The sequence below is a fragment of the Platichthys flesus genome, chromosome 3, assembly GCF_949316205.1.
Source record: "Platichthys flesus chromosome 3, fPlaFle2.1, whole genome shotgun sequence".
In the NCBI taxonomy this organism is placed as follows: domain Eukaryota; kingdom Metazoa; phylum Chordata; class Actinopteri; order Pleuronectiformes; family Pleuronectidae; genus Platichthys; species Platichthys flesus.
In genome coordinates, this window is record NC_084947.1 from 1282600 (window position 1) to 1426778 (window position 144179).

At 44.6% G+C, this 144179-nt stretch overlaps 6 protein-coding genes, 1 long non-coding RNA gene and 1 other non-coding gene across 14 annotated transcripts; 4 read left to right on the forward strand and 4 right to left on the reverse strand.

Moving 5' to 3' along the window:
- Positions 1-1566: 1566 nt before the first annotated feature.
- Positions 1567-21140, reverse strand: ypel1 (yippee-like 1). 4 transcript variants are annotated; one of them, XM_062381308.1, is made up of 6 exons: positions 17833-18692; positions 14979-15073; positions 14307-14590; positions 6102-6145; positions 4730-4838; positions 1567-3210 (listed from the first exon to the last, which is right to left on the reverse strand). In XM_062381308.1, the coding sequence occupies exons 3-6, from the start codon at positions 14421-14423 to the stop codon at positions 3121-3123; spliced, it is 360 nt and encodes a 119-aa protein (XP_062237292.1). In that variant the 5' UTR covers positions 14424-14590; positions 14979-15073; positions 17833-18692; the 3' UTR covers positions 1567-3120. The 4 variants fall into 4 exon arrangements, with proteins under 4 accessions (XP_062237292.1, XP_062237294.1, XP_062237291.1 ...); XM_062381310.1 differs by lacking the exons at positions 14979-15073; positions 17833-18692 and adding an exon at positions 20844-21140; XM_062381307.1 differs by lacking the exon at positions 14979-15073.
- Positions 21141-23933: 2793 nt separating this feature from the next.
- On the forward strand, positions 23934-26352 carry LOC133935958 (tripartite motif-containing protein 16-like). Its single transcript, XM_062381288.1, has one exon. It carries the CDS (start codon positions 23986-23988, stop codon positions 25669-25671), a length of 1686 nt encoding a protein of 561 aa, XP_062237272.1. The 5' UTR covers positions 23934-23985; the 3' UTR covers positions 25672-26352.
- A 1284-nt stretch (positions 26353-27636) lies between these two features.
- mapk1 (mitogen-activated protein kinase 1) lies at positions 27637-49731 on the reverse strand. Its single transcript, XM_062381298.1, has 9 exons — positions 49432-49731; positions 34232-34414; positions 33553-33742; positions 33299-33415; positions 32915-33029; positions 32526-32657; positions 32214-32323; positions 31956-32084; positions 27637-31413 (listed from the first exon to the last, which is right to left on the reverse strand). Exons 1-8 carry the CDS (start codon positions 49575-49577, stop codon positions 31968-31970), a joined length of 1110 nt encoding a protein of 369 aa, XP_062237282.1. The 5' UTR covers positions 49578-49731; the 3' UTR covers positions 27637-31413; positions 31956-31967.
- A 2050-nt stretch (positions 49732-51781) lies between these two features.
- Positions 51782-55177, forward strand: grsf1 (G-rich RNA sequence binding factor 1). Its single transcript, XM_062381261.1, has 10 exons — positions 51782-52126; positions 52528-52672; positions 52763-52918; positions 53035-53169; positions 53440-53578; positions 53672-53814; positions 53922-54007; positions 54088-54223; positions 54682-54733; positions 55060-55177. The coding sequence occupies exons 1-10, from the start codon at positions 51929-51931 to the stop codon at positions 55061-55063; spliced, it is 1194 nt and encodes a 397-aa protein (XP_062237245.1). The 5' UTR covers positions 51782-51928; the 3' UTR covers positions 55064-55177.
- Positions 55178-55354: 177 nt separating this feature from the next.
- Positions 55355-68599, reverse strand: rufy3 (RUN and FYVE domain containing 3). Of its 4 annotated transcripts, none has more exons than XM_062381257.1 (18): positions 68180-68597; positions 63606-63779; positions 63267-63384; positions 62961-63062; positions 62498-62621; positions 61892-61956; positions 61721-61786; positions 60960-61029; positions 60775-60864; positions 60589-60672; positions 60092-60259; positions 59593-59690; positions 58427-58546; positions 58200-58320; positions 58039-58124; positions 57923-57950; positions 56875-56952; positions 55355-56747 (listed from the first exon to the last, which is right to left on the reverse strand). In XM_062381257.1, the coding sequence occupies exons 1-18, from the start codon at positions 68418-68420 to the stop codon at positions 56604-56606; spliced, it is 1977 nt and encodes a 658-aa protein (XP_062237241.1). In that variant the 5' UTR covers positions 68421-68597; the 3' UTR covers positions 55355-56603. The 4 variants fall into 4 exon arrangements, with proteins under 4 accessions (XP_062237241.1, XP_062237242.1, XP_062237243.1 ...); XM_062381258.1 differs by lacking the exon at positions 68180-68597 and adding an exon at positions 65618-66182; XM_062381259.1 differs by lacking the exons at positions 55355-56747; positions 56875-56952; positions 57923-57950; ... (1 more) ...; positions 58200-58320; positions 58427-58546 and adding an exon at positions 58706-59422 and having other exon boundaries at positions 68180-68599.
- Positions 68600-69186: 587 nt separating this feature from the next.
- trnad-guc (transfer RNA aspartic acid (anticodon GUC)) lies at positions 69187-69258 on the reverse strand. The gene has a single exon. It is a non-coding gene; the product is annotated as a tRNA-Asp (tRNA).
- A 3648-nt stretch (positions 69259-72906) lies between these two features.
- Positions 72907-118072, forward strand: slc4a4a (solute carrier family 4 member 4a). Its single transcript, XM_062381263.1, is given in 28 exon segments — positions 72907-73049; positions 73657-73752; positions 77403-77476; positions 81754-81930; positions 90578-90713; positions 91975-92135; positions 93679-93858; positions 95324-95377; positions 95380-95418; positions 99559-99635; positions 102977-103134; positions 104117-104204; positions 104290-104444; positions 104926-105036; positions 105250-105424; positions 105510-105643; positions 106288-106562; positions 106654-106712; positions 107476-107661; positions 107788-107901; positions 108397-108558; positions 108995-109173; positions 109789-109861; positions 110933-111001; positions 111148-111321; positions 111408-111560; positions 113980-114059; positions 115770-118072. Coding segments are annotated over 27 exon segments (3366 nt in total). The 5' UTR covers positions 72907-73049; positions 73657-73738; the 3' UTR covers positions 115879-118072.
- A 4504-nt stretch (positions 118073-122576) lies between these two features.
- On the forward strand, positions 122577-122867 carry LOC133947570 (uncharacterized). Its single transcript, XR_009919218.1, has 2 exons — positions 122577-122714; positions 122799-122867. It is a non-coding gene; the product is annotated as an uncharacterized LOC133947570 (long non-coding RNA).
- Positions 122868-144179: the final 21312 nt, after the last annotated feature.

Sequence of the window (144179 nt, forward strand, 5' to 3'; positions counted from 1 at the left end):
TTGCAGGATTGAGGACCAGTCATCGTGTAAAAATTGTGATTAATCCAATTCTTTTAGGTCCCAGAAAAAAGGTCTAATCCGAATTTTTGACCTGAACCCAAAACGCTTCGTCCCAGTTCAGGAGCCGTGATCTTTGAGGGCCCTCGAAAGAGAGCGCCTCCTAGAGGCCACGCTGAGCCGGGACGTTCACATGTCTCGTGAAGGGAGCTGAGGGACAAAGTGTGAACTTCATCCGTTGAATCACTCGACTCGATCGTCTGATGTGATCGAGTCGATCGGGAGAAGCTGCTGAATCGAGACATCTTGTCCTTTTCTTGAGTGACAAGAAGAAAACTTCAGCGAGTTTTCACGAAATGTATTTTACCAGTTTAACAGCACTGATGACGCTTCGAGGTCAAAGGTCCCAAAGGTTACGGTCGAACAAAGAGCGCCTGAATGCACCATGTAAACACCGGGGTGGGGGTTTTGGCTTTTGAAAAGAAAAGAGTAGAATTAGTTTGACATGTCTCGAACTGGTGAAATGGCAGCCGCTCCTCGACTGGGACGAAGCGACTGAGGTCACGAGTCAACGGAACCAGAACGTCCATCAAACAAAGTGTTGAGGGAAAAACCTGCAGGACAATGAGCAAGTTCTGAAGAAGTACAATCAGATATCCACAGCCAGCGTTTCTCAAAGCTCTAGAAGGGGGGGGGGGGTTCTGTAAAGGCTGCGACACGGTGGGAGATTCCAGCTCGCCCTGGCCACGGCTCAGCAGAGACCTCAACCTCCAACGGGCTCGAACCACCGAGCTACAACAAACCAGCCAAACAAACACCGGGGATAAATCTCCTCCAAACAAACTCCAACCCGACTCCGACGGCGCGGAGCACCGGGAGAGAGAGTGACCCGAACAGCTGTGAGAGAAAAAACACAAACAACAGGACCGATCAAAAAAGAAAACGTCCAAACTAAACAGACGGAGAAAAGAGAGAGAGAAATAAAACAAATCGGAGGAAAAGGAACCAAACATTCGCTTTGGTGTGCCGGCGTGCACGTGGGCTAATACACACGCACACACACACAGACACACACAGCCAGAGGTACAGTGAACAAAAGTGCTTCAAGTTGGGGAAGTAAGAGAACTAACCCGGTAGAAATACATATAAAACCTTAAATATTACTTTATATACAAAAACTGTAACAGGGCCAATGACTCAGCTGTTTATCTTCAAGTAGGTTTCACTGCATTGTCTTTGTTTTCAGGATTAAAGGTGATATGACCGACCTCGCCGGCAAAGTAATCAATCACTGCTGATTCTTAAATCTGTCCCTGTCCATCGCAGACGACAAGCCCCGCCCCCTCAGCGGCCGAACGCCTCCATCTTCGCCCGGAGATTTAATAAACTGAATATTCATCTGTGTCTGAATCTGAACATAGAAAATATATATATACTTGTGTCTGTTGACCCAGGGTTAGGATTTTGGTGAAGAAGGTGATCTGGAGGGCCGCGTTGACCCATGGGTCCGAGTTATGCACTGCACAACAGAAAGAAAACACAAGGGGGGGGTGGGGGGGGGGGGGTGGGGGGGGGGGGGGGCATGGCTTAGAGGCAAAGCACAGACGGCGTCCGCAGTGAGACAAGACAGAGACGGATAAAGTGCAAAAGACCTAAGGGGGGGGGGGGGGGGGCAGCAGCAAAGAAACAACTCTTTTCTCCTCAAGTCGACAAATCAAACTGAGATGAGAAGCAGAATCTAGTTTGACTTCATGTCGATCAAATCAGAAAATCTGAAATCCTCTCGTCTCCGTGGACGTTTGAAAAGACGGACTCGAACCAGACGAGCGCGAGCGGACCGCTTTGCCTCTAAACCGACAGGAAGCCGCAAACGAGGGGGGGGCGTTCAAGTGTGTGTCTGTGTAATGGTGACCACACACAGTCATATGCATATATACATATGTGCATGACAGCAAATACATATATATGTAGAATCCATGTTCCAATATCTACGTACTAAGAACATTCTCATAGTATTTGTGGATATGTAATCATAGGATGTGTATTTATACTCGTGTCTCATATTACTACACGATGGAATAATACAATCTGTTTTATGACGAGTGACACCGACGTCAGCTTTTCATGTTTCTGCTGCAAAATGGAACCAGCCACAATCGCATTCAGCCAAACACAACAAGTACTGTGCGTGTATTTTATATACACACACACACACACACACACACACACACATTTATGTCAAAAGGAAAATATCAGGTGCTACCAAAAGGGTGCGGGGGGGAAATTCACAATTCAGAAAAAAGATATAAACGGAAAATAATATTAGGTATAAAATCCCACACTACTGCAATCAGATCCGCTGCCACTTTAAAAACAAGCAAGACGCTGCTACACATCCTTAACCAGGATAAACCCCCCCCCCCCACCACCACCCCCCGGTCTCGGACCGGTCATTTGGACTTTAGCAAAGAAAAGCACGCTCAGCTACAGGCGGACACACAACCAGCCCGACACACATCCACTGACACACAACGTGACGGGGAAATGAAATGCTAACCAGTAACATCCATCTGCCATCAGAGCAAAACAAAGAACCTCAACCAAGAACCACACGTTTGAACTAAAGAAGATAAAAATCAGAACAGTCGTCAGAGCGTCGCTGGATGAGGAAAACAAAGACATGTCCTTTGAGTGAAGTCCGTCCCCGGTGGCAGAGCGGGCGCCACATCACCACAATCACTTGTAAGCGTGGATTCACGGTGGGGTGGTGGGGGGGAGGCTCGGAGATGAGTGAGTGAATGAGTTGGAATCGAACCCATGAGCTCTGGAGCCGAAGGAGGACGTACAATCTTCAACGTAAACATCCGGACTCTGACGTGACTTTTCCAGAGGAGTAGCTCCGCCCCCTCGCCGTTCGCTCAGCTTCCTGTTGAGCTGGTGGGCGTGTGCACGTGAGGGAGACGAGCGGGTGACTGTCCGTGGGGGTGTGTCCTCGTCTTGATTTGTTTTGGGGCGGGGTGACTGGTGGTCGGGGAGGGGGGGGGGGGTGATGGGAGGACGCCATCGCTCCACGCAGTTCAGTAAAGATAATTCCAAGGTCAGAGAAAAGGGGGCGTGGCCGCGTCACTCCCACCCGTTGTCCTTGATCATGTGAGCCAGCTCGATGATGAACTTCCCCTCCTTGTACTTCTGACTGCTCTCGAAGGCGTGCTCCTGCAAAACCAGAGCAACACGTCAGTGACGAGGAAGAACATCACCTCAGAGCATCATCATCACACTGCTCTAGATCTCCAGGATCCAGAAGCTTTCACAGATGAATTCAGATCATATTTGATTCACATTGTAAAACTTTCTGATTTAGAGTTTCAACAAACAGACGATGAATCGATCGACAGTGAACAGATGTTTCCTGACATGTCTGTGATATGACAGTGACAACATTTCTCAGACATTTTAATTATTTGATTTAAAAAGCAATAAATCATAAACTAAATCAGAGAAATCATATAATAGAGAATTTAATTTCACGTTTTAATAGCACGCCTGAACACACGTGACCACTCACGCACACTGGACATGTGACCCTGTGAACAGGAAGCAAAACACGAGTGAGGAGGAAACAGCCGTGTGGAGGTCATGTGACAGGAACCTGACGAATCAGTTAAGGCCTCGTGTGGACGATGATATTTTTGTATTATTATTATTTTTAATATTACATGTCTTTTGGCTGACACTATTGTCCAAAGCGACTTACAATTAGTACACTCAACATTTATGAGGGGCCATTTAGGGGTTCAGTATCTTGCCAAGGACACCTCGGCATGCAGAGGGGGAAGAGTGGGGATTGAACCGCCAACCCTCTTGTTTGAGAACGACCACTCTACACTCTACCCCTAGGCCACACTGCCAAGTTTCCAAACTAAAACGTTGTCGTGTTGATGTAACTGAGTCAAGCAGGAAAATAATTCTTCATCTGTTCATTGACCTGATAAACACTAAATACAAGATATGCTGAAAAAGTGAGGTAGCATCATATCAATTGCTCGACTACATTAATAATATCATTATCATCATATCAACTCCTTACAGCTAATGAGACCTCTGAAGCTTCCTGTGGAGGTTTTTACTTTGAGCCGCCTCCTCCTCCTCCTCCTCCTCCTCCTCCTCCTCCTCCTCCTCCTCCTCCTCCTCCTCCTCCTCCTCCTCCTCCTCCTCCTCCTCCTCCTCCTCCTCCTCCTCCTCCTCCTCCTCCTCCTCCTCCTCCTCCTCCTCCTCCTCCTCCTCCTCCTCCTCCTCCTCCTCTCTGAGAACCTCTAATTGTTTGTGTCACTGACTGAAGCTCTAAGTGAGTCCCTGTCTCAGACATTGTTCAGTTATTTTACTCTCTTCTACGGTCACTTCAGACAATTACCGGGACAGACCTCCTCAAACCGGCCTGACAGTTAATCACTGCCGACTCTCAGAGGAGCCGGTCTGGCTGTCGGCAGCCAACCTGTCAGCTCTGTAATTATCTGCCGCTCTAGGAGAGCAGAGAGCAGCTCGGCCTCGGAGCCTGAACACGAACCTGAGCAGAGCAAACTGTCAGCGCGGCTTTAACAGGCGACGCTGCAATGATCCTGTCCTCTTGACCTGTCGCTCCATCATGTGCCAGTTTGGGAGGTCACGTGACCACGGACATACTCCACGGGGGGGGGGGCGGCACACACACACACACACATACACTTTGACTCACGTATTTCCAGCCCAGCGTGGTTTTACAGTTTTCACAGTAGATGTCAGCCACAGCGTGTAAACCCGTGAGGAGAACCCGCTCCTCAGCCGGCCCGCAGCCCACATTCACCCTGCAGACGAGAGGTCAGAGGTCAGAGGTCAGGAGAGAACCACAAGAAGATCTGAAATCACTAAGTGCTGCTCGAATGTTTGGTGAATTTTTGTTTATTCCCTATATAGTGCACTCATTGTTTCCTACAGTGCATCGTGAGAAGTAGTGTGCAACCGATGGTCACTAACCATCATGCATTGCGCTTGTGGCATTGACAGGAAGAGAAATGGCGGAGGGACGAGAGGAGAGAGAGCAGCACGTCTCAGCTCTCTCTCTCTGGAGATTCTTCTCCTTCTTATTCGGATCAAAAATATCTGAATCCTTGTGGTGATAAAGACAAACAGGTTTAGATCCTTTACATTTAATCTAATGTTTCTGAGGCCGTTGTTTGTTTGATGAGAAAACAAACCAATATGTTGATTTCTATATTTTAAAGACGCTCATTTAACGGGAATTTGACCTAAAGTATCAAACTAAAGTGTGAGATAAACGTTTGAATGTATTTTGAATGGCCGACGCTGTTGATGTGATGAGTGAAGTGTGGTTTCCTTGTGACTGTGTCGTCTCCACACAGAAGAGCCACAGAGGGAAGTCCTGGTTATCGGGGGGGGGGGGGGGGGGGGGGGGTTCAGAAACTTGAAACTTTTACCAAGTAAGAAGCCGTAGAATTGTCACATATTCAACAACTGTCAGACTAAACACTGGAGAATATTTACTACAGTGAATACAACTGCAGATAAGTATGGGGTCAAATATTCATATTTCAATTCATATCTTATTTCTGCAGTTAAAGAAATTCACTGAATCTTTGTCTGAAACATTTTGGCACCAAACACGTCTGACGACAGAAAAGTTCTCGGACAAATTAAAACTTCTGCGGCCGTCAGCTGGGACTGGTCTGTTCACACACTGGGGGAACTGGTCTGCACATTAACCAGTAATGAAAATGATCATTCAAACCTCAGATGACTCCCAACAGGGCTGTGATCAACGACTACAACTGAAAGAGACGGATGGAAACTGAACACGTCACACGTCTCCTTCTGGATCACATGCTTCTGCACACGTGTGTTGTTTTTGTTGTTGTTATTGTTATTAGCTTGTGTGTTAACTTCACATGTGGCAGCGTCACCAGCTGCAGTGAGTCGGAGAACAAGTGAAGAACAACACTAAGAACGAGTTGAACTCGGTTTTCAGACTCAGACTGGTTTAACCCCCCCCCCATCACTTTTAATGACAGAGAACCCAAACAGTGAAGGTGAGTTGTGAGACTCGTACTCACACTGAGTTGAACAGGTAGGCTCTTCCCTGGCTGCCTTGAAATGACTGAAACAAGAGAGAGAAACAAAGATGGTGTAAGTTGACATCGAGGAGAAGCAGCAGACGTTTCCTCCATCAACAGAAAAACATCAAACTTCATTTAACGTCGTTAAGAATCAGGTAAAAAGCAGCTGGAAGTTTTATAGACTGTGAAGCGAGTCTATAAAACAAGAATAATCTTAATCTGGATAAAAATCTCTTAATACAACGAGTCACTTCAGTTTTTCTCTCCATGAAGCTCAACATGTTGAGTTTCACCACTGATGCATCGTGTTCGAGATAATCAGCAGAAAAACAAAGCAGCATTTAAAGACAGAAGAGGAGGAGGAGGAGGAGGAGCAGGAAGAAGAAGAGGAAGAAGAAGAAGATTCTCACTCAATGCATTGTGTGTGTGTGTGTGTGTGTGTGTCTCTCTCTCCTCGGGGTGCTGTAAACACAGTTCTTCCCTCGTGAGGCTTAAATGAATGTTAACGTCTTTATGTGTTTAAAAACTAGATGTTAAATTTCCGTGTAACTTTATTACTTCAGTTCAATGTAAACTTTTCAAATGTAACTTTATTTAAACAAATCACTTTCAAGTTATGATTTATTCAAACTAACTCAAGATGATAGAAAACACTCGAGTCTTTACAATCAACTTAGGGAATAAAGTTACATGGGAGTGGAATATGTAATCCAATCACATGAAGTCAGCTGTTTCTCTGGAGCTTCTCCACTTCCAATACCCAGAGACAACCAGAGGTGACCTCCAGTGAATGTGGACAAATATCCTCAGAAAGTTTGATCCCCAAAAAGACAAATTCACAAAGTTGTTTGTTAATATCAACAGAACCAGATCCTGAATTAATCACGGCTCCAGTTTGAACAGCTGCTATAAATAAACCTGAGCAATAAATAACCCCAGGAAACCACAGAGGCTTCTTACAGCTGCCAAGAGAACAGAGTGTGTAATAAAATCTGACTTGATAATATCCTGAGTGGCCATGTGACGTCCTGTGAACACGGAGCAGTGCCCCCCCCCCCCCCCCCCCCCCCCGGCTGCGGTCGAGGGCGCTGAGCTAATTCCACCTAATAGGAGCAGCAGCCGGCTCCTCCGCCGACCACAGCCACCACCACAGAGGCTCAGGGGACCAGTGGGTGACTGCCTGCTCGCCATCCTCTGAACTGGGAGAGTTAGATTTCAGAGCTGAGCGGTTTCTCTTGAAGCCAATTGGATTATTATTATTCTGTCCTGTCGCTGTGGGAGTCGACGTCTCACTGCTCCACCCTCGAGTTCAGTGTTTGTGTGTGAAGTTTGAAATCTACAGACACACACACAGGCTGCAGCAGCAAGACATGTGACCTTTAGCTGTGAGAGGGAACCAGGTGGACCCCTGTGGAGCTGACAACAAGTCGCCTCCACAGTGTTTAGGCCAGAGAGGAGGAGGAGGAGGAGGAGGAGGAGGAATCTGCAGCTCAGCCATCAATTAACCACTGGGACGTCTCCTCCTCTTTCCGCTCGACAGGAACATCAGGAGCAGGAGGATGCTCTAGGTTCAGATGCTCTAGGTTCAGATGCTCTAGGTTCAGATGCTCTAGGTTCAGATGCTCTAGGTTCAGATGCTCTAGGTTCAGATGCTCAGACGCTACAGCAACGTCCGATTAAATCAGGTAAAATGAAAACTAGAATATCAACTTGAAACATATTCACCAGATTCACTATTTGTCCCCCAGACATTCATCATCATGAACCACGAATTATTCGAAAATGTTCTAACAAAGTTGTTGTTCTATCTCGACCAATCACATCCTCTCCTTGAGTTTCCTTGTAATCTGTCCAAAGGTTTTTGTGTGATCCCAACAAACCAGAATGTCACTCAGATGAGCTCATATCTGTGTGATTTCCTTATGAAACCTATATTAATTCACTAGATCCAGATTTGTATTTGGTTCTGCACCATTACACTGAGTCATAAATACCAGTTCTGTGATGTTCTATCTTGCAATGTTTAAGAAAGAATCCTAGATCCCCCCCGATCCAGACCATATTGTTATAACAACTTCCCGACTCGCATCACGTCCTTCAGCCGAGTTTCCTCCGAAGGTTTTCAGAAGTTTTTGCGTAATCTTGCTCACAAATAAAGAAAAAACATAAATATTGAAACATGAATGACGCTGTGAGAAATCCATTAAAATATTAAAGAACGTTTTCATAAAGAGAAAACTGAAATCCAATTTGAATTTCATGGGTTCCTCTCTGTTCCGTCCTTCCACTGCGTTTCATTAAATCCACTCGGTTGTGTTTGTGTAATCTTGTTTACAAACAAACATGACCTCATCAGGGAAGGCAACAAATTTGGATCATGTTTCTTTTTAATGACAGATCCTCCGTCGTCTATCAGGCGACAGGATCCTGCAGGTTCTGAGTGAAAAGCTCCCACAGGTTCTTCTTCTGCTGCAGGTCAATGAAACACCAGCTCCTTTTCTGAATCTGCTGCACGTCTTCATAAAACTCATTCCCGATATGAGAATTCAACAAAGCAAATCTCAAAATCCCTGAATCCTGTGGCCGCCCGGGACTGAGGGGAACAAAGCTGTCAGAAAGAAATCTGCTCCTTCAGCTCGACTCAGAACACGAATCCACCTGGAGAGACGAGACGCCTGCAGAGACGTGTCTCCTCGTGTCTCCTCATGTCTCCTCGCGTCTCCTCGTGTCTCAACGACTGCTTCTGCATCACAGAGGATTTTAATTTGCTCCTTTGAATGTGAACAATAAACAATAAAGATTAACTGGGATAAATTAAGAGTAACTGGAAACTATTAACCGACCTGCTGACATGAACTTGTACCATCTGTCTCAACAGGCGGTTAAATATTAGATATCTTATATTTATAGTCAATAAAAATGATTTAATGTTTAAATGAATGTTAAAAGTCAGTCAGTTCAGACTCCAGAGCAGGTCCCAGTCCTCATTAGAAGAAGAACATTTGAAATATTGTCTTATCAAGAACGTTCAGACGAGCGTTTTAGCTCCTTATGAGAAGTCGCCTCTGTTCATGTTAAACACACAACAACACGAGTCACGTGACCACTCACACACTCTGGACGTGTGTGAACAGGAAGCAGGTTGTTTACTCTGCAGATTCATGAAGGAGGAGCAGCGATGGTGTGAAGTGAGAGCGATGAGGAGGTGGAGACACTGTCCCGTCCTGAAGTACTTGAAATTCTTGAAACAGAAAGTTTCTGACTTGTATCATTATAAAAACTTGGGAGATCAGGGGACGTCCCAGTGAAACCAAACCTATGACATCTTATTGTGAAGGGGACGTTTGCACCAGCCCACACAACATCTGTTTAGAGTCCTGGAGGTTTCGTTAGTGTTGCTGCTCAACAGATACATAAATCCTTGCTGACCCATAATTCACTTGGTTTCAATTATGAAATTAAAAAGCAGCAGCGTTAAATTGTTCTGTCACACGTCAGTCTGCTGTGGGGGGGGGGGGGGGGGGGGGGGGGGGACCGGCTCCCGTTAATGATGGGAAATAAAAAGTGTGATCAATCCATTAGAGCGGCTTCCATCAGCCTGACGAAGGTATAACACCCTCCTCCTCATATTTAGTTTAGTGTGTGGATGTGTGTGTGTGTGTGTGGGGGGGGGGGTGCCACACTTCCCTCTGTGCTCAGGTTAATCTTCTCTTTTGGCTCCGTGTGCATCCTCTCCTGCCGGCTGGCATGAAGCTCGGGAGGAGAAACCGTTTTATTTTTATCCAGGTTCAGGAGACTCCAGCTCTCAAACTGTGACTGTGCTGAGAAACAGAACCGGCAGAGCTTTGCTACGGACACGACCGAGTTATGATTTTCATACTGAGTGTGCAGGGAATGAAAGAATCTCTGAATGAACACGATAAAGATTTGAATATGAGGTGAAAGTCCCTTGGCAGCAAGTCGTGGAAAACACCAGACGACGTGTAATCTTCTCCTGAGCAACATAACCGGCCTCCACGTGTTGATGCTGAGGAGCAGTGATGATGAAACTGAACACACAGAGAACTTATTAATACATCTGGGAAAATATATATCTAGATGTTTATGAGGACAATTCACAGATATTGATCTCTGGAGAAAATCTGCTCTTCACTGTAGAAACTCAACGTGAATCAACAATTAACAGAAACTATTTAACATAAACTCATAATATCTAGTTACAGGATCATAACTGTGAGGATCTGCTGCTTTTCTTCATATCATGGTAAATCATATATCATTAGTAATTCAACACTTCTGGGTTTCGTTGTCTCATTGGACAAAACTAATTATCCAATGATCCTGGAGCTTCAACAGGATGTGATGAGTAATCTGACTTTTTAAAACTGTTTTAAAAAGTAAACAAATTGAAGCCGTCGTGTTTTATACACGAGGAAAAATATTAATATGAATAATTATTGTTAATTTATTCTGGAATACAAAATGTTTTATATCATGAATTTGCATTCATCTCATCTGTGATCACTACAAACGTCTCCCGGCCCTTTTCAGATTTCACAGATTTTAAGAACTTTATGTTTAAAAGTTCGAGTTTAAGTCAAGTTTCTTTTACTGTTTTAAATATATTTTTTTGCTCTCAGTTCTTTTCACTACACTTGGGCTCTACACTGTGAAGTCAGGATCAGAACAGATTATAAACCTTGAATCTCTTTTTCTCAGTTGAACGTCTCGCTACGGAAAGTTTGGAGACTTTATAATTCAGAACCTTCGCTCCTTATCTGGTGTTTTAGCTCCTTTTTCAATTTTATTATTAATTCTGAGACACTTCCTGAGGCTGAGAGTTGGATGTGAGACGTCTGCAGGACGAGTGGATGGTGGAAACAGAGGAGCAGCAGCGTGTTTACTACGAGAGGCCGACAGGAACAGGACCGGCTGTCAGTGGAAGATCCCTGCAGGAAATCCAATTACCATCAAAGTGGATTGTTTAGAGGAACGGGGTCATTTGTTCAAGTGTCACCTTCTGGTACCGACAGCGTGGACACCACGAGTCAACAGAGAGAGTGGGACGTCCCTGGACAGCTGGAGACTCTCTGCGTCTCGCTGAGGGTCAGAGGTCAAAGTTCACACTCACTTTTGTGAAGCACTTTCTCTCTGACTCACTCACTCACTGTCCTGGGGGAAACTCCCTGAGACGTGGCTCCTGTGTGACTGGGATAAATCACCATGTGCTACTGGTTCTGCAGCATTCTCCTGCTCCGGCTTCACGTCTGAGGAGCTTCTGCAAACAATGAGCTGCGACTCCAATCAAACAAACTCTTCGTCGTCTCCAGCCTCCTCCTCCTCCTCCTCCTCGCTGACCTCAGGAGCTCTCACCTCACTACTCACGTCAGAGCTCATAATGCTCCCAGTGTCACGCGGGAGGTGTAGAGCAAAGGTAAATAATGGTTTGATCCTCGTACATCAGGATATAACCTCTGATGTTTATCAATTTATATAATTCTTTTTAAATCAAACTACTTTCTTCACAAAACCACGCGAAGACATTTGCTTTCAAACACGTCCCTAAACTGTAAAGAAGTTCTGTGGGAAGTAACAGTACTTTTATTTGGTTTCTGTATATTTTTCATGTAGCTGTACTTTGCTAATGCAGATTTGCTTTTAACGTGTGTGTGAACGTGTGAATGACGCAACACACGTTCCTGCCGATGGCTTCACACTATTCCAGGTTTACATGTGACGGCTGCGTGTCAGGAAACACACGGATGTGCCAAGAGCGAAGAGGAAGACGAGGACGGCTGCAGAGAACATCAATGTAAATAACGTGGGAATCAAAAGAAGAAGAACAGGGAACACACATTCCTGAGAGAAGCTACTGAAGATATAATGTTGCTGTGAATTTAGAGACGCTGAGAAATAATTCAAAACTGCTCTCAGCCAATTTCTTCCATTCTGTTCTATTGTGATGATTTGAGAATAACTATATTCCATGAAATATAACTATTATTAAATATGGCAACCTTCAGACCTGGCTGCACTTTGTCCTCTTCAGCGTCTGACTGGACATGATGCAACTGTAAAATGAGTTCTGTTTGTTTTTGTCTCTGACGATGATGGAAGACAGGAAGTGGACGGATTCAGGAGATGGAAACACAAACTTATCTCTAGTCTGTTTATTATGGCTGATGTTGTTCTGGGTGTTTAAAATGATTTATTTTTCAAGACCAAACTAGTCGTGTTCATATTTGATGAGTTTTAGAGCCTAGCAATCCTGCTAAGAAACTTACTTAATAATAATAAAAGGTAATAATCAACAAGTTAATGAAATGATCATAAGTTGGAGCTTTGAACACGACAGCTTCCTTTTGCTTTGACTGAATATTTCCCATAAAATCTGAAGAAGCACAGGAACATAATATGATATAATATATAAGATTCTGCACGAGAAATTAAAAATCTTTTCACAAACACAGAATCATTTTCTGAAAAGTCTCAACATCGAGGTTTGTTGTCGCCTGTTTTCCTCGAATCTTTGGTTTGAGACGAACTCTTGTGAATTCAGACTCTTTGTGACTCTCATAATAAACTGAGATCCGGAGTCACGTTGGGTCACAGCCCCACAGAGACTGTACAGAAAACACAGCGTTTAATCACTGTCACATCTGATCTGAGGTCAGGAAACCAGACGAGCAGAGAGACGCACGTTTGGAACATCGATGCTTCTCAGGACAGGAAGTTCACTCAGAGGATTGGGGGGGGGGATTGTTTCTAAAGGTTAAGTTCCGGGAGACGAGTCGGCATCGGGACATTTGTCAAACTAATCTAGTGACAACTCGAGATTTGATTTATCACCTCATTTTACAGCTGATGCTTTTACCCTCAGCTCAAATATTAAGTTCTGACCAAACTTTTCTTTTTAACTCAAATTTTAAAAATGACCCAAACAGTAGAAAAGGTTCAGATCTGAATCAATTGACGATTGGAATTAAATAATAATAAGTTGACGGCTTTGATTAATGATTCATTTAAGATTAACAGTAAAATAAAACTTTCCACAGTTGCTGTTTCTTATTTAAGAGGATTTGCTGCTTTTATCTGATCTTCAAAATAAATAGTTTGATTCCATCGTCTTTGGTAAAAATAATCTATTTAATCAAACCACTAATTAGTAAATATATCAATAATGAAAATAATGTAATTGTGTCCTTTGAACACAAATACTTTTTATCTGTCAGCCTCTCATCTGATTTTAAAACAAATCCCTTTTCGACGACACCCTGGGCTCATCCTCATTATCTGAAATATTCACACGTTAAAAAGAATCAGATGATAAAACCACGAGACCCGTGAGACGCTGGGACCAGACAGATGTTCAACAGCTGCTTCTGTGTCTCTGCTGGAGTCGGGTCGAGAGCTTCAGGTGAACAGAAGCTCCCGTGACACCGAGGTCAAACTGGACTGACGGTGGGAGACGACCCTCGGTCACTGTCGAGTCCCGACCCAGAGACAACTCTCCGTTTAGCTCAGCTGATTTATTGGTTTATAAATATTACAAGGACACATTTTATCAGCCCGACTCACAATGTGATCCAACGATGTGACAATGATTCAGTGTCTGACGTGAATCATTAAAAACATCTGGACTCTGATGAACTCAGACATGAATATCTGCTGCACTGATGAGCGATAATAACATTGAATCATATCTCAGTCAAAAAATATGTAAATAAATAAATAACGTCAGACGAGTCACTGATACAGCTCGGTATCCTTTGATCTGTAAATCTTTACGATAGTGGTACTAAATCGATATTTGAATAATGGTTCTGGTTCTGGTGAGCTGAGCCAGAACGTTATCATGACGCATGACTACATGTTAGCATGAGTCGAGACCAAAAGTTAGCATGAACTAGACCAAACTTTAGCATCAACCAAACTTTAACATGAAACAGGAACAAAACGTTAGCATGAGCCGAGACAACACATGAGCCATGATGAAACGTTAGCATGTGTGAAGCGATGTGTGTTGTGAGATCTGTGACAATTGTGCGTCAGCCCCGATTTAAGTGTTTTCAATGTTTTCTTCTTCTTCTCACAACTACACACCGGCCTGCAGCCTTCGTCATGTATGTGAACACAGCGGACGTCATGTGACACGCTGCGGGGTCTCCACAGGACGAACCGGGCGACTCGGCGAACTCGTACCTTGGAGATGAGCTCGTCGTGATTGGCCAGATGTGCCCGGCAGTGGATGCAGCTGTAGGTGCGGTGGCAGCTGGGCAGGTACGCCTGGAAGGTCTTGGACTTGGTCATCTTCACCATGTCAGTGGGGCCGGGCTCCTCGCTGGCGTCCGGGCTGGCGCTGGACGAGTTGCAGCTCTGCTGGACGTGCTGACAGAAGAAACACTGGAGGATGCAGGCAAAAGCCGTCGTTGTTGAGCAGCGGGTGTGTGGCACGCTCCACACTGACACCACGGAGAAAATCAAACCTGTGACAGAGGGACAGGACACAGCAGGTGAGTGACAGGCTCCACACTTCCTCTTCAGGAGCTCAGGAGCTCGATTGCACTTCTGATAGGAACTCGGCTCATTTGCCGCAGCAATCATTTGATTACAATTACGGTTGGAATATTCCGGGAATATTCAAAGTTGGAAACTTTCCATGGGAATTAATGAGATATACGGGAATATACAGGAATTAACGGGAATAAACTGGAAGTTGTGTTGGTAATTTATACTAACTGTATTTACCTTGTCATATACAGACATAAATATAAACATTTTGTTTTGTCATAGGCTGATTTGAGCCCTGAGGAAACTTTGGGCACTTGACTATATGCTTCTGCATCTTTGTGTCATTCTTAACATAGGTCTTACTCTTTGCACAGTATTTGCAAATGTACACAGCCTCTCCTTCTACATTGGCTTTGGTGAAATGTCTCCACACATGAGATAGTGCACGTGGAATTGCTCTGTAGAATAAGATGAGAAAAAAGCTTGTTAAAAAAACACTATGCAATGCCAGAGATATAAATATTAAGATTAAGATTAAGGTGCAAAACAGCACCGGACGAAAAACAGAGAGAACAATACAAACGACAACTGAGATGAATTCAGACGCCTGCAGGAGAACCAGCTCCACGAGAAAATGAAGACCAGTTCAGGTCCGACAAAGCACAGACGAGAACAGACGAGAACCGACGAGGTCCGACACAGGACAGACGAGGACAGATGAGAACAGACGAGGACCGACGAGAACAGATGAGAACAGACGAGAACAGACGAGAACCGACGAGAACAGACGAGAAAAGAGTTAGCTTAAGAGAGTCGATTATCAGCTAACGTTTGCTAGCTTTAGATAGAAGTTGTGTAATGAATGTAACAGAGTCTGTTTGTTGACTTCCTGAAACCTTGTGGGTTCAAACTAGTGTTAAACAAGTTACACAACAGAGACATGTCACAAACTAGTTCTCACATAGTGAGATTTAATGTTACACAATATTTACAACCAGCAGCTGCTCGGTGTTGATGAAGGCTAACGTTAGCCTGCTAACCCGTTTGGAGGCGAACAGTAAAGTCAACAACTCGCAACTGAAACGTGACGTAAATCAAACAAAATTAGCAAAGTAAACAACCTCAGCTGGATGGTTCTGGTCATTTTAAAGTACGCTAACGTTTTTTTTTACTTTTAAAACTGTGATTCTTGTCAGTTCTTTCTTCTTGTTTACTCAGTTCTAGCTGCTGATTGGACAGCTCCATAGATCAGATGACTTCCAACAACAGGTTCACAGATAACTGACGTATAAAATGTACATTCTTAAATCTGAATCGACTAAACTGGTAAATCACCAGTTAGAAACGTTCAAGTAGTTCTGTTGTTGGTTGAAGACTTGTCTCAGACTTGTCGCCTCAGTTTTCAAATGAAAACATTGTCGTGTGGATTCAGCCTCAGACGCTGACTCATCAATCTGTGGTGCAGGAGTATTTTTACTTTGTGGTTTCGCTGCTTTTACTTGAGTGAAGCGTGCTAGTACTTTTACTTCTGAAGATCAGTGAACGTCTGTTCCCACAGTCAGACGACGGGGGGGGCGGGGCTCTGACATGCTGCGTCTCCTGTCGTTGGTTAAATTTAGACTTTGTGTATTTGATCTGCTCAACCACAGCAGCTTTCACTTCTTGTCTTCACGACAACAACAGGTTCAAAAAAAGGCCAATAACAAAAGATCCACATGTGAGGAGCTGCTGAGAACTTCAGTTTGATTCCAGTGGATTCATGCAACTAGGATGTTAAACGACTTCTCTCATGTTTTACCACCGAACCATAAAACCGTAAAAGTACATCTGTCTGGTAACTTCTACTTCAGTACAGACATTGTCAAAGTATCAGGGACTTATTTCATCTATTTCTTGATAATCTGTCAAAACCTCCTGAGACACATCTGCCTCTGGGTCAGGAGCACAGTGTCTGCTGCAGCTCAGAGCAAACAGAAGCTTCCTGAGTGAGAGCACAATGAAAACGAGCTGCAGCGGCTCCAGAAGTTTCCAGTTGAGCTCGATGTGCTGAAACAGGAAGAGCGGCAGCGAGACACGAGCCCGGCGGCCAGACATGAAAACAAAGGGGCTTCCGCAACTCGACAGGAAGCAGCCGTGACGTGGAGCATGGCTGCTCTGCACACACACACACACACACACACACGTTCACACACACACACATGTTGACACACACACACTTCACACGGCTGGGAGGGTGAGAACTGGGAACTGACCCCGTGGCCCCAGACCAGACATATCTACATCCATACTGAATAATCTGCACAAGTGCTTGAGGAATAATCCCTTTCTGAATTAGCCCAGATTAACCCTGGCAGCTTGTGCAAAGGGAAAAGGTAAACACCCCCCCCCCCCCCCCCACACACACACAACTTGCTTTGTTGGTAAATATCAAATAAAGACAAACACACAACACTTGTGCAGCTTCTTTGTTTCTTTCGATCCTGTCAGCAAGTTGACTCTGATCTTGGTTTTTAACTGTTTCCTGTTGTCGGCCTCCCACTTGAACCCGAACAACAGGACCTTCTCACTGGGGTTTGATCACATGACAGCACTTGGTTTGATGTGTTCTCACCTCGTCAGGAGCCGCTTCACAGTTTCATGTCTGAGTTTTTACTGCAAACACTTGAGATTTCTTCTAAATGGACAGAAAAACAAGGCCGAGCCACTTGAGGAGCGACTGTCTCCTTTGTCCCAGCCTCGTCTCCTCAGCTGCAGAAGTGGAGGAAGTGAGTGAGTGAAGGAGGTGAGTGAAGGAGGTGAGTGAAGGAGGTGAAGGAAGTGAAGTGAACAGGACTGAGGTGAAGTGGACAGGTGGAGAACAGCTGACATCCACACTCAGTGAAAACAAAGACTGTGCAGCTCTGGTATCAGGAAGAGTCCAGACAAAAGACTTGGCTGCTCTGACTCACAAAAAAACAACACAACCACAACACAACGTGTCGCTTCGACTGCCTCAACCTTCATCTGTGTGAGTTCTATCATGACATCACAGCCTCCTCTTCCTCTAATCCTCCTCTTCCTCTGAACGTGTGTCTCTCCAACAAAGAACACACGACGGCAGCAACAGTGTCGCTGCTGCTTTGTTTGTCTGATCCTGGTGCAGTGTGTGACCAACACAACACAACACAACACAACACAACACAGGGCTGTCAGCTGTTGGTTCCCTGCTGTTACTCACCACCTGGGTCAGATGTGAGCAGGACGCTGCAGTCAGCTGTTGTTTGTTGTGTTGTTGTGTTGTTGTTGTTGTGCGGTCAGTCAGGTGGTTGTCGTGTCCCCAGCCCGGGCTCCATGTGTGTGTCGGTGTCCTCCGCTCAGGGTCGAGTCCCGCCGCTGCTGACGCGTCTCATTTTGAGCCGCACGCGCTTTGTTTTGTCTTTTGTGCGAAACGACCTGGCCTCGTTACTTTGTGCACGTCACCAGGTGGGCGGGATAATGAGCCCCGATTGACAGCCCGACGGACCAATGGGAGGCTGCGCTGCCTTCAGGCTCCCGTGGGAAAGATGGACACCAGGCAGAGCGCTTCGTTTCTCTACTCTGGGTTATTTGGGTTCTGTTCTTAATTTGGGGATTTATTTCTAGTTGGTGTTTTGATGAATTATATTTTATTAAGCTCTGCGCAATAAACTGCTTCATTACACTTGTTTGTTTGTGTGCAGAGCTTTTTTCAAACAGTGAACTTTGTGTTCATCCTACCTGGTTTATCTGTCTTTCATCAAATGAAACTGAATGTTCTTTAAGACTGTTGATATATATACTGGACTGATGTTATTTATATATTCAGTACATGTTTTATATGTAAAAATACTTTAATGATAGACACAATTTTTCCATTATGTTAAGAGATGGGTCTTCACATGTGACTCTCTGAGGTTGATTCCCTGTTAGTAGATAGATTTTTGGTAGTTTTACTCTTGTGTCGCACTCTGTTAAGATCTGAGACAAACTGTGATTTGAGAATATGGGATGTACTAATATAATATGATTGATTGACAGTTTTTTTTACTGTTTCAAAGCTCAGTGATTCAGCTCGACATGGAGCATCACAGCAACCAAATTAAACCTGTGACTGCGAAAGAGGAAAAGGTTCTATGAACGTAGTTTTCATGAGATCAACAGCCACGACAAACTAAACATGCAAATTATTGACGGTTCTCAAATATGAAACTCTTTGTCTTTGTCTTACATAACATATGATTCATCTGTACTCAATTAACTTTCCCTGCTTATAATCAATAAAGTTATTGTCATTAAATAAAGTGGTTTGGATTTTCTTTGGTTCATATTTATCTTGATTAGTTCTGTTTTTTTTAAACACCTTAATAAAGCAGACATTGTGTGTTAACTGTAAATAAAAGCTTCTTTCAGTTCAGTTTTCAGGTTGTTGAATGTGGAAACTTCTCCTCTCCTGAAGGTCAGTGCACGTCCAGATGATTTCCTGCAGTAAAACACAAACGCTCCACGTGTGCATATAGAGCGTCTTTGTGTGAGCGTTGTCGGAGCTGATGTGTTATTCACTGCAATAAATTGTAATCATCTACTTTAGTTTCAGGAAGATGAAGCTCACAGTTATTGCTCTGTTCGTGTTGTTGCTGAGATGATTATTTCCCATGCGGCCTGAACGCACCTCAGAGGAGAGGAGGGAGCGTGCAGATCCCCGGATGTGTAAATAAATACAGAATGAGAATATGAATCTGATTCTTGATCTTCCTCAGATATTAGAGCGGTGACGTTTACACCTGCAGCTCCTCGTCTCATCTAAAGCCTCGTTTTCAGATTCTGGACATTTTCACCTGATTCTTCACACAAATAACAAACTGATGATTATTAATAATAATCTGAACCGAAGACTTTGTTAGAATGTGTTAAATAAAAAGATCCTTGTGTATTTTACAAGGATGGAAAAGAATAAGAGAGTCTGATGCTAGACAGCATGTGACACACACACACATACACACACACACACACACTATAGTTAATTTTAGAAACAGATCCATCATCAAGCTTCATCCAAAGTTGTTTACGCACTTTCCCCATTTGAAGGATTCAAGAATCAACTGTACGAGTGGATTTCACCGAACAATGAAGATGAAGATGATTTTCAGTTGCTTCTTATTTCAAATCAAACAGATTCAGTTTGATTCTGTTTGATTCAAAACCCTTCAAATATAAAGAAAAGGACAAACACACACATCAGTAGATTCCTGGAGCAGCTCAGTGAAACAAACCGATGATCGTTTACACATGTTCATATTTGATCGACTCAAACCAAAGTGGATCCTCCTCCTGCAGCAGATGTTTGTGTGTCAGTTCACATCTGCCTGACTCGGCTCTGATCCACATCTGGAATCAGATGATAAGATAAAGATGAATTCTATCAAATCTGAAACCAACCTGGAATCTGCCTTTTTGTGATGCTGAGGAAACGAGGTGCAGCCTGAAGCAAAGACTCATGGGATATTTATCACCATCACCATTGTTGCTTCTATCATCATCATCATCATCATCATCATCATCATCATCATCATCATCATCATCATCATCACTGTGATGCCTGTTTGTGTTCCTCCTGTGTGTTGTTGCTTCACCAGCACCACCAGAGGAAGGGGACGCACGTAAACACATCCTCATCTTCATCCTCATCATCATCATCATCACACTGCAGCTTCCCCTCAGAGGTGGCTGCGCGCGCGCGTGACCGTTATGAAATCCGTCCTCGCGCTGTTTCGTCGCCCGTTCACGTGGCCCGTTAAGCAGCTCCAGAAAAAAACACTGACCGAGATCTGCAGCCGAGGATGAGGAGGATGAGGAGACTCTTCATCCTCTTCATCATCATCATCATCATAACAGAGATGGCGCAGATGATCATGTGACAGCAGCAGAGGAACCGTCAGCTGATGGTTGAGATGTTGAAACCTCGCACACTAATTAATGTAAGAAGATTATTACCGAGGCCTGAACGGTTATATAAAGAAAAGTGTGTCCGATAAATAAACCAGCGGGTCAGAGAACAATAAGGAATATTAATCTATATGAAGATAATAAATTCAACCAGCCTGTGTGATAGAAACTCTTTGAATCTCCAGCTCAAACAAACACCACATAAAGTGTGATTATATAAAGTTGAATGTGTGTAGTTGTGCAGTGAAACTTCACGTGTCCTCAGCGGGTCACCGGATCAACACTCACCGCTGGACCTCGTCCTCTTCCCCCGCCTCAGACACCACAACACGCCGCTGACGATCCTCCGGTGTGTCCCCCGGAGCTCCAGGAGAAGCCAGAGTGTCAGTGTCCTCACAGCGAGAAGACAGATGGAGCCTCCGTCACTGTCCCATGGAGACAGCAGCGGACAAAGACATGAGGGTCCCCGGGTGGAGGTCTCCTCAGAGCGGGTGCATGGTGGGGCTGTCCGGTGCCTGGAGGGTGAGACAGGTCGAGCTGTCCGGTGCCTGGGGGGGGTGAGACAGGTCGAGCTGTCCCGTCTGCGGCCTCTCTATCCTCGGTTCCTAATCAGCTGTGATGCGCATTACGCACAGAAAGCTCCGGGACAGCGGCTGTGCACGATGCGTCACCCGGTGTGTGGTTCAGGCTTCATGCTCCCGGTGGGGATCGAACGTGTGGGAGCTGCGTTCACTGTCAACTTGTTCATGAAAAGTGAAGGAAGAACTGGTTTTATTTCTTCCAGCAGGGATGCGTTTAGGGGCCGTGGGACAAAGGGACGTTTGGGTTCGAGCGTACAGGAAAAGAACCTGGAACATGTCGGGACAAGTTTAACTTCAGGATGAGAAAGATCCTGTTGGGAGTTTAGTTTGTGATAAGACACAAAACACATAAAACACATAAAACACACAAACTGACAGGTGTTTAAAATGGGTCCAATAAAAACAAGTATGAACAAACAAGATATAAAAATTCATCGTTTAAAAGTCGTGGAAAAAGATACGAATAATCTAAATATAAGAAACATTAAAAAATGACTATACAACAAATAGAAGTAAAACTTATGAGCAAAACACATCTTGAGTGCAGTTCAGACTATTTGTTTCCAAAGCTTTTGGCCATTTCTTAAAGAAGAACACAAGATATGGTTGAAAGCTCTGGATGGAGATGGTTTAGTTTATTAACACATGTATTTTTACTTTTAAGTTTAGGCTTGTCTTTTTTATGTGTTTCTCGGTGGCGTCACCGGAAATTATTGTTTAGAAATCAGAGACGCTGTCAGCAGCTGCTGTAACTGTTTCGTGTGTCTATTTTTGGTAAATAGTCACAAGTTTTATTTTTTTTACTTTCACTATTCAGCTCTTAATCCCACAAACATCTGTAACCTCCTCAAAAGTTAAATCAAGTTTACTTCCAGCTGCTGCTTCCAACTTAAACAACAACAACACAGCTTCTCGCCTTCAGAAACTCTTAAATCTGACTTTTGGACGAGACCCTGAAGGCAGCAGCAGCCTAGCTACACAACCGCTTCTAAAAAAAGCGTCCAATCAGCGAAAAGAAGAATCCGCAGCTGGCCAATCCGCTGTGAGGGAGGGCGGGGCCAGAGGATAACAGCCAATCAACCCGAGACCATATTTTCCGTGGCTGAGGATTGTTTTTGACTGTGCGCGGCACCGACACAGACAAGGTGCGCATGCGTGACCGCATTGCGAGCACGTGGTCGAGGCGCAGGAAGTAAACAAACCCAGAGATCAGTCGACTGATGTTTAATCCACGATAGAAAAGCTGAGCTACAAGATGAGGTGAGGGTCATCGTTCGGTCTCATAGATCCATAGTTATAGTCACATCTTATATTTATCAACACATATATCCCTCACTTCACTCCCCCCCCCCCTTTCAAACATAAAGGAGAATCTGTAGAAACCTCCAGTTATCATAAAAACTCCAAAGGTTTAGTATGTCCAGTCTGGGCCACCGTAAAGAATAACAACAATAATAATTAAACATTTAGATATGCATTTGTTAATCCTTTGAAAATCACAGAGTTGGGTCTTAGGGTTTATGTGTTATTAAAGAGTTATTGTGTGTAGTGAAAAGGTTGTTTGGAATGCGTTACCTAACTTAGATTCAAGGCTGAATATTGGACATTATGGTAACAATCTAAAATGACATAGCACAATGACACATTTCCCATTATGTGTCATTATTATATGAGCAAGAGTAACTGGAATGTTTCCTGGTTGAAATCCTGTTATATCTGACATGTATAAACCATATAAGCAGGTGATAGACTGAGGAAAACACTCAAATATAGACACAATGCAGATACTTCGATCCAGGAAACAAGAGGTCATTGTGATTATTTCATTATTGACTGATCTCTTCTTGATTATTATTTATTTTTCTTTCCATAAAATTATCCTAGAGTCAAAGTTAACATACTCAAGTGTCTTGTTCAGTTAACTGACCCTAACCCTAAAGCCTCAAATCCTCTCATATAAAATGATTTAACCAGAAAGCACAGTGGCTTCAGCACCGAGCGGGCCCGAGCACATGCATTCTGAAGTGTTGCATGTTTTGCCTTTTGCCTAAAAAAAATAAATATAACTGAGGAATGGATCTTTAAATAACTTTGTATCTCCGTCTTGTTGTGATGACACTCATCTCAATTTGAAGTTTATCTGATGTAAGCCCTGGTACAAGTACCTCAAAGTAAAATGTGGAATATGAAAAAAAACTCCCCTGCTTTCCGTGCACGTGTTGATTCTCATTTTTATTCTGCTGAAGAAGGAAGGAAGTATTTTTTTATTGTTCCACAAAATAAATGTGAAAGCGCAGAGCAAACAGCCTGGCATTTCAGAATAAAAGTTGGACCTCAGAAAACAAAGTCTCAGTTCACGACAAAATCTAATCAGAGGTTTTATACAAAGATAAATGACAGGACAGGAAACAGGAAGTAACGTGTAACTTCAAAGTACAAAGTTTGATTTGATGCTGTAACCTTTTATACTGAGCTGCATTATTGAGCTTTTATTTTGAATAGTTGTAAACTTGGGCCTGGAGATTGTGTCATAATAATAATATAATTACATGTGTGCTAACACATTGCCTAGTGATATATACCACTAAGGCACACATAATATAAAAACACAACTTTACTCTTTAACAATATAATATAATAAGAGATCGTAAACAGTGAGGCAGCCCTGTTGAGGAGAGGTAGGACTGGTGCTCTTTTCTTTAGGGTTTTAAAACGTGGTAAAAAGAGGGAGTGAACGAGAGAGGGAGGGAGTGAACGGGAGGGGGAGGGAGTGAATGAGAGGGAGGAGCAGAGATCTGTTTCTGTTCACAGGAAGTGAAACTGTTCTTCAGTCTCTGGCTGCAGCTGAAATGGCGCAGCAAGAAGTTCACCTGGACAGAGAAAGATTCTGCTGTTCGATCTGTCTGGATCTACTGAAGGATCCGGTGACTACTGGCTGTGGACACAGCTTCTGTAAGAGCTGTATTAACTCCCACTGGGACAAAGGGGAGGAGAGAGGAAGCTACAGCTGTCCTCAGTGTAGACAGACCTTCACACCGAGGCCTGTCCTGGAGAAAAACACCATGTTAGCTGATTTAGTGGAGGAGCTGAAGAAGACTGGACTCCAAGCTGCTCCTGCTGATCACTGCTATGCTGGACCTGAAGATGTGGCCTGTGATTTCTGCACTGGGAGAAAACTGAAAGCTCTCAAGTCCTGTTTGAATTGTTTGGCCTCTTATTGTGAAAAACACCTCCAGCCTCATCTTCAGGCAGCTCCATTTAAGAAGCACAAGCTGGTGGAGCCCTCGGAGAAGCTCCAGGAGAACATCTGCTCTCGTCACGACGAGGTGATGAAGATGTTCTGCCGCACTGATCAGCAGTGTATCTGTTATCTCTGCTCTGTGGATGAACATAAAGACCACGACACAGTGTCAGCTGCAGCAGAAAGGACTGAGAGGCAGAGAGAGCTCGGGCTGAGGAGACAAACCATCCAGCAGAGAGTCCAGGACACAGAGAAAGACGTGAAGCTGCTTCAACAGGAGGAGGAGGCCCTCAATGGCTCTGCTGATAAAGCAGTGGAGGACAGTGAGGAGATCTTCACTGAGATGATCCGTCTGCTGGAGAAAAGAAGCTCTGATGTGAAGCAGCAGATCAGATCCCAGCAGGAAACTGAAGTGAGTCGAGTCAGAGAGCTTCAGGAGAGACTGGAGCAGGAGATCACTGAGCTGAAGAGGAAAGACCAGGAACTGAAGCAGCTCTCAGACACAGAGGATCACAACGAGTTTCTACACAACTACCCCTCACTGTCACCACTCAGTGGATCTACACACTCATCCAGCTTCAGGATCCGTCCTCTGAGGGACTTTGAGGACGTGACAGCAGCTGTGTCCCAGGTCAGAGGTCGACTACAGGACATTCTGAGTGAGACAGAGACAGAGATTTTACAGATTGTGTCTCAAGTGGATGTTTTACTGCCACAACCAGAACCAGAGACCAGAGCTGACTTCTTAAGATATTCACAGGAAATCACACTGGATCCAAACACAGCAAACAAACATCTGTTATTATCTGAAGGAAACAGAAAAGTAACACGTATGAGAGAAGATCAGTCTTATTCTGATCACCCAGACAGATTCACTTATTGGGAACAGGTCCTGAGTAGAGAGAGTCTGACTGGACGTTGTTACTGGGAGGTGGAGGTGGAGGTGGAGGTGGGGTGGGGAGGAGTTGGTGTAGCAGTCACATACAAGAATATCAGCAGAGCAGGAAACTCAGGTGAATGTAGATTTGGATCAAATGATAAATCTTGGTCATTATCTTGTTATAGAAACAGATATAACTTTCATTACAACAACATCCGGACTCCAGTGTCAGGTCCTGTGTCCTCCAGAGTAGGAGTGTACCTGGATCACAGTGCAGGTGTTCTGTCCTTCTACAGCGTCTCTGACACCATGACTCTCCTCCACAGAGTCCAGACCACATTCACTCAGCCTCTCTATGCTGGAGTTTGGGTTCATGATGATGGATCCACAGCTGAGTTGTGTAAACTCAAATAGACTCAAGTCATTAAAGCAGTGATTTAGATTCTGTGTGTAAATCTTTAACTTCTCTTGTCTCCATGTTTGTTGATCAAAGTTCATTGTGGTGAAGTTTCTGCTCCGCACAGAGATCAGCTGTCAATCAAACACTGACCTTCCTTTATCACACATATTCAGTTCTCACTTTGTAAAGACAGAAATCTATAATTACACTGACATGAATGTGTTTGAAAGAACTGATGTTTGTGTTGTTTTCTGAATCAAAGTAGAAATCAGGTTGTGATGTTTTAGAACCTGTGTTGATCCTGATCCTCATCATTGAGCTGATTCTTTGTTCTGTTCTTTTCCACATGTGTTATGGGATGTTTGGTCTCATTGTAAATGTGGAACCTGGTTTGTTTTCATCACGGCTCATCTCTGTAAAGTGTGAATCCACTCGTCCTCATTGTATTTACATGTTTAGTGAACGTGCATATTGATCTGCTGCTGTGTAGGTTTCTGTTCTTTCTGATTTTCCTGATCTGAACCAGCAGGTCCACTGGAGAGTGTCCTGATCGAGTCCCTGAGGGTTTGATCTGCAGCTCTCCTCACATGTGTTTCTTATACATGTGATTATACATTTAAATCTCTTATATATGTTTAAAGCAATAAAAATCTAATGTGTGAAGAAGCTGAAGTTGAAATAAAGAATAAATCCAGTCTGTTCTTCTGTCTTCATTCAAAGCTGATGGAGACAAAGTGAAACCTGAATACCTGAAGCAGTTCTCCTCCTGAAACTCCACAAACGTAACTTATGACTATAACTATGGATCTATGAAACATAAGGATGACGTCACCACGGCCTTTACCTTGAATCATGCCCTCATCTCCTGAACCTCGAGACCATATATCCACACAGGGCCGGCCATAGCACATTTGGCGCTCTAGGCAAGCTTCACTCCTGCTGTCATTTACTGATTTCTCTAATGAAACTACTTAAAATACTGTTAAAGTAATTAAATACAATATTTTGGGCCATACCACATATAGAAGGGGCCGCGAAAAACTCTGCCTTGATTTGCTCGGCGCAGTTTTTGGCGCCCCCCTCTGAGTGGCGCCCTAGGCACCCGTCTATGTCGCCTGTAGGAAAGACCGGCCCTGGTTTGTATCCTCCACGTGTTTCCTCCACGTGACCTTTATTTCTCACATCACAGGTAGAAATGTTTTATTTTACATTTTATATTTTACAACAACAATGTTAAACTCGAATTTACATATTTCCTTTATTATAACCCAGGTTAAAATCGCTGGAACGATACAGTGAATTTTATTATAATACTTCATATCAAACATAACTCATCTTCAAAATAAAGCAGATTCTGTTCACATGGAAGCGAACTCATTAAATTTGGACCTCGACGGCTCCGGTAGTGAATGACATTAATTTATAAAGCAAAGGACAAAGACCGTGCCAGATGTTTTAGCCTGAACAACAGCGCCCCCTAGAGGACACAGTGGATTAACGTGGCTTCAACTCAGCAGGGGAGTTTCATGTCTTTGTTCATATCAGATTTTAAAAACTGAAATTAGTTTTCATGGTTAAAATATATGAAGAGATTCTTCTAGAACAGACTCGGGATATTTAAAAGTCCTCAGATCTTTTAGTTGCAGCACATCAATGTAAAGAATGTTTTACCAGTAAAATGTTTTTAAAGTTTCAAAAGTAGTAGGAGTTAAATTCTGGAGAACCTGACGTCCTGATGATTCAAATAAAAGATTATTTTATGAACATGAGATTTTATTCTTTACTCTTATCAAACACATGAACATGAATCACCATGTGTGGCTGCAGGGGGCGCTGTTTCTCAGCATAAGTTACATAACCGTTGATTTATGATTTTAATGTTTATATAGTTTGTAAACAGACGAATCAACAGTGTCTAAGCATCATTAAGCAGAAGTGTGATATATAACAGTGGCAGACAATAAGAGCCACACGTCATGTTTCGGAGTAATAAACCAGTTTTATTAAGAATTTCCACTCGTGTCATTAAACATTAAACATTGATCGTTTCCTCCACGAAGCTTCTGCACGCGAGGACGTGAGAATCTGGATGGTGGCTCAAAAACACACGTCACAGACTTGGTTCAGTGTTTTTAATGTCTATTCGAATGTCTTGGCAGAGTTGCGAAGAGAAAAGATCTTTTCAAAGTGGCCGTCGGTTTTTAATAACAGCCCAGAAAACGTTTGTTCAAGTCAAAATCCTTCAAATGATAAAATGAAACCAATCGATTCAAACTGTTTCTGTGGCAGATCGAAACACAACCGAGGAGCTCCAGGTTTTTACTTTTGCTTTGAGAAAAAGTTAAACTACACAATTAAAGGTTTATACTGATCAAAAACATACAGAGTGAAGAAGTTCCACTGGAGACGACGAGATTAGTGTCCGATAGAAACATAACATTCATCTTACCATAAAAATATCTGCACAAAAACAATCAAAGAAAAGAACCAACAAAAAAAAGAAGAAAGGATAATGCAAAAAATATAAATGTTTGCTTTTCATCTTTTCAATACAGTCACAAATCACACAGCTGTGGCAAAGGATTCTCTTTAAAATGTACAGAGCTGAAAGATAAGGATCCCCCCCCCCAACCCAGACTTGATTGTGTTCATTTTTAAGAGCGTATACTGCGAGTACAACGGATCCCGACTAAACAGAAGCTGCACGTCAAATCTTGGATATCAAGACTATCAAAAAAGGCACAAACAGACGCACAAAGAACTCAGCAGAAGCTTCTTTTTTTTTAATACAACTAATATCAGGAAGGTTTTTCCAGTCCCCCCCCCCCTCCCCCAAAAGAAAAACAAAAAGACTATCTACAGGCGAGTCCCAGCAGGCACCTCGGATTACCAGTCCCATCCCAGTCCCGTCCCACTGCTGCTGCTGCAGAAGCAAGTGCATTTAGTAAGTGTGTGACAGACGAGTGTGAGGACGAGCGGGACAGACGCGTCTCTACCTCACGTCTCTGCAGGGGAAACGTGGGAGTGCAAAAAACTGTCCTTACTGAAATCAGTTTTGGTCATAACGTCGTTTTTAATAAATCTCAGTGGACAGAAAAAAGAGGAAACTGAGAACAATGGTTTTAGGTTCTTTCCCAGTGAAACCTGATCAAACTTCACTGTGGATCCAGAGTTGTGTTGTTTTTTTTTTACATTGTGAGACATCGTTTTGTTTCTTTTTTACATTTCACAAATTTTCTGAAAATCATTGATGGATCTTGATGAAACTGAAAAAACATCAATATGTTTTATCATTGAAGTCATTCATCAAGCACAATATTAAACATTGACATCATCTGAAACTAGCCTGGACTCTCAAACCGTCATTTATCTGAAGTCATCCAGGATTTCCTTTAGACCAAACCATATGTATACAAATTGAATAATGATGGAAATTGACGTAAATGTATCTACATTAGCAGCAAATTACAAATTTATTCCCAGAAAACTTGCTTTGATTATTTTATCAATTACAACACAAACATTTGTCGTCTCAGCTGAATCTGAAAATCTCCACATCATCTGTAAATGTGGTTTCTGTCGCCCTCCAGTGGTTCAACTCGTCACTGACTCCTCACTCTGTCCACTGTGATTTACTTTGACCAGAAGTGTCTTTAAAACTCAAACTTGCCTCTGACGTGTGAGTAAATGCAGAATAAGAATCTTCTGATAGAAATCGTGAGTTTGCAGCTCGAGCCTGAAACAGAGTGTCACACGTCAGTGAGAATGAGAAGAAGAAGAAGAAGAAGAAGCAGTTCTGACATCATCTCCTTTTAGGTTTAAATCTCTAATTTCTTTCTTTAAGTGCCGACAGAGACGGTTCTGACTTTCATCTCCTGGGAGCGGCTTTAGTGTCGGATGTGGTTCTGCTTTGATTTGATCTTCAGGGACTTTAATCTGACCAGAGTCCAGATTCACCACGACACTGAGGCTCCTGAACAATGAACACGAGACGCTGCAGTGAAGCTGGAGATAAAAAGACCGAACCACTCAAATCCACAAATATGATCCATGAGGTCATAACTTCTTTCACTTGAAAGGAAACCTAATTCAACAGTCTTCACTCAGCAGCTGGTTTGGACTTCTTCTGCAGGTCTGTGTTGATTCATCTCTTCTTCTATTTGAGTGAAAGCGCAGTCGCCTGCTGACGCTGCCCTCTACTGTCGTCTGAGTGGAACTGTGCAATTACAGCAGAAGAGAAAAGTCTCAGAGGACACGATCAGCTTCATGTGAGGATTCTTCTAACAGCGTGACGTCTGGATCCCGGTTCTCAGGTTCAGGAAACAACAGGTTTGTGTTGTACTTGGTATAAATACCGATATATGGTTATTCTCCTATTTGCGACCACAACAGCGTCGATGTCTCTGCATCACGAGGAGACTGGAAACTGTGGGAACGAGCATCGATGGAGGGGAAAACTAAAAGAGACGAGAATGCTGGAGAAGGAGAGCAGACAAAGCACCGTGTGGTCGGGAGGTGTGATTAACCACCGGGGGTCGAAGGTCAGAGCCGGTGCGCGCCCCCCCCCCCCCCCCCGCGGCTCTGCCCGGCTCGTGTGGCACTTAACATCCTGGTCTTTGTATACAGAGCTTTTTAACAGTCATGCAAAGGGCACAGTTGTTTTCTGACAAGGCGAGAGAGAAAGACACAGGCCGAAGGAAAAACTAAAACACGGGACAGGAGGAAAAGAGGAGGCGCGACCCCGAGCTGAATTCCCCCCCGACGCGGCGACTTCCCCCGAATATGAAAAACATTCTCCTCACAACACGCGTGTGGATCCATCTTCACGTTTCCTTCAGGTTCTCGTGGCTAAGGCAGAAATCGAAGGTGAAACTTTTCAGCGCATCATGAAATGTGATTTTTTTAAATCACCGACTCACTGAAGCCGATGAGAAATAAAAACGGGCGTTTTTTCTAAATGTTTTTTGATAAAAAGAAAAAGGTTATAAATTCATCTGATTCACCTTCTGTCGTCCCACCTGCCGTTAAAATATCTTAAGACTCTTCAGGCTGTATATATCTATTTATATATTCATATTTATATGTATGTATTTGCATTCGGGCCTTGGTGAGGGGGTTTAGCGATGGCTCATGGCCCCCAGAGGATGATCCCTTGACTTCATTGCATAAATCAGTTGATTTCATTTGAGTTTTTCGTTTTGTCAAAAGAGCCAAAGCGGGCGAGAGAGAGATCCTCGCTTGTAACAGTGCCTCTAAGGTGAGAGAATTCAAAAGACCCTTTGATTTTAACGATGAATCTTTCTACGTATTAAACCGTTGTTTTGTGCGATGTGGGCGGAGCCATCACAGCTCGTCTATCGCTGGACATGAAAAGGTCGTGAATAAGAAAAGCCAGAGCCAAACGCCTTTGAGACACAAACACACACAAATTGTTTATCTTGGCTTAAATCACAAAAATCCCCCCCCCCCAAAAACTGTAAGCTGTGATCTGCCCCCCCTCCCTCACCCTTCACCTCCGGGAGAAAGAGACGTGATGTTTGATTGATTGATTGATTCCTGACGCCATTCCTGAGTAAAGTGGACTTGACGAGTGAGACCCAGGGAATCCAGGTGATGTGGAAAAGCAGGAGAAAGAAAAGAGAATAGATATTTATATCACAGCAACAGTGTGGAGGCAGGGAGGAGCAGGGAGGAGCCGGGAGGAGCAGGGAGGAGCAGGGAGGAGCCGGGAGGAGCAGTGGCCCGTCCACAGAGATCTGCAGGGAGAAGAAACAACCAGCTGAAATCCACTGACTCAAACAGGACTGAGTGAACTGGTTTACATGCTCCCCTCGTGGACTTGAACCCGTTAGCACCTGAGGCTGCTCCCGACTCAAGAGTGAAGCACGAGCTCATTAAAGACGACATGCTCGGTGAAAACGAATCAGACGGCAGGTTACTGCTACACCTTCCACCTCCACTCCGTCCTACGCTCTGATTGGACTTTACTGCAGGTAACAGGAAGTATATGATTACTTCATAAAGACACACGTGTCATCCAGCTGTAAAGAGAGGAAGACGTAAACGTTGCACCAGGTCTTAAAGGTGCAGATGTGGCATCAGGTGGAAACGGGTTGAAGGAAGCATGTAAACCTCAGTGTAACATCCATGACTTTAGATTTAAAACAGAACTTTGTGTTTCTTTAAAGTGCCAGCTCAGATAGAAGTGGTTTCACCCTCATGTGAGATCTTAACTCCATGAGGAACCCCTCGGCCCCTCTCTGGGTTCATGGTGGTTCCTTCCAGACTGGGAACTCACCTGTGTGAGATGTTAGGACCTGAAGGCTTGCTGGAAACGTGCCGTCTCTTCAAAGATGAGCTCCTTCAGCGTCTCCTTGGGGAGATCATCCAGCTCCATGTCAAACTTGAACGGAGCCTCGGCGACGGGCTGCACAGGACGACAGAGACAAACTGCTTTGAACCTTTAGGGACTAGGACAGACGTGAAGGACTATGTCCCAGAATGAAGCTGTTTTCAGACGGTGACATCTGAAGACGGAGCCACGTGAGGGTCTCACCTCGTCTGTGGGGTCGTAGTATTGCTCCAGGTAAGGATGAGCCAGGGCCTCCTCCACCTCGATCCTCTTGTGAGGGTTAAAGGTCAACATCTTGTCCAACAGGTCCAGAGCTGCAGCGCAAATGACACATCAGCAAAAGGAGGAGTTGATGTCAGTGATTTGGAAACAACCGTCTCCTCAGCAGAGCAACACCCTGCACACTGAGGAGGACTACACTCATTTCTAATGGTACACATTTGAGAAGGAGCTGCAGTGTTTCCTCTGGGATTCATTCTGTGATATTGTGAGTGCAGAGGTCGTCCGGGCTCTGACCTTTGGGGTCGGCGTTGGGGAAGAGGCGGTTCCACGGCACTTTGCAGCGCAGGGGCAGCGACAGCAGGTAGTTCCTGGCCTTGATGTTGATGATGCAGTTGAGATCCTCCTGAGAGGGAGAACCCAGGATCCCTGAGGAAGAAGAGATGACATCATATCATCAGGGGCACACAACGCTACACAAAACACACTGTGTCCTACCTCGGCCTCAACCTGCAGTCAAACAGGGACATATTGAGTGTTATGATAGAATTGTATCTGTAATTAAGAAGCAAGTGGGCACATTGTAATACTTTATATTTCCCACATCCAAGTTGGCTGAGATCTGCTATTAAGCTGCTGCTTCACAGGAAACATGGTTCACACTCTTTACTGGTTCAGATTTTTACCCAGAATGTGGTTGAGCTGATCCAAGTAGTGTTTCCCAGGGAAGATCGGCCTGTTGGACAACATCTCGGCCAGGATGCAGCCCACTGACCAGATGTCTATGGACTTGGTGTAGCCCTGATGGAGACAAAGACACAGTCACACTAAAGGTCAGTGAATTCAAACAGAATCTATTTTGGTCTGGCAGCAACAACAGAGGCTGAGGTCTGGAGATGTGAGGACCTCCGTGTGAACTGGTTTACTGTATCAGACCATTTGCAGGATTCAGAAAACAAAGTTTATAATTCGATTGGGATTTAAAAGAATATAAGAAACCTCTGATTTAAACTGAAATCAAATTCATGACAAAGCTGAGCTACTCATCTGAACCTTTTCTGCTCACCCACCTTGGAGTTGAGCATGATCTCAGGTGCTCGGTACCAGCGGGTGGCCACGTACTCTGTGAGGAACCCGGTGTGGTCGTGGTCGGGATCGGCCACACGAGCCAAACCAAAATCACAGATCTGCACAAAGACGAGACACAACACGACAATGAGCGGCTCTCCTCTGTAAACACGATGGTCAGACACACATTATTATCAACAACTTATCAAATAGTGCATCTGTCTGTTTGAGTGAATGGTGGGTGTCGGGAGCCGACCTTGAGGTCACAGGTGGTGTTGAGCAGGAGGTTGGAAGGCTTCAGGTCGCGGTGCAGCACGTTGGCAGAGTGGATGTACTTGAGCCCACGGAGGATCTGGTAGAGGAAGTAGCAGATGTGGTCGTTGCTCAGGTGCTGAGTCTTCAGGAGCTTGTACAGGTCGGTCTCCATGAGGTCCTGGACGATGTATCTGCACGTTTACACGTTAAAGAACTTGTACAACAAAATACACAAGTAGAAAACGTTGTCCCGGCCCGGATGAGTCACGTTCGTATTCCTATCTGGTGCACGTGGATATGTTCTGTGAGAAATAAGGATCCTAGAGATGTTGCTGTTAAGAGCCCTCGTTAAGACGACTGGTTTCCACTGAGCAAAAGAGAGTCGGCACATCACCAGTAGAACACCACACACACACACTACATGAAGAAAGCAGGATTATGGAGTACAGTAGCTGCTGGGCTACAGTGAAGAGCGTCTCGGCCAAATATACAGTGACAGGCGGCGATTATGTAATAAAACACAACTGAACATCTCCGGTCTGCAAAGGGTGGTCGAGTGTAAGAGCCTCAGCTGGAGACACTTCAATCTCTGAGCTCTCATCTCAGAGGATGGAGTTCGTCACATGATTCTTTCTGCAGTGGTCACATGACGTGTCAGCTGAGGAAGGTGAGAAGGATACACGTCCTTCATCTGGTCGATGGTCGGCGTGCGGATGATGTCGTTGATCCCGATGATGTTCTCGTGTTTGAAGCGCAGCAGGATCTTGATTTCTCTCAGAGTGCGCTGGCAGTAGGTCTGGTGCTCGAAGGGGCTGATCTTCTTGATGGCCACGCGCACCTTGTTCTCCCGGTCGTGGGCGGCGCTGGAAAACAAACACAGGAGACTGAGATTTTACACATTTGAAATAGAAACATTGATATTTGTGTCTTCTGTTTTTGACGACGGTTAATTTTGAGAATCAGGCTGAATTTGATGTTTTTATTTATTTAAAGTCTAATGAATGAATGAAAGCAGCTCTGCTCCAGTTTGTCATACTGGTTTCTGAAATCCAATAAAGAAAAGCTTTACATGTACAGGAAATAATAAAAACATGTCTGCAAGCACTGGATGTCTGAGTCCGTCGCATCTCACACAACGCTGAGGAGGTTTCTGTCAAAATGGAAACCAGAGTGTGATGGCTGGAATCTGCCTGGAACTCATCTTCTCACGAGGAGCCATGATGGCCACCAGCTTCAAGAAGATCCTGACCAACACGTGAACAGAGACGTTCATGTGATGCAAACAGGAAGGATTTCCTCCGAGCACCAGGAGACGAGGAGGAGCAGAGGAACGTGACAGTGACTCCAGCTCGGTTCTCGCCTGAAGGCCTTTTTCTTTCCAGGATGACGTCCACTGTTTACTGAAGGTGGGCGTCATTCATCACTCGCTGCTTCTTTGCATTAACACGTGACAACACGCTCGTGGATCTCTGCAGTCACTGGAGAGCAGTGGATTTGTGTTAGGTTTGCATGTTGTGTTACAGTTTGTTTGCCACTCGCGACCTCACCTTTGTTCCGAGAGTAAAACATCTGAATTATGATGATTCAAGATATTTTTTATGCATAATGCAGTAACAACCAACAAAGGGATTTACTGTTTTGAATGTCTGACTAATTGTCTGAGTGTGTCTACACCCAGAAGATTAAATGTTCACTTCCCCTCAAACGTCTTGTCCCTGCCTGTGATGAGACATGTCCTCCACACCAAGGAGCAGTCCAGGTACAGACACGTCCACCGACTCGTCTCCGGCTCCTTTCACCGTCTGATTCAACTTTCTCACGCTCACTTCACCGGAGATATTTAAACATAAAAAGAGAAGAAGTAGAAACGCTGGCTCATGATCCGACGTCTCCAGCAGCAGGAGAGTGAGCTCACACTTTCCCTTTCACTACCCAGGTTATGTAAAATGATGCACAGAAATAAAAACTAAATGACGTCACAGTGAAGTTCCACTCAGAGTTCTGGATATAAAATATCAGCTATTTATCATTTAATCCATTTAAAACGTTGTCATAACAAACAGATGAATTCTCGCTCTACAGACCAAATCGTGTTATGACCACAGATTTATTATGAGTTCAGCCTAGTAAGACCATTCTCCTAATTCACAGAGTGGGTCATGAAAGGATTGTTGGGGCGTTGCCATCGAGTGCAGGGAGTGATTCATCCAGAGGCTCTGCTTGCGTCTCATGTTCCAGGAGATTAATGACTTCTTAGGCACATTGAGGTTCTAGTGAAACGACAAACACTCAGACCACCTAGTTCCAAGTCTGTGGTGAGGAATGAGAATCGCCCAGACGTCTTCAGTGCTCAGGAAGTGACGCATCACAACGTCCGACTCACAAGCCGCTGCCAACAGACACACACAACAGACACACACACACGACTCCAGGACTTTCTGCATCTATGAGTCCTCTGCTCTCTCACTGATGCAACTCGCTGCCATTTGGTGCAATCGCAAAAAAAAAAAAAGACTAAATTGCCGAACAGAGCCGTTCTCCAGGAGGGACAAACAGCAGCCGGGCAATATCAATGGTTTCCTGAAGACGCAGCGTTCACATGCAGCCGAGTGTGGGTTTTTATTTCTGCACGTTAAAAACAGAAAAGACTGAAAAACGCCCACGAGAAAGCAAGGAAACGAGTTGCTATAGGGACGGGGGCGTCGGGACTGGAATGTAAACGCCTTCTGCGAGGGAAGTACGAGTGACCTTCCTCTCCACTTGTGTGTGTCTGTGTGTGTCTGTGTGTGTGTGTGTGTGTGTGTGTGTGTGTGTGTGGGAGGAGAGCGTTCTCCGTGTTACTGTTCACCACCAGCAGATCCCCTCGTGTACACACAGGCAGGGAGCTGCTGGTTCCACTCCGCTTGGCACCGACCGGCTGTTTGTTCACATACAGTCAATGGTTCGTTCTCACTCGTTACATCAGAGCACAAGAAAAATGTCTTTGAAAATGATATTTTATCACACAGCGTGATAAAATATCATTTTCATTATGTTCTCATGCAAACGGCAGCAGGGAAAGAAATGGCTTTTAAAAGTAGATGCCTGACTAATACAGATTTTTTGGGGATGATGCAGATTCTGATAAATGGGGTAAAAAATTCCAGATGCCAATTTATCAGCAAATATAAACATATAACACAAAAAACGTCAATTATTATTAACCAAATAAAAAGAGACACAAATACGACCAAATATATAAAACTTGAAGGGAGCAAATACAATTTTCTATGAACATGAATAAACATATGAACAGTTTCTGCCTTTTTCATTCTGTAAAATCAATGTTTTCATATCAGTAAAGATAAATGTTGATACTTGTTTGTCCGTGAAAGTCTCATATTGGTTTTAATCAGCCAACAGATAAATGGTTGTCGTGCTCCAGTAAGAACTGAACGAACTGTCTGACAGTGAACTGGCTCATTGATAAGTTCAGACTTCTCCAGTTCAGACAAACAGTTTGTTGGATGGGTTCAGGGAGTTTGAAAGAATAATAGTATAAAATTAATTAACTTTAATATTGGGGTAAATCGTCACCAATAAAAATCGACCTATAGGAAACGCTGGTGTTCAAATATCATAACAACCATTCAGTCACAATGTTAAAGATCTAAAAGCCTCTTAACTTGATGATTCTGAAGACGATTATCAGATCAACAGAAATCGATGTTTAACTGAAGTCAGCTGCACCTTTGTGTGATGTGTTTAAAAGATCTGAACAGATAACACAACTTGTACACATATGTCGACCAGTGTGTTTGTGTTAAATTATGTGTAAACTGAACTTTATAAAACAAGAGTTACACATTTGCAGGGATTTAATGTCACATATCTACTTGTCCATAAACACAACTCTCTTGATGTCCTGCAACGAGGACAATCTGGACTCGAGATTTCACAATGTTTGCTGAGGCAAGCCCCACAGTCCGTTTGACCAGGCATGAAACAGAGGGAACTTTCTGAGGAAGTACAAAGTTCACTGGGCTGAGAGTGTAGTGGTATCAAGACGCTTGACTCAGGCTGACTCTGGAGCAGCTCTTATCACTGAGGACTGTTGCTCTCAGGTTCTAGAGACTTGAGAAGCAGAAGCTACAACCTCACAGTTTCTCATCGATTCTGACGCGACTTGGTCACAACTGGTAGAAACACACACATCCAGCTGAGGATGGCAGCTTCTAAATAAACCTGAGTCATTCCTCAGAGCTAGAAACCTTAGACCCATTTAGACCCAAGGTGCTGAATGAACATATGACCTTCTGAAACCTGAGGGTTTTCTGAGGAGCTGAATCATTTAACATTTTTATATTTCAGGGACAAGACACTCAAACATTTAATAACTTAAACATCTGGCCTCCGTTGTAAAACAGTTTCCTCTAAAACTTTGTGAACTCTAAAAGAAACAACAACAACAAACACACAAGCATTTGAGTGAATCACAAAGTATTTCATCAGTCACAATCGTGGGGAGAAGCACACAAACGTTGCATCCGGCCATAATGGGGACACGCACACATGTGTGTGTCTTCCTGTCTCAAAGGGCTGAAGGTTTAACACAACACACCAGTGTCCTGAGCTGAAAGGATTTATCAATCTATTTGAATAGCTGCTTATTCTTTAAGGGCATTTTCAGCCTGAAATCACCATAATAATAATAATAATAATAATAATAATAATAATGCAGTCATAGGAACAGGTTCTTGTAATTGGAGTGAAGAGATGTGGTGATGACAGAGCTCCACTGTGTCCTCTGCTGTCTTCTAACGGAGGACAAGCTCGGAGACGACTTTCCTATCTCCCCTGCTCCTGTATGTTGCAGTGCAGAGGGGGGGGGGGGGGGGGGGGGGGCTCTGTTTCCAAGGAGATGGGGATACAAGGCTTTACACTGCAGCCGCTGTGTTATGAAACAGGGCTGTTACCATGGCAATGTTCAGGGGGTTGGCTTGAAGGAAGGGGGGGGGGGGGCAGCTGACTATGCTTCAGGGTAACATGTCCCCACAAAGTGCAGATACATGAACGTCCACACACACAGACGGACAGTGTGGCAGCTCGGAGGGCGGGCATCGAACAGTGACGCTGTCAGTCGGCTGCAGGATCAGGTTGAATTAGAATCGTCTTTTAGAGAAGTTACATTTTTAATAACACACACACACGTGTAACTCAGCCTAATCCAGAATTCACTCATGGCCTCAACATGTGGATGAATCCGCTCTTTACTTTGAAATGTGCACTTCCTGTCACTGCATGTAAGTTAACCACAGCTGGTGACGGAGCTGCTGGTGTTTACCAGAACCCTCCACTGTAAGCTCACTTCACGTGATCAAGTGGCTCTGAGACGGATTCGAACCTTCAGTCGGTGAAATGCATCCTCAAGTAACCGCTCAGCAAAATACAGTGCACACTTGAAACATGAAATATGGACGTGCAACATGTTAATGGTTAGAGAAGATTATCGGCCCAATAACACGACACACGACTCGACTTCCTGTCCAATATCAGACGACATCATTTCAGAAAATAACTCAAATCAAAAGAGTGAAACCACAAACGTCCTGATTTCAGAGAAACCAACAGGAAAGTCTAAAGCTGAAGAGACACAATCGCACTTTTCTGATTTCAACACACAGACGACACTAAAACCAAACTTCTATTACTAAGTAAACGAGTCGGTTTGGATTCTGACTCTTTATCAGAGCGTCCGTATCAAATAAACGTTCATTTACCAACAGCTGTAAAAAGAAGAAACGTGTGTAAATAACTGTGCGTCCACAATAAAACATGTTTATGACACGTTGAAACGACCGTTGAGTTTGACCACCTGTCGTCCAAGGTCTGGTTCAACGTCAGGTTTCAATGTAAACACAGACTTAAGAATTTAGTAGAGTTCAGCTTCGGGAGCCCTTCCTATAAAGACATGAATGACTGTGCCCATGAGCACGCAGGCACTCCCTGATTCAGTGAAACCACTGTGTTACTGGCAGCAGTCGGGTGCTGATCACACACGTGGAGTCTCCGGTTCAGATCCTTATCAGTCGGAGATTCCATCAACGGCCGAATCTCTAGATCTGGAGTGTGTTTTATGTACGTCAAAAAGGACAATACTTTAGTTTATTAATTTAAAATGTATTATCTAAAATACCAAGACTGCAAGGTTCTGTTACTGTTCTCTACTGTCACCGTCCAATTACAAAGAAAATATTTCAATAACTTTTTGTTTTTAAAACACAATAAAAGTTGTCACCTTGGACGTGTTGGTCATTTCAGAGACTAAACAATAAAAATCAAAGCTGAAAAACGAATCAGAATTTTAAATAATTGATGTGCAGGGTTTTTCAAAGGCCGAGGATTTCCTGCAACAACTCACAAAATGAACCGAGTGTGTTTAGCGACTGTCCATAAACATCCCGTTTCATAAACTGTGAAGTTGTAAATGAAGTCGTTAACATGTAGCTGACAGAGCGGTGAGACCCACGGGACTCAGCCGTGTCACATGTTAACGTCCTGGTCCCAGTAAAACCATCAGACACACGGGAGCTGGAATAAAAGACAAAAGCACCGTGTGTCTGATTTAATAAAAGTTCATTGAGACCATCACAGCCGTATTAACACTATCTGCACATTTTACTTTACTTTGCATACCCCCCCCCCCACACACACACAAACACGTCATATATAGGCTGAATGGCTTTGTACGCAACATGCAGCCGTGTGCAGCTCTATAGATGATGAACACAACACGCAGCCGTGTGCAGCTCTATAGATGATGAACACAACACGCAGCCGAGTGAAGCTCTATAGATGATGAACACAACACGCAGCCGTGTGCAGCGCTATAGACAATGAACACAACACACAGCCGCGTGAAGCTCTATAGACGATGAACACAACATGCAGCCAAGTGCAGCTCTATAGATGATGAACACAACACGCAGCCGAGTGCAGCTCTATAGACGATGAACACAACACGCAGCCGTGTGCAGCTCTATAGACGATGAACACAACACGCAGCCGTGTGCAGCTCTACAGAAGATGAACACAACACGCAGCCGTGTGCAGCTCTATAGATGATGAACACAACACGCAGCCGAGTGCAGCTCTATAGATGATGAACACAACACGCAGCCGAGTGCAGCTCTATAGATGATGAACACAACACGCAGCCGTGTGCAGCTCTACAGACGATGAACACAACACGCAGCCGAGTGCAGCTCTATAGATGATGAACACAACACGCAGCCGAGTGCAGCTCTATAGACGATGAACACAACACGCAGCCATGTGCAGCTCTACAGACGATGAACACAACACGCAGCCGTGTGCAGCTCTATAGATGATGAACACAACACGCAGCCGTGTGCAGCTCTATAGATGATGAACACAACACGCAGCCGAGTGCAGCTCTATAGATGATGAACACAACACGCAGCCGTGTGCAGCTCTATAGATGATGAACACAACATGCAGCCGTGTGCAGCTCTATAGATGATGAACACAACATACAGCCGAGTGCAGCTCTATAGATGATGAACACAACACGCAGCTGAGTGCAGCTCTATAGACGATGAACACAACACGCAGCCGAGTGCAGCTCTATAGACGATGAACACAACATGCAGCCGTGTGCAGCTCTATAGATGATGAACACAACACGCAGCTGAGTGCAGCTCTATAGACGATGAACACAACATGCAGCCGTGTGCAGCTCTATAGATGATGAACACAACATGCAGCCGTGTGCAGCTCTACAGACGATGAACACAACACGCAGCCGAGTGCAGCTCTATAGATGAACACAACATGCAGCCGAGTGCAGCTCTACAGACGATGAACACAACATGCAGCTGTGTGCAGCTCTATAGATGATGAACACAACATACAGCCGAGTGCAGCTCTATAGATGATGAACACAACACGCAGCTGAGTGCAGCTCTATAGACGATGAACACAACACGCAGCCGAGTGCAGCTCTATAGACGATGAACACAACACGCAGCCGAGTGCAGCTCTACAGACGATGAACACAACACGCAGCCGTGTGCAGCTCTATAGATGATGAACACAACATGCAGCCGTGTGCAGCTCTATAGATGATGAACACAACATGCAGCCGTGTGCAGCTCTATAGACGATGACCACAACATGCAGCCGAGTGCAGCTCTACAGACGATGAACACAACACGCAGCCGTGTGCAGCTCTATAGATGATGAACACAACATACAGCCGAGTGCAGCTCTATAGATGATGAACACAACACGCAGCCGAGTGCAGCTCTATAGATGATGAACACAACATACAGCCGTGTGCAGCTCTATAGATGATGAACACAACACGCAGCCGAGTGCAGCTCTACAGACGATGAACACAACACGCAGCCGTGTGCAGCTCTATAGATGATGAACACAACACGCAGCCGTGTGCAGCTCTATAGATGATGAATACAACATACAGCCGAGTGCAGCTCTATAGATGATGAACACAACAGGCAGCCGAGTGCAGCTCTATAGACGATGAACACAACACGCAGCCGAGTGCAGCTCTACAGACGATGAACACAACATGCAGCCGAGTGCAGCTCTATAGACGATGAACACAACACGCAGCCGAGTGCAGCTCTATAGATGATGACCACAACATGCAGCCGTGTGCAGCTCTATAGACGATGAACACAACACACAGCCGTGTGCAGCTCTATAGATGATGAACACAACATACAGCCAAGTGCAGCTCTATAGATGATGAACACAACAGGCAGCCGAGTGCAGCTCTATAGATGATGAACACAACACGCAGCCGAGTGCAGCTCTATAGATGATGAACACAACGTGCAGCTCTATAGATGATGAACACAACATGCAGCCGTGTGCAGCTCTACAGACGATGAACACAACACGCAGCCGAGTGCAGCTCTATAGATGAACACAACATGCAGCCGTGTGCAGCTCTACAGACGATGAACACAACATGCAGCTGTGTGCAGCTCTATAGATGATGAACACAACATACAGCCGAGTGCAGCTCTATAGATGAACACAACATGCAGCCGTGTGCAGCTCTATAGACGATGAACACAACACGCAGCCGAGTGCAGCTCTATAGATGAACACAACATGCAGCTGTGTGCAGCTCTACAGACGATGAACACAACATACAGCCGAGTGCAGCTCTATAGATGATGAACACAACACGCAGCTGAGTGCAGCTCTATAGACGATGAACACAACACGCAGCCGAGTGCAGCTCTACAGACGATGAACACAACACGCAGCCGAGTGCAGCTCTATAGATGATGAACACAACACGCAGCCGAGTGCAGCTCTATAGACGATGAACACAACACGCAGCCGAGTGCAGCTCTACAGACGATGAACACAACACGCAGCCGTGTGCAGCTCTATAGATGATGAACACAACATGCAGCCGTGTGCAGCTCTATAGATGATGAACACAACATGCAGCCGTGTGCAGCTCTATAGACGATGACCACAACATACAGCTGAGTGCAGCTCTATAGATGATGAACACAACACGCAGCCGAGTGCAGCTCTACAGACGATGAACACAACACGCAGCCGTGTGCAGCTCTATAGATGATGAACACAACATACAGCCGAGTGTAGCTCTATAGATGATGAACACAACACGCAGCCGAGTGCAGCTCTACAGACGATGAACACAACACGCAGCCGTGTGCAGCTCTATAGATGATGAACACAACATGCAGCCGTGTGCAGCTCTATAGATGATGAACACAACATGCAGCCGTGTGCAGCTCTATAGACGATGACCACAACATACAGCTGAGTGCAGCTCTATAGATGATGAACACAACACGCAGCCGAGTGCAGCTCTACAGACGATGAACACAACACGCAGCCGTGTGCAGCTCTATAGATGATGAACACAACATACAGCCGAGTGTAGCTCTATAGATGATGAACACAACACGCAGCCGAGTGCAGCTCTATAGATGATGAACACAACATACAGCCGTGTGCAGCTCTATAGATGATGAACACAACACGCAGCCGAGTGCAGCTCTACAGACGATGAACACAACACGCAGCCGAGTGCAGCTCTATAGATGATGAACACAACAGGCAGCCGAGTGCAGCTCTATAGACGATGAACACAACACGCAGCCGAGTGCAGCTCTACAGACGATGAACACAACATGCAGCCGAGTGCAGCTCTATAGATGATGAACACAACACGCAGCCGTGTGCAGCTCGAGCGTTTCACACGCCTGTTGAACCCGGAGTCATCGTGCTCGTCTTTGGGGCCACAATCACACAAATTACATCTCCTTCTGAATTACACAACAGGATTTGAGAGTGTCGAGGCCCTCGCCCCCCCCCATTGGCTGTGGAGTGGCGGTACTGATGTCAGAGGCAGAGGGGTTGCCATGGAGATGGACGTCCCAGTGTCTTTCTAGAGGACGGCTCGTTGGACACTTGGATGAAGTCGAGCATCGGCAGCGAATCACGAGGGTCGAGGCGTCGATATGGAGATTAGCAGGAGATGGGTTAGCTCTAGATATTTGTTTAGGTAAAAGGTTCTCTAGAGCAAATTAGAGTATTTCTCAACAAGTGTTTAGACTAGAAGATCAAATCCAAAAGAAGAGTCCAGAGTTTTGTTCAGACTCCAGAGCTGCTCATTTCAGTCATATGTGAAGTGAGCTGAAGCTAATAGCTGATAAACAAAAACATCAGCTGCTGGAATCTGACGATTTGATCATTTCTTCTGGTTTATTTCCAGAATAAAGTAAAGAAATTACAATTCATGGCAGGAACAAGTTTATTCTGAAAAATAGTCATAAAGTAACAAACTATCTTCATCACAGTGATTTAAATTTATAAAGAAAGTTTAATCTACTGCACGACTCGTATGAAGAGTTTCTTAAATTGTCTTTACAACACAAATTGTATAAAAAAAACCCCACAAAATCCACTGATATTTGTACTTCAAGTTGATTGTGTTGAGAATCACTGATCAGCACACTGGAGTATTTTCATTTCAATAAACGTCTGTTAACTCTCCATCAGTCGCTGAAGATGGTGACAGGTATTGAGGCGTTAATTCAGACACCAATGGAAGAGCGGCAATATTTATACATGTGTAATAATACAAACAGGGTCTTGGTGTGTGTGTTTGTGCATGGCGACATTTGCAAAAAGAAATATTGTATTAAGTTGCACATATACACACACACATCTGTCGTGAAGGAAAAACTTCCAATCGTTAAAACGTTTTAGACAGAAGCCGCTCTGGCTGCATTCCCCCGTCAGCTCTCTGCTCTCGAGGGCGGGCTGAAAGGCAGAGTACACGTCGGGCGATGCGCTCTGTCGTGACCACGTGAGCAGACGGCGTTCAGGAAGCGGAGCTGGTGTGAAGAGGCTCCGAGCGGCGTGGATCTGCACGGCCCTCAGCCGCTGGGAGCTCTGACATGCAGCAGCCTCACCGGCAACAAGAGGCTATTGAACACAGAAATAGACTCACTCTGAAAGTGACACAGACTCGCTGCCGAACGCCTCCTCCTCCACAGTCAAGCACCTTTCATAACACACGGGATCCCACCTAACTCCAAACTTCTGTACAACTCTGCAACCAAAGAAATCCTGTGAACGCAAAACATACGACTAAGAGCGATTCAAATAGTTTGTTCCTGGTTAAATGCTCAATTTCTTTAGAATTCATATCCAAAGAGGTTTGGAACCTCACAACTGGAAACTAGTGGTTCAGCTATGTTGTAGTTTTCTGACTTATTTGACTAAATGTTTTGTGTATGTGTTTTTTTTATTTGCAGTTCTACTAAATTACTAAATCTGGCCTTGAAATCTGAAACTCCTGCTCTCAAACTAAATATTTATCCCTGGCAACATGGAAACACGAGGAGATTCCAGATTCTGGTGATGAGGGCCAACGCCGGTGTGGATGAGCTGTAAACAACAACACTGATCTTTCCACAGCAGAGTTCATATGTCATGTCCCTCCGCCTGCTGCTCTACAGGCTCCGCCCCTGCTGCTCTACAGGCTCCGCCCCTGCTGCTCTACAGGCTCCGCCCCTCGCCTGGATGTTCCCCACATGTTCCTGTTGGTGTGAACGAGTCGGACCCGACAACCTGCTGCTGCTGCTTCACAAACACCAACTACACAACATGTCAGGATCCAATTTTCTGGACATTTCCTGGAGTTCATGTCTGAAAGGAATCTTTTTTCAATCATTCTGCTCAAACTGTTGCGTGTTAAAACACAAACTAGGAGTTAAAAACCATCCTTGGTCCTGTAGCGCTTGTTGAAGCTGTTTACAAGAAAGTAACAGCAGCATCGCGGCCACAAGAAGAGACCGACACAGAACAACTTTCTGATGTGGCTTTGAAAGAAACTTCAGACGCAAACCAAAGGGAGTCTGTGACGTGCACCACTTCGTCTGTGACTGGAAACCACAGGACCGAGAAGAACAAGTGACTGGAAACCACAGGGCGCAAGAAGAAAACAGACAAGAAGACACATCGCTGGAATCCAACTGGACACAAACAGTCAATAACTGGACTTCCACACGAGAGGAGATCAGAGAGAATAATGGAGAAGTTTCACTTGGCTCTAATATCTTAATATATTTCATTTGCTTCAATCTGTATCTTCTTCCCTCTCTACTTTCTCCATTCAACTATAGGTCAAATTGTGTCTTTTAATCTAATATAAGCTGCATTTCGATCTTTGTATGTTTCTCATTTAAAAGTTGTGTTATATTTGTGTGTGGTTTTCATAGAAGCTACTGTTGGTTTCTACCGAGCCTCACACATGTTTCCATTTATTCACGAGTGATGCGTGTGAGTGATGTGGAGCTGTGGACATAAATATGTTCATGTTCTGACAAAGACGGGTTTCATGAGTTTCTTTTATTTTCACCTGGAAACAATTTGTGTTTCAGCTGGACAAGGGCTTTATTAATAAAATGTGTTATTACTACTGCAACGATTAGTGTTATTATCAATTTGTCTTAAAGAACATTAAATGCAACGTATCACACTTCGTGTTCAAATGATTGAATCATTATTTCGTTTTGTGAGAAAGGCTTGGAAAAGACAAAAGATCACATTTATGATCATAAGTCATTTGTCTGATCCCTGTAACCTCAGTCAAGCACGTCGGAGCTGTCTGTGCTTGTTGCTATAATTTGTGATTTCAGGAAATAAGAGATGCGTTGTCGTGTTGTGCGTCTGTTTCCTGTGTTTGGTCTGAGATTATAGTTCTAATGAAGCGTATCACCGTTTCCTTGGAAGACTCCAGTGTGAGAGCAGAGCAGCTCAGGGTTCTGGGTTTCGGTCGGAGGGGCTTTGTTCACACCTGCCCAGATTCAAACTTTCCAAAGTGGAAATACACAGGTCACATAAAAAGGGTTCCAATCTAGTCCACTGAAAACCATAAGAGATCATATTTTGCCATAATTTGGTCCCTTGTGGGACGAGGAGGTCAACAGGAGGGAAGCTGTCGAAGAGCGTCCATTTCACTGGAAGGTTTATTCCCAGAGCCGAGCAGAGAACCTGGGGCAGCGCGACGCTGCTCTGGTTTAACGACTGAGAATTCGATTGACAGATACTGAAACTACATTAAAAGAAAGTGAGCGGATAGAGCGTCAGAGTGCCGCCCACAGAGCGACTGAGAGAGGAGAGGTGAGGGACAGAGCAACACCAGAGCAACGACAACCGAGCCACGAGTGAAAAGAATCACACAAGTTAGAGCTTGTAACGTGTTAACATTCATGGGCAGTGTTCCTAATAACAACAACAACTGTCCTTTCTTATCCAAGTTCATCTGGAGAACCTCCTGCTTTTAGTTTGATGGATTCAAGCTATTCAAGTTCCAACAAACAATACATGTTATTATCTGTTCCCATGATTTATATCCTTAAATCTTTTGAGGGCTGCAAATAAGGTTAATTTCCATTATTCGTAAATCTGTTTGGTAGATACAATTTCAGACATTTGTACCTGGAATAATTCTTTAAAACATCTTCAAATATGAATTCCCATGTAAATTTACTTTGATACTAAAACAAGATTTAACAAAAGGACTTGTTTAGTTTGTACCATTAAAAAAGCAAAAGCTGTAACTTCAAATCCTCTCAAAATCACAGTGTGGGAGCGTTTGTTTCAGCTGGAGTTTGGTCAGAGGAGACTCTTTAATTGTTGTGGATTTCCATTGCAGTTCTGTCCCCCAGCGGCCAGCCGACCAGCCCGTCACAGCTCACAGCTCTCACTCTAATGTACGACTGTCTCCTTTACTTTCACTTCCCAGCCTCCCAGCCTCCAGGCACCGGCTCGCCTGCTCGGCTTCAGCCTCGAGCTGCGTTTTCCATTCTGCCGACAGAAAGATGCTAAACCACCAGCTGAGCCTCGGCTCCGAGGAACAGGCCGTGTCAAATCAACGCTCACAGAATCCAAGCCGTCTCACAGCAGAAGAAAAAGAGAAGCGCTGCTGCCTGACACGACGACTCTGTGTTATGTAATCCAGTGAAGTGTGAACACTGAAGGTGAACGACACAACCACAGGCTTGAGAAACTGAGATTCTGTGTTTGAGTGAATGTATGAGATGCATTTAGTTAAGTGGAGGTTGTGCAACAGGATCAAATAAAACCTGTACAACGCAAATAAAATGGAGTTTTGTTCCTTCATGATTCACTACAGACCTGATAACATATCACTGGGTAGAACAAACTGTCTCCAGATTGTTTATCTCCTTCAAATATAGCATGTAACTATACATCAGCTACTAATGTGCAAGGTACACACACAAGAAAACCAAGAGAATATCACCAACAAAACTATAACACAATGTGCACAGCAATACACAAGTATTATGAAGAGACAAACATATAATGTCCTATTAGATTATTATTGAATACATGAGTGAACAGATTAGGTTGAAACGACAGATAAAGATAAAGAGTGAAGTGAAATCCATGTTAATTTAAAGTGGAGGACTGGTCACATCCCTGTCGTAGAGATATCACTGCAATATAAAGCAATTTGTTCATTTTATGATCTGTATTTTGAATTTAAGAGGCTGAAATAAAGGAAATCTGATGGTTTTTAATGTAGTTTACCAATGACTCAAGTTGCCAAACTGCATAAAAGTGACTGAAGTACAAACCCATGAGATAAAGGGTTTGGATTATTAAAATGATTGGGGGGGGGGGGGGGGCTGTTCACACTCCTGGTGTAGAAATATTATTAAAATTAATATTAATTTGTTCATATTATGAGCTGCATTTTCAGTCAGTTAAGAGAGAATAACTGTAGTTTTTACCAACAATAGTACAAGTTACTAACTGATTAAAATAGACTAATAAGTGGAGAACCGGGACTCGAACTGATGGAGAAAGTGTTTTTCTTCACATATAGAAACTGGCTTCATTCAGGTGACATGTAAAATACTGTAAATGTAGAGATGAGAACTTAAAACCATTAAACTAAATAGTTATTAGAATAAATATCGAATTGTTCATTTCAGGAGCTGTAGTTTGCCTGAAAACTCAGTAAATGGAAAAGTACAGTGGTTTCTAACGTAGTTCACCACCAGTACCAGTAAGTAACTGGTTCAACAGACTAACGGGTGAACAACTGGGACTTGAACTGATGGAGAAAGTGTTTCTCCTCTGGAATGGACGCGGGCTCCGTTTAGCTCACGACCCGGTCGCTCGCTAGCAGAGAGGGGTTCGAACCCTTCGGTGCTGGAACCCGATGGAAGTAAGCTAACAGCGCGCTGAGCTACAGGAAGCTACACCGAGGTGTCGGGCGAGCTGAGGCCGAGTCAGGGCGCCTGTGTGCGGCTCCACTCACCACACCATCCCGTAGGCTCCCTCCCCGATGTACGAGAGGTTGTGGTACCGAGGCCCGACGTCGAAGGCCTGGCCGCGGACGAGCTCGGCCGCCAAGCCGGCGCTGGGGCCGGATCCGGCGGGGGCGGACACCGCAGCGGTCGCCATGATGAGCACTGGGTCGAGATTAGATCCGAACTGGCGGGGGACTGGTTCTGGAGAGGAGCCGCGGCCGGGACTGGAACTTGTGGCTGTTTTGATCCTTCGTGTCTCAGAGCAGCTGTGAGGCCTCAGCGACGTGCGCGCTGCTTTCTACTGCCGGGAGCGCGCCTCGGAGCTGCGGCGCTGTCCAGGCGGGAGTGAGCAGCAGCGGGAGCGAGCACCGCCAGGAAATAACCACGGAGGACGCCACGTGACCTGCTCTAATAGTATAATAATAATCATTATATAATAATTCACATATACTACTCATCATAATATAATAAGTAGCAACTATAATAATATCATTGACAATAACAACAACTACAACAATATTATTAATAGTAATAGTAATGTGTGAGGTATGATGTGTGTTCTGTGTTTTGAGTGTGTAGCTTTGTATGTTAATTTTAACGTTTAAGTATCTTTGATTACTTTGAAAGTGCTCTTTAAATAACATGTACTGTTATTATTATTATTATTTTGGTAACGATTTGAACACGTTGAAGCCTCATGAGGAAGAAAAACAACTAATAATAATAATCCTTACAATTTCAATAGGGCCTCCTAATGTCCGGTACTCAGGCCCTAATTAAATATGTTGTAAGAATTTAGAATAAGTGTTTTAATTCATTACTATTATAGTAATTGTTAGAGACAGACTATTTCTAGAGTTTCAACAACCTCGTGTTTTGATCGTGTGTCATCAGACGCCATCTACTTTGAATCTCCACGTTGTTGAGATGACGTCATTTAAACATGTTGTTGTACTGTTACTAGAAAAAAAAAATACTATATATATATATATATAGTACTGATAATTCATAGAGCTTGATTGCTCCTTCAGTTCACACTTTGTCCACAACGTGGGAGAATTGTACTACTCAGTTTTTTTTCTTTGCCATGTGACAGAATGAATAAATATATGTTGCATGATGATTTAAAAATATGACATTATTTAGCAGCTTTGTATGATGATTAAATGTTCGTACTGAGTATTTATGGCTGGCAGCTTTATTTAGAAAAAGCAGGAAGTTGACGTTACACCCTGGTGAAGTTGATGGTGCAGTTGAAGCTCTGCTCTTTATAAATATACCTTTAGCCTGGATTGAGAAAGAAAGTAATGATATGTTCAGATTCCAGCAGAGCCCTTAAAATAGTCACTCAGACACAGGACAGGAAGGACATCATCTTAGAGATAGCACATACTGTATTAGTAATAAAATGTTGCGCACTGTGGCAATGATAAACGCTTCACTTCCTGCGTCCGTCACGCGATGTCGATCCTTGCCTGCTAATTGCTCATTAAGCTTCACGCTATCAATTGCAGATCACATGGTGAACATTTTATGTAAATTGAATGATAGTTGTAAAACCAAGCTTACTTCCTGTTGCCAGTAGGTGGTGCCATCAGTATTATTACATACTGACTAATAGATCTGTTCAAGTAGGTGCTCTGATGTAGCTTGAGCAATTTTGTGTCAATTGGACAATGTTACAACAACTTAATTTTCACACTGATCAGTAGGTGGCACTATGACCCTGAACTAATATTTGTATATAGAGCTGTACAGGTCAGAATTGTGATCATAGGTCAGTAGTTCGGAGCCCGTTGGATAATGCAGAATGGATTAACAAAGTACTTCCTGTTTAATGGTGAACCAGTAGGTGGTGCTATGACACTGAAGAAATATTGACACACAGAGCTGTTCAGGCTTGGACTCTGATCATGTGACAGAAGTTTGGTGGTGATAGAAAAATGCACAGAGGAGTTATAATAAATCCCTGTCGATCGCGTATCATCAGACGCCACCACCTAGTTTTAATCTCGACGTTGTTGAGATGACGTCATTTAAAGTTGATATGAGCGAACATGTAACGTGTGACGTCAGAAATTGGCGACTTCCTGTTGCGTATTTCCATAACACTCCGCCGAACTGTTGTTGTACTGTTACTAGAAAAAAAAGATAAAAATACATATATACAAAAATTACTATATATATAAAAATCATAGAGATTGATTTCTCCTTCAGATCCCACTTTGGTCCTCCAGGTGGCAGTATTGTTCTGCTCAGCTTGAGCTAATGTTGTATCCGTTCTGACTCCCCCTCCTCTCCAGACGGGGGCAGTAGTGCGCCGGTAGGATGTGGACTAACCTCCAGTGAACCTAGAAGAAGCAGCCGTGTCCTTCACTCATCTTCCTCCCTCATGTGAGCGTCTGTCACCCGGAGACACTCACTCATCAACCCGCCTCAGACCCTCCGTTGGCCCGCGTCCTCAGCCCCGTCCCCGCTGCTCTGCTGCGGCCACACACCTCCACCATGTCCCGCAGGCCCCTGCTGCTCCTGCTGCGGAGCCTCGCCGAGCTCAGACCGGGGACGTTACCCGGAGCTGCGACCGCCAGAGCCGGCTTCACTCAGCAGAGAGCCCGGTCCTCGACGCCCCTGAACGGCTTCCTCCAGAGAGCGTGTCCGCCGCTGTCCGCGGTGAAGAGCACTCAGCTCGGCCTCTGCACCAAGGTGAGCACCAGAGCTCCAGAATTACTTATAATTACTTTAATAAGTACAACTCAAGACACGTACTAGGCTCACTGAAGTACTCTAGTATTTGTTTACATATACATATATGAGTACAGTACCTCTGCTTGAGTATTTGTATATAATAACAGTATAAGTAAGTATAAATGCTATCAGGCTAAATATTGTGAACATTACACATGTACCAAATACCTCAGTTAGTAAAGTACTTAACTATGATGTACTTCTACCTGGATGACTACATTATTATATATATGAATATAATACAGTATAGCAAGTAGTAGGGGTGTATATAAGGGCAGTTTAATATATATGTGTGTGTGTGTACTTGTATGTATATATCAGTGTACAGTAACCCTTCCCCCCCCCCCCCCCCCTCCCAGGCTGGACCCCCGTGTGAGGACGAGTACCCCCCGCTGCCGGCCTACCAGAGCGTCTCGGAGCCGGAGAAGAAGGAGGTGTTCATCGTGCAGGTGAAGGGTCTCCCCTGGTCCTGCTCGGCTCAGGACCTCATGCACTTCTTCTCTGGTGAGATCCTCACCCGCTCATGTGTGTGTGTCTGTCCTGTGTCAGAATCCTCATGTGTTTAAATCCCGCTGCTGGTGTGATGTGCTGCAGAGTGCCGGATCCGGGACGGGCTGAAGGGGATCCACCTCACCGTGGACCGGCTGGGGAGGTCGTCGGGTCGAGCCTTCATCGAGCTGGAGCACGAAGAGGACGTGAACAAAGCTCTGGAGAAGCACCGGCAGTACCTGGGCCCGCGATACGTGGAAGGTTCGTCTCCTCGGTGGAAAACCCGTCACGCTGAGGCTCAGAGGGTTCATAGAGGTTTCCTGGAGATGTTCACAAACCAGTTAAATGATTGAGTGGTGCTCCGTGTGCGTCCGCAGTGTCCGAGGTGACGAACAGCGACGCCGAGGCCATCCTGAACAAGGCCGTCACGGCTCCAGCTGAGAGCTGGGTGGTGAAGCTGAGGGGCCTCCCCTTCTCCTGCTGCCAGGAGGACATCGTCCACTTCTTCTCAGGTGAACCACAGGACGGATGAAGAGTTCCACTCACCTGTAACTGCTGCTTTGTCAATCTCACTTTCAAACTTATTATAGACTAGAAGGTAGCTCGGAGGGTTTACACCTCCTAACCTTCTTTTATTACCATGTTAAGAACAGTTGAAACAAATTAGTCCAGGTCCTGCCTGTTGACTCGGATCTCAGACGGTGATGAAAACAAAAACCTGTCCGGCTCATCAAGTTTTTTACTGTATTTGAAATATCTCCGGATCTGTTTTTGATTGTCAGGTTTGGATATTGCGGAGAACGGCATCACGGTGGTCACGGACCACAGAGGAAGGAACTCTGGAGAGGCCTTTGTGCAGTTCGCCTCTCAGGAGGCAGCAGACGGCGCTCTGCAGAGGGACAGGGACGTCATAGGAAACAGGTTCGACTCTGCACAGACAGCTGGTCCTGTCCAGCTTCTCCTCTGCCCGAGGTCCTGGTAGCTGACTTGTTGTTCCTCCTGTTGTACGAGCAGATACATCGAGGTGTTTCCCAGCACGAGTGAGGAGATCCACTCGAGCTGGAGGAAGAAGAAGGGGATGAGTCCGGGCTCCGCTCAGAGCGGCGCTCAGCCGGGGAGCAGGAACGTCTCCTCCGCACCGACCAACCACAGAACAGGTGACGACTCCTTCTTATCACTGACCTGGTCCGTGTCCCCTCTGCTAACATGGAGGAGGCGTCTTTTCCTCCTGACGTCACCTGACACCACGTTTCTGCTCCGTCAGGTTCGCCACCGAGCTCCACGGCGCTGCTTCACTACATCCACATGCGAGGTCTTCCCTTCCAGGCGTCCGGAGAAGACATCGTGAAGGTGGAAACCAAGATGGAGACGGAAGAGACGTTGAAGCTGGATGTTTGTTTTGATTTTTAATAATTGTTTTTCTCCTGCAGTTCTTCTCTCCTCTCGCCGTCTCCAGGATCCTGATCGAGTGCGGCGCTGACGGCCGGCGGAACGGCGAGGCGGGCGTTTACTTCAACAGCCACCAGGACGCGGCCGAGGCCCTGACCAGGAACAGACAGTACATAGGTGAGGCGGAGCAGGAGCAGCTCCCGTAGTCCTGTTTAAAACCGTCTGTGAGATTAGAATCACATCAGCAGTTTATATATAAACCCGATTCCAAGTTTTCAGATTCTTAATATTAAATTTGATCCGTAATTAAATAAATTAACAAACCTCAATTGTTCAATTTCACCCTCAAACAGAATAATATGTATTCTTGACAAAAGATTAAAAAAAAAATATATAAATATTTTTGTCATTTATCACTTTCATTTAAACACAGGTCTAATTTCAGATTACATAGATTTAATCTTCTGTTATTTACAAACTCAAAAGACAGTCAGTCATTTTAAATTTTACTTTTTGGCCTCCTTTATATTAGAACTTATCATATTGCTGTTTTAATATCATAAACATGTATAACGTTATATTATAAAATGATCACTGATGTTAGAACTTAACTTTGAACTTTCTCTATTTTTCAGGGGAAAGATACGTTGAGTTGTTTCTGAACTCTGCATCAGATTCTAACGGGAGGTGAGAAACACTGATTTATTAATATTCGTAATAATTAGAGATGCTGCAGCCACACTCAGTCATAAACATTCAATAATTGACAGTTGAATCATTAATAGCAATAATAGGTTAATTTGAATGACATGTTGAAATTAATCTAACTTACGTATAGTGGGTGAACTGGTTTCTGTCCTCACTGTGTCATAGCTTCCTCTGAGAATTAAGTAACAAACAACTCTGCTTTTCTGTTATTAAACTATATTTAGTTTTAAAATCTTGCTTTTAAAAAACAGAAGAGAAGTTTTTACATTTGAACTGAACGTGTGATTTAATATTTCCTCCTGCAGATGAACGATGACGACACCAAACTTCTTCATTTACCGACACAACCCAAGATTGTTGCATTGATTTTCCAGCCTGAACTGAAACAATAAACGAACCTGGTGTCAAAGAATCAAACCTGAATCACAATGGTTATAAATATGTATTAATTATTTAAACTACCAACATAAACTCATGTAACTGCATCTACGAAATAATTGGTGAAGATGAATCGATGACATTTCTTCAGGATCAGTTTTATTAAAGACAATTCTTCTCTAAGCTTCAAGATGGTTTAAATTAACTTTGGAGTCGTCACAGTTAAAATAGAATAACATTTTATTGATCTCAGAAGCATTTCCACATGTTACTTAGCTCCAATGAGAGAAATCTACAGGTTTGTCTGGATCCAGCCTCTGACTCCTCCCCCTCCTATGACCCAATAATACATGAAAACAGCTGATATGTTGATTTGTCCTCTTCAAACCAGAAAAACTCAGAATGCCGTTGGAATCTAAAAGCAGCAGATTCTATGAAAGCTTAGTTAACGTCAGTGACAGCAAAGAAAACATTATACCCAGAATGATTCATTATAAATCATAAACATGTGATCTTCACCTCTGTGAACCTGAAGGAGTCATTTTACTTTTAGGGAACAGATTCATTTGCTTTCTTGCAGAGACAGAAAAACCTCTTTTATCCGTAGTGGGAAATTAACAATCAACATAAATCCTCAAACTGTCCGTGTAACATTTTGTTTTTTATGCAAAGCCAGGACAGCTAGACATAGCCATGCTAGCTGTTCCCACCCGTTTCAAGTCTTTATGCTAAGCTAAGCCGCTCACCTGCAGACAGATCTCATATTTAAACGTAGATACGCGAGCGTAGAATCAATCTCCAATAGATTCAGACTGAAAACATCAAGACTGTGATAAAACATGAGATGATATCTGTGTATTATTTAAATTTTGCATGTATTTAGCAAATTTTGGAAGATTCTAAACTCAATCGAGTTAAATATACATTTCCCGAAAATTTGATATTGTGTCAAATACTTTTTACAAACAAACAGTCTATTATTGACACGTTTAATATCTGTGTTCAAAAGTGTTTTATCTTCATCTGTACAGTCACATTTCATTAATCAGCACTTACATCATATTCTGATGTTCAGGATTAAATCTGATGTGTTGTGAAAATTCCAGTTTTTCCTTTTGTATCTTTTAAAAATGGAGGTTAAAATATTTTCAGTTGACCTTTGACCCATAAGTCCACTCAGTGGACACTGTGGAAAGTCAGTTTCTAAATGAGATGATTTTCATAATGCCCGACCACTTAGAGCTGAGGAGGTGCAGGTTTCTATTTAAATAATAAAAACACCACAGCAGCTCAACACCCGAGGTTTTATAACCACAACAGCATCTGCTTCAAATAGAAACCTGCTCAGCTCTCCGTGGCACATCTGGACACCGCTGGATTAAAAGTAATTAAAAGATTCCACAGAGTTCAGGAGTGAAAAAGTGTTTTTCTTCGCGGTGCCAGATTCACACGTCGATGTGTCCGAGTGCGTTCATGTGGGCGTGGAGGCGTACTGCTGCAGCAGCTGCGAGTAGCAGGCCACGCACACCGTCTCTGGGAGGATGGAGGACGGCAGCGGCAGCTCGTTGGACACGCAGCTCTCACAGAAGACGCCGCTGCAGTTCTTACACTGTTTCTGGAGGAAGAAGAGGAACAAGGGGTTTAACCAGATAAAGTTCAGGATCTAGTGAATCTGTGGCTTCGTGAGGAGAAGCTGGACCTGGAGGAGGTCTGAGCTCTGCTGAGCCAGGCTCTCATCGTACCTTTGTCTTCAGGAGGGAGTCGTCCTGCTCACACATGGTGCACACGGTCGGCTCACTGGTCTCCACACACGACTCCTCCTGCAGGGAACAGCAACACGACCGGGATTTAACAAACTGTGGATATCTACTGTGTGAACACCAGACTGCACTTTACTGTGAGCTCGGCAGATTGTTTGGAGAAACCTGTTTAATAAACTAAACACAGGAAATACAAAGCTGCCCTTAAAAAACTCATCTTAAGAAAATATGTTTTCTGAATGATGCTGAGGTGACAAACAGAAGCTGCTGTCAGACTCCGGAGATTCTCTGCAGGTGTTTTGTGCAAATGACAGAGTGAGAGTCTCCGGAGTTTCTGTGGAGTTAGTTGTGATCAATAAATCACGTGATGCACCAGATTGAATACGTGACTTCCTGCTGCTCCACCTGAATCCTGCAGAGGATTTGTTGGTGTTGAGAGAGAATCTGTTTGTTCATGAGGCAAACTGTGGGGAAAGTCTGGACCCAGATCTCCAGGGATCCTCCACAGGATATAAACTCTGACTTATGTTCAGAGGAAATGAGTTTTATGTAATAAATCAGCAGCTTTATTTATGTCTTGCACTTGATTTATTGGGAGGTGGTCAGGAAGAAGGACAGCCACACAGACAGCAGCATCTGAGCTTCAGGCAAGAGAAGTACAAATGTTCTTTTTATCAGGACAGGTTTAATAATCCTGTTCCACAAGATTCTTTATTCTGAGAACAACAACATTTAAGGATGCTTCATTAATGTTCTCACCAGATATGTGAATGATCAACATTACCTTGATATAATTATAGAAAATTATTGAATTCAAAAGAAGTTTCCTTCAAAATATATCAACGGTTGCAAGGAGTTGTATTTTATTACAAATGAGAGATTTGGGAAATGGAAGCAGAGGCAGATTTTGTTATTTTTGTTGCCAGTAATCTTTGTGTATATAAATTTGAAACGTTAAAGGTTTGTTTACAGGATTTAGTAGCTCATAAACTCAATCACACAGGTCTGCTGTAAAAAGGTAAGTTCTCACCGGTTCATCCTCGTGATGTGACAAAGATCTGAAAGAAGAAGAAGTAAGACAATTTAAAAGTCGATATGTGTCCAGAACATGAAGGATCTTTGTGACACAGACTCTGATCCACTCACAAACTGGAGCTCAGACTGGTTCTGTCCTCGTGTCCAGCATGTAGCGGCTCAATGTCTCTTTTCCCTGACGGAGACTCTGGGAGCTGCTGCAGGAAAGAAATCTCAGATGATATAAAAGAACTTTCAACTGGACTTGAAAGTAAAGATGAGCAGAGACGTACTCTGGATGTGTCCTCTGTGAGTCTCCTCTGCCTCGGAGGACTGGAAGGTCTGGGACCAGCGATGAGATGATGCTCGCTGCGCCGCTCTCGCTCTCTCCTCAGCTCGTGATCCAGGTTTGACCTGAAGCATCAAGAGGAAGACCAAGCAGAGGACACGGATTTATATAAAGACAGAAGACACATTATTATCATCAGGAGGTGAAAGCTCCTGTTTCCTCAGCGCTCACCTGTTCCTCCTCAGCTGCTCCACCTCCGCCTGCAGACTCTCGATCTTGTCTCCAAACTCCTGCTTGAAGAGCCGGTTGCCCTCCAGCGCCAGCTCCCTCTCTCGCTCCGCCTGCTTGCATCTGGGTTGAGGCGAGCGCGTTAACACAAACTTATGATCAAACGAAAACTCGATGAAGAGAAACATGGAGGGAGAGAGATGAATTCCAAACTTAAATAACAAATAAGTAAAAAAACAAGAGGAGAAAAGGTGAAACTAAAGCCAAAGAAGATGAAGCAGGCTGTGTTCGTTCATTGTTTTATTCGCCTAATGATTACTACAGTTTACACCAATGTTATGTTCACATACAATTCAAAATTAATAAATTAATTTTGCCTTTTTATTCTTACGGTACATTTCTCCTGACCTGGCCTTCCACTCTTGTGGATCAACAAATGACAACTTAACTCGTCAAACCATCGGGTTCTGTCTTTTCTTGGTGTCACACACTGAACCAGTCTCTGTACTGGTGGAATTCTTCTTAACGACATTACAGCCAGTCCACTAGACTCAAACATCCAGGATGTGTCCAGTGGCACATGATCACCATCCTGTCCATCACGTGGACGTTCAGACTCCTCTTACCTTTGCCATTAAATGGGGGTGTTTTTAAAATTTCTACCAAAATAAAAGCAGAACCCTGATGTGGCGAACACACCAGTCAGAGAACACAAGGACTAGGGGGGGGGCTGCTAAAGGGATCGATTCAGTCCACACTACTCAAAGCTGATGCTGGAGAGCCACTGAAGGAGGACGTGGCGAGATGGTTTTTAATTTTCAACGGAGGAGCATCGTACAGAAAAAAGAGAACATCCTAGTTGGGTTATTTCTATAGAAGCCGGGGGGTTGTATGTTTATATGCAGATGTGAGGCGGCGGCTCGGAGCTACTGCTGCAGCTGGAGCAGCTTCCCCGCCGCAGAGTTCAGGTTCTTGGCCTGCTTCACCAAATGTTTCTCACTGATTCAAAAATAACATAAATGATGGGAAATAAATAATGATTGAGAATGTGAAGGAGAGAGACAACAAACAGGAGGGTTAAGAGATAGATGCAGTTTATTGAAACCTTTAAAAACCTTCTGTCCACTGGGATATTTAGAATATGAACGATGGGGTTGAACTGGTCTCACCTGCTCTCCAGCTGTTTTACTGTCCCCGACATCTGGTTGATCTTCTCCTCCAGGCGAGAGATGACCTCACTCTTCTGTTTAGAGCTGGCCTCTGTGCTCTGAGGAGGAAGAACCACAAGTCGCTGTTAATGGGACTGAAAGGACAAAACAACAGTAAAAATTCATTCAAATTAAATTGAATTTCTTAGTGTCCATACATGTCAATACCACTATTTTAAAACACTGCCCATCTCATATTGATGAATTCTCTTCTTAAATTAAAAAAATCGTTGGTACGTCCTGACTTCTCTCCCTAACACAAACAACTGACACATGAACCCACACTGAGTTGAAACAGCAGAACTAACACAAACGACAAACATCACAACAATCACAAGCAGTCCCAGGAGACACATCAGGACGTGTGAGGACAGATGTTAATATCGGGTGTGAACAGGGGCAAGCTGTGGATCTTGTTGGAGCTTTTCCTGAAGTCGAAGGACAACAGACGAAACGTTACCTGTGACTTGTGGCTGAGCTGTTGGTTGATGGCACGAAGGTCCTCCAGCTGCTGCCTGAGATCCACCAGGGCGTCCTGCTTCTCACAGATGTCCTTCTCCAGCATCTTCATCGACAGCTCCATCTCCTGCTTCATCCCGATCTGCACCTCCAGCTCCTTCTCCACGTCCTGCACACAGAGTCACAACGTCAGACGCACTTGGAGCTCGGAGCAGTGAAAGATTGAAGTGTCAGTTATATATTGTTCATATGATTTAACAAACAGAACTCAGTCAAAAACACACAGGTACTAAACAACACACATTTGTGAACATTGTGTATTCTCCAGTGATGGAAAGTGAATAATAAAATGACGGATTTGTGGAGAACCATAATCTGCATGTACCACTGATACTCACTTTATTACTTTATGAGTAAATATAAACTGCTACAGCATTTAAAGCGACACTTCAGTCTAAAGGTCGGTTACATGAGGCTACACAACCGTCAGAAACGCACCAATCGAAGAACAGTTTCCTCTTTGAGCTGCTTGCGTGTTTCACCGAGCGCCTGTCCATCTGCTGCCGAGTCGCTTCTCAGAGCCTGAAGACGACAGGAACATGTTCAATGATGTTAGTGATAATAGAGGATCCTTGTTTCATGTTTCATCTCAATTAAAATAATGTGATAAAATGTTTTCTTCACCTTTCTGGACTCCAGCTGATACGAGCTCTCCTCTTGTACTCGCTCCACGTCTTCTTGTAGAGTGATGATCCTATTGTTTGCCACGGCAAGCTGAGGAGACCCAAGTGAACAGAACATCTCGGTAAACAGAGAGAATCCCTGCAGATTTACAATGAAGCAGAAATGAAAACATTTACAAGACTCACCTCCTCTGTGAGCTTCGTGTTGGACTTTTCCAGAGCGTCCACCTTGGCCTGGAGGTTATTTACTGACGCACTGAAAACAGACAGACACGTCCCGTTAGAAGAAAGAGAGTGAAGATGGAGAGAAGAGAGATGGAGAGAAGAGAGATGGAGAGAAGAGAGATGGAGAGAAGAGAGATGGACTGAAGAGAGATGGACTGAAGAGAGATGGAGAGAAGAGAGATGGAGAGAAGAGAGATGGACTAAAGAGAGATGGAGTGAAGAGAGATGGAGTGAAGAGAGATGAAGTGAAGAGAGATGAGTGAAGAGAGATGGAGAGAAGAGAGATGGACTGCAGAGAGATGGACTAAAGAGAGATGGACTGAAGAGAGATGGAGTGAAGAGAGATGGACTGAAGAGAGATGGAGTGAAGAGAGATGGAGTAAAGAGAGATGGAGTAAAGAGAGATGGACTAAAGAGAGATGGAGTAAAGAGAGATGGACTAAAGAGAGATGGACTGAAGAGAGATTGAGTGAAGAGAGATGGACTGAAGCGAGATGGAGTGAAGAGAGATGGAGTGAAGAGAGATGGAGTGAAGAGAGATGGAGAGATGGAGTAAAGAGAGATGGAGTAAAGAGAGATGGAGTAAAGAGAGATGGACTAAAGAGAGATGGAGCGAAGAGAGATGGACTGCAGAGAGATGGACTGAAGAGAGATTGAGTGAAGAGAGATGGACTGAAGAGAGATGGAGTGAAGAGAGATGGAGAGATGGAGTAAAGACGAACCTTAAATGTCTGTTCAGCTCCTCCACGTAATTCTTCTGATCGAGAATCGCTGTGATCTGTCCGTCACTGAGGAGAAGAGAGATGATATTTTAGTATTAAAAACATAAACAGAAAGTTAACTGTCAGTCTCTCTGGTTTGAATTCATCTTAAGGTCAGGAGGCAGCACTCACCCCTCTGCACTCTTACTGCTGTGTCCTCCATCTTTGAGGTACATGGAGAAATCGATCACTCCGACCTGTGGAGGTCATTGAACGACAGAAAGAGAATCAATGACAACAGAAACCACACGACAGATATAATATAAAAGAACAAAATCAATATCTTCTTCACTCTTCATCACCATTACCGCTTAAAATCTACATGACACGAGTTACCAAAATAAAAGGTAATTAAACCTTGAATAGAATTGTGGATTTCTCTGAGTTTGAACATTGTTCGAAACATTTTGGATAGTGGGAGTACAAAATAAATAACATGGGTATAATCATTTATTTAAATCCAGTATTTACATGAATTCTCCTGGACCAATTACTTAGTTTCTTACTTAAGTTTGAACGTCAAAACATTCTGAACTAAAGTAAAAAGAAACAGCTGCTTCACCCCGTCTCGTTTATGAAGAACAATCAAAGTGTTTAAAGTTGAACCGTCACATAAAAATGAAAGCCACCACATGAAGAGAGAACACTCCTCCTTCCTCCCTGTGACCACGGATCATAAACTGGGCCCTTTGGGTTTCGTCTCTTTCTCGTGTGACGTGGTGTCAGTGAGTGAATCACCTGCGAGTCCAGGTCCTCTCCCTTCATGCACAGATTGGCATCGATGACGTTTAGTCCAACGAGCAGCCCAGCGATGACGGCTCCTTCCTCCTCCATCATCAGCGCATTGGCCTCGTAGAATTCACTACACACAGGAGACACGAGTTCAGCAGAGTCAGCATTACATTTTAAACCTTCTAATAACATATAGAATTTAATTTATTCACGTTTCACAGTCAGTGTGAAACATCAAATCATCACAAACAAACAAACAAGAGATTTACAGTATAAGAAGTTCATTCTGTGTTAGATCCTGTGAAAGGTCTGAAGCATAAATCTTTAGTTTCTGAAATATTGCAACTTTAAAAAAGGGAGAGTGGCCCGAATACAAAAACGTTTGCAGAGTATATAATACTTTTTAAGAGCTGCAGAAATAGCATTTGGTTCATTTCTTTCTAAAAGTGCATCATGTGATCACACACACCTGAGCAGGTCCTTCCTGTTGATGATGGTCTTCATGTAGTCTGAGAGCTTCTTCTGCATCAGAGCGAGTCGTAACCAGGCCCGACCTCTTCCTAGAGGAGTTCTGTCAACAACCAGAAAACAATTACTGAATATATAAACGTATATCAAACTTAATATCAGAAACTGCAGCCAGAGTTGCCTCAGTCAGGTCATTCCTGTGCCTTTAAACCAATTTATGACGTTTTGGGCACAGATTTTGTAATAACACTTAAATCTAGAAGGTGTCGGGAGGATCCGTCTACCACCTTCAGGGAAACGAACTCACTTGAGGCCCGGCAGGTCTTTGACGCTGGCAGTGATCTCTCCTGCTTCAGGCGTCAGCTTCTCCACCAACTCCAACGCCCCCCAGAAGGACTTGTTCTGCCCCAGGAAGGTCTTCTTAGCTGACGGTCCACAGACAGTGAGAGGTTATTTAAGGAATCTGGGTCACAGAGTCATGGCCCTCAAACTGCGACTGACTGAACCAACATCCATCTGAACACATTCTAATAAAAATACAGAGTTCTAGAACTTTTAAGCAGCAAATTGACTTAAATCTATTTTAGGTCTAGCTACTGATCACAGGATTCTGTCCACATGACAGGGTGACGTGAGAAGAACTTACTTTTCAGGCCGTGCTTCAGACAGTGCTCCATCACCACAAAGAACTGCTGCAGAGGTGCGTAGTCCGAGTCCAGTGTGCGTCCCAGGTTCAGAGCAGACTCGATCAGGCCCTTGATGCTCAGCTTGGCCATGTTCATCAAGTTCAGCCTTTCAATCGCGATGGGATCCTTGGGATCTGAAAAGTAGACAAGAAGAAACAGGACAGTGTCGTTAAAGTCCTCATTTAATAATTTATATTGTTTATTTTCATGTCAGGACAAGACACAAAATTGAAACACAATTTGATCTTAGACTAAAAAGTCAGTCTTTTCTCTCAAGACCCTTTTTTCTCTGGACACGAGAAACTTGTTCTTCCTCTGAATCTCCTGAACATCACAAAGTGACCTGATCTGGAAAATAAGACGACAGCAGCTAGAACGAGTCGGGAGCTAAACTTAGCAGGAGCCGTCAGTTCTGTTTTTCCTTCAATATAGAAAAACACCAAATCTTTTCCAGGAAGTAAAAGTCAGGTTGTGGAGCTGGATAGAAGAAAATCTTTGTTTCATTATAAAACCTGTTTCCTGTGAGAATATGAAACCAAACACTGAGTGTCCAACTACAGTCAGCGCTTCATGATCCATCTATACGTGTAGAACTAATCCATTATTTATATCAGTACATAACACACACTCAGGCTTTTAGTGCAGCAGCTTCACAGGGTTATAGTTTCCTTCACCATCTGGTTGCTTCCTGTGGATGTGATGGTCTTTGTGTGAAGATCTGATTACAACCAGTTAATGCAGATATGGGACATCACTGGTGCTGAAATGGTGTAAATCGGGGCTGTTTTAGTAGAAAAGCTTCACAGTAAAGTTTATATTGTAGTATAGTATAGTAATTAATACTGTGGTGAGAGTTGACAGCTTGTTAAAGACGGAACAACCTGACAGACATATTACATCTAATTCAGTTCAAATCACAGACGTCTGACTGCATCACATGACGTCCTGTAATAATATTAATATAATAAATCCTTCAGATTCTAGAAGTAAATTTCCAGTTTTATACAAACCAACATTTTCTTAATAATTCAGGACAGTAAAGTCAACGCTAGATGAATTATTTTACATAGTTAATGGGATTTTTGTCTCAACGTCTTTCCTGGTGCTTCTTACATTGTGTAGATCCTGTTTACATTAGAGGGCAACAAACCAACATCAATAATTAACTCAATATCAGTATCAGTCATTCTCAGACAGAAAATCAGATTCTCCAGTTCCTCATCAGAGGTTAACTCCACTCGTGGACTCTGCATTGAAATGAATAAACCTCAGTATCTGCCGGAGTGAAACAGACATTGTCAAGCGAAGAATAAAATATTGATCGTCCCTTTTAATAAACCCGGTCATCTCACGCACAACATTAGAGACTTTATCCTGCAGACACACAACAGGATAAATGTCTCTGTAGGTGTCGAGGTTCCTGTGTAACATCATTACAAAAGATCTCCTTCTCAGCCGGAGGGTGAAGTGCTGCGCTGCTGAATTTGCCAACTGGCCGAGGAAGAGTCTGAACTGCCGACCTGCCGGGTCTGTGCTGAGAGAAGGCGGGGCGAAGATTCGAGGAAGTCTTCATCTCTGACAACAGACACAACATCATCTGTTGTGTAGAACGGACAAACCACCGGAACTCAAACGGTGAAAGCGACACAAACAACATGACAACTGATTTCTGTTGCAATTCCTGCAAGGATTTAAGAAAACAGGCCCATCAAAATCCAGCTGTCCATTTGATTTGCTACAGGCAAATTCATTCTGGTGACAAAACAACCTGCACTTCCGGGTTGATTCTCATCCCCGTCCTATTTCCTGGCAGCGTCTTCCTGCTCCGAGGAATCAAACCTCCCCCCATGAAATCCACCATGACACAGCTCAAACAGGACACCACGGTCTCCAGGGCTGAAACGTGCAGCGTCCGGAGACCTGGTGTACCACCACGCCCTAAACAGACTGATGAGCTAATCCGTCACATTACCTTCAAGGGCCGGCTCGGGGTCCGGGGTGAGCGAGATGTCGTTGAGCTCGCGAAGGCAAAGCCACTCGCCATCGACAGACACGCGGAAGTTGCAGAGATAAATGGTCTCGCGGGCGGCCTGGGTGATCTTGTCGGTGGTGGGAGTCGGGGTTTCGCTCTGGGGCGTCAGATCAGCCATGATGACTCAGCTGATGTGAGGCAAAACCAGCACCGCCGAGGGAAAAAGGCGTGATGGCTCCAGAAGCCAGCGAAGGCCCCAAAAAAACAACAGCTCAGGGAGAGAGAGAGACCAGAGAGGACGAAAAGAGACAAAGGAGAGAAAAGGCCAAGACGGGGGGGGGGGAAGGCTGGCAGCAGCGTTTAGCAGGTGGTGGAAAGGGTGATGCTTCTCCTCCTCTCTACGCCTGCATCCTTCTCTCCTCCTTGCTCCAACTGAGTTAATCACACTGCCGGCTTGAGAAAGGCTGCCCTGTCCTCTCCTCCTCCTCCTCCTCCTCCTCCTCCTCTTCAACCTCCGATTATCCCCTTCTGTGCAGACAGGGGGATGGGGGGTGGGGGGGGATTTAATATGCAGGAGAGCACCGGGTCTGGAAATCACAGCCCTCCTCCGCTCAGCTCAACACCGCCTCTCTCCGACTGGATTGCCTCGGCACCGCAGTGAATGCACTGGGTGGGTGTTGACCAAGATGGCTGACATCAGTGCTGGGTACAGCAACACACACGGTCACGTGAGCAGATGGTGCATGCGTAAAAAAACAGGAAAAGGATGGGGGGGGGGGGGGGGGGATATGCTCAGGCAGTGCTAATGATGCAGCTGAGAACTCATCCGTCTCTCGAGCATCAACAGCCTGACCTGGATCTGAGGCCTGTTCTTTGATAATGCAATTACTGAACTGCTCCGTCATGTGAAGACAAACCATAGACGGGACCATTCAGAACCTCCATTAGGTGAAGCCACAGCCTCTTGATGGCCCCCTGGTGGCTGGCAGCAGGATAGATCATTAACCCTGCCTTCTCCATGTTAGCAGATGGGACATCGGCCACACTGCCAGGGCTCAGGAATATTACGTCCATCAAGGATGATATGTTTTTATCTGCATTTGTTTGTTTGTTTGTTTCTTCATTCGTTTGTTTGTTAACTGGATAACGCAAAGACTGTTTTTATGAAAGGGGTGTGGCCACTGTACAGAGTTATATACTGTATTCATTACTGAGGCTTATACTTTTGTGGATTTGTGTTCTCTTGACGTCTTTGAATGTTTAGTTTATTTTCTATATGAACTATGTTGTAAATGAGGTCTCTCCCTTCGTCTGTTGCTGAGTTAAAATAAGAATTCCATGAATTATGATGAGCCAGCGGATGAGACAGCAGTATAAAGTAGATTACACGTTGAAAGAGTCCTTAACCAGCTTTAATTTGTATTTTCTGTTCAGTTAAAGAGGTGAATAACTGACACAACTCATGTTAGGTGAGAGAGAGTGACATGTGACACAATAATTATCACCACAGACACATGGAGCTCAAAGCTAAACCAGCGTCTAACGACTGATCCACCGTTAAATTCATACGACAGCAAACAGCAGAGTGACTGTCAGAACTACACAAAGAAGAATCAACCTCTTCATCATCTGTATGAACCATTGATATTGTATTTATTCATCTGTTGTGCTTGTGGTTTTCTACTGTTCTCTCAATTAGAAGCATATAAAGTTTCTGCTCATCAAATGTTCTATAAAATACATTTGCCATTACATTTTATTGTTTTACATTATTTCACATGTACACCTCTTATTGTGATGATTCACCCATATGTACGTGTGTGTATGTCTGTCTCTCTTTCTGCTGTTACTAGTGAAAGTGGATCAATAAAGTTTTATCTAATCATGAAACACACAGAGCTTGTTAGCTTGTTTACAGCTTGTTTACAGCTTGTTTACAGCTTTGTCAGTTGACGGACGTGACACATTTAATTACTGAGGATTCAATCAGTTCGAGAAGAAAATCTGTGACTTGTTTTACCTTCAGAATTCAATATACATTAGTTAATAGAATTGTATTAAAGTAAAAAGAGACAAGAAGTTGTTTGTTTGGGAGAATCCAAAGTTAGCTAACTCCTCCAACAAGCTAGATGCTAACAGCTGGTACTTTAGTGTAGTTGTGTACTTTATGTATTTTAAGATGCTAGCAGCTGATACTTTAGTGTAGTTGTGTACTTTAAGTTTATTTAAGATGCTAACCCCTGGTACTTTAGTGTAGTTGTGTACTTTATGTATTTTAAGATGCTAACAGCTGGTACTTTAATGTAGTTGTGTACTTTATGTATTTTAAGATGCTAACAGCAGGTGCTTAAGTGTAGTTGTATACTTGATCTATTTTAAGACGCTAACACTAGGTGCTTTAGTGTAGTTGAGTACTTTAAGTTTATTTAAGATGCTAACAGCAGGTGCTTTAGTGTACTTATGTACTTTAGGTATTTAAAGATGCTAACAGAGCTCAGTGTTGTTAGCTTCTTTATGTCAGGAGCTCATGTTTTCTGATGGAAGTCTAGAAAGTGTTCTTACTCTTGTTCCTGCGCTTAGACTCGATCCTCTCGATCTGGAAGTCATAGTGCCGGAGCGGAGCCGGGGACCCGGAGCCCGGCTTCCCGAACCGGACGTTAGCGGAGCTCAGAGCCTCCCTGAAATAAATCACCGAGGTCGGGGACAGTGTCTCGTCCGGGCTGTCAGCGTGTCCATTCCCGTCAGTGGAGGTCCTCCTGCCCGGCCCGTGCAAAGCCTCCGGCAGTGCATCCTGCTCCGCCATCCTCCTCCTGCTCCCCCCGGTCAGACCCGCTTCATGTGACCGGCGGCGGGGCTCGGACTGCGGGTCGGCGCTCAGCTAGTTGCGGTTAGCCTGTGGGGCTACACCCGCAGAGGTTAGCAACACAACCGGCAGGCCGCTCCGGGGAGTCAGTCCGGGTTCAGTCCGCTCGTCCCGTCCTCCACCGCCGCCTCCTGACCCGGAAATAACTCGGAATTAGCATTTTGTTCGAATTGTTTAATTTCGCGAGATTTTCAGTTCTCACGTGACCAGAGACAGTGCACGTGAACGGAGATGCGTCGCGAGCAGCAGATCCTTGACCGCAGAGCTCCCATGATGCCTTGCGGTGGCGTTGAGCGACTCGGATGACTTGTGCCTCTTCCGCTTTCAGAGCCTCTGAGATGTTTACATCGAGTGTGAACTTTGAGAAACAGCGCGGCCTGCAGGACAATAATACAACTACAGCTTAACGACGAAACAGTGATATTATGGAAAAATGAAGCCTGAGTAATAATAATAATAATAATAATAATGATATAAACAAAACAATACATTTCTCATCAATACATAGACATAGCAGATACAGTACTACTACTTAATGGTTGGTCACGTTACAAAACGTTAAATACCGTTTGAAGCCATCCTGCTCCGAAGCTCGTCCAGTGTCCAGAAGAACCTGGTAGTGGACCCGGTTCTCACGTCTCCTCAGCCGGACGAGTCCGCCGGCCCGAGACCCTCGTTTCCTCCGGCCTTCAGGTAAAAGTGTTTCCTCCCCGTCGGGGAATTGAACCCCGGTCTCCCGCGTGACAGGCGGGGATACTATCCACTATACTAACGAGGAGTTAGTGAAACATGGTGTGTGTTTGTGAGTATTTATTCCATCTTTATCCTTTGCAGCTAACACCAAGTTGAGAGACGATAAACAATTAATACAATATAAATGTTTCCATAGAAAATATCTTCTTCTTGAAGAGAGAGAGAAACTCATTCAGTTTCACACTAAGTGAACTGTGAGGTAACAGGGTTAAACCAGACCTTCATTTAGAATCAGGGTTGAGTCCTGAACCTCTGCACCACACACACATTAGATCTATTATAGCAAACACACACACACACACACACGTATGATGAAGGTCACAGATTAACAGGAACACGAGCAGCAGCAGCTCAGTTAGTCGCTCCACAGATCCAGAGGAATGCTGACGACTCCGTTCACCTCCAGCATCTGAACAACAAACACTGGTCAGCTGGACGATCAGACACTCAATCACTCAAAAACAGAAACACTCAAAGACTCAATCACTCAGACACTCAATCAGAACTAATTCATCTGACTTTGTCCTTCAGATGTTCTAATGGTTCATTTTTTACGTTTGAGCCATGAAGCCCACGTGGCTCCAGGAGCCAGAGGTCACTTCACCTCTGAGACGGAAACATCTGAAGAGCTGAAGAGAAGTCGATTCATCACAGCAGAACGTGAACCTTTGATTTAATGTTTCATCACTCAACACTAAAACAGATGAAGTTGTTAAAAAACAAAGTTTCAGTAAGTGGTTTCCAACAAACAAACAATACTGAGCAGAACCAGAAGATGGCCACAGAGAGGCCCTCAGCACAAATACACAACAGATACACAAATATTACATTTAAAGTTTTAGAATCTGACGTTTAAGGACGCTCATCAACTTTGATGATCCCTGACTTTTTTTTCTTCTGTTGCCGTTATTAGGTTAAAAAGTACATATCGTACATATCGCCACCTGGTGGTTTGCTGCTGTATGGCTCATAACCTACACGTCTCATAGTTCTTTCTCAAAGATGGTTTCAGACATTTTAGTTTTCGTCTCACTGATGTTTGTTCGAGAGTTTCTGATCAGTTTGGTTTGAATTAGTTACCTGATACAAAAATGCAGTGTGACATCATGATTGACACTGAGTCCTGATTGGTCGGATGCTGCACATTGATCTGGTTGAAGTCAACAGGTAATTCTTTAATAAAACTAACTGGAACGTTACATTGAGATTAACCTGATTGAACCAACATGGTGGAACTGCTCAGCTGCTCTAACAGGATTTAACTGAATAACTCAACAAATGGACATCAAGCGGCTTCGGAGAGTTCAGAGAAAAAGGATGAGCTGCTGTTCCTGGAACAATTTCACATGAAACCCAGTGGAAAGTCACCAGGAATCCAACCAGCAGCACCAGTACAGGCCCACGGTGAAGAAACAAAGTGCAAAGCTCCAACAGGCCGAGGAGAATCCTCCTCAGAACCCAGTCCAACTCGTGAAAGGCTTCAGAGAGGGACTAGAGGATAAATCTGAGGAGAATGTGAAACGAAGATGTAGAAGATGTCCCTCGATGTTGTTCTGTCTACACCCCCCCCCCCCCCCCCCACCCCTCCATGCACATGATGGAAAAACATGGAAATGTGTTAAACAGCAGCTGTTTAGCATTATACACTCGTGTATGAGGGACGATCTGCTCTCACACTCACTTGTCTCCGATATGTCCTACTGATGTTAGCCTTAACAATATTTTGTGTTATGAATAAAAACATTAATCGTTGTTTTGAGAACAAATTTCAATTTGTGGAAAATGTAAGTAGTTTTGGTGAAGAGCCCAGAATGGAAAATCTCACTTTTCACTTTGTCGTTATATGGTCAATGGTTTTGTAATTATCTAGAGCTTTTCTAGTCTTGATGACTCAAAGCTTTTTACAGTAAAGTTTTACATTCACCCATTCACACAGTGCATCTCTTTGCAGCACATTGTTATTCTATGGGGGATCTCTCTCCCGGCTTTGTTTTGGCAATAACCACGACTTTCCAAAAAGAGTCAGGTGTCCGAGCGACTCGTCCACCTGAAACATTTAACGTTTCATAACCTATACCCTGGATTCTCACATGAATTTAGTGATATGCTCCCATTACTCAGTATAATTTACATCTTAAATATATGAGCTGTCCTCGCTCTCTGTTAGAAGAGAAACTGTTTCATCTACTATAGTTATTATCTTTTTATTGTTTTACTGTTTCTCATTCGTGTTTTTTGTGAATGTTTCTGTGTTTTCTGTGTTTTCTGTGTTTTCTGTGTTTTCTGTGTTTTCTGTACTCGGACACATTTTAAATGATGGTCTCTGTCACTGTTTGTGTTCCACAGTTAAAATAAGTGAATGAATAATCTCACGTGAGCTCGGAGCAGAAGGTGAAACAGAAAACAAGGTTCATCTGTCGACTCAGTTCTGACTGAACTGAACTTTATCTAACTTCAAAATGTTGAATTAACATCCAAAATGATTTATTATCAAAGTAAAACTTCAGTTCCTTAAACATTTACTCTGGTCTCCTTTTCTTTTTCATTTGTATCCAGTTATTATTTTTATGACTCCACTTTCTCTACTTATATAATAAAAATAATCAGCTTTATTTCGACCTTTCATATAAGAAATCCGACTCAAAGTGATTTACATGCAATGCACATTTCTTCTGGTTTTCTTAGATCCAGAAATCCTGAGTCAGCGGGAGACGAAACTAAATAAATGTATTTTAATGGAGTTGAGACTTGATCAGATTTGTCCAGTCATGTCTCAGACAGTGAACAATCCTGAAAGTTCAAATCAGAGCATAAAAGCCAATTTACTGTCAAAGCTCTTTTCCTTTTGAACAAGAAGATTTCTATAAAAATCCTGTAAACAGAAAGTCAGAAAGCTCGGAGGTGATTTGAGGCTTTGAGAGAATAAATCCTCCGAGATTCTGTTCTGAGGAAACACGAGAGCTCGGACTTCAGATCAAAAGTGGACGAAGCCTCGTAGATTTGTGTTTATTGGATTTTGAAAACGTGTGTTTGTTCTTTTCTGTGTAAATATTTCTGATCTTTTGTTTTCAAGGTGAAACAGAGAAGATGGAGACTCAGTCATTTAACAAATATCCCTTCATGAACGTAAACTGATGATTTATCTAAACATGTGTTTAATTGATTGCTGTTAATCTTTGTGCAGTGTCACGTCGCTTCCAGCAGATGGCGCTGTAGATCAGGACTGCTGTCATTCACAGTTTAGCTAAATAAACAATCCCCTATGAATAATTATCCTGTTGTACTTTTTATTTCTCACTTTCAGTTTTAATGCTGCAGATGCTCACAGGAATATATAAACACAGATTTATGTGATCGTGATTACAGATCAGGTTTCACATCTGTATCCAAAACCTCTGGAGACTTTGTTCAGTGTGAATCAATCACAAAGAACCGGAAACCAACAGAAACAGAAACTTTCTCTGATTGAACTTTTCTTCTGTGCCTGGTTTCACTCAGTTCCACAGATTCCTGTTGGAGCTGCGCGTAAAAGCTGTGGCACCGCTGCATCGCGCCATGACGCGGTCCGGCTGGAGGGGCAGCAACAGAGAGTGTTGACCTCACCCCCACCCCCCCTACCCCCCCCACCCCGGAGGAGTGGCGTTGACAGAAGGATGGTCCCGCCGCAGATAGAGGCGGCAGCTCGGTGCGCGCACCCGCCGCGTAACGCCACAGAGAAGCGTGACGGAGCAGCGAGAGGAGACGTCTTCACCTTCAGCCACCGCAGGTCTGACACCAGGAGCCGGACACTCTGAGCCACAGAGACCAGCTGCAGCGGTGAGTCCTCCTCCTCTTCCTCCTCTTCATCTCTTCATCTCTTCTTCTGTCTCCTACAGAAGCGACCTCCTCTTGCTCTGCTTCGGCTTTAATCTCTTCTCAGGCTGAGGCTCAGCGTGGAGCGGAGCGGGAATCACCCGTTTGGAGGAGGACTCGTGCGTAAAGGCGCAGCTGGAGTGTGTTTGCGTTGCACAGACAGAACTTGGAACGCGCGAGGCGAGAGATTTATGGGCCCGTTTCAAACTCCACTGCTGTTTTATCATTTGGTTTCTTCGTGCATCCAGAGCAGCTGCATCCGGCTGTTGGGTCTGTGCTCTGTGAATCCATCCCAGGATATTCACAGCTCTGGCAGAGGGGCCCACAGAGGGTCAGCATGATATTCAGATGTTTGTGTATCTTCTTCCTCTTCCTGTGTTCCTCTCTCCATGTGATGGCATGTGGATATTTCGTGTCTCCACAATTAACTTCCGTGCCAGCAGCAGGTGCACAATGAGTGTGTTTGGTTCCTGTGCAGTGTGTTTCACTGTGTGTTTCACCTGGTGGCACAGAGGACTCTGCTCCTCTACACAGAGCACATGAATGACCTCTCCGTGTGTTGCTCTGTCAGGTCACACATCAAGAAGCCGCTCTGGTGATCCGCTCTGCCCAGCACATTCACTCAGGAGAGTTATCACACACATCCCGCAGAGATGAGCAACAAGAAGTAAGTGACTCCAACAGGCTCACACACCCAGCTGTACTTTGACACATTCCACCTGCAGACGTCTCCTGGTGGGGACATGGGAGGATGGACAGCTCAAGTGCAAAGACTTCTGACAAGTTAGATCCGCTCTGATGGACAGACAGAGGAAACCTGTAGTGTTTCTGGTTCAGCTTGAGCTGCTCTGCTGAATCAGCTCTGCACAAACTTAGAGGTCGTTTACTGTTTGACCACGTTAAAGTCTAATCTCCGAGACATGAACCTCCGTGTAATTGCTTCACAGAGATCGAAGCCTCTGAGAAAAACAAACCTCGGAAACAACTGAGAGTAGAAACATGTGGATTTAGTCCTGCACAGACACAAGAGCCTGATTTCTGCTTTATATGAGATATGATGATATAATAATTCCTTTATCCATCTTTACATGTGTGACTGCGACCAAATCGTTGGATGGATTTCTCTTAACCTGAGGAATCAGAAGCTTAGATACATAAAACATGTTTAAACTCAATTTATTCCTAATATCCCAAAGGGTATTGCTGCAGGAAGCTTCTCATTGAAAACACATTGAAAGTCACAGAAACAGATTAAAGATTCAGCCCAAACTGTGTCAGCTGAGAGCCTTTATAGATTTTAAAAAGTCCTTTTCACTCCAGCGTTTCTCGGCTTCACTTCCTGTGTGTTGTGTCTCCTGTGACGTTTATTTTGAATATAAGCAGTGGAAAGTTTCGTTGTCACCACGAAACATCTCTACTGAGACATTAAAACTTCACTGAAGTGAAACCTCCACGTCGTCTTACCGAAGGTGGAGAAACCCTGAGAGTTTCAATGAAACCTGAGATCCTGGACACATTTGTTCATATCTCCTGTGACAGCTGCAGCAGATGATGGTTCCAGGGTCGACAGAGCGTCAGCTGCAGAGAGCCGAGCTCCTCTGGACACACTGTAGGACTGTTGTCCCCACGAGGACAGAGATACGTTATCTGTGACCTGACACACTGATAGCTGCTAATTTACAATCACCAGAGCAAAGTCACAGCCTGTGAAGCTCTGGTGGCTCCTGTAGCTTGTGAGAAGGTTCAGCTGAAGCTCATCAATACGCACATGTTCACATATTGATCAGAGGAAAAGTGGAATACTTCACATTCCTGAAGCACATGTGTTTTTAATCTAGGTTCAGATTCCTCTCTCTCTGCAGTGACGTCACTGTGACGTAGTTTGAGCAGAAAAAGGAACTTTGTGTTCTGCATCTTCTGTCAAATGGGATTTGAACATTTTGTGCAGCTGACGACTTCTCATATTTCAGAAGCTGCAGTCGTTGGACTCTTTAAAAAAGATCTTTAAAACGTGAATTATACTTTGACTTTAAAGTGACTTTGTGCGGAAGTAGTTTTCCAGTGGGTGTGATGAGATGTTAACTAAAGTGAATTATTCCCAGAGGACGTTGTTCAGAGGTGTAACTGAGGATTACTCATTCATACAAGACAGCAGCCTGCAGGCTAGACGTAGCAGTAGTAGTAGTAGTAGTAGTAGTAGTAGTAGTCAAAGAAGTAGTAGTAGTAATGATAATAATATAATTTATTGGTATAGTACTTTTCTGAATGTTAGAAGGTGTTTCACTAGATGATAAAAAAAGTTAAATGTTGCTTAACTTGTGTCAGAGCCTGTTAATACCTATGGAATTATTTTATTGTTTCTACCTCTGAGTATTTCGATCTGGTCATATAAATATAATGATCAGAAACTTGGTACATTTCAGTGACTGCAGCTCAAACTGGAAAAACGTGTTCACAGAAATCTCTGAACAAACGAGACATCACTGCCGTCTTTCTGCTGCCACTGGTTTAATCAATATACTCACTTTATTCAGAATATAAGTTCATAAAAATAATCCTGAGGTTGAAGGAAGGTTTAAGATTTGTGTTGTAAAGTGTCAGGTTTGATAAAGAGGTTGAAAGAAGCCTGTTGTTGCCTCAGTTGTTCCATAGGGGGCGATGGAGGGAGAAAGAACAGCAAAGAAGCTTCTGAGGCAGAAACTACATCTACTACAAGTTGATCAGACACAGTCACACATCAGATGTTTCCATTCAGAAGATGTGGCTTCATCAACGTTTATTACATTATAATAATAAATAGTAATAAACTTTATTTCAAAACACATTCACAAGCTTATCTACGAGTTGAAGATGAAGATTTGAAACAGAAGGAACTTTTGAAAGCAGTTTGAACACCAGACAGCTATTTCTCAGTCATTATTATTTATGAATGCTTCACACACAGATTCAAACTGATGTTCAGGGACAATTAAAAACTGAATGAAAAGGAAATGTAGAATCAGAAAAAAAACGTTTAAAATAAACGTAAAGCAAAAATAAATCAGATGAGAAAGAGAAGCATAAAGAGGTAAAGAGAAGAGAAAAGTGTAAAATAATAGAACAATAAAATAAAAGATGTTTTGAGCTTGTGAAATAGTTTCAATGAAGACACTCAAATGTAGAAGAGAAATATAAAAATTAAAATGTCTTTGACATTACCATTAATAGTTTAATTGGTACGGAACAGTTAAAAATAAACATATTCTTAAGGTTCTTTTACTTAAATGATAAATTCCCTTGTTTACGCTAAGAAAAGAATCCTGACGTATTGTGTGGCTTCATCCAAACGACGACATATTGGTTTTTCGTGAAAGATCGTCAAAGAGTTCTATGTTGCGCCCTCTAGTGGAATCCTCAAGTAACACACATACGAAAGTACGTGAACGTGGAGGACGCAGCTGATTGGCTACGCAAGTGTCCCGTTGGTCTATCAGCGCAAAACCCAGGACTTAAGTAGTTCTGGTATTACTCTACGTTTATAGTGGCTCATAAAATAGTGTGCGGCTGGTCTGCGGTGTGTGTGTGTGTGTGTGTGTGTGTGTGTGTTTTAAACTGTCTTGGAGAGCAGCGAGGTTCCGACACGCCAGCCTGTTACGGGTTTGTGTGTGTGTGTGTGTGTTGTCACTTAAGTAAAGCCGGTGTAATCCTGTAAGGGCGGATGAGTAGACAGACATGTGATGGCCCACTTGTGTCTTAGGTGGAGGCCGGTGGTGAGGGGGGGGCGGCGGGCATTAGCCGCCAGATGGAGCGGCTTTGTAGTGTGTGTGTGTTTGTGTGTGTGTTTGTGACTGATAAGACACAACTCTTTTCCACATGCTTTTATTGTCCTTCTCTCTCCCACTGATAAGACTCCGGACCATGATCCTGGAAGACGAAGTCCAGGTAGTCAGACTCCGATCTGGATCTGGATCCGGTCCCTGGCACTCAGGCACCTGTCACTCAGGCACCTGTCACTCATCACGCTCAATTAGCTGCCACTTCCTGTCCTCTCCCTCACCCTCCTCCCCCAGATTAAACCCGGAACATCGCACCTATTGGCTGCTCCTGGAGGACGACACCAATAAACACACTGGCACACAACACCACATGTCTCATGTAGAGGTGTCCGCACGCAGGGCGTCTGTGGCTGACTGGTTGATGGGGAGAGATGAGCGCCACCAGCAGCACCAGACTGACTCCCAGTCCCAGCCTGCAGGGGGGGGAGCCGCGGCGCTATGGCTCCACGCTGACGCTGGAGGAGAAGTGTGATCAGTCTTTCTTCCTCTTCTATTACTACAGGATGGAGGACGAGGCGGTGCTGGACCGGGGGGCGTCCTTTGTCAAGCACCTGTGTGACGAGGAGGAGGTGGAGGGTAAGTTCACCGTGTGCACCTCTCACTGCTTGAAACTGATTTGTTCTTTTCCATTTATCTTTATTTCAATCTAAAACCAAACTGACTTTGGCACGTCTTCCGTAAGAGGCGAATCGGGACGGGCGGTACTCGGCGCCAAGCTTCACACACGATCCCCAGTGACCCACCTGAGGACCGAGCTGGCACATGAAGATGTAGAACAAGGATCATGTGATCCTCTGTTTACTCCACTAATCTGCTCCAACACCTTGAGGACCACAAGAGAATAACATCTTTAATCACACGGAGTCAGAACCGATGATTCTGTCTCCTGTTGAGCACGAAGAGGAAGTTAGAGGCAGATCTGGATAATTAATCTGATGTCAATTAAAATATGTACTTTTAGAGGCTGATCTGAATTCAGTTGGCGTACGGGAGCAAATATTCCTTTCAATTACTCCAGAGAATTGATAACTTATCTGAGTTTAATGTCAACAATTTACAGAAAAGGGGTTTAAATGTGACATGGTGATAAAGTGGGCGGAGACGTGCACTTTAGCTGCTCCAGCTCTTTGATGCTTTTGTGATTTCAGAATAAAAGCATCAAAGAAACAAAAAAACATTCAGATTGACAGTTTGCATGCCTCAAATTAAAAGAAGTCCCCTAAATGCTGCGCTATAAGTTTTTAGTGAAACACCCGTCCCGAGTCCTCTCCCTCGGCCCGACCCCTGGATCCGAGCTTTTAGAAGGGGTATCAAACCACCGGAGCTTTCAGTGACTCGCACACATCCCTTAGGCTGCAGATCAACATTTTGTCAGGTGTCACCTCAGCTTGAACTCTGTCCAACTTCCTGCGCGTGAACCAGCGTCTCAGCTGTGTCCTCTGACTGAGTCTGTTTGTGAACACCCCGCTGAGCTCGGTGTCCCCCCCCCCCTCACAGACGACCCACTGATAAAAAGAACAAGCACAGATGAGGTAACTTGACATTTTTCACAGTGGAGAAGATAGAGAGAAGCGTCACTTGGGTCAGACGGCGTGACGCAGCTCGTCTGTGTTTTCATTCCAGCTCCGTGTTCGGTATCTGAGTCGGAGGCACAGACGGCGTCAGTGATGAAAACAGGAGATTCAGCCTCTGTCTGTGACCTTTGTCCCACTGAGGTCCATCCAGATACTGGGTGTTATTAAACGTCTGTAGTTCTGAGCTCTGAAGCTTCATCCACACGACTCCGCTGCCGTTTGAAAACACATGAACTCTTCTCCAGAGTCGTCCACAACGATCCAGGTTGATATTCAGAGAAGCTGAAGCTGAAGAACCTTGGAAACGCTGCCGGTGCCTTCGTGGTTTGAAAACTCAGCGGCTGTGTTTGAGTTTGGACGAGGACAAACTGAGATGACGCTCACAAGCTCTGACTCACTGATTGTGTTTCTACGGTTTGGGATTAAAACTGATACGGAAACAAAACACTGGTGAGGACAGAGATCGATTTAACACAGGATAGAATATATGAGGTCGATAGTAGGAGGAGCACCGACATGTCCAAGGCCTGATAGTCTCTCATCTTTAATCAGGCTGCACCAAATTTAACACTGATAAATATTCAAGTTTTTTCCGTCAAGATCCGCGAATTAATCTCTGAGAAATCAATAATAATAAAAAACGTTCCACCTCCTGATGTTAAAGAAAGTGGATCCGTCCCCTGGTCCGGATCTGAACCAACCTGTCCTCCCTGACCCACATCGCATCCTCCAGAGTTCTGTTCTAATCCCTGTTGTCGTTTTTTGTGTAATCCTGCGAACTATCAGACACACAAACAAAGAAACGCAGATGAAAGCCTAACCTGGTTCCTTGGCCCCGGTCTCATCCTCCCTCCATCTGCTCTGACCTTTTATCAAAGTGATGCACGTTTATATTTGTTGGAATGAAATTCAAAGTTTAAATTATTTTTCTGCCGAGTCAGAAACCAGCAGGAGGCGTCTCTTTCCCCCCCGAAACAAAAACAGAGCAGCTCTCTCTCTTAATCCAGTTCTTCAAGCTGCTCAGCATTAGCATGCTGTCGGGGCCGCGTGGCCGGGAGCCACCCCCCCCCCCCCCCTGCCGGGCCGGTCCCAGTGCTGTTACTGTGGGAACCGCACTTGCATCCCCTCAGAAATCCAGAGAGCGAAACAAACCTCCAGCGAACACAAGGCTCTGGGTTCATTCAGCGCCGTCGAGCTCCAAAAGAAGTTCCTCTTCCAGCCCCTGAAAAAAGAGGAGGAAGTGGTTTCACAAAGCTGCTCTGGCAGAGTGCAAATCTTCCTTTCCCTCGCCTTGACTCCGCCATTTTTTATTCCTCCTCCGGCGCTCTCCTCTCATTCTCTCACCTCCCGTCTCGTTGCCGTTCAACCTGTGCAGTCGTCTTCTCTCTCTGTTTTATTGCTCATCCATCAGCTCTAATGGGCTCGAGCTCTTTCTCTCCTTCTGCTGGTCGGTGTCCCTCTTGTCCTTTGTGGCCGTTCAGCCATCTGCCTCCTGCATCTTCTCTCCAGATGAAACTAATGGCTTCCTCATAAATAACGTCCTGATCCTTTGATAGGGTTTGTGTGATAGTTAGCAGAGTCAGACACAAACTGCTGGAAGGATTCACACGAGACTTGGTAGAAGTTTGTGGATCAGGGAGAAAGAAGCTGATCAGGGGGCGGAGCCAGGATTATTTTACATTTTCTTCATGAGAGATTTTTAACAGTTTAGTTGATTTCCCACTTTTTTTTTAAAGTGTGCATAATTTGGTGCAGAGACAAATAAAAACACAGATCTAGTGAATTTAAATGTGGTTTCATAAAGAAACTGTTTGACCTTAATATCACAACATAGGACTTGGAGTCTCGGGTCATTGACTTAGTCACCTTGAGGTCGTCTGATTGAGCCTAACTCTTAAGATAGGTTCTTATTCTTATTCTTATTCGGCCGATGCCGGCGGCGGCTCCTCGATTGATCTGGTTCCCAGTGTTTTCGTGTTATCACATAAACATGGGACAGGTGCCATCCTTGTTGAACCAAAAGCCGAGCGTGAAGCCGTGGAGTGAGGGCGATGCTGGTTCTGTCTCTCTCACCCCTTCTGAGACGCTTTGTGTCACGAGACGTGTCTGGACCTCGATATTATTATGACAACATCAACTGTTAAAGTTTAGAAAACCAAACTGTTTGTTTTTCCTTCCCTCTCTTGGAAAGTCTCATGGTCAACGTGTGATGTGCAGAGTTTAGCAGCAGCATCAGTTTGTTCTTCACCAGAGAAGCAGAAGACCCCCCCCCCCCCCACCCCCCCTGAAGGTTCCGAGCTGCTCACGTCTCCTCCTCTCTGATGCTCTGTGTCTGATTGATATGCTGAATTTAGATGAACACAAAAATAACACAATGCATTGTGGTACAAGGGAATAATGGATGCCGTTGTTTCCTCAAGAGGAGATCATTGTTTGTCGCGTCCAGGGGTTCAGCTACTTCCTGGTTGTGCCGTGCTCGGGAAGAGAACTGATCATTTAGAGCTTTTTGTTTCAGGGAAGCTTCAATTCTGCAAAATGTGCATCGTCATAGTGAAGTTTGACAAAAATAAATTACATGAAAATTTGAAAACGGACCAAAATATAAACAGAACGAACTAAAGACACAAAATCTAAAGAGAAAATTCTAAAACTTCCAAAACTTCTCTTTCAGCCCTGAGGGGAAACTCTTTAAAGATCATAACACACTGTACCCCCCCCCCCCCCCCACTGTCTGTGAGGATTAAGCCTCAGCCGGAATCTCACACCTCCACTGGTAGAATAAACTCACCCTAAATGCCGGGAATGGAATCCACACGTGTTCCCGACCCAGCATGTATAGCATGTTGGCGTGAAATCCAGGTTCCATGCGAAGGCGAGTTCCTCGGCCCACGCTCGGCTCCGCTCTTCATCGCTGACCCTGAACCCGACGACTACACGCACAACTACACGTTGTGTTGGTGGAGGGCCAGCATGAGAAACAAGGATGTAGTCATGCACGCAGTCACGGCGTCTTCGCTGCTACGCGCTACTTCTTTTATGTCCAAATATTTGTTTTGACAGTGTACCGCCACCTTTGACCCGGCCCGGCTCGGCTGGCCTGGTGTGGGCCACGTGAGGAGGTTCCCTGAGACGCTCACGATGCACTTTGTGTTATTTACTGTGCTTCACTTTGTGTCTCGTCAGGATCTTCAGGAAGAAACTCGTTGAATGCAAATTAAGAGCAGAACGTGTCGGGCTGCTCAGAGTCAGAGTTCATCTCCTGTGTTTGTTCTCCTGCAGGTCACCACACCGTTTACATCGGCGTGCACGTGCCCAAGAGCTACCGGCGTCGGAGGCGTCACCGCCGGAGAGCCGGGGGCCACAAGGACCGAAAGGAGCGGCAGACGGAGGGCACCGGTGACAAGTCGGACACAGAGAACAACGATGAGGCCAGCAACAGCATCCTCAGACCCCTCAGTAAGTCGTGATGGACTCCACGTCAGGGACGATCAGCGTCCCCGTCCGTCTCCCTGCTGAAGGCTGCTCTTTTAGGGAAGGAGCTCCGGCGACTCGCTCGTGACCCGAGGAACCTGCTGAGTCCACCGTGGACAGAAATAACCGAGCGTGTTTCGCTGAGTGGATCTTTACAGGAAGTCAGGGATTTCTCAGATGCAGCTTGTGCTGATCACAGTCTCCTGAGCCCCTGTGTGTCCTTGGTTGTGGACATTAGTGTGTTGTTGGTGTTGTGTGCGTGCGGCTGTGCGAGCATCTCTACGTGTCAGAGCTTGTTGTGTTGTTCTTGGTCGGCTGGAGCCTCTTGTGTCCCGCTGAGAGTAAAGTGCGATGTGGCCTCGGGCTCGGACAAAGAGCTGCGGTCGCTTGGAGTGACAGTCGAGAGAGAAAGAGGAGGAGAAGGAGGGGGGAGAGAGAGAGAGGGGGGAGGAGAAAGAGAGAGAGGGAGAGAGAGAGAGAAAGAGAGAAAGCGAGAGAGAGAGAGAGAGAGAGAGAGAGAGAGAGAGAGGTCACGTTCAGTGATCGTGAGTTAAAAGGAGTTTAAGTGTAAACGTAACTTTTGCTGATCTCAGCAGTTTCCCTCCTCTGTGCTGAGGTTCAGGTTTGAATGTGTCCGACTCAGTGTTGATGTTTCTGTGAGAACCAGACCGACTTGATGTGTAGAGAGCTTCAGACCGTTGGCGTGAAAGAAGCCTGCAGTGATTTGATAATCACTGCAGGCTTCACGAGATCATGGAGATTCGGTCCCAGACCTAAAACCGTTAAAGAGACACCATTTATATATTTTGTATTTTCCGTCTTCTACGTCTTCGTGAGATATTTGTATTCACACGATGTGACAAGAGAACTGAAATACACCACAGATGTGCGGGGGGGGGGGGGGGGGGGATTTCATTCAGGACATAAATCCAATCAGAGAATAAATTACAGCCGCCGCATCTGGTTGTTGCTACCGTGACGCTGCGTCAGCAAAAACACCTGTTTCATAATAACAGTCACATAACGATGACCTGATCAATAACAAACTTCCAGAGTGAACAGGAAGTGATTACTGACGTTGTGATGTGAGTTCAGAATCTGAGCTTCTTGCAGCTTTTCTGTATTTCCTGTTTTCTCCTTGATTTCCTGTTGAAATCCTGAACCAAAATGTTCCTGAGCCTCAAGATGCAGATGAATCTAATGGATTGTGTCCGTGGGGCAGTGATGGATGTTTGGGTGGAGTCACTCCAACCTGTTGTGTGTCAACAGAAGCTCAGCTGCTCTTAAGACCCACAAGATCAGTTCTGCTGCTTCTATTCATGCAACTGATCAGAATTAAGTTATTGTGCATTAATAGAGTTCCTGGGAAACCATCGATGAATCTCAAGCCGTGTAATGCAAATGAAAAGGTCTGGAAAACAGTGTGTGGACATGTTGTGTAGTTAGAGTTTATGTAGCAGCAACAACAACAGGAAGATGTGGTGAACATCGAGGCGAGGGGCGGAGCCTGTAGTGCAGCAGGGGCGGAGCCTGTAGAGCAGCAGGAGGCGGGACATGATGTATGAACTCTGCTGTGGAAAGATCAGTGTTGTTGTTTACAGTGTTGTTTGTTTTCGTCCACACCGGCGTCGGCCCTCATCACCAGAAGATCTGGAACCTCCTCGTGTTTCCAAGTTGACGTCTTCGTCTTCTTTCGTCCAGTTTAACGTCCGTCACGTGTTAGAAATGCAGTTGAGCCCCCCCCCCCCCCGATTGTTTACAGCAACACTGGTAATTCTCGATTGATGGAAAATGCGACTATGTGAGCGTTGACCTGGTGTTGACAGTCAACGCGGTTCTGCTGGTTCCTCCGGGCGCGGCAGCGTAAACGCTGGGATGGAAGTAGTGCAGTGACGTAACAACACAAACACAACACACACACTGGTTGTGTTTTACAGTGAATGGTTCAGTTGTGTTATTGTATGTAAACACACTTTCTACATTTATATTCCATTGACAGGGAACCATTACCTCCAGTCTATGTATTTACTAATCAGAGGTTATTACACAATGTGAGCAAAATGGAAGTATTATCTTTTAATAGAAAAGCTTTAGCTGCTACATTATTTATTATTGGATACTCCTTGTGTGGTTCTTCTGGTGGAATTCATTAAAATATGAAGCATTGTTGTGCTTTAAGATGGAGAAAGGTCTTGGTGATGGTTTGAACTCTGTCTGTGTGTCACAGGTCTCAGAGACACAGATATTAAACAGCAGATAGATCCTGTCTCTGTCTGGAGAGACAACACGGAGCTTCAGGGTTGTTCTCCACTCGCCTGCTTCATCTTATCTTCAGTTATGAACCTGATGTTCCTTCATGTCCAACTTAGATTGGACATGTCAGTCATTCTGCCCCTAACAAGTCGGATCATTGTACACGCTGTACACACTTCATACTCCAACATACTACATACTACATACTACATACTACATACTACATTCTGCAATATTACTACATAATACATACTACATACTAAATACTACATACTACATACTACATACTACATACTACATTCTGCAATATTACTACATACTACATACTACATACTACATTCTGCAATATTACTACATAACACATACTACATACTACATACTACATAATACATACTACATACTACATACTACATACTAAATACTACATACTACATACTACATACTACATTCTGCAATATTACTACATAATACATACTACATACTAAATACTACATACTACATACTACATACTATATACTACATACTACATTCTGCAATATTACTACATACTACATACTACACACTACATTCTACATACTACATACTACATACTAAATACTACATACTGCATACTACATACTACATACTACATTCTGCAATATTACTACATAATACATACTACATACTAAATACTACATACTACATACTACATACTACATACTACATACTACATACTACATACTACATTCTGCAATATTACTACATAATACATACTACATACTTCATACTAAATACTACATACTACATACTACATACTACATACTATATACTACATACTACATTCTGCAATATTACTACATACTACATACTACATACTACATACTACATTCTACATACTACATTCTGCAATATTACTACATACTACATACTACATACTACATACTACATACTACATACTACATACTACATTCTACATACTACATTCTACATACTACATTCTACATACTACTTCACACCACTGTTCTGCTAGATGGTGAATTCCAGTGTCTCTGATTACCTCGGTGCAGAGTTGATGAAAGTCAGACTTTGACACCGTGGAGCTCAATAAACCAGAACTCTGTGAGATTGTAAAATCACAGGACATTATTAGTATTATCATTAATCATTATTCAAATATTTGTACATCCCCCAGATAAGACAAACATAGTAAACTAAATAAAATCAACGTATATCTGTATGTACACGTCTCACAGTAGGAGTTAGGTTTAGTGTGACACTCAGGTTTTAACGTCTTGTTACTTCTTTGACAAACGATTCATCAGTGAAGTGCAATGAATTCTGGGAAAGGTCAAGTTCTGCTGCTGTGACTCAATCGGTCTTCAGATGCAGCCTCTGAAGGACGCGGCTCCTGAACCCAGACACAGCTCTGACCTTTTAGTTAAGGGGAATCGAACGCTGAGCAGTCGGGTGGAGCTGTAGACCAGTATGTTGTTATTGATGGTTCCTGTGGGACAGACGAACACAGGAGTTCTTATCTTTACAAGGCGGTTGTGGCTGCGGGGGTAGAGCGGTCGTCCTCTAACACGGACAGAGGCATGCGTCAATGTCAGAGCCACGAGAGTGAAAATAACTGAACTGCAGTTTCACTCTAAGATCTTTTCAGATTGAGTTTTTCTATTAGCTGAAAATGTCCATTTGTCCCTTTGCTGTTGTGACACCAGCTGGTCTGAAACCTGTTTTAACAGCTCAGCTCCGACCAGAAGGCGTCAGGGACGTGAGCGCTGAGGCAGCGGTGAGCCTCACGTCCACCAGCCGCTCGGTGCCCTCCTCCATGGTCCTCTTTCTAGGAGTCAGGACCCCGGGGGAGGCCCCTAACTCCCAGAGAGAGGACCAGGGCTCGGTGCCCTCCTCCATGGTCCTCTTTCTAGGAGTCAGGCCCCCGGGGGAAGGCCCCTAACTCCCAGAGAGAGGACCAGGGCTCGGTGCCCTCCTCTGTGGTCTTCTTTCTAGGAGTCAGGACCCCGGGGGAAGGCCCCTAACTCCCAGAGAGAGGACCTCAGCTCGGTGCCCTCCTCCATGGTCCTCTTTCTAGGAGTCAGGACCCGGGGGAGGCCCCTGACTCCCAGAGAGAGGACCAGGGCTCGGTGCCCTCCTCTGTGGCCCTCTTTCTAGGAGTCAGGACCCGGGGGAGGCCCCTGACTCCCAGAGAGAGGACCAGGGCTCGGTGCCCTCCTCTGTGGTCCTCTTTCTAGGAGTCAGGACCCGGGGGAGGCCCCTGACTCCCAGAGAGAGGACCAGGGCTCGGTGCCCTCCTCTGTGGTCCTCTCTCTGGGAATCAGGCCCCCGGGGGAAGGCCCCTGTCCGTCATGTGGATCAAATCCTCTTGTTTGGTTAGATGGACGCCGCAGGGACGGACAGGACGTCTCCTGGTTGCGTGTGTGTCCGCTGCAGTTGTTTGACCTCTGCACATTCTGATGAGCATGCCAACCCCCCCCCCCCCCCCCTTAAGCCTTTCCCATCTTCTCTACCAGGATCAAACGTTCTCTGAAAGTGGATTAAAAAGATTATGTTGAATCTTGATTCTGATACGGATGGGTTTCATTTCCTCAAGGAGAGCAGTTTATTGTATTTATCCAGTTTCTCATCTCCGATCCATGAGATACTTGTTCCTCTGAGAATTCAGAGTGCGACCATCAGAAATGTGAAAGTTGATTAGTGAATATATGTATATATGTATAACAACTTAAATACTGGAACATATGTATAATATTGTAGAAACTGAACAAAGGCATTAAAACCTTTTGCAGATGAATGAGCTCCAGCTGCTGTGATGCATCGTGCAGCAGTGGAAACCTGTGAGTTTGTACATTAGTACAGTTATACCCCCCCCCCCCCCCAGCTGGTATTTGTGACGTTCTCATCAGAACATTCCCACCTCAGCTGTCACAACAACAGACCAGCGCTGGCCTGCCTGGGTAGAACCACTGCTCTGTGAATGGCTCACCCTCAGGGTGTCACTCTGCATTCAGCCAATCCCCCCCCCCCCACCCCCCGTCCAGTGGCTGTTAGCGAGCTGCTCTGCATACTGAGCGTTCCCTGAAGTCCCGCTGCCGCTCTGTGTGAACGAGCGGCAGCGTGGTGCGTTATGGCTGCGTGTACAGTCGCTAACGGTGAACGTGCTATCAGACGTTTACTGAGCATGGGGGGGGTTCAGAAAAGATGGAGGAGATGTGATGGTATTTGTGTAGGATGCATTTCAAGAGCGGGACTGAACTGGTGGTTAGAGGAAGCCACACTGAGCTTTCTACTGGGCAGCGGGCATTCTTCCTCCATCTCTCCCATGAGCCTCTGCTGCTGGGACAAAGTACTCTTTGTGTGCCCGTGGCTCTTGGCGAGAACACACGGCTCTGAGATTGCATTTGAACGATGGGATTTTCATTTGTCTCCCTCCTTTCTGTGGCTGCTCTGCCCCCCTGAACCCTCCTCACCCTCCTCACCCTCCTCACCCTCCTCACCCTCCCTGCTCTTAGCAACACATTGAACGCTGCTCGTTTTCAGCTTTTTCATCGATTCATCGGCAACATCAGCTTTTTTATTAGTAGTTTTAAAGGTCTCTTGTGTTTAAGAGGAATCTTCAGTGAACTCATAGTTTTTTCATCTTGTTCCTTTATTATACAATATTGTGTAGACTAAATATTAACTTCTTGTTACCTCAGTTAAAAGGATTGCTCAAAAACACTCAATATTTATGAGTGTGTCCATTAAAAATCTGGATCGGGTGAATTTAAATGTAGTTTCACGAGGAGACGGTTTGTGGAGATATTAGCTATACTCATCATTAGAAATAAGTTTAATTAAATCTTCTCTTCTCCTGCTGACGATCTCAAAGCAGCTCGGTGGACGTTCTGTAGACGTCACTCGAATCCTGGAAGGAGAAAGTCCACAGAATGTCCAGAGAGTCTCACTCAGACATCTCAGCTCCTCTGCAGAAGGTCCAGAGAGTCTCACTCAGACATCTCAGCTCCTCTGCAGAAGGTCCAGAGTCTCACTCAGACATGTCAGGTCCTCTGCAGAAGGTCCAGAGTCTCACTCAGACATCTCAGCTCCTCTGCAGAAGGTCCAGAGTCTCACTCAGACATGTCAGGTCCTCTGCAGAAGGTCCAGAGTCTCACTCAGACATCTCAGCTCCTCTGCAGAAGGTCCAGCGATGATCTGGAGCTCAGTGCAGGTTGAAGCAGCTCATTACTGGAAAGTAGATGATTCCAGATGTTAAAACTATCTTGTGCTACAACAGGAGGACGTCTCTATTTCTTCATTTCTCAATTCAATTTATCTTTACGCTGGATTGACACTTACCTCTTCTCCTGCATTAACAGTATTTGCACAGTGCAGCACAGTGCAGTGTGTGAGTCCACGTCTCTGAGGCTTTGACCCTCACATTGTTCACACTGACCACACAGCAGGTATTTAAAACTTGTTTTAACTGTTTACTGTAATCACTGTAAATCACTGTGGATAGAAGTGTCAGTGCTGAATGTGTGAAACAGACGTGGACATTATTCCCCCACAGCTGTTATTAAACAGGTTGTGGCCACTTCAGCTAGTTGCAGCTTGTGTGTGTGAGTGTGTGTGTGTGTGTGTGTGTGTGTGTGTGCGTGCCAGCAGACAGTTTATCCTCCACCTAGTAATCTTACTCCCTCTTGTCTGCTGCTGTTGTTATTGTTATTGTGCTGCAGAGAAAAAGGTGAAGATTCATCTGATTCAGTTTGTTAACTCGCTGTCGAATGAATGACTTTGTGTTGTTGTGAAACTGTCAAAACTCCAGTTAAAGACACAACACAGATTATTATCCTGCATAAATAAAAAATATTATTCCTACTTTTTGTTATAAACTAATAATACAGGCGCAGAGCGTCATTTCCTCCAGTTACATTTGTTTTTGTGGCCGTGGATTTGCTTTTTGTTTTGACAGGATTAGGACTATGTATTTTGAGGAATTGAAAATTTAAATATTCAATATCTACAGTGGATTGTGGTGCTGTGGTATTAGAGAGTTGTTGTGTAATCTGAGGAGGCAGCTTGGTTATTGTTTCTCACTTTCACAAACACACACATCTGTTGGAAACTCTACACTTGTGAGGACCCTGAACATTGACTTTAACCAACACAGCTAAATGTCCAAACTCTCAAGTCTATTTATTATTAATTAAATACAATTAAATAACACAAAGTTTCTAGTAATTGTAATGTTTACATTTGTCTAAAACTTTGATCTCATACATATTGTTACATATAGATTATAATATCCCCAACTATTGTGTAGAGTGGATAAACTATGACTGACAAACATGGAGTTTGTTCAGTATTGTTGTGTAGCACTTTGTACTGGACTGTACTTTGCTATTGGAACTTTAGATAAAGTTATTATTATTAAACAAGTCGGACATGGTGTGAAAGGCGCAGGTGTAACTAACAACAATGTTGAAACATAGATAACGATGGAGGTGCAAACCAGCGTGTAGCGTGTAGCGTGTAGCGTGTGCAGAGATGAACACATCCCACACAGTTTCGTATTCCTGGATCAGAGGAGCCATTGTTTCATGTATGTGCTGATGAACATGTTCCTCTGTGGTTTGCTAATGACGATTATCTGCAGTCCTCACACTGGGCTGTTCGATGAATGGGGGGGTGGGGGGGGGGGCTGGATATGAAAGGTTAGATATAGTTTCCTCTTGGTGCAGCCTGGTGCGATGGGGTCGAGCCTTCGCAGAGTGTTTGAATTGAGCTGTAAAGTATTATTCATAAACAGAATCCTTTGAGACTGTTGCAGTGAGGAAACAAGAGGGAGCTGGAGAACAGACCGGTTAGTGAACCATTTCCTAATTGTTAATGAGGGGCTCCAGGGCACTCTGCCAAGGCTGCAGGGCCAATGGGGAGGCCTGTTTGAACAGCGGAGGGGGGTGGGGGGGTGGCTGTGGGGACACTGTCACTGAGGGGACCCCCGAACCCCATCAGCCCCCTCCCACCTGGTCTCCAGAGAGCTGGGCGAGCGGCTGTCACTTCCACCGACACTTTAATGAGGGTGGAGCTGCTGCCGGTGGACTCGGCCACTTTCTGACTGCGATCTGAGGAGCAGACCCCCCCCGCTCGCTTGATCAGGAGACTATGTCTTCAGAGATGTCCAACAACAACAACAACCAGGAGGAGAATGAGGAGAAGGAGGAGAAGGAAGACACGGAGGAGAAGGGAGAGGAGGTCATGGTGAAAATCCCTCCACCTCCAGCTCCTCCAGAGACCAACGGGACGGGTCCGGCCGAGGAGACGAAGCCGGCGCCCACCCCCCTGCCCAATGGGAACCAGTGCCAGGCTATGAACCGCAGTATTTTTCCTCTGTCCACAGTCTCACCCGCGGCCGAGAGGGTCCGCTTCATGCTCGGGGAGGAGGACGATGGACCGGCCCCCCCGCAGCTCTTCACCGAGCTGGACGAGCTGCTGTCGGTGGACGGACAGGAGATGGAGTGGAAGGAGACGGCCAGGTAGGAAGATCTGACTTTAGTGACCACGTCTCAAATGTCTTTATTTGGGATCAGTTTGTCACTTGTAGATGTGTTGAAACGGTCCAGACGTTCAGCAGGTTGTTGATCTCAGATCAGTTTGGAGGGTGAGGTCCCAGGTTCCTCCTCAGGGGCCCGGCACTGGAACTCTCCTGTAGTAGTTCAGGTGCTTCCTCTTCTGCACAAACAAGTTGTAAGATTTAGTTTTAAACTTGTCCAGCAGCACGATGTACAGACACTTGATATTATATCAGTATAAAACCAAAGGTCAAGGTCAAAGGTCAAGGTCACGGTGGCCTCACAAAGTCTGTTTTTCTCAAACGTGATGCTCGAGGGAATTTCTTCACATGTGGTACAAATATTTATTTTTGGTTGATTACATTTAAGTGGTAAAAGGTCAAAAGTTCAAGGTCACATTAACTTGTGTTGTTTTGAACTCAATATCTCCAGAACTCCTAAAGGGAATTTCATCACATCCGGCACAGATGTTCATTAAGACCCAAGGAAGACCTGAAGAGAGTATGGTGGCCAAAGGTCAAAGTTCAAGGTCACTGTGAACGCAATATCTGCTAAAACAACTTAGAGGAATTTTCACATTTGGCACAAACATTCAATTGAGCATGGATTTCATGTTGGCAGCCCAAGGTCAAGGTCACGGTCAAGGTCACGGCGGCCTCATATCACACCCTTTTTCTAGAGTGTGATATTTTAATCTTGAGTTTTCTTCATTATTCTTTAGTCAAGTGTAAAAACAAAAAGTTGTCCTCAAAAAAACTGCGTCACGTCTGAAATACAACAATAAAACTGAACAAGTAAGAATTCAATACAAGAAGTTTAAAAATGAGACTTTTCAAAAGTTTGAATACTTTCAGATCGTTTCTAAAAGTTTAAATAAATCCGACTTGAATCTATAATGAAGTCAAAGCTCTCCTCCTGTGAAGAGCTGCAGGGATTAGGATGTGGTGCGATGTTTCACTGAGTTCACTCAGAGACTCACACAGAAGAAAAGAGCTCACAAGTGCCGGGTGGTGCTGGACGGACGCCAAGTGCACCGCGCTCGCCAAACTGAGGCCGGGGGGGGGGGGATAAAAACTAAAGTAAACTGTTAAAGATACAAAGTGCTTCACAATAAACCAGAGGATGCACGTAACAAATGTTTAATTGTGTTTGATTGTGTGACGTGTGGTTGGTCCTGTGGTGACGTGCACTTCCAGTTTGATCCAGTGTTTGCTCCGTCCTGCAGGTGGATCAAGTTCGAGGAGAAGGTGGAGAAAGGTGGTGAGCGGTGGAGCAAACCTCACGTGGCCACGCTGTCCCTACACAGTCTGTTCGAGCTGAGGACCTGCATCGAGAAAGGCACCATCATGCTGGACATGGAGGCCTCCACCCTGCCTCAGGTCGTCGGTGAGTCAGAGAAACGGCTTCACGAGCAGTGAGTCGGTATCGAACCAAGAACAGAATCACCTTAAAGAGTTTTTAAGGATTTAACTTCACACACCTTCAAGTCCCCTTAGTCCCCTCCCGCCTGTGACTCTCCGAGGTGTAAAGCCAACTCACCTTCACATGAATCTGAGCAGAAGCAGGTGAATTTGAAATCGATAATTCCTCCTCTCGTGCTAAAGGAGCAGGCTCTTGAATAAAGAGGAAAACAAACCCCAGTCGTCCGTCCCTCTGTCCCACAAAGACATCGCTGAAGGTCGGCGTCCTCCTGCCCGGGACACCACCTCCTGTCTGCCACTTCCATTAGATCTGCCCTGTGACGAGTGAAGCTGCTCTGCAGGTTTATGGATTCATGCACATCACACACCAGACTTCCTCTCTGTTGTTCACCAGAAGACAAGGTCGGCTCCTGTTCTCCACTTTATAATAATAAACTTCTCCTCAGATGATTTTAGTTTAGTGTCGCTCCGTCCTCTCGTCTCACACCCCCCCCCCCCCCCCCAATGGTTCCCTCTGCATGAGGGAGCAGGAGGAAGAGTCACCTCACGCTCACTGATTCATGTGAAGTAATTGAGTGTGCTGCATGGGGCTGAGCGGCCGAGCGGCCGAGCTGGGCCTCTTGCTTTGGGGCCAGTCAGGTTGACTGATGGGCCATTAACAGCCCCCCCCCCCCCCCCACCAGAGGAGGAACGGCCCGGGGCTGAGATCCCTCAGCACTCAGGCTCCTGACCTTCTTTTTGAAAAGAGGAGAAACCTTTTGATTGAGTCGTTTCATGAAGCCACGAAGACGAGGGAGGGAAATAATTAAAGATGAAGAGAGGGAGGTGTAACAGAGTCTGAGATTTACCTTCTCACTGAATCACGACTGAACATCTGAAGAAGGATCTGATTCCAATGATCATGATTCCAGTTGGATGTCATGATGTTTCTCAGATGTAACGTTCTTCTTCCTCTTCCTCCTCTTCCTCCTCTTTCTCCTCCTCCTCTTCCTCCTCCTCCTCCTCCCCCCTCCTTCCTCCTCCTCCTCCTCCTCCTCCTCCTCCTCCTCTTCTTCCTCCTCCTCCTCCTCCTCCTCCTCCTCCTGCTCCTCCTCCTCTTCCTCCTCTTCCTCCACTTCTTCCTCTTCCTCCTCCTCCTCCTCTTCCCCTTCCTCCTCCTCTTCCTCATCTTCCTCTTCCTCCTCCTTCTCTTCCTCCTCCTCCTCCTACTCCTCCTCCTCCTGCTCCTCCTCCTCTTCCTCCTCTTCTTCCTCTTCCTCCTCTTCCTCCTGCTCCTCCTCCTCTTCCTCTTCCTCCTCCTCCTCCTCTTCCTCTTCCTCCTCCTCTTCCTCTTCCTCTTCCTCCTCCTCCTCCTCCTCCTCCTTGTCTCTCCCCCTCCTCCTCTTCCTCCTCCTCTTCCTCATCTTCCTCCTCCTCCTCCTCCTCCTCCTCCTCCTCCTCCTCTTCCTCCTCCTCCTTCTCTTCCTCCTCCTCCTCCTCCTCCTCCTCCTCCTCCTCCTCCTCCTCAGAGCTGATCACAGACAACCAGATTGCGATCGGGCAGCTGAAGGCCGAGCTGAAGGACAAAGTCATGTACACGCTGCTGCGGAGACATCGGCACCAGACGAAGAAGTCCAACCTGCGCTCGCTGGCGGACATCGGGAAGACGGTCTCCAGTGCAAGTAGGCTGTTTTCCAACCCGGAGAACGGTAATACTGAAGCCAGTTTGGTGCAGTCTCTCTCTCTTTTTAAAATTAAGACAAAAAGCAACAGACCCTGAGGAGTCTGGTGACGTTCACGAGTCATGAACACAAAACTAGTCTTTCCTCAGGGACATGTCCATTAGAGACCTTATCAGGAATTAGGTGTTTTTCACACTTTACAACTTTATACTTTATTAAAAACCTTTATTTTATTCTATTAGTTCAACGTCTTCTCTCACTAAACCTCATTCCTCATTCCACCAGTGAAACTCAAGTTTTAGTGTTTGTTCACTCAAAACAAAGATTTGTAGCCCCCCCCCCCCCCAACAGCATATTAATGCACTGGTTGTGTGTTCCAGTATAACCTTCTAACTGGAGCTCATTTAAAAACATAAAGTCAGTGTTATGCGATGATGAAGTCCAAGGCCTCATCATATCATAATCTAAAACCAACTCAGGGTTTTATATGACTGACGGAGAGTTCTGTCTTTTACAGCTTCAATGATTAATCTGATTATTATATTGACTCATATGATCACATTCACTTTTAATTTGTGGAAATTTCTAATAAATCCTGTTTGATGTAGAGCGACAGTACGATGGAGTATTAGAGTCAAATTAAAGAAAATGTCAACTTTATTGTTATATTGATATGATGATTATTTAAAATCCTGCTTTAAGTGGCTCTAATACTCAGTCATATAGAATATTGTGGCTCTTATTAATCTCACATGATGGTGATTTGCTTCGTTGATTTAAACTTTACTGAAAGTAAAATATTCCATCTGGATGACATTGGCTTAATTTGCCTTTTTAGTGTAATTAAAAATAATAATAATGTTCAAATATGTAATGTTATAATATAAAACACCTGAAATTAATTCTGTTCTGAATCCTTTCTGAAATCAATATTTACCTCAGAGCTGCTGTTAAACAGCAGCAGAGAGAAAAATCATCATTCAGCTTCTTGAGCAGTGAGATATAAATAATATAATATAATAAAACACACACTCATTGATGTTTATTGGACTTTAACAACACGTGTGTGAGTGATTGATATTAATCTGTTTGTGGCCGTGGGTCTGTGGAAAGTTATTTATCACCTGGCCTCAGATTTATGAATCTGGTTTATGATTTGATCAAACTCTGATTCTGCTTGGTCACATTGGAAACACTCATAAAAGCCTTTGATCTGTGGAGATAAAGATCTTCACTGAGGATCCTGAGCTGAACCGAGGATAAAGTGCGTCCACAGATCCATGTGGTTCTTCTGTCCCTGGACCCACGGCCTCCTTATCTAATGACACCTCCTGTTTCTCTGCTTTGATCATGTTCTAACTCCTCTTGATTCTTTCTGACCTCCTGCTTTGCTCTGGGGCCTCGGCCGTTAACCCTCCAGTCCTGTCTCCTCTTCTGCCTTTTCCTTCTGCTTCCCGGGACCGGCCTGAAAACCCACTGCTGCTAATCACAGCTCGTAGTCCTCTTGAGAACTCTCTCACCTGCCTGTCGGGTCGCATCTCCATGGAGACCTGCAGAGCCAGAGGAGTAACAGCATGGACTGGCTTAGTAAGTTCACTGGACCCAGACTGCGTTCACACTGCAGAACCAGAACCAGAACCAGAACCAGAACCTGAACCTGAACCAGAACCAGACCTGCTTCTGTGTCAGGATCAGAAACAATAAAGTCTTTCAAAAGGTTGAATGTTCCCCTGTTTGAATGAGACTCGTCTCACTGGACTCACGTATGTGGAAATGGGAAATTAGTCCCAAGGCTCTGGAATTTTGAGGCCTGTTGTTTCTGATCCGGATCCAAAATCGATTCAGATTTCTGCTGCAGTTTGAACGTAGTCTTGATCAAAATATAATAAACTTCCCCTCTCCTGTCGTCTAGACTCCACGAGTGCAGTAGATTTTATACAGTAGAATTTCCATATTCATAGTATTTCCAGTAGTGTCCCCTGTCCCTGACACCTTTTCTTAATTTAAGGATTAACTCTAGTAATTAGTTTTATTCCTCAGTTTAATCATTTTTTTACTGGCTGCATCAAACTGACAACCATGTTATTACCCACAATGCTCGGGGGCAGATGTACGAAAGGCTACAGTGGCATCAGAATTTGCTATCGCGGAAGTTTGTCCTCATCTGGACGCCGTCTCTAACGTCTGACTGCCGCCGCACCGAACCGACTGAACCACCATCTGAACCGACTGAACCGGCTGAACCGTCTGAACCATCTGAACCGACTGAACCGACTGAACCATCTGAACCGACTGAACCGACTGAACCATCTGAACCGACTGAACCGACTGAACCATCTGAACCGACTGAACCGACTGAACCATCTGAACCATCTGAACCGACTGAACCGACTGAACCATCTGAACCGACTGAACCATCTGAACCGACTGAACCGACTGAACCATCTGAACCGACTGAACCGACTGAACCGGCTGAACCGTCTGAACCGGCTGAACCGTCTGAACCGGCTGAACCGACTGAACCATCTGAACCGACTGAACCGACTGAGCCGACTGAACCGTCTGAACCGATTGAACCTGCTGAACCTGCTGAACCGACTGAACCGACTGAACCGGCTGAACCGACTGAACCGACTGAACCGACTGATCCGACTGAACCATTTGAACCGACTGAAACCGTCTGAACTGACTGAACCGATTGAACCTGCTGAACCTGCTGAACCGACTGAACCGACTGAACCGGCTGGACCGACTGAACCGACTGAAACCGTCTGAACTGACTGAACCGACTGAACCTGCTGAACCATTTGAACCGACTGAAACCGTCTGAACCGTCTGAACCGATTGAACCTGCTGAACCTGCTGAACCGACTGAACCGACTGAACTGGCTGAACCGTCTGAACCGACTGAACCGACTGAACCGACTGAAACCGTCTGAACTGACTGAACCGACTGAACCGACTGATCCGACTGAACCGTCTGAACCGTCTGAACCGACTGAAACCGTCTGAACTGACTGAACCGACTGAACCGACTGAACCGGCTGAACCGTCTGAACCGACTGAACCGACTGAACCGACTGAACCATTTGAACCGACTGAACCGACTGAACCATCTGAACCGACTGAACCGACTGAACCGACTGAACCGACTGAAACCGTCTGAACCGACTGAAACCGTCTGAACTGACTGAACCGACTGAACCGACTGAACCGGCTGAACCGTCTGAACCGACTGAACCGACTGAACCATTTGAACCGACTGAACCATCTGAACCGTCTGAACCGTCTGAACCGACTGAACCGACTGAACCGTATGAACCGACTGAACCGACTGAACCATTTGAACCGACTGAACCATCTGAACGGACTGAACCATCTGAACCGACTGAACCATCTGAACCGACTGAACGGACTGAACCGTATGAACCGACTGAACCGACTGAACCGATTGAACCTGCTGAACCTGCTGAACCGACTGAACCGACTGAACCGGCTGGACCGACTGAACCGACTGAAACCGTCTGAACTGACTGAACCGACTGAACCTGCTGAACCATTTGAACCGACTGAAACCGTCTGAACCGTCTGAACCGATTGAACCTGCTGAACCTGCTGAACCGACTGAACCGACTGAACCGGCTGAACCGTCTGAACCGACTGAACCGACTGAACCGACTGAAACCGTCTGAACTGACTGAACCGACTGAACCGACTGATCCGACTGAACCGTCTGAACCGTCTGAACCGACTGAAACCGTCTGAACTGACTGAACTGACTGAACCGACTGAACCGGCTGAACCGTCTGAACCGACTGAACCGACTGAACCGACTGAACCATCTGAACCGACTGAACCGACTGAACCGACTGAACCGTCTGAACCGACTGAACCATCTGAACCGTCTGAACCGTCTGAACCGACTGAACGGACTGAACCGTATGAACCGACTGAACCGACTGAACCATTTGAACCGACTGAACCATCTGAACGGACTGAACCATCTGAACCGTCTGAACCGTCTGAACCGACTGAACCTGCTGAACCATTTGAACCGACTGAAACCGTCTGAACCGACTGAACCGACTGAAACCGACTGAACCGACTGAAACCGACTGAACCTGCTGAACTGGCTGAACCGACTGAACCGACTGAACCGGCTGAACCGGCTGAACCGGCTGAACCGTCTGAACCGACTGAACCGACTGAAACCGTCTGAACTGACTGAACCGACTGAACCGACTGAAACCGACTGAACCGACTGAAACCGACTGAACCTGCTGAACCGACTGAAACCGACTGAACCTGCTGAACCGGCTGAACCGGCTGAACCGACTGAACCGATTGAACCGACTGAACCGACTGAACCGACTGAAACCGACTGAACCGTCTGAACCGATTGAACCTGCTGAACCGACTGAACCGACTGAAACCGACTGAACCGACTGAACCGACTGAACCGATTGAACCTGCTGAACCGGCTGAACCGGCTGAACCGACCGAACCGATTGAACCGATTGAACCGACTGAACCGACTGAACCGACTGAACCGACTGAAACCGACTGAACCGACTGAACCGTCTGAACCGACTGAACCGTCTGAACCGACTGAACCGACTGAAACCGACTGAACCGACTGAACCGTCTGAACCGACTGAACCGACTGAACTGACTGAACCATTTGAACCGACTGAAACCGTCTGAACCGACTGAACCGACTGAACCGACTGAACCTGCTGAACCGACTGAACCGACTGAAACCGACTGAACCGACTGAACCGGCTGAACCGACTGAACCGTCTGAACCGACTGAACCGTCTGAACCGACCGAACCGTCTGAACCGTCTGAACCGACTGAACCGACTGAACCGGCTGAACCGACTGAACCGACTGAACCATTTGAACCGACTGAAACCGTCTGAACTGACTGAACCGACTGAAACCGTCTGAACCGACTGAACCGTCTGAACCGTCTGAACCGACTGAACCGACTGAACCGACTGAAACCGACTGAGCCGGCTGAACCTGCTGAACCTGCTGAACCGACTGAACCTGCTGAACCGACTGAACCGTCTGAACCGACTGAACTGTCTGAACCGACTGAACCGACTGAACCTACTGAACCGACTGAACCGACTTCACGTTAATCTGCAGTCACACGTCAGAATCTGAGTGAACGACTCGAGATGTGTTGGAAGAACAGAAACCTCGTAGCTACCTTCTGAACTGTAAACCCAGAGAGAGGTTTGAATGATAACAATATGAAATCAATTAATTTGGGCCTTTTTAAATCGTGAACCCAAGTAGAGAAGACACCGTCACAATAAATAAATATCAAATGGAATTTATCTAATAACACGTTCTGGTATTTTAGCCTTTTAAAAATACTTCATCCTTATAAACTTGTAAATGGAGAATAAGCTGCAGCATGTTTTAAACCTGTTGCAGCTCTAAGAGTAGATCCCAGTCACACCAGTAGAGAGAACCAGTCCGAGCGTTGACACGGACGTAGACGTGACTTCAGCTTCTCTGTGCTCTTCTCTACGGTTTGCATGAGTGTGGCGGTGGTGCTGGTTCTTCCTTTTCCGCGCTGCATGGGGGGGGGGGGGGGGGGGGGGAGCAAAGTGTCTGTGCCACTGTCTCTCCTCAGGTCTCTGCCGACCTCGTGCTCTCGTCCAGGTGAAGCTGACGCTCGTCTAACTGCTCAGATTCCCTGTGTTTCCACAGACAGTCCCACCACGACGCACCGGAACCTGACGTCCAGCAGCATGAACGACATCTCGGACAAACCGGAGAAAGAGCAGGTGAGTGGGGGGGGTGGGGACAAGTCCATCAGGGTCCCTGGGATCTGAACTCTTTGATTCAGTTGTTGGATGGCGATGTCCCCGAGTTTCTGAAGGTGACGCTCTTTAATCTTTAATCACAACCAAATATATAGAACTGGAGTTGAGTAGCAGTGTGTAACAGTGTGTAGCAGTGTGTAACAGTGTGTAGCAGTGTTTAATAGTGTGTATCAGTGTGTAGCAATGTGTGTATCAATGTGTAGCAGTGTGTAGCAGAGTGTAGCAGTGTGTAGCAGTGTGTAGCAGTGTGTAGCAGTGTTTAATAGTGTGTATCAGTGTGTAGCAGTGTGTAGCAGTGTGTATCAGTGTGTATCAGTTTGTAGCAGAGTGTAGCAGTGTGTAGCAGAGTGTATCAGTGTGTATCAGTGTGTAGCAGTGTGTAACATTGCGTAACAGTGTGAACTGCTCTCAACCTGCTGCAGCCAAGCCTGAAAAACTTTATTCCAGAGGTTATGTAATCTGTCCTGAAGCAGTTTATTTAGACAAAGTGATTAAACTCTATTGTGAGGAGGCTGTGACGCTCGGGTCAAGGAACGTAATGAATAACAGAGTGAGAAGAAATCAATGATTAGGTGACAGTGGAAACAAACCAGTATTCCCCCAGTTCAACCAGTTCCCAGTTCAGATCCTCACTCACACTCAGAGCACATATCAGACTCACTCCACTGTTTCTCTCCTCTCTCGGCTTTTATCAATGAATTTCCATAGTTTATGAGAAGTCCCCCCCCCCGGATATTTCCATGACTCACATTTATCACATCTCGTCCAACTCAAAGTCGAGTGTGGGGGGGTGAAGGATCTGCCTCCGTCAGCTGTCAGTCTCTCTGAGTGTCTCCCGGGACTCACTGAGACTCTGGACTGGTTCACAGCAGAGATCTGGTCTTCAGGTCTCAGGGAGAAGAGAACTAGGTCAAACCCACTGGTTTGTCCTGAGGGACAGACAGCGTAGGAAAGACAAGTGGACAGGAAGTGTTTGTCCTCAGCGTTTCCACACCCACTCAGTCTGTTAACATCGTTTACAAGATTCCTCTGAGGGGCCGACGTCCACTGAGCGTCCCCCTGATGGATCCCTGGGGGGGGGGGGGTTAAACCCACTTGATAAAATGTCTCCCTGCAGAAGGGAGTCCAAGAGAGGACAAGAGAGAAACTGTTCCTCCGGAGCTTCCTCCACACGCTTGCTTTACTTTCTTTTCCCAAACCTCCTCAATAAGCTCACAATTGATTAATATGAAGTTCTCCTGCTTCTCATCGTTGCTCTTTAATGCTCTTTTATTTACTTGAGCTTATTAAATATGAAAAAAGGGAAACGATGAAGTTCTAGCACTGTGGCTGTGAGGTGTAAAGGAAACAGTTTGTGAGCCTGCAGCTCGTTCAGCAGAGACACGGATCAGAGCTGCTCAGTTGCTCTGGTTTAACCCGACGATACTTTACAGAGCAGCTCTCTGCCAGGACGGTTTAACGGCCTCTGATTGGATCTGCTCGGATGTCTCCAGTGGTCACGACTTTATGGGATTTGAGTTCAGAGGCTGACGCACCTGATCTGGGAGGAATGGAGGACATGATGATGATGATGAGCACTCACCACCGGGCGGCTGTGGGATCTGTGATGGGATTCTTCTCCCCACACAGATCATAGATCCAGTATCTATTTCAAAAGTTCAGTTATCATCTTAGTTTAGATTTAAATACATTTTAAAAGTGACGAACCTGCTCACAGACTTGATATTTTGGGCGTGTGCGTGGGCGTGTGATCTAATCCAATTAAAACCCTGGCACAGCTTTAACACATTTAACTCTCTGCTGCTGGTTTGCTGTTTTAAAACTTAGAGACACTTAGATTCTATCTGAAACAAAAGAAATAACAGATTATAAAAGTTATAAAGTTACAGTTAAACTGAGATCTGAGACTTCCATGTTTCAGAGTTTCCATCAACACCGGTTTAATACAAAGCCAGAAATCCAGTGTAGTTGTTGATGTGGCTGCAGAAACCAGTAAAACCAGTCACATCAGAAGTTAGAGCATTTCTCCTTAGATTATATTTAAATGTAAGATTTAATTATTTGGCATTTACTCATAAATCTAGAACCCATAAAAAACATACAATATCTTGATCTCCAGATGTTTTTACTCTGATTTGTTCCCTTTGTTCCTTATCGTCATTATAACTTTGAAAATATAAACAAATTTGACATTAAATTGAATTTACTGAAACCAGAAACTAAGGAGGGAAGTTTGCTTTTATTCAGAACTTTTATTTAAACATTCAGATCAACACAAAGTGAATGTTGTTGTCTTTTTGTTGTGAAGAATATTGTGTTTGATTTAAGTCTATCATGATGAACTATATAATAATAATAATCTAGAGTGACTGTGTCTCATATCATTGCAGAGACGTCAGCTCGTCCTCTGTCTCTGTCTCTCAGTGAATGGTTCCTGCTCTCGGCAGTTTTTAAAGTTAATATATAACTTAGCAGTTTTCCTCATAGTCTTATCTACGTGTTTACAACTCTTTGTCTTTGGAGTTTTCTTTATTAATGATCTGCTGCTGTGGTCGTACTGTTAATCACCTGGAGCGGAAGGATTGTTGGATTGAAAGTTTTAGAGAAGCTCTGGAGCCACCTGACTTCAGACGTGACATCATCTCAGGTTCTCATGTCCCTGAATCAGACCTCAGGTTTCACAATCGTCCGTACGTCCTGTTCTTCACGATATCTCAAGAACGTCCTTCAGGGAACTTCTTCAGATTCTGTTCAGGGATTCACTTTGACTCAGGGACGAACTTATTAGATCTTCAGTGATCAAATGTCAAAGGTCAAGTTGGCTGTGACCTCAAAGAGCTCTTTTGTTACCTCGTGAATGAGATTTCTAAGATTTCAGATTTGGCTGAAATGTTCCCTGAGACTCGCAGATGAACTGATCATATCTGCGTGGACTCCTGAGGGTTCATGTGTAGTTCAGAAGCTAAACGTCTCTGTGATACTAAAGAGTGTAACACACACTAACTGGTTTTCATATTCACAAATCTGCAAATGAGAAAAGCCTCGAGCCGACAGACCGATCGGCCTCTGATATTCTTCAGTGTTTAAACGTTGAACCTGTGAAGCTCAGCTTGTGTCCGACCTTCGTCTTCATCTCAGCATCTTCGTGACAGGAAGAAATACAGACCTGATGTCTCTGCTCATTGTCACGACGCGCTGGAGCCTCCTGGTTTGGTATTTACGCCGAGTGGTTTAATTAACTGACCGGTGTGAACTTCACATTTAACGTCTCCTCCCGTGTTTCTCTCCTTTGTGCTTCTCAGCTGAGGAACAAGTTTATGAAGAAGTTGCCGAGAGACGCCGAGGCCTCCAACGTGCTGGTGGGGGAGGTGGACTTCCTGGACTCGCCGTTTGTGGCGTTTGTGCGTCTGCAGCAGGCGGTGATGCTGGGAGCCCTGACCGAGGTCCCTGTTCCCACGAGGTGAGATTCATGGATCTGCTAAATGAGAGCTGGCGTTTAATCAGAGCTTCCATGGAGACAGTGGGAGGAGGTCAGGCCCCTGAGCGTCTTCTGGGTTTTAGTTTAGCTTCAGACTTGTGGTTCATATTACTGTGAATATTAAATAAAATACAAAATATTGAATAGTTATAACACAAACAACTTCATGACATGAAAAACACACACAAAAATGTACAGATGTTCACTTAGACTCACAGATGAACTGGTAAGACTCGGGGTGGCCAAAGGTCAAAGGTCACAGTGACTTCACTTAACATATGTTTGACCCCTGGAACATTGAATATGTCCTGATATCAAAAGTCTGCTTTTAGGGAATTCCTTCAGATTCTGACCAGTTGTCTCTTGGAAGTGTTTAACACTAAAATGTAATTTGTGTGTAAAGGTCGTGAACGCACCGACACACGAGTCTGAAGTTTGTGAACTTTATAAATGAGTTTCAGATCAACACAGACTGGATTTGTGTGTGAAGAGGTTTGTTGTTGCTGCCGCAGCTTCACTGGTAACTGGGGGAACTTCTCCCACTGGTCTGATGAACTGGTGACTGTTGTTTGAAACAACGTCCTTCAGGAACCTCTCAGCTGTGGTGACGTGTGTAATAAATCACTATGAGAGACGGGCTCGTTGTAAATAAACCTCTTCAAGGTTTTATCGTTGCTATAATAAAGATTAGAGGAGCAGTTGAGAGGAGGTGAAGCAGCCTCCCTGTGGTCAGAACACGTCTGTGTGCTGTAGAGGCCGTGAAGAGAAATATATACATATCATTTATATTTTATATAAATTACTCTGCTGCTTTCTCTCTTTCTTCTTTCTGGTGATAGAAAGCTGAATAGACTTTTTTAACCTTTGTACAAACCAAACTTTTACAATAATTCCTCTAAAGACATTAAAAACCTGGATATGAATCTGAGCAGGTTGTTTATATGAATGTTGTTTCCCTTCACAGGTTTTTATTCATCTTGCTCGGACCCAAAGGCAAAGCCAACTCGTACCATGAGATCGGCAGATCCATCGCCACCCTGATGTCTGATGAGGTCGGTCTGACATTAACGTTCATGGTCTGCTCATGAGAACCAGTACTCCCAGTCCAGGGCTTCAGCCTCGTGTCTCTGTGTTCAGGTGTTCCACGACATCGCGTACAAGGCCAAGGACCGAGAGGACCTGCTGGCCGGCATCGACGAGTTCCTGGACGAGGTGATCGTGCTTCCTCCTGGAGAGTGGGACCCGACCATCAGGATAGAGCCGCCCAAGTCCCTGCCCTCCTCGGACAAGAGGTCTGTACCCGTCACACCAAGCATCATCTACACGGCTCTTACTCCATGAGAGGAGATCCCAGCTGACAGGGAAACTCAGGGTTCAGTCAGGACACATCAGGACCCTCTTTACAATCTCCTATTAACTCCTAATGTCTCTGGACTGGGAAGAAGCTCGTGGAGAAAACACAAAGTCACAGGGAGAACAGGGAAACTCCACAGACTTCAAACTGGGAATCAAACAGTGAATCTTCTAGATGTGTCAGTGTGAATCACTGCACCACCGTGCCGCAAACAGACAGATATCTACTATACTACTATGGCAGATATCTGCTAGAAGAGCACAAGTAGCTGGGAGATAAAGCACATACAATAATTATTATCATATTAAGAATAATAATGATTTTTTATGTATTATTTTATTTGTTTATTTAACATACACCTTTTCATTTCATGTAACAACCTGTTCTTCGGTTTGAAACCACTGTGTTTCGTGTTTTAGGAAAAACATGTACGCAGGAGGCGACTCCCAGATGAACGGAGACACGCCTCACGACGGAGGTCACGGGGGAGGGGGGCACGCCGTGGGGGAGGAGCTACAGAAAACTGGAAGGTATGAACTGTCTCTTATGTCTTATTTCATATTATCAACCAGATGTGAAGCACTTTGCACATTAATGTAAATATCTGAATTTAGAAACTCAAAAGAAAGAATATTGTTCAAAAAGCTGGGCGATGGTTTCACAGAGATTCAGAGAAGATGTAGAAACAGGAAGTTGTTCCTCTGCTGATGACTCAGTGTGATTGGCTCTGTGGAAACCAACAGGTTCTGTGGAGGCCTCCTACTGGACATCAAGAGAAAAGCGCCTTTCTTCGTCAGTGACTTCACCGACGCATTTCACATCCAGGCCCTGTCGGCCATCATGTTTATCTACCTGGGCACGGTGACCAACGCCATCACCTTCGGGGGTCTGCTGGGGGACGCCACGGAGAACATGCAGGTCAGCCTCACCTCCATCCGTCTGTGGAGCGCCGACTCCTCCTCCTGTGGCTGACTCTGGGTCTGTTTCCCCGTGGTGTGTTCAGGGCGTGTTGGAGAGTTTCCTGGGGACGGCGATCGCCGGGGGGGTCTTCTGTCTGTTCGCCGGTCAGCCGCTCACCATCCTCAGCAGCACGGGGCCCGTCCTGGTGTTTGAACGGCTGCTCTTCAACTTCAGCAGGTTCATCCATCTACCACCTATCAGCTCTTTATCAATTAGAAATATCTCATTACACAAAACATCAAGTCTAAACTTTGTTTCTCTCACAATTTATATAATATTGAAGGTTTGAACATTTGTACATTTGTAATAGACTTATTTTTTTCTACTACTGTATTATCCCATCTATCCCACCTTTAGTGTATTCATATTTATAAATTTATCTTGCTCATAGTGTATTCATCATTATTGAATCATACCTTACCTCTTAATACTGTTCATATTCAATTTATATTTCTAACTGTACTTCCTATTTATTTACATATTCCACTACGCACAATACTCTGCACTTTTACTGCCTTCTTTTTGGACTTCTGGTTAGATGCTAAACTGCATTTCATTGTATATGTACTTGTACTGTGCAATTACATTAAGTTGAATATAATCTAATCGAATATTTAATAACAAAGAAAGTTCAATTAATGAGATAGAATTGTAATGTTGAACGGAAATAGAGAATAAAGTCACAATATTACCTTTTTATAGATAAACAATGAGATGAGAATATTTTTCAGCTTTTGATGTCAAACAAGGAACTGAGTGTTGTGACTATTTATGGATTATTATATATTATATCCTCAGTGATCTTTGTTTCCCTGATGCAGAGAGTACAGCTTCGACTACCTGGAGTTCCGGCTGTGGATCGGCCTGTGGTCGGCGTTCTTCTGCCTGCTGCTGGTGGCCACCGACGCCAGCTTCCTGGTGCAGTACTTCACTCGCTTCACGGAGGAGGGCTTCTCCTGCCTCATCAGCTTCATCTTCATCTACGACGCCTTCAAGAAGATGCTCAAGCTCTCTCACCACTACCCCATCAACGCTGACTTCCAGGAGGAGCTGGTCACGCAGTACCACTGCCTCTGCATGGCGCCCGCGGTTTACGGTGAGTCGGACTTCGAGTGGCACTTCACAGAATGAACACTGCACCAGCTGGTGTGTTGGAAGGTTCTGACTGTGTGCTGGTGTTTCTGCAGTGAACATTTCTGATGGGGATCCTTTGGACTCAGCCTCGGACTGGAACAGCACTGATCTGGTGAGTGACTCGACATTTACTGCTACACAACCTGGGATGAACTGTGTGTAACTGGATAAATGAGTTTCTCTGTCGTTGACCAGTTTGCTGACTGGAGTCCTACGAGTGTGTCCTGAGGTTAAAGGTCATCAGGAGGGGGTGGGGGGGGGGGGTGGGGGGGGTCTTAAAGAGACAGGAGCGAAAAGACAGAGGCTGAAAACATTTGACAGTTATTAGACTTATTTATTGATCAGCCTGTAGATGAACAGCACAACACTGTGTTAGTCGTGTTCCGGCATCAACACTCAAGAGCTGCATTCAGCCAATGGGAATTCTAGCCCCCTACTGGTTGACCAGTGGTGTGACAGGACATTTGGCTGGCGTTCGTCTAATCCAGTAACAAAACGTCTCTATGATTCCAGCTGTGTTTGAACAACTTGTCTGTTGTCACGCTGACTGGTTTCATTCCCTGAGACACTCCACTGGGCTGCAGCTCTGAGACACTGTGCAGAGTCCTGTAAATGTTTCCTCAGTTTCCTCAGACCGAAGGACTTTGGTCTCAATACAACACGTCTTTTAACTGGGTCACACATCTCACAGCGACCCCCAGTGGTGAGAACCAGGTTTGAAACAGCAGCAGGGTTCTGTTCAGTCTGATGAGATAAGCTGAGGTGAGACAGCTCTTCACCCGAACGCCTCGTGACCTTCACAGCTTCTGTCCGACCCTCGTCATCATGGAGAAACGTTTCCTTGTGACCTTGACTCTTTTGTTTCCTCCCTGCAGCCGATGAACGCCACGTGGTCGTCCCTCACGAAGACGGAGTGCGTGAAGTACGGGGGGGAGCTGGTGGGGCAGTCGTGCGAGTTCGTCCCCGACATCGCCCTCGTGTCCTTCATCCTGTTCTTCGGCACCTACACCTGCTCCATGTGTCTGAAGAAGTTCAAGACCAGCCCCTTCTTCCCCACCACCGTGAGTCCCACGCTGGGAATCGTTTACCCCAGCAAGTCACCTGTGAAGAGAACAGATGAGGTGTCCACCTGCTTCTTAAAATAGCAGATTAGAAAAGCTGAGGTCCGTCTGTTTGCTTCCACGCAGGTGAGGAAGCTCATCAGTGACTTCGCCATCATCCTGGCCATCCTCATCTTCTGTGGGGTCGACGCGCTCATCGGAGTCGAGACGCCCAAACTCATCGTGCCAACTGAATTCAAGGTGAGTCCCTGTGGAGCAAGAGGCCTCTCAGCAGGGGGCCTCGTGCTTATTGTTCTCAATGACTGAAGATGCTTATAAATGGTTGATTCTCCACTAGATTCACTTCAACTCAGCTTCGTGTTGATGGTTGTTCCAGGTGTGAAGCCTCGTTTGTGTCTCCACAGCATCTGACATATCCTGCAACCTGTAAAAGCACAAGATCCAGATTTTTTAAATAAGAAATTAGAGAAATGTCCCAAAGGTCTTATCTCACAATCTTAAAGAACGTGATATTTCCCCTGATCTGGATCTGCGGCAAACGTCCCACCTGTCTTCTATGTTCTGTGGAAATCCATTCAGACTGACACGTTTCAAGCGTGTTTGAACATGTGTTAATGTCATGTAAACCAAAGTACAGAAAGTGAATTATTACATAAACATCATATGTCTGAAATCTATTAAAGACAGTGATGTGTTTGACCCACGTGTTGACGGATGTGTCTCCCTGTGTCACAGCCCACGAGTCCTCACCGGGGCTGGTTCGTCCCCCCCTTCGGAGGAAACCCCTGGTGGGTGTACCTGGTGTCGGCGCTCCCGGCCCTGCTGGTCACCATCCTGATCTTCATGGACCAGCAGATCACTGCAGTGATCGTCAACAGGAAGGAGCACAAGCTGAACGTAAGCAAGACCACTGTGAACTGGGGGGGGGGGGGAACTGATCCAAATGTTTACATGGAGGAGACACCAGATGTTATTAGAGCAATTTGAGATAATCCTGTGTCCTCCAGTTTACACCGGCACACACGTGTCCAGTGTATGTGAGCGGTCACGTGATGTGTTTTCTGGCGTGTTGGTGTGGACAGATTTAGAAAAGGTGGTTTTATCGATGTGAGCTAAGAATCTGCAGCAGGTACATTTAAGTTCTAAATTGAAGTTATAAAGTTTTCATTGAAGTTGAAGAGTGAAGCTGTTGTCTGAGTTTCTGAGGAGATGAATTAAAAGAGTAGGAGCATGGACTATTTGATTATGTATATTAACAAGAGGAGATGCACATTGTTTAACATGTGGAGCCCCGACATTCAAATTCAACGTCTCTGTTTGCATCCTGCTCCAGAAAGGGGCGGGCTATCACCTGGACCTGTTCCTGGTGGGCGTCCTGATGGTGGTCTGCTCCTTCATGGGTCTGCCGTGGTACGTGGCCGCCACCGTCATCTCCATCGCTCACATCGACAGCCTGAAGATGGAGACGGAGACGTCGGCTCCTGGAGAGCAGCCCAAGTTCCTGGGTGTGAGGTGAGACTCATATTCATACAGAGAGTGATCATATTCATGTAGATATCATATTGTGTCGTGTTTTCATCGTCTGGATCCAAACCAAGCGAAGGGTCCTGCTGAGTTTCTGGGGAGTAGAAAGTCCAGAACCCCTGAGGTCACACACACACACACAACACACACAACAGTGTGTGGGGCCTTCAGCATCTTGCCCAAGGACACCTGGGGCACACAGACAGAGGGGTCATACCGCCGACCTCGTGGTTAGTGGACAACCCGCTCTTCCTCCTGAGTCACAGCCGCCGAACTCTGTGATGTTACATCTACATGATCAGTGTGTGTTTGTTCAGGTCTCACGTTGAGTTCAGAGGGAAGTGGATGAATTATCACTTCTCTCTCTGACTAAAGGGGAAATAACCTATTCTACATATTTGAAACTTTCTGTTGACACGTGTCGGCTTGTGTTTTCCCCCCCGAGCCTCCTGAGGTGTCAGCTGTCAGCTGGAGCAACAGACGCTCGTCCTGCAAGAACCAAACAGGGAGAAACTCACAGGGAACAAACTGGGAAACAACAGGTTACCTCCTCATCCACTGGTTCTCATGAGACTTGTATTTGTCCTCCTCTATGTTCTGCAGAGAGCAGAGGGTCACGGGTGTGATGGTGTTCATCCTGACCGGCCTGTCCGTGTTCATGTCCCCGATTCTAAAGGTATGACATCACAGATTGTCTCCTGATCTTCATGTGACGTCACCTCCTCTCTGAAATCAGATCTTAACTTTTAAATTCAGCCATAAATCAGACAACAACTAAACATCACATTAGCTTCTCATTTCTCTCCTTCTCTATTCTTCTCATCTCATCATCTCATCATATACCAACCCACTCTCCATCCCTTTACTGGCTATAGTAGCCCCATGCACAGACTTTTACCTTTTACATTACATATTCTAATATATATATATATATTTTGTTGTTTTTACATTTATATACATATCTTTTTGTACTATCCACTCCAGCAGCACAAGAACACTTTCATTCTAGACACTGACACAATCACATCATTTCATTCTGTACCATAGGGTCAGACCCATTCATGTACCTGTATCTGCCATGTTCTACCTATGTATACATGTTTTATGTATGTATGTCAGTTAAGTGTATAAGGGATTAATACAGTATCCATCCATCTATCTATCTATCTATCTATCTATCTATCTATCTATCTATCTATCTATCTATCTATCTATCTATCTATCTATCTATCTATCTATCTATCTATCTATCCATCTATCTATCTCTCTATCTCTCTATCCATCTATCTATCTATCTATCTATCTATATATCTATCTATCTATCTATCTATCTATCTATCTATCTATCTATCTATCTATCTATCTATCTATCTATCTATCTATCTATCTATCTATCTATCTATCTATCTATCTATCTATCTATCTATCTATCTATCTATCTATCTATCTATCTATCTATCCATCTATCTATCTATCTATCCATCTATCTCTCTATCTATCTATCTATCTATCAATCTATCATTTAATTGATTTAGTTAATTTAATTTGTTGGTAAATCTGATTTGAATCACGTTGTTTTTTCTTTTGAAAACCTCTAATAAAAGTGAAATTAAGAGACAGATGTGCATCACATCTGTTATTTAATAAGTTATAGCTTCATATGCTGGTGCTGCTCAGTGACAAATACAGTTTTGTGTGTATTTTGTGTGATAAAGTTGTCGTTTATCTTCTTGTTCCTGTCCCACAGTTCATCCCGATGCCCGTGTTGTACGGAGTCTTCCTCTACATGGGAGTGGCCTCTCTGAACGGAGTGCAGGTAAACACTGTGACGTGGTTTTCTCTTCTCTCCACCTGGATCTATCCATCTCTCCATCTTTCATATCCAAGCGTGTAGCGTGTTCCTTTCACACGTGTATAGCATCATGTGTAGTAGCATGTTCCCCTGTACGTGTGTGTGTGCAGTTCATGGATCGTCTCAAGCTGCTCATGATGCCGGCGAAGCACCAGCCCGACCTGGTCTACCTGAGACACGTCCCCCTCAGGAAGGTCCACCTCTTCACCTCCATCCAGATCCTGTGCTTGGCTCTGCTCTGGATCCTCAAGTCCACCGTGGCCGCCATCGTCTTCCCCGTCATGGTGAGACACATGGTTGAATAGAGACTTCAACATGTTTCAGTTTGCTCTGAATCACACTATGAGTTACTGTGGTGGTTGTTCCTCAGATCCTCGCCCTGGTCGCCGTCAGGAAAGCGATGGACCTCCTGTTCTCCCAGCACGACCTCAGCTTCCTGGACGACGTCATCCCGGAGAAGGACAAGAAGAAGAAAGAGGACGAGAAGAAGAAGAGCGGCGGCAGCGACAGCGACGCTGAAGACGTAAGTGAAACGAGCGAATCCTCCATGTCCCCTCAGTTTGTCTTCATCACCAACGACCTGAGATCAGTTCACAGCAGCACGAAGCTCTGAACTGGAGAAGAATGTCCAGTGGACACGTCGCTCTCTGAAAGACGGAGAACAAGAGGAGAAAGAGTTTCTCTACGTTTCAAATGGTTATAAGAACTTTACTGTTTATGAACATGTAAATCATTTCTGGTATTTTAGGTGCAGAGGACGATTATTGTCCTTTTACTTCTGACCCCAAACCAGTTTGTTCTAGGATTGATTCTGATGTTAATTAATGCAGAGTTGTTCACAATGATAGAAAGTTACTCTGCTTTGATTGGTTGGAAACACTTCTTCTGTCATAAATAAGCTCCACCCACTTAGGATCCTTGGAGTGTTGATGTCATGACGGTGTGTGTGTGTGACACGTGGATGTGAGTGTGTGTGTGTGACATGTGGATGGGAGTGTGTGTGTGTGTGACGTGTGGATGTGTGTGCGTGTGTGTGTGTGTGTGTGTGTGTGTGTGTGTGTGTGTGTGTGTGTGTGTGTGTGTGTGTGTGTGTGTGAGTGTGAGTGTGACCATTTTGAGCATTAACCCTACAGAGATTTTTAAGGGTCTAGTTTTATTTATTGAGTGTTTTTGTTCTGTTTCTTGATAAATTCCATCAGAAGCTTTAGTTTTAGTTTCTCCTCGAGTTCTGATCAGTTTCAATAAAACAGTCAAAGCTGCGACACAATGTCTTAAATGTTTAAATGTTTTAAATCCAGAGCGGACACATGAAAAGTCAGAGGCAGCAAAACGACTCATTCATCTATAAATAAACCTGCTGACATTTAATATTCCTCTCTGGACTTGAGCCTCAGCTCTCGTGTCCCTGTCAGGATCCTGTGAACCTGCTGTTACCGAGATGATTCACCTGGTTAACAAGGAAATCAGTTTGATTCTTACTGGTTCATCATTTATTTTGTTTTCCAGTAATATGATATTGCCTAATTTACTTGGAACCAGTGAGTTATAAAAAAGACCCAGAGGTTAGACAAGCTGCTCATTATTCAGCAGTTTGTACTTTACAGTGAATGTTTCATTAACACAACGACTCAGAGAATGAATGTTGATACAGGTTTTTGGGTTGCGTGAGTGTGTGTGAGTATGTGAGTGTGTGTTGTGTGTCTGTGTGCGTCGCTGCCGACTCACTGGCGCCCTCTCAGGTCTCAGGATGTGTTTCCTCTCTCCAACAGTCCGACTACCCTTACAATGAAAAGGTTCCCAGCATTAAAATCCCCATGGACATGATGGAGCAGGAGCCCTTCTTAGGTGATAAGGCCTCTGACAGTGAGTAGAGCTGGAGGAGCAGCTCCTCTTCCTCCTCTTCCTCCTGCTCTTCCTCCTCCTCGCTCCGACTCGATGAAGAGTCCACTCTGTTGCATGTTGGTCTCTCACTCGCTGCTCAGCTTGAACTTTACGTTTTCCTCCTTAATTATATTAACATTTGTTTCTTCCTCTTTTCTTTTCTTTGCTTCATGTTCTTGTGTTTAATGGATTCTCTCTTCAGCTCGATGTCAAACCGCATGTCGCCCTGATGTTTAACATCTGAACTCATCTGCTCTAATGGATTGATCTTCTGCTCTGTCTCTGTTTGCTTGGTCTTTTTCTTCTTCTTGAGGTGTTCTATCGTAAATGAACTAAATGTGTCGATGTGTAGGTTGAGGAACTGTTAATGAGTAAAATCACAATAAAAACATAATATTAACTCTTGTGAAAAGTATTTTTGCTTAAATATGTTTAAATACAGTTTGGATCTATCCAGTAAATTACAGTTATCCTTTCTAGATGCTTCTGACAAACATCTAACTTGAAAAGGTTTTAAGTGGAAAGATCTTTTTCTTATGAAGCTTTTTCTTTTCCCACCTTTTACCAATTAATGAAGATATTATAAAAACATAAAACAAAGTCTGGACATGTTGTGTAGTTAGTGTTTGTGTAGCAGCAGCAGCAGCAGGTTGTTGGTTCCGACTCGTTCACAGGAACATGCGGTCAACATCCAGGTGAGGGGCGGAGCCTGCTCTACAGCAGGGGCGGAGCCTGTAGAGCAGCAGGAGGCGGGACATGACGTTTAAACTCGTCTTTATCCTGAGATATTTGGATTCTTCCAGATTCACGTCCTTCACGTGTTAGAAACGTCATCAACACGTCAACTGGTTCCACTGGTTCCAGTGTTAATGTCTCCGGATCTTTGCAGCAGCTCGTTTCACCAACTGGTTCGTCCTCTGGTGAAATCAGCTGCAGAGTCAAAGAGTCAAAGAGTCAAAGAGTCAAAGAGTCAAAGAGTCAAAGAGTCAAAGAGTCAAAGAGGTGTGAACGGAACAAACACAAGAAGTCGTCTAATCTCTGTTTCTCTGTTTCTCCCTCAGGAGAGAAGTCCCCATCATTCCTTGACCGCCACACATCGTGCTGAGCAGCTTCGCTATTACCAGTCCAACTGCCTGTCCAGGTGTGTGTCTGTGTGTGTGTGTGTGTGTCTGTGTGTGTGTCTGTGTGTGTGTGGGTGTGTGTTTGTGTAGCTGAGAGCCACGAATAAAACTTACTCTGATTTCATTTTACATGTATTGATGATCGAGGCATCAAAAGGTCGCAGAAGGTCGTGAGTGGAGCTAACGAGCTAACGAGCTAACGCAGAACTGACCTTTAAAGGTCACGGAGGCTAATTAGCTTAACGGCCGTTTACGTTAGTGCAGAGATGTTTTTATTTCAGCTCAGACGTCTGCTCCCGACGTTCTGAGGCTTTCTCTGCATCTGCTGCTCAAACAGAACAATTAGAGTTTAACTTGATAAACGACACAGTTCGGAATCTGGGGCAGTGGACTTTTATATCCTTATTTTATTTTATAGTATTTGATTTGTATTGTAGCATTTTCACAGAAAAGGATTGAGTATCTCACGGTTTACAGTAAAAACAGCAGAATTAAGAATTTAGCAAAGATCCAGATGTTTCCCTCAAACTAACAGGAGCTAAAATAATGTGGATATTCAATAAACTCTGAATTAATGGTAGTTTTTCTGCGTCATAATATATATAAAATACAGTCATCCCTAAACAATTAATTTTCCATGAACTGCAGATACAAGAGCTTGTGGACTGGAGCTATTTTGAATTTTAGTCTTCATCAGTTAATCCCGACATCTTAAACTCATCTTCCATCACTGAAGATTTCAGATTTATTTATTTATTTCAGACTGAGATGAAGAAGAAGATGTGTCGTGGAGTGAAATGGTTGCGTGACGTCAGCGTTGTGTGTTGTGTGTTGTGTGTTGTGTGTTGCGTGATGAGCGCTCCACACAAATGAGCTTTAGTGGAAACAATCAGTCTTTAAGAGGCAGAACCGGCCGTGAGTTGATTCGGGCGAATATTTCCAGCGACGATTATGATGCAGAAGAAGAGATTAACGTTTCTGCATCGTGCCCACGACCTCGGACGATGACCAGCATCGGGGGGGTCGACTCCACGGGTCACGTTCGGCTCCTGTGTCGTCCCATCTGCTCCCAGCGACGTTACACAAAGAGGATTAGTGTTTCTGACAATGTGCGAAAAGCAGCTGTGATCACACAACATCTGGGATGTCCACAACTCACAAGATTCTCTGTTTCTTTCCTCCTCCTTGTTTCCGACCCTCAGACGCACACAGTGGAGAGCTGGTGGTAACACACTTCTCTCCCAGTGGCTCAACACACACTCCCAGTGGGACAACACGAAAAGTGTTGTCCTGATATTTGATTGAATTTGACCTTTGTGCTTTTGTTTCCACATGAAATGTAAATTGAAAACAGAAAGTGTCTTTAAACTCAGACGTGAGCTGTTGTCAGTGGTTTGCACACGTGTCGCCCCCCCCCCCCCCCCCCCCCCCCCTAAAAAAAAAACTAATCCTGTCCCACTAAGACTGGAACCAAATTGCTTTCAACTCAAATAACCTCAGGAACCATCAAACTGTGACGACTGATCGTTTTCCTCTGAACAAACTAAACCAGAACTCAGAGGGTGAAGAGTGCAGCTTCAACAAATAGTCAATTAATCACTCAGTGAATTAACAGAAGATTTAATGGAGCCAATGTTGTTTCTCCTACAAAACAACTTTGGATCCGTTGTCACCTTGTTTCCTCTGTTGTGTGTTTTATCACTGAAGTGTGACTTGTGTTTGTGTTCCAGCCCCGAGATGAGTCCTCTGAAGCCGGTGCCTCAGATCATAATCGACATGGACCCAGACGACGATAATTCTTTCTACTGGAGGAGCCGAGGATCTGAGACGTCTCTGTAGAGGACAGAACCTCTGGACCCTCTGGACCCTCTGGACCCTCTGGACCCTCTGGACCCTCTGGACCCTCTGGAGCTCCGCCTCTAACCGACTGACTCTCACACTCCTCCGTCATTTCACAGGAAACACACAGTTTAACGCAGGTAACAGATACAGTCAAATAATATATGATCCTCACGGCTCCACATTCTGATGTAACTCTTTACTTCTCTTCTATGCAAGCTTACGGCTGAGCAACAGTAAACGCTGCAGCTCTGAACATGCATGGAGCGCCCTCCCTGCTCTTTTTATATATAAGTATATATAAATATCATCCGTCTGAATTTTTATATTCATTGAATTACTCTTAATACCATTTTCCTGTAGCAGGAAAGTATGTTTTTATAGCTCTACCTCTTGTTTTAGCTTCTTCTGATGAAACAGGATCAACGTGTGCGAATAGAAACTCTCAGTTGATTAACACTGAATTAACAACGTGCAGATGAAGAATATTTTTATCACTTTTTGACGCTTTACTTTCTCTAATTTTTCTTTCACATGTTCTCCTCAAAAGCTTTTGTTACTCGTTTAAATTAAATCGAGCTCGGAAATGTTTTTTAATGATTATATATCGTGTGTGTGTCCGTAACCTTTTCTAATGTCACTCCTTTGTTTTTCATTTTGCTGGTAGAACACAGTTCAGATAATGGTCCGGTTTTCCTCAGCCAAACTTTAACTCTAGGTGCATATCATGTACTTGCTTGTGCTTTACCTAAGTGGCTTATAAGAGATTGATCCAGACTGGAACTGATGTGATTTGATAAGAGGATTTTTGCTTTTGGTCTCAGCTGCTGTTGGAAATATCTGATGTGAAAAATGGCTTCTGCTTGTTTTGTGTATTTAAAAATTGACAAATTTGAATTTTACTGAGTTTATCTTTATGAGACACTGGTGTGCACGTGGAGGGGGACGCTGGCTCCAGATGTTTCTACTGCAGGAGGAACAGTTTGGATTTGATCTTTACACATATCATCAGTTTGTGTGTTTGTGTGCACGTCCCGGCCGATATATAATTATATGAATTTGTAGATGATAATAACTTAATCTGAGGTTGTGTAGAACCAGTGCCTGTGTTTGTTTGTCCACTAGAGGGCACTGGCGGCTCATTTTTGAACTGTAAAATGTTCTGAAAAGTATTTTAATCACAATTTAGGAAACAAACAAAATGAACAACAACAGGATCCGTCTCAAGTCTCTGAGTCCTGAATCCACTTCTTTAGATTTAATCCAAACTTCTATCACACGATCACGTTCATATAAATCCAGATAACTTATAAGTGATTTATCTATAACTTGGATTCAAGCTTCGATCACGAGTCATAATCCAGTGATGAGTAAACAAACCTGTCTGTGTGAAATCAACTGGGTTTTAGGGAAAACACAATTTGTTCATGATGTCAGGGAGAAACTACACTACCCACAATCCTCAGGTGTAAGAGTGACAGCTGTGATTGGTGAGGGTTTGTCCTTACCATGGGAATGCATCGTCCAGTGTGACACTACGTTTACCACAGAGAGGAGGAGGAGAGCAGGAGGGCACATGGTTTTATGGGATGTTTAGTTTCCTCTGCTCTGATATAATTACACTATTACGCCGAATATTAATTTCGCTCTGAATCAAAACTTCCATTGTCCCGATTGATCTTGTAGCTGCTTCATGAAGGAAACATCTACAGTTTAAAAGTGGACGCTGGGTGTCTCGCTCTCTAACCTGCAGGACAAAGAGACACAGTGTTTTCTAAAGGGCTCACTGAAGCAGGTCTCAGATCAGATTTGAAACTGTCGTCAGCACCACAACAGCAGATAAGATCTAAACTGAAGGAGCCTCCTCTTCCTCTGTGAAACCTCTGAACACCTGTCGACTCAAACCAAAACACAACACGCGCTCGTTTCCACCATCTGTGAACTCTGTGTGTGTCATTTGCTTCTGTGAACCCGGGACGTTAACGTGTTGTTAGCGTGTTGTGATCCCGTGTGAGTGTCAGACTAGAATCAAAAACCTGTGGGTGGTTGTAGAGACGGACTCTGATACTTCCTCTTCTTCTCTGGATTAGTATGTGCGACACTTAGAGCCGGTGAAATGGTTTATTTTAGAATTTATATTTTTCAAATGAAATGTATATTGAAAATAAACAGAAATAAACAGACAGTGAAGTTGTGTTGCTGCTTTTTTCTGTGTCTCTGGAAACATTTCACTACACAAACAGTTCATAACAGATTAGAATCAGATCTCATGTGTTTGTCTACAGAAATACAAGTGGTGCATTCACAGATCAAAAACTGTTTTACTGTAAATTATAAATCTATTTCACCATCGATTTTTTTTCGAAAATCCTGAATGTCACTTTATAAATATTGTCACTAAAACATAATGAAGACACAAATTCAATTATGTATGTTTTCTTGCATCACCTAGCATCATTCTGCACATAAATGTTATTATCTGTATGTGATATTATATATTATATTATTATTAGACTACTGTATATCTACACGACTGCCCTCATCATAGGGTTTTTGATTCAGTACCACCCTCTAGTGTCAGAACAGCAACATTACACCTGCCCTCCAACAGTGGAGCAACAACTTAAGAACAACTTCTGTTATATGTTTTTAACTTCAAATCTAAATAATAAATAATAATAATAAAAGATAAAATAGAGGAAACTGATGTGAAGGATTCCAATAAAACTATTTAGAAAATACAGGAGCTGTAACATGAAGCTGATATTTATAATCCATAGTTATGCTTCAATGAGCAGGAAGAATCCAGTGTTTTCATTTCATTATAAAGTCTTAAAAAACAAAACTAAAAGTGTCAGTACATCTCAAAAGCAACTTCTGCTCTTAAGAGACACGACCGGTTTCTACTGAGTCGATTTAATATATGAAGGTCGATAGAAGATTAGGAAACTAGGTGATGGGCAGTGGAGGTCAAAGGGGAGGTGTATATACACGTACAAATATAATCAGCCACTGCTGAATGAAAGAAGCAAAGAAAGAACAGAGACGCCGCACCAACAGGCACACAACAACAGGGTTGTGTTGTTTCTTGGATGCTGTCGTGTGTGTCTGTTGGTTGCTTTGTCAACAGGGTTTATTATGTTTTGTGACAAAGACGTGTCAACATGGACATGAAGAGCAGCAGAGAAACCTTGAATTCAATGTGTGACAGAAAGCGAAGGAACGAACACAGACACAGAAACAAACCGAGGAAACAACCTTCAGGATCGTTCTGCTCAAACTCAACAAGAAAAGTTTTATTCATGAGTGTTCACCTCAGGAGTTCAACCATGATTTGATTCTCACTTCAGTGACTGATCCCGTCTCGGCTTCATCTTTTTGTTTCTCTGGCAAAACCTCAAATGCCTGCACTGGTTCTTGGTGCGTTCCCAGTTTGAGCCTCTTTCTAAACCACTGGTGGAGAAACTTTATCTTAGGAGTCAGTTTTTATCTGAGAGAGGAGTCGTGAGAATCTGATCCTAGTCAGATATTAACAGGATATTTTTCAAAGAGAATTCCGACAACGAAAGGATGTTGAAATATTTAAACTTTCCTGCAAACACAGTCTGATGTAAAACTAAATATTACATTTCTTCACAGGCTGAAAGGTATTTCATAACCTGAACGCAAAACTTTTAACTAACCAGCTGAAGTTTGGAGGAATTTTAAGGCTGGAGAAATCCTTCACCTGCAACTGACTCCTGAAGTCATTCAAGCTGCAGACTACACAAACACTTCAGGTCCCTGAATAGATCAAGAATAGTGTTAAAGTGATTTAAATTAAACCCATGGTGTTTAGCTCCATCGGCCACAACAGGCTCAGTCCCTCCATGTGCTTCTGACCTTTGACCCATGGGACATAATGAGTTCATCTGTGAATCCAAGTGAGGTTATGTCGTCTACCTGTGACCTTTGACTCCAATTTTAATCAGTCATCGTGATATCAAGGGGAAGTTAGACAGACAACCTGAGAACATAACACCTCCGGCCACTGGGTGTCGCCACTACGGAGATATATAAATATATTAACAGTATATAAAAGAAAAAAGATTTTCAACTTTAGTGACAGGAAGACAGAAAAAGAAAAAAGAAAGAAAAGAATAAAAGACTGGTTCATTTTTCAATTAAATGTCAAAGAAAATTTTGAAAACTGCATTTCACCAAGTTGTTCATCATTCAATTCAGATTAACAATGAACCAAGTGAAACAACATCTGCACAATGTTAAACACACACCTCACTAATAAAGTTTGTTGAATGAAGCCAACACAGTAGAAACATACGTTGTCTTCTCGATCCACAGAGGAGGAGGTCTCTCTCTCTCTCTCTCTCTCTCTCTCTCTCTCTCTCTCTCTCTCTCTCTCTCTCTCTCTCTCTCTCTCTCTCTCTCTCTCTCTCTCTCTCTCTCTCTCTCTCTCTCTCTCTCTCTCTCTCTCTCTCTGTGTTTCTGTGGTGAAGATCCAGATGTTGTTTGGAAGCAGCTTCACTTCCTCTATCTTCTTCTCGACTCTGCTCCAGAATATACGTGAAACTACAACATGTGGAGTGTCGCCAGCGTCTGACAGCATCAAGACTCTGACGTCATCAGACTCTGACGTCATCGTGAATCTTACGTCATCACAACTCTGACGTCATCACAACTCTGACATCACGACTCTGACATCGTGATGCTGACCTGGTGAAATAACTCCCTGTGGGTCCATTTAAATAATGATGAAGCAACAACTATTGCATGACTGTTCTCAAGAGGAGTTAATGAGGTTATATGTTTCTCAGTGATGTCGACCAGTCACAACACAACTCACATTCACACACTCACACACATTCACTGTGCACTTCTGTCTCTGCACTTATCACACACATGCACACGTCGGTGAAGCAGCTGGAGCCGAGAGGATCAACAGAACTCTTCCTCTCCATCCTGCTGCTGGGATCTGCTCACCAGCTGCTGCTTGTTGTTCTGGTTCATTGTCAGACAAACAAACCAAAAAGGCTCCCTGTGCACCTTCTACACTGTTTGTTACGCATCATTATCCTGCTCCTACACCCCCCCTTCCTCCTCCTCCTCCTCTTCATCCTCATCCTCCTCCTCCTCTGTTTACCGTGTCCCTGCTGCTCTTCATTGTTCATGACATTCAGCCGGTAGAGGAGGAGTAGAGGAGGAGGAGGAGGAGGAGGAGAGGTAAGAGGAGACGCTGCAGTGATAATACAAGAAAACATGTTTTCAGCTCAACATTGAAAAAACATTAAATATTTCCAGGACAAAGAATAAACCCAGAAGCCAAAAAGATGTTTCCTGGACCAGAATCAATACTGATCAACAAAAGGGATTTCTACAAACCACAGGTTCTTATTATGTTTATAATTGACACCATCGGCTGTGTCTGGAATCACGAGTCTCTAATCTGAGGATTTAGAAAAATAAGAAGCGTCTGAACCGGCGTCAACAAACTGACAACTTGTCAACAGACACTTGTGTTTACCGTCAGTTTCCTTCACCCTGAATGACACAACACTGAGTTTGAACAGTAAACAAAGATGGACGACACGTCTCCTCGCTCCAGGATCCAAAACAAGCACAGACACGAGCGCCGCCATCTTGTGTCTTAAGAGCCAGACCGATCGACCAATCACGAGCCAGTCTCAGCTGTCAATCATGATGTTGTTTTATATCCTCAAATCACTGATTAAAAACAAACTTAGCAGAAACACAAACACCCCAAGAACAACCAAATATTACAGAATCTAATTAAGAACAATTTTGTGTAATATTCATATTCCTGAATTTAATTGGGAAACAGGCTTTTTAGATATTTCCTCTGTATTTTATTATCACCATTATTATTTACTTACATTTGAATCTGAATTTGTTTCCTGTTGTTCAACCAACACCAACATCGTTTCTGACAGATGTGTCTTTAAGTGTTTTCATCACTAAAGCCTTATACATAAAACATGAAACATAAAACATAAAACATAAAACATAAAACATAACAGAACTGGTGTCTAAGTCAGAGCAGCAGCGTCCCAGTTCCGTCCCTCAATGGAAACTATCCAGTTCATCTGGAACATAAATGTTTGATTCCTGTTTGGAGGGAAAGACACCCCAGTGGTACCAGTAGGTTCGTCCTCTGGGACCATGAACACCTCCACAAACTGGGCAGGTCTGTATGAGTCACATGGCAGCAGGTGGATATGATCAAAACACTTTGTCCTCAGCAAAATATATTGAATTTGATTTGACGTTGTGCAGACCATCAGTGATGAAGTGAAGACACCACTCACCTTAAGTGTGATCACAATATACCAACCCATTGAGATCCACCACAGGCTGCACAGGGAACTATGAAATACTGTATGAAATATGTTTGGTATCTGAATCAAACAGGAAGTGAGGAGCTCTGGGTTTGACAGTCAAGTCTGAAACCAAAGACACATTCAACCCACACCTCTCTAGAGGTCACATAAAAAACTGTTGACACAACAGATGAGGAAATGGATGGGTTCTGGGTGATAGGGCACAGCCTGCATTTTCTAAACCGTTGTTTGTGTTATGCATCTTGTTGCACCTGTCACCCCCCACCCACCCCCCCGAGATAGCAGCAAACATGTGAGGGGGGGGGAGGAATTATGCTTCTTATAAATAGGACGAAGAACTGAGAGTTTCTCACAGCAGAGAAGAAGAAAGACAGAGATCATCTTCCTCTCATCATCATCATCTTCCTCTTCATCATCATGAAGACTCTTGGCTTCACCTGGGACTGCTGCTGCTCACTGTCTGCTGGTGCAACGCCGGGCGTAAGTGATCTCTCTCTGTGCTCATCAACTCTGGGTTTGCTCAGAGACGTGTGTGTACTGACTTCATCTGGTCACTTTCAACAGCCCAAGAGGAAGAAGAAGAAGAAGTGCACCCTGCCTTCCCCCGAAACTCTGCTGCTTCATCTTTTTCCAGGAACTTTACCATTTAAAGCGTGTGGCCAGTATAACTAAGACCCAAGCTCCTGTCCGAAGAAGGCTTCGTGTAAGTCCGCCCGTCAAACCTTTTGCTGATGATGATATGAATAGAAAGATGGATATCCTAGTACATCTAACAAGCTGGATCCAATCAATTGTTCCCTTTGTCATTTTTTGCAGAATCCGAACAGGTAATGAAGACAGATCTGCTACAGCCAGACTTCACCGTGGGCTCTGCATGTCTACAACCAGTGCATTCTGGATGGTGCTACAAATGAGGATGAGCCAGTGCATTCTGGATGGTGCTACAAATGAGGATGAGACATGTGTAATTGTGTGATAACATAATAATAATAATAATAATAATATCTAAATGGATCTGATGATTTTTTAAATTTTTTTCTGAGGACAGTTTTCATTGACTGTATCTCAGGTTTAAAGATGTGGGCCCTTGAAACAATCAGATGTGGATTCATCATTTGCTGACAGAAACACTGTTTGCATTAATATTTGAACCAATTTCAACTGTGTGCATTGTGTAACACCTGTGAGGCTTATGACTGAGGAGGTACTGCACAGAAAAACGTGTTTTTTGAGCTGTGAATAAAAGTGGAATGGTTCTATGTCTCGTTTCACGTTCATGAACAATCCTTTCAGGCCAGAAGGTGTGATATGATTTCATGAGGCGTCCATTTATTATGGTTATGTCACGTTTTACCACACACCAGCATTTTGAGCCATAGAGGACAGATGGGGATGCTGTCGTTGAGTCTGACCTTAGTTCTCAGGCTGTACTAGTTTTGACTTATTATTTATAACCAAATTTAAGAAAGAATTCTAGATTTATGGAATTAACATAGCTCATAATGCCAGTGTTTCAAACCTCTTGACCTTTCAGCGTTTGGGACGTTTCTCCATCATCACATAAGTATATGCAGTATTGGCAGAGATTGGCATATGTCATTGATTAGCAACATTGATTTTTACGTATTATTATTTTTAGTGTACTGTCCCATATTAAAACCCTCCCTCTGTACCTTCCAGCCCTAAAACTGCTGTAGTATGCTACACATATTAATTATTGGTTTCACTTTAAACAATTTTATTTTATTAACAATATCAGTCCTCATGAATATCAAATAATCGTTAATTGTCATTATTTTAACCCTATAAAATTCCTGTTGTTTAATGACTCCCCACAGTTTTTCTATAAAAAAATTTATATGTCACTGATAAGTTACAAAATACATATTTTTGAGATTAGCACAGCCTTGGATTTGTCAATACACACACACACACACACACACACAAACACACACACAAACACACACACACACTGAAAGCTTAGCGTGCTTTAACTCATTTGCAAAAAATTCGAAGCAAAATAGAAGTTTCAGTCATTATATTTAATCTTGTTTTTTAATGTGCAGAGGCAGAGACTAACACCCAGAGAATTAAACATGTATTTAAACCTTTCAGATTTCTTCCATAAGAACGTAAAGAATAAAACTTCTGTGTGTGTTTTTAACGTGCACAGTGAGAGTGATCACGTGACCGACCACAGTTTGAAACCAAACCGGCAGCAGCACACTGTGCACAATGAGCCGAGTGTTCAGACTCCTGTGGACCAGAGGGGGGGGGGGGGTGGGGGGTGGGGGGGGGGGGGGCTCCCTGTCGCAGGCGTCCAGGGGGACATGTGTGTGACGGGTCGAGTGTTATGACCCCCCCCCCCCCCCCCCCCCCCTGCTCCCCCGGGACAAGGACCGAGCAGCTTCACGGCTCAGAGGGTGAAACTCACTTCCAGGTAACCTCCTCTCCAGACCCCCCCCCCCCCCTCTCAGTCAACACGCAGGCGTCCGGACAGCTGGGTGTTTGGTTGCATGGCCGGGCAATAACACTCTGGCCTTTGGAAAAACAGCGTCCTCTAATTTGTGGAACGCATCACGGCGTGAAAAGCCGCCTCTCCATCAATTCCACTCGGATGAGGCTTTTATTTCTGAGAAGCGTTTGCTGCAGAATCCATTTCACGGAGTTTCACCTGGAAAGGCCTTCGTCTCGGCTCTAACACGGATCCCTGGCGTTATTATCATCTGATTGAATTTACACTTAAGTCTTTTGGAGAAGGCGAGTTTCAATCTGTGCCGTTTCTCATCTTTTTCACGGTTATTGAAAATCCCGCTCCCCCGACACGTCCCCCCCCCCCCCTCTAACGCGAGAGCTTTTCATTCTGCCTCCAGTCGGAGTCTGTGATTCTCCTTTTGGAGGAATTCATATCAGAGTTAATGTTGTGAGACACGGAATCGATCCAGACGGGTCCGACCGGATCCATGTAAACACAGAGAACACCCGGTTATCAAATCAGCAAAGTATTCAAACTGATAAACTGATAAACTGAGATGAAAGTTACCTGCAGACGATGTGTTCTTATTCAGCTCGGATGTGACGGGTGAGTGTGGAAGGGGGTTCGTCCTGATTGGCTGGCAGCGATGGAGCTGTCGCCTCATTGGTCTGAACTCAGCAGAACATTGATTTCACTGAACTCCTGTTCGGTGTCATCGGATGAATCTGTGGGAATTCACACAAGAGGTTTCTGACAGTGTTCGAGGGGCTTTGTGTTGAGTTGTGTGTTCACTTCTGTAAAAGTTTGTTGCTGTGTTCCGACTTGAGCGGGGGAAGGAAAGTTTTCTACAGGTCTAAAGAGCATATTTGATGATATTCAAGATCTTTGAATATCGTTTCGCCATTTAAATAAAGGAATGTACAACGAGTCGTCCTCCACAATCCCTCAAACACCAGCTGCACCGAGCACCACACGTCGGAGAGGAACATTGGTTTTCTAATATTTGGGCAAAAGCTATTTTACGAGTGGCCCCTTGAGGCTCTGATCCACTTAGTCCGGACCTCACCAGAAACAGAAGGGCTGCTCTATCGCCTGAAGTCCCTCAAGGACGCACTTCAGGCTAAACTTCAACCAGCTGAAGGACACGTGTCTGAATAAAGTGATGACATCAGCTGGAAGCAGGAACATCACGAAGGCTGCATCTGCATATTCATCAACCGTCTTCAGTGTGAAAGCAGCTTGATTATGCTAAGCACTTAGTGTATACACACACACACACACACACACACACACAGAGCTGCTGAACAATCAGACGACAACGCACGCACACACAAAGGAACAGGAGAGAACACAGCGAGTGAATCAATAGTTCACGTCCGTCCTTTGTTTCAAATCCCTGTTTTCAGCCGATACGACACCGTGATGATTTAACACACTGACAGTTTCCCACGCGCAGCTTCAACACAACACATTGTGTGTTCGATCGTCTGGTTGCGTTAAATCAGAGTGTGTCTCTCGTTAGCACTATAGATTCTATAGATAGAGAGAGAACTTTATACTTCACCACAACACCTCATCATCGTCTGGCGTCCACAAACAAATAAATATAAAGTTCTGCTTCCTGTGAACATGAAGTACCAGTGGTACTTTTCAACATCTATACATAAAGTTTATCTGACACACAACAGTTTCAGTACGAGGATGAAAAATGAAGACTGAACTCACGATGAAACCAGAGAGTGGATTTTATCTCCTGAAACTTTAAAGCATAAAAATGTCAAAAGGACTTCAGAGAGAAGTTTGAGTTCCTGCAGACAGATTTATTTTATTTCACAGTTATGCAGTCATTTTTATTCTTTGACAATGGCCCCTGATTCATATAAGATTGATTTTCAATGGAATTTGTGAAAAGAAAGGAAACAATAGAGTTTACAGGAAACAGGTTCAGTGTGACATCGTCCTGGACGAGGAGGAAAGAGAAGGAGGAAGTTAGACCTCGAGGTGAACTGCAGGTGGAACATGACTTTGCACTGGAAGCTGATGAAGTGAATCATGAGATAAACAGAGATCAGCAGTTTTCCATTTGCATCTTGTTTCCTTGAATGTGTCGGACGCGTGTTGACGTCCAAACTCCAGACGTGAGAACAAAACAAATAAGAGCACAACCCAGGTAATAAAACACAAAATCAAGCTTTTCCTTCACGTCTATTTTTCTTTTAAATCCGTCTCTGCAGCTTCGGCTTCATACGCAGGTCCCCCCCCCCCCCCCCCCCACCGGGCTGAATCTACACAGGTTGAAATCACTGTCACCGCCTGAGAGACTGTTTTCACAAACAACCCCATGTGAGGCGAGCTGCCTCTTCAGTCCTCCAGCGAAGACGCCTCCTCCACTCCCAAGTGGGAACTAAAAATAAGACGGTGCCGGCGTCTTCGTGAAACAACGGATCAGTGAGTGTGTTGTAGGAGGAATCCTTTAAACTGCATCTCAGGCTCCTCCACTGTGACACACGGGGTTGTGTTTGCAATCCGAGACCGACAGGTTAATTATCTCAAGAATAACAATATTGTTTGTATTCCCCAGGAATTCGTTTTTAAAAAAAGACACGAGGAAAGACGCGGCGTGTTTCTGATATTACTTTTTGGAGCAGCTGCATCCGGGAGGAGAGGAACGAGGGGATCAGAGGTGTGTGTGTGTGTGTGGGGGGGGGGGGGGGGGTAGCCTCGTGTGATTCAGCTCTCACTTGTTAATTGGCCTGGGTTGCTTTATGTCCACATTTGCATTTCAAAGGTTCCCAGCAGCTCCTGATACCTGCTGGTAAGCTGTGGAATCACCTGGACACCAGCCGGGCGCCCATTAAACCCGAGCACCCCCCCCTCTCCAGCTTTGAAGTTCACGTCCAGCTTTGGATTCCTATAATTACGTGGGATGCATAGATGCATACAAACAACCTGTAGCAGCGTATTCTCATATATATCCATTGTTCTGTGGAACTCATTGTACTGCTGCCAGTCTTCTATAAGGCAGGTAAACAAACACATTCTCCGAGACGTACACTTTCCATTTGACCATATTTCCTTTGGACGTATTGAAGGTCGTCCACTGAGGTAATAGGATTTGCGGTCAGTGTGATTTCCCTCTGGTACGTGGGTCTGTGCAGCAGCTAATGCAAACTGTCCCCTACAGGAAATGAAGCTGTCTCTCCTTCTCAAGAAGGAAAACCCCAAAACAAGCAGTGAGACCATTTCTGTTCTCAGAGTCTGGTGAAGCAGTTTCCTCCAAAACAAAACTAAACAAAGACTTTATCTCCACAAACAAGTAACAAAGATTAATACATGGAATTCCTCTGAGCTCCATCATCCAAAACCATTTCTTTTGTATCCTGATAAAAGCCACCGTCCCCAGATACACTGTCCTGAAGCCAGAAATACTGACTGTACTATCAAATGTGTATTAATCTGCTGCCAGATAAAACATAAACACATAAATGCACATAAACACAATAACTGATATTTTGCCTTTTCCCTGAGCCCTGCAGCCCCTTCCTGCGCCTTCCTCTGCCTCGTGTTCATCAGTCATCTGATCGTGGCTTCTTCTCGACCACCACACAATCCCCGGCTACAGAGGCCTAAAATACAACAATCTAGTCTAGACACACACACAGACACACACACAGGTCTGTGTGTGTGTCTGTGTGTGTGTCTGTGGTACAGCACGATGCACAGAACGTTCGTCTTATCGGCTTCACACTCGGGATCTGGATGGTGAATGTCCCCGGGAGATGCAGAGTTGAATTTTAGGTCACACAATACATTCAATATTAATACAAGTTTAATAAACAGGCGACAGGACAAACTACAGCAAAGGTTGTGGAAAATAATAACCGTCCTGCCAGATCAGTTTGATTGTTTTAACTTCACCATGTTGGACGGACACAGACATCATCGGGTGTCGTGGATTCTGAGCTTCAACATAATGCTGAATTACACAGCTTTTATTTTGAAAAGCTGTGAACTCGGCTGTGATGTTTGAAAAAAATAACAGTGTTTTATTAAATAATTCAAACTTATTTATAAACCACACACGCGAACAGTGATAAAGAAAATTCTTTTTCATTAGATGAAAAACGTTGAGGATCAAATCCTCAGTGCAGATGAACCAGGTGGGATGAACACAAAGTTTTAAATCTCTGCACACAAACTATGAGAAGTGACAGAAAGTTGAAGAAGAGTTTGAGGACGACTCACGAACGAGGAGGAAGAATAATTCTGAAGAATCGACACAAGACGAGAGAAACACAACGTTCCAGCGAGGTTTGAAGAAGTCGGGGACTGAACTCAGACTGATGACATTCTGCTCTCCCAATGAGGTCGAGTCCCTGAATCACACAACACTTTGCAACTGGAGGATTTCCCTGAAGTTAGAAGGTGACTGGAAATAAAACCTCCTTACTCTGGGTGTGTGTGTGTTAGTGTGTGTGTGTGTGTGTGTGTGTGTGTGTCTGGGTGTGTGTGTTTTAGTGTGTGTGTGTCTGTGTGTGTGTGTGTGTGTTTGTACCTTTGTTTGTGACACTGAAAACGTTTGTAAATCAACCAGATCTCAGGAACTCCTCCTCCTCCTCCTCCTCCTCCTCCTCCTCCTCCTCCTCCTCCTCCTCCTCCTCCTCCTCCTCCTCCTCCTCCTCCTCCTCCTCCTCGCTGAAGGGGTTTGAGTCGATCCGCTCCCTGTGGAAAGAACTCCTGACCTCCTGATGTGACGCGGGTGGTGTGATTGCACAGTCGGCTGCAGACTAACACCCGGCATGTGAAAGGAAACACTTCACACCTCCTTATTGTCTTTAAGACACATGATTGTGGTGCATCGACCTTCAAAACAATCAACAACATATTTTGTTTTTTCAAAAAGCAGAAAACTAATCTTAGGGGACCAGACACACAGCAGCAGCAGAGAACTGCGATTAAAGCAATGCTTTTTATCAAATGTTTTTTTTTAAATGTAAGTATTTGCAAAAAGGCCATGATTTTGATTGAAAGCTTTTGGTTTAAAAGCAGCAGACACAGATTATTTTCACATACTGAGATTTAGATTCTTGTGTTTTTAGTCATCTTGTAATCTAGTAAAGACGATTTTTTTTTTTTTAAATACGCAACACTGATTATAGACTGTATAAAACATTATATACGATGAATCCGACGTGTGCAGCTCGTCTTTCAGCCTTTGAGCTCCTGATCGTACTCCTCCATCAATGATCTGGACCCTGGTGTGTTTTTTAGAGTCTGGAGGTGCTTTGGATTTTATGTATTCACCTCATTTCCCATCAAAAGGAATAACTGCAGCTGAACAGTATGAAACTGTCTCATCCTCACGTTGACGCCTCCTTTATTAAATGTCGTTTCCAGATATTGTGTCATACATGTCGGCCGTGCAGCTGAATAGGGAAACGATGCCCGAACCTTCAGGTAACAGATTGGTTCAACAGGAAACATGTGTGTTTAACAAACAGATAGTTTAACCACAGTCGTTTAATATAACATCATATGTGTAGTTACCAATTATCTTTATTACTCTTGTATGTGGTTCTCTGGAGTTATTGCAGATGATGTTTTTAAACCAACTCGTGAAGCTTATCATTATTATTATTATTATTATTTATCATCCTCACACAAATGATTCAACCAGCGACGGCCGACTTTCAGCCATTTCAATAAATATTTAAATCTCTGCATGTTTCCTGCTCCTGAAAATTATATTTTATTCGCATTATATCAAAACATTAATCCTCTCAGAACAAAAAAATAATTTGACATAATTTAAATAAACTTTATTTTATAAGTTACTAAAATGCACTCACTTAAATGTTATTATTATTTGGACTGTTGAGATACAGTTTGAAAAAAGGTTACACAACAGAAAGCAAAAACCATCCACCGCACACACTAGTGAACCTGGAGTCTGAGCCCACCTTGAGGTGTGTGGACGTGGGTGTGATTTATCCCCCCCCCCGCTGCTCTAGGCCTCTCCAGAGCAACAGGAGCTCTGTCATGTTCGGCACAAGCGCCTCACAGAATGTCACACAACTCAAAAGTCCTCAGCTTCTCAATCCAAACAACAGACGATGTGGCATCCGGCTCTTTCCAGTTCCATGTACTAAGACGTCAGAATCTGTCTTTTCTAATAGTTATTATATTAAATAATAGTACATTTTATTATCGGCACCTTTCACAGCACTCAGTGACCTGCAGAGCACAGAGGGAAACTCTGAGTGACTGCTCTACAACAAAAGAAAGGTGATTGCAGAGCTCCACAGGGAGACATACAAGCCTCATATCTACAGTACGTATGTGAGGTAATTATCACTCACCCAGCTGCTGCAGAGTTATTCAAACTGTGTATTTAAATACCCTTCACGCTTCTGAACATATATAAAGTGTAATAATGATTACCTGTCAAATATTAAACGCCTCCCTCTACTCGTCAATCATTTATTACTCAGGTGAAAACCGAATCTACATAAACCACAGCGGAGGGACAACACTTCAGAGCAGTAGGAGACCTGGAAGTAAGTTCTAGCTAGAGATGTGTGTGTGTTTGTGTGTGTGTGTGTGTGTGGTTGTTGGGGGTCCAGTGGGACGCCCTGTAGCTGTGGAGCCGCTAACCAGGCTGTGATCGCCGTGTGTGCAGGGACGCCAGATGTTCCTCGGCTGGATGACGTGTCTGAGAAGCAGCAGAAGCAAACATCAGCCAGGTCAATGAGCAGCGGAGGGAGGGACCACTGAGAGGTGGCAGATAACCACGGTCATTACCCAGAGCTGGGGGGGGGGGGGGGGGGGCATGATGAGCTATTGACTAATGGTGCTGCAGAAATTGATCAGTCGGGATGACAAAGAGCTCAGAGGGAGAGCGGAGCGGTGGAAGGTGGCGTTCCCTCAGCCGTGGTATCTGCACAGGGACGCAGGGTGTCCCCTGTGGGGGGGGGGGGGGTGACAGGTGTAGCTGGGTGTCATCTGCTTAGTGCTGATATTAGAACACATGCAAGCAGATACCTGGACTCTATAGGAAGAAGGAAGAAGGGTTTGTCACGTTGAAGGAATGGCTGCTGAGACAGAATTCACATCTGGAACTCACTCTGTGTAGAACAGACGGCCGACGTGGAGCTCAAGAGTCATTTCACTGCTCTTCAATCCAAAGTGATTTGAATCAACGAGGGAATTCCATGAGGGGATATGTGAGCAGTTTGAAACCCCCCCGCCAGAAGGAGGTGGTCTTTGTGAACCGAAAGGAGACGGGTCTGTTCTGTGAGACGTGATACTCAAGCATTGGACGTGTCGTCACTCGCTGCCATCATTACCCCTTTTTATAAATCATTAATCAATGAAGTGCAATGAATCCTGGGACAGGTTGGGCGGGGGTGGGGGGGGGGGTCCTCCAATAGGAGACTTTGTTTCTGTCGGGATGAAAAGACGCGTTTGTCGCTGTGATGCAACCAGTTCTCGAATGCAGCCTCCAGAGGACGCCGCCCCTGAATGGAGACACAATCGTGGTCGGGTGCCACCCGGGTGGCGCCAGATGTGACCGGGGGGGGGGGCTGAGCGATGTCACAGCACCGTTACATGGTTTGCCTTCTGAGCGTGGCACTCAGCTGGAGGGGCTGAGTGAAGGAGGTGGTGAGAAGGAGCACTGGAGCAGAGCTGCTGGTGCTCGGCTCCCAGTGTGAGACGGCCATGGAGGCTGATGTGCCCTTTACCGTGGGGGGGGGGGGCTCTGAGTGGGTCACAGAATTGGCCACAGATGGCCTCCACTTATTTCAGAGAGGAGGAGGAGGCAGAGATTCCATCTCGGGGTCTGATGGACGAGGGAGAGGAATCTGTAACTCTTTGAAAGCAGAAAATCATTTCTGTCTTTCATCCCACGACTGGCAGAAGCAGTTTGAAAGGAGCATGGGAGCAAGTGATGACCCTGATTCTTCTTCTCTCACACAAATGACCAGGATAATATCGAAAGATATCTCCGAGAATAGATCTGGAGGAATGGAGGAAGCATGTGCCCTCCAATAAAGTCATACACAATACATAACAGATGCTTATATGGAGGAGAAAAGAGAGAAAGTGAGAAAAAATCAACTCGAAAGCTCAAGAAATGATTAGTTTGTAATTTAACTTCCAGCAGAAGCCCGGTGCAGAGGAGACGCTGGTTCTTCCAGTGAGGATCCACACTCTGTACGACCTGTAGGTGAAGACTGATCGACTCCCACACAGAGAGAAATGTCATGTTTGACCACACGAGGAAAGAGAAGCAGAGGAAACTGTCTCAAGGTCTTTACTGGTCAGAAAACGTGTTGTTGAATCTACTGAGATCTCAGCTTCCATCACTGAGACAAGGACCGCCCCCCCCCCCCCCCAGGTCCCACCTCCGTTTGGATGTCAAACAAAAGGTTGTCGATGCAGCAGCTCCCGTGGGTTCGAGTCCCCCCTGCCCCTCCCACCCTGGGCTTCACCAAACCACCAGTGATTTATTTTCTCTTGCTCAAACCTCCGTTCAGCCACACACACACAACCTGCAGGGCTCGACACACTTCATCTTGTATTGTGTCAAATCACATCATGAATTATCTCAACAGAGGAAAAACCTCGGGGGGGGGGGGTTGTGTTGAAGCTTGTTTTGTTGTGTGTTCTCGCTGCTGCTGTCTGATTGTGTGAGGATGGATTAAACCTGAATAAACCTAAAAGAAATGCCTGCAGCTAGAGAACACATCTCTGTGCAGACACACACACACACAGAACCATCCGGCTTAAAAAGACCAAACAGGAAATATTGATATCTGATTGTGATCAAATCAGCAGAACGTGTTCTTCTACCACTCGTACTTACACACAAAAAAATGATTCGTTGACTTTAATACAATTTATCTTGTCAAATGGTTCCACGAAATTGTATTAGGTTAGATGAAAGCTAAATTATTAGTTTCATCCAAATCCAAACAGCGGTTCTCATTCGGAGACGTCCTGACTGCGGGAGTGTCTTTCATTTACTGAGCAGCATCACAGGGTGAAAAGGTTTTTGTGGCAGCAGGAGAAGATGCTTTGTTTTCCCCGGAGACGAGAGGAGAGAGGAGAGAGGAGAGAGGAGAGAGGAGAGAGGAGAGAGGGGAGAGGAGAGAGGAGAGAGGAGGAGAGGAGAGAGGAGAGAGGAGAGAGGAGAGAGGGGAGAGGAGAGAGGGAAGAGGGGAGAGGGGAGAGGAGAGAGGAGAGAGGAGAGAGGAGAGAGGAGAGAGGAAACAGAGAAGATGCTTTGTTTTCCGGAGACGAGAGGAGAGAGGAGAGAGGGGAGAGGGGAGAGGAGAGAGGAGAGAGGAAACAGAGAAGATGCTGTGTTTTCCCTGGAGACGGGAGGAGAGAGGAGAGAGGAGAGAGGAGAGAGGAGAGAGGAGAGAGGAGAGAGGAGAGGAAACAGAGGTGATGTTCCTGACGTCTGCAGCAGCGTCAGTTCCAACGTGACTCAGCGTGTTGACAACTTCTCTGTGTCTGTTGTTATCATTCAAAGTTTTCTCCCTGCTTCTCTCTGAGCGCTGGACGCTCTCTGCTGCTGAGGACAGTTTCCTGTGAGTCACACATAACTCTAGATCAGAAGTTTTAATTGGAAGGCGTCTGGAAGTTAAAGTGATTTAACGATTTAAGCATCAGGATATTTGTTCGGTGACTCTCTGCTGCTCAGACGATGCTCGTGGTCGTCACGTCTCTTATCTGATCAAACAGAACACGACGACTAGAATCCAGGTTACAGAGGAAATAATCAACGGGACTAATTGATGATTACAGGATTTATTTCTGTAAAAGGTTATAAATGGACGGTGACAGTGAGGGAGAGCTGTGAGGACGAGTGAGAGCACATAAACACATGGAGCACCGAGCAGCAGTCGATCAGTACGTCTCAGAACTTTTGACACTTGTCAGACAGAGCACCGGGGGGGGGGGTCGGGGGGGGGACCCGGCCTCCGCTCTCCACAGGTGCCCTGAGTAGAAATCACTGTGATTCTCCAGCTGCGTTCACCATGAAGAGAAAATAGAAACGCTCCAGACACCTTGACAGCCTTCCTGTTCCCATGGGGACTTTTATCAGCCACTGAATTGGAATGAAAAGGTTCTGGTGTCTAGACCACGACCTCTGTTACCACCCACATACAGCTTAATGAGGGGGGGGGGGTCCTGGGTTCCTGACGGACCACATGAGACATAGACACTTCAGTGACAGGTTTCTCCTCTGATGTCTGACAAACTCACTTCTGAGAGTTTACTGAAGGAATTCAATTAATTTAAAGAATCAAAAATTTGCGTTCAGTTGTGTTTTTTTTCTCCACTTCAGCAGCCGGACACGCAGGGGGCGCTGTTGCTCAGTAAAAGTAACACAGTGTTGCTTTAATGGTCTCGTTAGATTTAAGGTTTGATAGCTATTAAAAGAAACTTAGACACAATTGTATCGTGAATTCATCCGATCGGACGATTTCACAGGAAATGAGTCGACTTGTCTCTGATATTCTCTGTTTGCTTTTTTGTCATAAATCAAAGTGTTTGAACACAACTCCAGCAGAGCCACAATTTACTAGATAAACAGTGTCTTAAACACACAAAACAATCAACTGTTACATTCATGCAAACACAGTGGAGAGTGATTTGTTTGTCCGACATGTTGTCATCGTTTCAAAGGGGGGAATTAGTGGTATTGTACTTGTGATGGATTCCTCAGGTGGTCGCTCACATTCCCACAAACAAAGCGCTGGAGGCAGGAGGCTCTGAAGAATCAAGTGTTTTGATTCACATTACGTTAAACAGGAGCTCAATGTGAATGTGTCATGTTTTCTACAAACACACACGTGAGTTTTCACAGCTTCACGTGTGTAATTGTAACTAGTTTATTACACACGTTTATTACACAAAGCAGAAACCTCCAAATGCATCTGCTCCTGAATTATCCCCAAAAGTTTCACTTCCAGATTCAATCTGCAGAAATTCATTCAGGGAAAATGAGTCAACGAGACAGTTTGTACAAGAAACAAGTCGAACAAATTATTATTGTTTTAAAAACTAAAAAAGTGTGACTGTGTAAAAATGATTAACCTTCTTTCCAAATAGACTCAGCTAAGTTGTTTTTCCATTTAGGAATCAAATCGTGATATTCTGATTCACCTGAGCAACAGCTTCTCTCCTCGAGCTGTGAGTTTCACACCTAAACACACCAAACACTGTTAACACAACTTCAGAGGCTGTGGACACACACAGCACACACATCGAGGACTGTGACTAACACACACACACACAACCTGCACACACTCCATCCTCAGGGACGGATATAACCAAAACATTCTCGCACCATTTTGCACTTTTTGTAAATTTGCCTTATTCTACTTCTGCTGCTGTTTTTATTATGAAATTATATTCCCTTTGAAATATATATAACATTATGTTTATTTCTGAATCTGTGCTCTTTTGCTTTGTGGTTTTGTGGTTTTATTGTTTAACTGTTTCCTTTCGTTTGCCGTCAGTTTGTCCGTTTCCACGTGTAAAGCACCTTGTGTTGTGTTTTTAAAGATTCTTTATTAACAAAGTCCAGCAAAGGAACATTTGAATCTTTGAATCTTCTTGCTGCTCTTGTACGGAGACACAACGATTGTCGTCAGCACAGTGTGCACAGACATACAACTTGCTCACACAAGGTTAATCACTTTGTTGATTGATTGATTGATGTGGATATTATCCTCATGAACTGACAGAATTTCCTTTAACAGACTATTTCCAGTCATACTTTCAGATTTCTGTGACTCAGACATGTCTCAGTGTTTTGAATCTGTTCCTTTGGGCGAGATCTCATTTTTCAAAACCTGTGGAGCAACAACGCAGATTCCTGAAGCTCCAGCAGCTGTCGGCAAGACTCCAAAACTAAAACTAATAAAAACATATTCTCTGCAGGAGACTGAGCGCGGACCTCCTGCCTTCTCTCAGCCGATTCTGATAAAATCATAATGTTTGAAAAAGTTTCTCATTAGACGGAGCACGAGTTTGAGTCTGTCCCAGAGAAACAGAAGTTGTTGTGAGCTGGAGCTCCGGTGGGGAACAGTTCTGCTGGGCAGCTCACAGAAGCTCAGTGGGGGGGTGGGGGGGGGGGGACCATCACGGGTCTTTGCTAATCACACCGATGGAGAATGTCCATTACAATGGAAAACCGTGTTTGTTTGGTTTAATTGATCACGGCAGGAATTCTGTTATTTTGATCAAACTCTACCTTCATGAATGAAGCCAAACTTCTCCAGGACTTTTCTACATTATGTATAAAAGCTGTTGATTCCTGGAACGAGAAGAACGTTGAATTACTGTGTTTATGTAGACGACTGTGACTTTCTTGTTTTTCAGTGTTTTAATTAATTGGCTTTATGTTACTTTGCAGATTTGATTTTAAATTTACTTGCATTCCGTATTTTTACCAAACTTTTCTCTAGTTTATTCTATTTTACTTTATCTATTTTCTTGTATTGAAGCATTTAGAGTCGATGTCATTCACTGTCCTCTGATTAACTAACTAATTGATCCTTTCACTCTTTGGGACTGAGACACAGACACACAGACGGACATGAGCTCGTCTCCGTCATCTCAACAACATTCAGACATCACGTTTGTGTTGGGGCTGCAATGCTTTTTAGTCAAGCTTTTACTTTGAAAAGTTTTGAACTTAGGTCTGAAGATTGTGTCGTTTCTTTGACAGACATATGAAAAATAATATCTAACTTATAAACCACACTAGTGAACTGTAATGAAGAAAATTCACTTTCATATGAACCAGTTGTGATGGATCTCAGGGGCTCGGACCTCAGCTCAGGCAAAAGGCTTCTCACACACAAAGGACGTTTAAAAACATGAATACAGTATAGAGAGAAAAGTTGGCAGCTCAAACTGTCATAAAGAGCCTGGAGTCTCCTGGGGTGAATTAAAAAGTGGATTTATTCTAACATGAATAACCTGTCAGCAGTGGAAAGGAGGAAACAGTCAGACTCTGAAAGGTTGAGTTCAAACTCCGTCTGTGTCACAGCAGCTGAGAACAAACCCTGAATTCACTCAGATTAATAAAACTAAATCAAATGGATTCAACAGGAAACATAATTCAACTGAATGATGAAGTCTCTGGATGTTAAGAGAAACTTGGACACATATTATTCCTACCGAACTTTTGTTGCTTAACTCTGCGAGATGTCACCCCCCCCCCCCCCCCCCCCCCAGCTCCCCGGCTGTGAGTCTGAACTACAACTTTCACTATCTGTGTTTTTTAATTAATTCTGTTTCCACCTTTCTGCTGCATGGAGACACTGTTTATCCTCTAAGCAGTGAATTATGTATTAAAAGGTCTTATCCCCGTCAAGACTTTTAAATGTTGATTTCCTTTTAAATAATTAAATGGAGGCCTTGGGCCGCGTTCCACTCGCTCTGCTCCCCCCCCCCCCCCCCTGCTGCAGCTCCCCGGTGTGCATGGTCAGTGTCTTCAGGTCTGAAACCACCGGGAAGCCTTGATAATGAAAGTGAGTGTTGTTTATTCCAACTCTTGTTATTTAGTCGTTTGTGTTTTTAAATTAAACTTTTACTTAATTAGCCCCACTGGAAATGTTGGAAGGACAAAGTGAAGAATTAACAAGACGACTTTGGGCGAGACGTCCAACCTGACAGCGACTTCGCTGAAGCAGCAGCAGCCGACTTGACGTGGAGCAAACTTCCTGGTGTTTGCAACAAGCCGGCGGCCATTTCATTATCAGCTTTCTGCAGGTAGGTTGATTAAATAACCTATAGCCTGCTGTGATGGTTGTCAGGATCCCAATACCACAGAGAATCATTTCAAATTGGCTTTAATTGAATTTCTCGTTCTTAGTTAAATTGAGCCTGTAATTTCTCCGGTAATGAATCTCTTGAAACTGCAGTTAGGATGTGTTTGTTGTCAGCAGATTCAGCAGAAGATGTGTGTGTGTGTGTGTGTGTGTGTGATGTGTGTGTGTTAACTGCTGCTCAGGTTGTGGTTTTATTCTGTCACTGGTTCCATGGCCTCGATGCTCCATCTCCGACCCTCACATCAGCCTCCTTCATCTCTGACTCCTGACATTTCAGCAGCAGCAGCTGGAGGAGATGAGGGAGCGAGGGAGGGAGGGGGGGGGGAGGGGGGGGACGGGGGTGTCTCTCATCCCTCCCCATTCTCCACCGACGTCACGCGTCATTTACGCACGGATCCCACTGTGGATCGTCCACTTGCGCTCAGAGCGGCCGGCGGAGCGCGTCCTGTGCCACACGCAGCAGCAGCAGCAGCAGCAGCAGGAGGAGCAGCAGGAGGAGCAGGAGGAGGAGCAGGAGGAGGAGCAGGAGGACAGGAGGACAGGAGGACAGGAGGACAGGAGGACAGGGGACGGATACACAGCAGCAGGACGCAGGGGGACACTCCAGCCTCTTCACTCTTCATCTCCCTCATGCTCCTATGCGCGTCTCTCCTTCTCGTGGTTCCTCCGCATGTCTCGTCCGGGGCAAAGTGGACTTTTTACTGGACCCGTCTGTCCCTCCCGTCGTCAGGTTGACCTGAAACACACCGAGGTAAGACAGAGCTGCCACCGGCGGCATGTGAGACGTGCGCTGCGCGGACATGCACCTGTCCTCTGGATGGAGTCGGTAAAGTTGGAGTTGATGCGTCTGGAGCTCAGTGGCTGAGCATGGCACGGTGTGAGGTCCGTGCGTTCCGGGGTGCACCGGACACTTTGATGCGTCGTGTTCCACAGGGACCTCTTTGTCCGGCACTGCTCAGCCATGCGTGCGTTCGAGCGCAGTCAGCTCCTCAGGTCCGGTTCCACTTCCGACTGGACGCGCGCTTTGTGCACAGCAGCGACAGCGAGGCGCGCAGCGATCGCACAAAATATGCGAGTGCGTTCTGATCCGGGCACGAGATTCCTCTATCGGGGGAGTTGAACCACATCGCCTCGGGTTGGCGTGTGTTCCGCTTTAGTACAAGTGAATAGGAATCAGGGGCGTAGCGGCTGAAGCTGGAGAGTCACAGAGAGATGATCCAAATAATGAGATCAACCCTGAGTGAGATTCTGTTACACAAGATGTGATGGGTTCTGAAACGGGTCCACCTCCCAGAGCTGCTCCTCTGGAACCTGGCATATCTCCACGAGCTCAGCAGCTCCGGTTGATTTTGGGATTTTCCTGATGTTCCCCTTTTTAAAGAAATGGTTTAAAATGCCTTGAAGCCGATGTTCCTCAGATCTGAAGGAAGCAAAGTGCTGATATTTGTGATTTGGTGGTGACACTGAATTATTGTGAGTTCAGGTGAAATGATTCATTTAGTTCAGCCTCACTGAGCAGATGTGAATAATCAAATGTTCATTGTGAAGTAAAAAATGCTCCGATGTGAATATTTGCTTGTGTGCAGGAATTTTAGCCCCCCCCCCTCCCCGCTTTGAGGGACAGGGTAATTGATTAATAGGCTTAATGAGTCGTGTATCACCATCTGCACAGTGTTCACATGGAGCCTGTCCTACGAAGTGAAACCAGTAAGTACTGGGAGAGAACATGACGTGAGACGTGTGAGGTTCACAGACAGACATTCCTCTGCTCTGTCCTGGTGTCTGAGTCTCCTGGGTGATAATAACCGATGATGACCGGGTAATGAGCTGTAAATGATGAGGTTATGATCAGTTCAATTCCCTGCAGGCTCCGTTCAGCACAGGTGAATCATGAAAGATACATTTCAATCTGCAAATCCCAACATTAGATTTTATAATTTCAATATCTTTGCACGGTCCTATTATGTGTGATGAGCTGAAGCATTAGATATTAATATTACCTACTGTAACCTCTGTAATCTGACACACACATCACATCATCCTGCAGCTAATCCCTAATCCAGATCATATGGGGATCAGTTCTCAGTTAGCCCACATGCAGCAGAGGTCATGATGCCAGTGATGCAGATCTCAAGCATCATGAGGTCACGTCCCACCTCTGGATTCACGAGCCTCTGATAGAAACAGGAACATCTCATCGTGTCGTTACGAGGCAGAACACCACACCCACATGTGGACCTCTACTGGAAACCAATCACCTCCATTAAACCTGTGGACCTAACTGCACATTTGACCCAAATCAAACAGAGACTGATATTCTGTGAGACATCGGCTCCATCTTTATTCCTCCCTGGTTAAACACAGCTCTACAGATTGAGAGAGGAGCGTCCGTCACATCTGCTCTGGACTGTGGAAACGTTTATGAATAAAAAATGCATGAGGAGAAGGAAGCAATTAAATGTCTTTACCATTCAGGGCATATAATCAATGCAAAGACAGATTGTGCTGATTGTTCTCTCCGGTATTATTTCCATTTAGTCTCTGCGTTCATGTAGAAGCTGATAGAGAATCAGTGAGACCCTGGATGACTTGCTAATTGCTAATCTCCCTCCCCTCTGCAATCTGCTGCTGTTTGCTGAGTCTCACTGTGAACAGGAGAAAGAGCAGCTGAATCCTCCAGAGCGGCCGACGGCAGCAGCTCGGATTTAAAACCTCAGGAAACAACAACAGTTTGTGTTGTGAGGACTTTGAAGGAATTGAACTGAATGAAGGACGTTTATTTATCTGATCATCAGCTCCACAGGGGGCGTGGTGCATTCAGCCCTGTCTGCTTGTTGATGTTAATCTCCATGGAATTGGTGGGAGGATGTGGAAGGTGTCAGGGAAGAACCCTGTGGACATTTTCTCAGAGAATAATTCAGGGTTGTTGACGAAAGAAAGGAGGACTGACATTAGTTTGTGTGTAATTTGGTGCCGATTAAACATAAAATCAGGATTTGACGAATTTAAATGTGGTTTCATGAGTTTGTGAGGTCACTTTCGAGATTGAGCTTTTACATTTCACCACTTAATTCTCAGAAGGTCCAATCTGGGTCCAAGAGAAGGTTTTTGCAAAGTTTGAAGAAATTTCTTTGAGGCGTTCCTCAGATATTATGATCAACAGAAATCATAACCGCCTCCTTCCACAGCTGCCGTCGGCTGAGAGGAATACAAATGTGGCGTGAAAGAATTCTGCAGCTCCTCCAGCTCGTTGGACAATGCAGCAATCACACAAAACCACATTTTAAGTTGCCGGTGGTTTTATAGATTGTGTCCGAGGTGATGGACGCTCCATCTCTGCATCAAACTCTGCACGTGGAGTTGCCTTCATTATATTTGTCTCCAGGCATTTTATTCAGAGGAAAGTCAAGAAGTATTTTTCAGCAGCTCACCTCGGACACTCTTACTCGTGCACACTTCGGTCTAAGGCCTGTTTCTAATAAATATCTGTGATCATATTAGATTTCAAATTGAAGTATCAGAGAGAAAGACAGTGACACGAATCTGAAAGGGACTGAGGCTGAAGTACCTAATAATGGACAGATTGAAACTCTATTTAACAGCTTCAATTATTACACAGTATCCTCCTCTAGTCCCATGTAGACCCTCAGAACCCACCTACAGGTTAACTCATCATTAAGCTCCTTCACGGAGAGAGAGAGCGCCTGTGGAGCTTTGGTCACCAGCTTCAGAATCAGCCTCAGTGACGAGGAGCGATCGGAGCTCAGGGATCGTTAAGGGGAGTAAAAATCTCAAATTGCAGGAAGCTCCACAGCAAAGCCACAACCTGAAGCAACGCTGCGATGTGATCAAACCCAGTCCCATAAGTGATCAGACATTATCAGCCCCAGTGGAAACACTTCAAACTGGTGATCTGGTCCCATCCCATCCCAAACACCATCTTCTGTCTCAGCCAGTGTTCGAGTGGAGCGTCGAACAACAGATCACGTTCGATGGGAAAACAGATCATTATCTGAAATGTCAATGTGAATTTGAACCAAGTTAAATGAAATTGAATTTACACAGATAAAGGGTAAAGACATTCATTCATCATCAATCGATCAATACTGAAATTATCTTTGAAGGAGCCTCGGGGGCTGGAGCCAATTCCAGCAGAGATGGAAAGACACAGGAGATCGAACCGGGTTTCAAATCAGATTCTACTTGTAGAGCTTATATTCACAAATCAGTGTTTGACTGACAGGGTTTAACAATCTGTACAAGGTTAGAGAGCCTCTGTTGTTAACCTTCGACAAGTGTGAGGAAAAACAACAAGAACGTTCTGGGTGTGAGGCGTCAGTACAAACCACTTTACCACCGTGCCAAAACCAACCATCCAGCGAAGAATAGTTTAGTAAGATCAGAACTCAAGCTGTGAAAACAAGTGTTGGCTCCAGCCCCACATCGAAGTAAACATGAGGTTGTGGTGGCGTCAGAATCACAGAGGCAGGAGTTCTGTCTACCCCCCCCCCGCCTCCCCGCCCCCTCTGCATCATCGCTGAATAATGAAACAAAGTGAAATCAATCAGAGAAAGAGGCTGATGTTTTCCGAGCTTGTGTTGTCGAGTGCAGCAGCAGCAGTTGCGTTGTTCTTTGTTCTTTGTTCACTTTCCTCTCGAGGGGAGAAACAGAACAACCTGGCTCGGCTGGTTTCTCACTCTCCACTCGTCTGCAGCGAGGAGCGCCTCCACTGCCACGCTCCATGAAAGGCGCTGGAGGAACTTAAGAGAAACACTAACTCAGGGGAGAAGAGGGTGAGGGGGTGGGGGGTGGGGGTGCAGCAGTGACACTTCATAGTCTTAATGAGATGCAGGGAAAGCGTGTTGTGTTTCTCTTCACTGTTAAGTGACTTCTCCGAGGACGTACTCTCTGCCCTGTTCATTCTCCCTCACGTGTGAAGAGGCTGCTGCTGCTGACGGCTCTTTACACATCGGACTGAGGAAGATGTGGATGTTGATGTTTTGAATGAATCGCTCAGCGTGTGGTGTGAAGTTGTGTTAATGTTTTCACTCATCAAGAGGCACTCAGACACACAGCTGTGTCCTTATGACAGCAGATCGTTAAATCTACTACATCTGGACAGACACATAAAGATCTGTCTCCTGACGTGGGATTTATTTTCATGGACGTCCAAGAATCATTGTTTTTTGAGGAAAGCTACGAAAATGTCAAAAATGTTTTTCACAGATCTACGGCAAAACTTAACAGAAGTTTTTCTGACTCTCCATCATGTTTGTGTGATCCTGCAACCAACCAGACACCAAGGTGATAACACAACCTCCCTGCTGGGTGTAGAGATGAACTGAGGCCGTCTCACCTCCATACGAGAGCAGAGGACCAATGTCATTATGATGAATTATGCACAGCGGAGATATAAATGGAAACCAAAAGACTACATCATGCATGTACCACAGTAAAAAAAAAGACTTCATGGTCTAGAACATAGCTGAAAAGAGTTCAAACATCCACCGAAGCCCAACAGCTTCTTGAATTCAATGAAGCTACACACAGATACCAGTCCTCTAAATATATATATATATATCCACCGCGTTCAAATTAAATGGGTTCAGTAGT

Coding starts and splice junctions, on each gene's coding strand:
- ypel1 (XM_062381310.1), bottom strand. CDS start 14,423: ATGGTGAAGATGACCAAGTCCAAGACCTTCCAGGCGTACCTGCCCAGC. Junction 6,146..14,306: donor ACGACGAGCTCATCTCCAAG/GTACGAGTTCGC, acceptor CTCTTGTTTCAG/TCATTTCAAGGCAGCCAGGG. Junction 3,211..4,729: donor CCACGCTGGGCTGGAAATAC/GTGAGTCAAAGT, acceptor CTGGTTTTGCAG/GAGCACGCCTTCGAGAGCAG.
- mapk1 (XM_062381298.1), bottom strand. CDS start 49,577: ATGGCGACCGCTGCGGTGTCCGCCCCCGCCGGATCCGGCCCCAGCGCC. Junction 34,415..49,431: donor GGAGCCTACGGGATGGTGTG/GTGAGTGGAGCC, acceptor TTTGTTTTCCAG/CGCCGCCCACGACCGGGAGA. Junction 32,658..32,914: donor TCAGCTCAACCACATTCTGG/GTAAAAATCTGA, acceptor CTTCTTCCTCAG/GGATCCTGGGTTCTCCCTCT.
- rufy3 (XM_062381257.1), bottom strand. CDS start 68,420: ATGGCGGAGCAGGATGCACTGCCGGAGGCTTTGCACGGGCCGGGCAGG. Junction 61,957..62,497: donor GAGAGGACCTGGACTCGCAG/GTGATTCACTCA, acceptor TGACCTCCACAG/GTCGGAGTGATCGATTTCTC. Junction 61,030..61,720: donor GAGCTGAACAGACATTTAAG/GTTCGTCTTTAC, acceptor GTCTGTTTTCAG/TGCGTCAGTAAATAACCTCC.
- grsf1 (XM_062381261.1), top strand. CDS start 51,929: ATGTCCCGCAGGCCCCTGCTGCTCCTGCTGCGGAGCCTCGCCGAGCTC. Junction 52,127..52,527: donor AGCTCGGCCTCTGCACCAAG/GTGAGCACCAGA, acceptor CCCCCCTCCCAG/GCTGGACCCCCGTGTGAGGA. Junction 54,008..54,087: donor CCGGAGAAGACATCGTGAAG/GTGGAAACCAAG, acceptor TTTCTCCTGCAG/TTCTTCTCTCCTCTCGCCGT.
- LOC133935958 (XM_062381288.1), top strand. CDS start 23,986: ATGGCGCAGCAAGAAGTTCACCTGGACAGAGAAAGATTCTGCTGTTCG.